This window comes from Mytilus trossulus, chromosome 14, assembly GCF_036588685.1.
Source record: "Mytilus trossulus isolate FHL-02 chromosome 14, PNRI_Mtr1.1.1.hap1, whole genome shotgun sequence".
NCBI classification, from domain to species: domain Eukaryota; kingdom Metazoa; phylum Mollusca; class Bivalvia; order Mytilida; family Mytilidae; genus Mytilus; species Mytilus trossulus.
In genome coordinates, this window is record NC_086386.1 from 77,615,629 (window position 1) to 77,759,807 (window position 144,179).

The 144,179-nt window shown below is 31.5% G+C and overlaps 7 protein-coding genes across 9 annotated transcripts; 3 read left to right on the top strand and 4 right to left on the bottom strand.

Moving 5' to 3' along the window:
* Positions 1 to 4,814: 4,814 nt before the first annotated feature.
* Positions 4,815 to 56,174, bottom strand: LOC134695624 (malate synthase-like). Of its 2 annotated transcripts, none has more exons than XM_063556933.1 (15): positions 56,102 to 56,174; positions 50,126 to 50,272; positions 46,249 to 46,380; positions 43,868 to 44,080; positions 31,017 to 31,107; positions 28,718 to 28,794; positions 25,938 to 26,048; positions 25,624 to 25,683; positions 24,601 to 24,757; positions 21,165 to 21,366; positions 18,347 to 18,425; positions 12,450 to 12,542; positions 6,871 to 6,943; positions 6,153 to 6,220; positions 4,815 to 5,259 (listed from the first exon to the last, which is right to left on the bottom strand). In XM_063556933.1, the coding sequence occupies exons 2-15, from the start codon at positions 50,249 to 50,251 to the stop codon at positions 4,990 to 4,992; spliced, it is 1,752 nt and encodes a 583-aa protein (XP_063413003.1). In that variant the 5' UTR covers positions 50,252 to 50,272; positions 56,102 to 56,174; the 3' UTR covers positions 4,815 to 4,989. The 2 variants fall into 2 exon arrangements, with proteins under 2 accessions (XP_063413003.1, XP_063413002.1); XM_063556932.1 differs by lacking the exon at positions 56,102 to 56,174 and adding an exon at positions 55,926 to 56,055.
* On the top strand, positions 56,139 to 64,652 carry LOC134695625 (NTF2-related export protein 2-like). The gene is made up of 4 exons (XM_063556934.1): positions 56,139 to 56,260; positions 57,982 to 58,068; positions 59,177 to 59,321; positions 64,212 to 64,652. Exons 1-4 carry the CDS (start codon positions 56,237 to 56,239, stop codon positions 64,367 to 64,369), a joined length of 414 nt encoding a protein of 137 aa, XP_063413004.1. The 5' UTR covers positions 56,139 to 56,236; the 3' UTR covers positions 64,370 to 64,652.
* A 4,788-nt stretch (positions 64,653 to 69,440) lies between these two features.
* On the bottom strand, positions 69,441 to 82,484 carry LOC134697316 (ubiquitin-protein ligase E3A-like). Its single transcript, XM_063559511.1, has 11 exons — positions 82,306 to 82,484; positions 79,389 to 79,439; positions 78,478 to 78,824; positions 76,401 to 77,674; positions 75,519 to 75,663; positions 74,805 to 75,010; positions 74,098 to 74,265; positions 73,474 to 73,629; positions 73,023 to 73,096; positions 70,767 to 70,910; positions 69,441 to 70,120 (listed from the first exon to the last, which is right to left on the bottom strand). Exons 1-11 carry the CDS (start codon positions 82,353 to 82,355, stop codon positions 70,000 to 70,002), a joined length of 2,736 nt encoding a protein of 911 aa, XP_063415581.1. The 5' UTR covers positions 82,356 to 82,484; the 3' UTR covers positions 69,441 to 69,999.
* Positions 82,485 to 82,653: 169 nt separating this feature from the next.
* Positions 82,654 to 120,614, top strand: LOC134697359 (NF-X1-type zinc finger protein NFXL1-like). The gene is made up of 19 exons (XM_063559586.1): positions 82,654 to 82,759; positions 91,982 to 92,186; positions 94,119 to 94,289; positions 95,189 to 95,295; positions 95,926 to 96,056; positions 107,839 to 108,017; positions 109,090 to 109,251; positions 110,609 to 110,709; positions 111,114 to 111,228; positions 112,016 to 112,131; positions 112,707 to 112,838; positions 113,390 to 113,480; positions 114,069 to 114,189; positions 114,455 to 114,614; positions 115,437 to 115,550; positions 116,280 to 116,411; positions 117,108 to 117,347; positions 117,932 to 118,123; positions 118,517 to 120,614. Exons 2-19 carry the CDS (start codon positions 92,003 to 92,005, stop codon positions 118,742 to 118,744), a joined length of 2,676 nt encoding a protein of 891 aa, XP_063415656.1. The 5' UTR covers positions 82,654 to 82,759; positions 91,982 to 92,002; the 3' UTR covers positions 118,745 to 120,614.
* Positions 83,009 to 90,316, bottom strand: LOC134697358 (uncharacterized). Of its 2 annotated transcripts, XM_063559585.1 has the most exons (7): positions 90,136 to 90,316; positions 89,074 to 89,189; positions 88,532 to 88,677; positions 87,939 to 88,003; positions 83,770 to 83,838; positions 83,496 to 83,554; positions 83,010 to 83,178 (listed from the first exon to the last, which is right to left on the bottom strand). In XM_063559585.1, exons 1-6 carry the CDS (start codon positions 90,144 to 90,146, stop codon positions 83,530 to 83,532), a joined length of 432 nt encoding a protein of 143 aa, XP_063415655.1. In that variant the 5' UTR covers positions 90,147 to 90,316; the 3' UTR covers positions 83,010 to 83,178; positions 83,496 to 83,529. The 2 variants fall into 2 exon arrangements, with proteins under 2 accessions (XP_063415654.1, XP_063415655.1); XM_063559584.1 differs by lacking the exon at positions 90,136 to 90,316 and having other exon boundaries at positions 83,009 to 83,178; positions 89,074 to 89,669.
* LOC134697357 (uncharacterized) lies at positions 83,915 to 87,807 on the bottom strand. Its single transcript, XM_063559582.1, has one exon. The coding sequence runs from the start codon at positions 87,753 to 87,755 to the stop codon at positions 84,759 to 84,761; it is 2,997 nt and encodes a 998-aa protein (XP_063415652.1). The 5' UTR covers positions 87,756 to 87,807; the 3' UTR covers positions 83,915 to 84,758.
* A 6,432-nt stretch (positions 120,615 to 127,046) lies between the features above and the next one.
* On the top strand, positions 127,047 to 128,282 carry LOC134698094 (transcription intermediary factor 1-beta-like). The gene has a single exon (XM_063560385.1). The coding sequence runs from the start codon at positions 127,047 to 127,049 to the stop codon at positions 128,280 to 128,282; it is 1,236 nt and encodes a 411-aa protein (XP_063416455.1).
* The last annotated feature ends 15,897 nt before the right edge of the window (positions 128,283 to 144,179 follow it).

Consider the following 144,179-nt stretch of genomic DNA (forward strand, 5'->3'; position numbering starts at 1 on the left):
TGAATAATTGCCTGAAAATGCACTAGTATTTTTTTTTTTAATTGTTATGTTTTTGGAAGAGTTTATTTCATACCTAGTAACGATGTCTATGTTGTTGAAGTAATATTTAAGGGTTAAAAAAGTAATTACCTTCTGTAAAATTATGCATGCATCACCATTGCATTGTAAAGTTTCGTAAGGCAAGATTCATCTGGACAATTCAAAACACCATGAAGACCGAGAATCACATTTTCCATAACAATCAGACAGCAAAACAAAAAGAAGATTTTTAACATATCTGCTACTTGCTTGTTAAAGACTTATAGTCCGGTGGCTACATGATAGAATTACTGATTTTGGGGATAACTTAAAGCCAAAGTTTAATGACCAGCACAAAAAAAATCATGTTCTTTTCATTTTAAAAAATGTTTCTTATTAATTTGATAAAATTAATAGATACTCTATGTCAACCATTTTGGATATTACCGGAAGTAAGGGGTTTTAAGACATATGTCTTATACATTGTTTCCATCAGAAGCACCAAAGAAAGATTTCTTCACAATGTAATGATAGTAGCAATACGTTAAAACACATTTCAATTTCCCTCCCTAAAAAATAAGCTTATTTAAGTACAATGTCCGCCATGTTGGATTTTAGCCGGAAGTAGGGTGTCTGAAGACATCTAACCTATTTCATGTATCCAAAAGTTATAAGGCTGATTCAAGTATGAAGTCCGCCTTTTTTTATTTTACCTGAAGAGAGACATTTTTTTTAAATGTCTCCCTATCTGAAATAAAAGAGTAATAGTTGAGGAAGGTATATGCCAAATTTCATGCTTGTAGCAGGATGTGCACAATTTTTCACACAGCCGCCGTACTAGTCAACAATACAACTACAATACTGGTATATCAGTAATGTACCAGTATTTTTTTATTTTTTTTTTTAAAGTGGAAATACTGGTACAAAATTTTTATACCAGTATTGTCACCAGTATTGCGATCACCAACTACAGGACGTATTTCAAAGATGGACCTCAATCCATTTCTTCGATATATCATATCAGGAGTTAAATTTTGAACGCCAGACACATGTTTCTCAAAAGACTCATCAGTGATGCTTGTATCAACAAAATTTAAAAGGCCATTTTCAATTTCATTCGAATTCAGCATTAATGAGGGCAGTGTCTAAAACAAAAATGCTAAAATAAAAATAATCATAACAAAAGTGAATTTTCAGATTTTTCCTCCATTGTATATTCTTATTTATTATGGCATTAATAAAATATTAAACAAAAATGCAAAACAAGTGATAAAATACAGATCTTGAGCTTAGGTCATAAATATGTATGTATATATATATATATATATATCTAATATCTAAAAATAGCTTCAATCAACATTCAATATATCTCAGCAAGGATCACTTTATATATATCAGAACTGCAAGTGCATGCACTAACTTTTTAAAAAAGGTAAACAAGGGACTTCTAAGAACCTGAATCACTCACCTGTCATAAAGATATTTTGTATTTCTGATTACAGTTTCTAGCTATCTAGGTATTGTTTTTAAGGTACTAGGCATAATTAAAAAAAATATCCAAATCATTTTTTTAATTATTATTACTCCTATAAGAAGTCATTTTATATTTTCAGTCTTATGCTTTACTCATGGATCTTCTATTGTCAGGATCATTGATCCCAAGTCTTGTTGGAATTTGTCCAGTGGAATAGGAGAAGGTTTAAGGTTATGGTAAAAAAGTTGAAGACTATGACAGACGCCAAGTGATGGCGAAAGCCCACATGGGGCAAAGGTGGGCATAAAATCTATAAAAACAAATTACCTGACACCAATTAATAGAAACATCCTATGCATTGGTATGTTGAGCTAAATTTCAGTGAAAAAAACAAACTGGCATAAATATGATTATCTAATAATAACAATCAACTATAAAAAATAGTGAGTCTCTAATAACAATAAAGCATGATTGTCTGAAAGCCTCACACATGAAAGCTCTTCACTGTTTAGCTACTGGCCACATATAAAGTTATTCTAAACAAAAGAATCTCATATAAGTGGGACTTACTACTTTGTTGGGAGGGATTGATGGACACAGGGACAGACAATGTGATTAAAATATAGGCTCCACTCCACTCCTAGAGTAGAGTATAATAGATAGATATATATATATTTAATAATAACTGATAAAGCAAAAAAGTAAAAAAAGCTAACAAGGGCTTTAAAAAAAAAACAAAAAAACTTTTCAACAAATTGAATAAAGCAAACAATAGTAGTTTGTTTAAAAAAAATAAGCAAACAATTTATGAAAAATTCAATTACAAAAAAATTCAACTGTATTCTACATCCATGGTGTACTGAACATTTAAACAATTTGTACTACAATATTGAGCAAGAAAAACACATTTCCTATACTCAAAAAAAGTTTTATACAATGTAAGCACAACAAAAAATTAAAATAATCATCAAAATCAAAGTGCCTAACTGGAAGATCTAAGTGCCTAACTGGAAGATCTGAATATAACTTAAGCTGTATAACCTTTCATCAAAAAGTTGCAAACCAGATATCAAACTTTTCAAATAGTTAGATGGATTTCTGATTAATAGAAGGATATAGTACACTTAATTTAGTGATTTCTTGCATAAAAATATTCAATTCATTAGATTATAGAATAGATGAAAATCAAAAACACTATAAATGATAAATCCAGTTAGAACCAGATGCTCCGCAGGGCGTAGCTTTATACGACCGCAGAGGTTGAACCCTGAACGGTTGGGGCAAGTATGGACACAACATTCAAGCTGGATTCAGCTCTAAATTTGGATTGTGATTAAATAGTTGACACAACATAGGTTTCTGACACAGAATGAATGTGTTCTAATGAACTTAAAATTTGTATTTTCTCTTAGAGCAATTCACTATGCTGTTGAATATTAATCCTCTCAAAAAAAATGTTTGAAGAAATTTTCATTTTATTTATGAAATATCATTTCAAATGAGAAAATTGAACCCAATTTTTTTAATCACATCCCCCTTTCCCTTATTCCAAATTAATCTCAATTAAATTTCTAATGGAGTTTGCAACAATAACTACTCATTTAAATACATCATAAAATATTAAGATGTAAAAAAAACTGCTTGTTATCACTGAACGTTAAAGATTATTTTAATTTATCAGTTGGTAGTAAAAAGTGAATATACATTGTATATAACAAAGATTTGAGTTGATTCTGGACAAAGAAAGATAACTCCAATTAAAAACAAATATTGCTATTTCACAATACTGTGCAATTAGATATTTCTTGCCATTGTGCAATACTGTGCAATTGAAAAGACTTGCTATTGCACAATACTTAATATAATATTTTAGATCCTGATTTGGACCAACTTGAAAACTGGGCCCATAATCAAAAATCTAAGTACATGTTTGGATTCAGCATATCAAAGAACCCCAAGATTTCAATTTTTGTTAAAATCAAACTAAGTTTAATTTTGGACCCTTTGGACTTAAATGTAGACCAATTTGAAAAGAGGACCAAAAATGAAGAATCTACATACACAGTTAGATTTGGCATATCAAAGAACCCCATTTATTCAATTTTTAATGAAATCAAACAAAGTTTAATTTTGGACCCTGATTTGGACCAACTTGAAAACTGGGCCAATAATCAAGAATCTAAATACATTTTTAGATTCAGCATATCAAAGAACCCAACTGATTAATTTTTTGTCAAAATCAAACTAAGTTTAATTTTGGACCCTTTGGACCTTAATGTAGACCAATTTGAAAATGGGACCAAAAATTAAGAATCTACATACACAGTTATATTCCGCATATCAAAGAACCCCAATTATTCAATTCTTGATGATATCAAACAAAGTTTAATTTTGGACCCTTTGGGCCCCTTTTTCCTAAACTGTTAAGACCAAAACTCCCAAAATCAATACCAACCTTCCTTTTGTGGTCATAAACCTTGTGTTAAAATTTCATAGATTTCTATTTACTTATACTAAAGTTATGGTGCGAAAACCAAGAAAAATGCTTATTTGGGTCCCTTTTTAGCCCCTTATTCCTAAACTGTTGGGACCTAAACTCCCAAAATCAATACCAACCTTCCTTTTGTGGTCATAAACATTGTGTTTAAATTTCATTGATTTCTATTAACTTAAACTTAAGTTATTGTGCGAAAACCAAGAAAATGCTTATTTGGGCCCTTCTTGGCCCCTAATTCCTAAAATGTTGGGACCAAAACTCCCAAAATCAATACCAACCTTCCTTTTGTGGTCATAAACCTTGTGTTAAAATTTCATAGATTTCTATTCACTTTTACTTAAGTAAGAGTGCGAAAACTAAAAGTATTCGGACGACGACGACGACGACGACGACAACGACGACGCAGACAACGACGCCAACGTGATAGCAATATACGACGAAATTTTTTTCAAAATTTGCGGTCGTATAAAAAAAAGACATGTAACGGAGACAGATCTATAGTTCCTCAGTGGAATTTTACTAATTGATTCTAAGTCAATTACAACCTCTAAGTACTAAGCTGGTGTTTAACCTGCACACCTTGATAAGCCACACAACAAAATGTATTGTACATACACTTGTGCAAAGGGTGTAAATATAGGTTACTTTTCCTCGGGAAACCATTTGTCATGTGACTCTAGAGGTATATGAAATAAGCTTGTATAAAAACATCTAAAAAAAGAATTTCCAATAGAACCCAGTACTTATATGGCACACAAATGAAAAGGCAGAATTGTCCAAATTGTTAACATGTTAACAACTAACGCAGTACAACTGAATTGTTTTAAGTGAAAATTGTGGGGGGGGGATAAATTTGGTAATGTGAACGCCACACACTTACGCTATGTAACAATTTCTAAGCATCTTTTGCTCATATATATCCTGATTATCTATCATAACCCATATCCAGTTTAACAGATTATCAAGCTTAATATTTTAACATTTTCAATATTTTCTATGACTACTTTTTCTGATACTCTAAAAATGTATGGTCCATATTCAAATAAGTGGTTATGAATTCTGGAAAGTTTCGCTTTGTAACAATTTCTTCAAACATTCTAGCTGCAGTTAATAGTCTATCTTTATCCTGATTGGTTGAAAATTGTTCAGAATTCTGTGCTGACCAAAATCTTTCTCCAATCACTTCCTGTACAATGTTGTGTACCATTTCCATGGTTACAACAACACCTGTATCTTCCAATGTGGCCTTGTGTCTTATCCATTGCCAGACCTATAAAAAACACAATTGTATTGGTTTAAGGATGTGCACTACTCTAATTCAATATAAAAAGCTTTTAAAAAGAAGAAAAGTATGGGTTAATGGGCAATTTCTTATAATGGCACTACATAGATATATCCAAAGCATTTGGAACATCTGACAAAAATTCAAAAACTCAGAGGAGTGAACATCCTTACACAAAAAGACAATTTATGCCACTGTTTAACTTGGGGTCCTAATCATATCCTTGTATAAGTCAGGGATATTTTATTGAAAAAGAATTTCAATTGTTGAAAAGCAAAAAATACAGTATGTTTAAGAGTAAATATCAAATTGAATAAAATTACAGTCACTTTTATATTTTCTATACACAATAAACTTTTAAAAAAAACAGTGTATTATTTCCCTCAAATCAACCAATTGTGAGCTAGTTTTCACTTCTATTGGTTGCTCTTACTTGACTAAGAATCAGTACGTCTCACCTAAGAGTAGGTAAGGTATCAAAAAGTAATATACACCAAGGTCAAAAATCAGTAACTTGAAAATTGTATTTTATTATCAATTTGTTTATACTCTGTAGATTAGTTCTCCATTGAATGCTTTGCCGCCTGTCTCATCGACATTTATCTATGGCCATACAACTATTTTGATCAGATAAAATGATAACCTCAATCAACTTGTATGTTACACCCATGAAATTAATTACATTCACACTAATCTCTTAGTAATCATCTTGGAGCTTTTAAAAACCCGTAGCCAAGGGGTTAGGGGGTTTGTAAAACAAATAAGCACTGTAAAAGTCAGTCTTTTGTTTGAATTGTGACTGTTATAGTTTGCGAGTCCAAATACCCCTCCCTTCAAAATTCCTTGCTATTGGCCTGTTTAGAGAAGAGGTTTTATATTACCTGGGATCTTGATATTTCAGCCGTTGCAGAATCTTCTACAGCACCTTTGAGATAATAATGACCTTGACCTGTCCAATATAAAATCATCAAAGTAAAAGTCTGCATACAACAATAAGTTTCTCTAGAACTGTTATAGAGCCACACAATTACAAACAAGGCGTTAGTTGAATATGGATTTAATTAGAATTCAGAAAAATTTATAAGAAATGAAAATGAAAACTAACCCCACTAAATAGGGTAAGCCCTGTATGCATGGCAAAGGTAAATTTTTCTTTCACTAATATTTCAGTATGAACTAATTAGCACCCCTTAAGTTGGGTAAGTTTTCATCATATATTTCTTAACAATTATTCCAGGTTCTTATATTCCCTGTTTTCATTATTACCCTTAAAATTGCATATAGCACAGTATTGTGAAAGAGTTTTGCATTTTATTATTTCAATTTTCAACGTTGGTGAAAAATATAAATTCAAAAGGGTGGTTGAACTTGTACAGTTATCTCCCTTAAATGACCTTATTATCATTCATTTCAATCAAAGTTCTCAAATCTGTGGATTCCTCATCATTGGTGAAATACATTGGTATGACAACCCATTTAAATGTTCAATGAAAGACACATTTTCTTTAGGCTTTTATGTAGATTTGGCCAAAACAACAAAATCAATGTCCCAGCTTCAATATTGAGCAAAATTTTTCAGATTTAAAGATTTACACATACCTCTCAACCAGGCCTCAATGAACAGAATACCAACTGTTATGTTATGCCTTAAACCTTGCTGTGTTACTCCTCCCTGTACAAAAAATAAATATAACTAGCACACTTTAGAATTGTTTTTTACCCTTTATTCTCTTGCAATTATAATAAATTTAATAAAATTGAGAATGGAAATGGGGAAAGTGTCAAAGAGACAACAACCCGACCATATAAAACAACAACAGCAGAAGGTCACCAACAGGTCTTCAATGTAGCGGGAAATTCCCGCACCTGGAGGCATCCTTCAGCTAGCCCCTAAACAAATATATACTAGTCCAGTGATAATGAACGCCATACTAGTTTCCAAATTGTACACAAGAAACTAAAATTTAAAAAATACAAGACTAACAAAGGCCAGAGGCTCCTGACTTGGGACAGGCGCAAAAATGTGGCGGGGTTAAACATGTTTATGAGATCTCAACCCTCCCCCTATACCTCTAGCCAATGTAGAAAAGTAAATGATTAAACATATTTATTTATAGTGGATTGGTAAACAAGTTATTACAACTTATGCTAATCCCTTTCCATTTTGTTGGTGTAATTATAATTGATGGTTGGATTCTCAAAATTACTTTATTAACAGCATTTTGTATTGTTTGTGCTATCTACATTATCTCCCTTTGATGGTAAAACTCATATGATTAGGTGAAAAAGTAAGAACTAGCATACTTAATAATTGTTTCTTACCCTTAAGCATCTTGCAATAATAATAAATTGTAAGATTCTCTCAACTACTTTCACAGCAAAATTTTGTATTATTCATTGTTCTCTTACAACTATCTGCCTTTGATCGCAAGATTCATGATTATGAAACCCGGCATCCTGGCATTATGGCCTAACCTTCTCTTTCCTTCAATAAGGCCATTCTTAATACAATCCTCAAAGCCCCTTTTCAGCGTTAAATTACCAGTTGATTTATGATTTAAATCATAAGGTTTGACTAATCGTTGACCTTTTGTTTTTTTACCAAAAACTCTATTTTCATTAATTTCTTAATAATTTCCAACAAATTTGACAATATAAAAATATTTCCTACAATGCATTGTACATATATCCAATAAACAAATATATGTCATTTTCTTTCTGGCTCTAATGGGTTTGTTTAGCATTTTTACAAACAAGAGTGCACACACTGAAATATCTCACCTTCTTAACTAATCATTGATATTATGTTGATAGTCCTAATAATAAAGCTTTATTACAACTTTCACATAAACTTAACATAACCAAGAAAACTAAACATTGACCTTTGAACCATGAAAATGAGGTCAAGGTCAGATGAACCATGCCAGGTAGGCATGTACAGCTAACAATTCATGCATACAACAAATAAAATTGACTTATTGCTTATAGTTTAAGAAAAATAGAACAAAACACAAAAGCTTAACACTGAGCAATGAACCATAAAAAAGCAGGTCAAAATCAAATAAAACCTGCACGACTGACATGAAGATCATGAAATATTTCTATACACCAAATATAGTTGACCTATTGCATATAGTATTAGAAAAAAAGGTCAAAACTCAAAAACTTAACTTTGACCATTGAACCATGAAAATGAGGTCAAGGTCATATGGCACCTACCAGGTAGACCTGTACACCTTACAACCATTCCATACACAAAATATAAACCAGATGCTCCGCAGGGCGTAGCTTTATACGACCGCAGAGGTTGAACCCTGAACGGTTGGGGCAAGTATGGACACAACATTCAAGCTGGATTCCGCTCTAAATTTGGATTGTGATTAAATAGTTGACACAGCATAGGTTTCTGACACAGAATGAATGTATTCAAATGAACTTAAAATTTTTGTTTTCTCTTAGAGCAATTCACTATGCTGTTGAATATTAATCCTCTCAAAAAAATGTTTGAAGAAATTTTCTTTTTATTTATGAAATTTCAAATGAGAAAAATTGAACCCAATTTTTTAATCACATCCCCCTTTCCCTTATTCCAAAACTAATTTCAATTAAAATATTCTAATGGAGTTTGCAACAATTACTACTCATTTAAATACATCATAAAATATTAAGATGTAAAAAAACTGCTTGTTATCACTGAATGGTAAAGATTATTTAAATTTATCAGTTGGTAGTAAAAAGTGAATATACATTGTATATTGTATATAACAAAGATTTAAGTTGATTCTGGACAAAGAAAGATAACTCCAATTAAAAAAAAATCTTGCAGATATTTCTTGCTTACTATACTGGACAAAGAAAGATAACTCTTAATTAAAAAAAAAATTGCTATTTCACAATATTGTGAAATTAGATATTTCTTGCCATTGCACAATACTGTGCAATTGAAAAGACTTGCTATTGCACAATACTTAATATAATAATTTTAGATCCTGATTTGGACCAACTTGAAAACTGGGCCCATAATCAAAAATCTAAGTACCTGTTTAGATTCAGCATATCAAAGAGGCCCAAGAATTTAATTTTTGTTAAAATCAAACTAAGTTTAATTTTGGACCCTTTGCACTTTAATTTAGACCAATTTTAAAACTGGACCAAAAATTAAGAATCTACATACATAGTTAGATTTGGCATATCAAAGAACCCCAATTTTTCAATTTTTGATGAAATCAAACAATGTTTAATTTTGGACCTCGATTTGGGCCAACTTGAAAACTGGGCCAATAATCAAAAATCTAAGTACATTTTTAGATTCAGCATATCAAAGAACCCAAAGGTTTCAATTTTTGTTAAAATCAAACTAAGTTTAATTTTGGACCCTTTGGACCTTAATGTAGACCAATTTGAAAACGGGACCAAAAATTAAGAATCTACATACACAGTTAGATTCGGCATATTAAAGAACCCCAATTATTCAATTTTGATGAAATCAAACAAAATTTAATTTTGGACCCTTTGGGCCCCTTTTTCCTTAACTGTTGGGACCAAAACTCCCAAAATCAATACCAACCTTCCTTTAATAGTCATAAACCTTGTGTTTAAATTTCATAGATTTCTATTTACTTATACTAACGCTATGGTGCGAAAACCAAGAAAAATGCTTATTTGGGTCCCTTTTTGGCCCCTAATTCCTAAACTGTTGGGACCGAAACGCCCAAAATCAATACCAACCTTCCTTTTGTGGTCATTAACATTGTGTTTAAATTTCATTGATTTCTATTTACTTTAACTAAAGTTATTGTGCGAAAACCAAGAATAATGCTTATTTGGGCCCTTTTTTGGCCCCTAATTCCTAAACTGTTGAAACCAAAACTCCCAAAATCAATCCCAACCTTTCTTTTGTGGTCATAAACCTTGTGTCAAAATTTCATAGATTTCTATTAATTTAAACTAAAGTTATAGTGCGAAAACCAAGAAAATGCTTATTTGGGCCCTGTTTGGCCCCTAATTCCTAAAATGTTGGGACCAAAACTCCCAAAATCAATACCAGCCTTCCTTTTATGGTCATAAACCTTGTGTTAAAATTTCATAGATTTCTATTCACTTTTACTAAAGTTAGAGTGCGAAAACTAAAAGTATTCGGACGACGACGACGACGACGCCAACGTGATAGCAATATACGACGAAAATTTTTTCAAAATTTGCGGTCGTATAAAAACCTATTGCATACAGCATAAGAAAAACAGACCAAAACACAAAAACTTAACTATAACCACTGAACCATGAAAATGAGGTCAAGGTCAGATGACACCTGCCAGTTGGACATATACACCTTACAGTGCTTCAATACACCGAATATACTAGACCTATTGCTTATAGTATCTCAGATATGGACTTGACCACCAAAACTTAACCTTGTTCACTGATCCATGAAATGAGGTCGAGGTCAAGTGAAAACTGTCAGACGGGCAAGAGGACCTTGCAAGCTACGCACATACCAAATATAGTCATCCTATTACTTATAATAAGAGAGAATTTAACATTACAAAAAATCTTAACTTTTTTTCAAGTAGTCACTGAACCATGAAAATGAAGTCAAGGACATTGGACATGTGACTGACAGAAACTTCGTAACATGAGGCATCCATATACAAAGTATGAAACATCCAGGTCTCCCACCTTCTAAAATATAAAGCTTTCAAGAAGTGAGCTATTTTGATTGCTTACAAGTTTAAACATATTTATTTATAGTGGATTGGGAAACAAGTTATTACAACTTATATTTATTTCTTTTCACTTTGCGGGTGCAAGTGCTGCTTTGTAGTGGCTTTGCCTCAAGGCTTCCAAAACGGTCATATATATGCCGGTCATTTGTATAATGTCCGGTAAAAGACCGGCTGGGCAAAACATGAAACGGTCATCTACTTTTTAGTTTCAAAGGCTTTTTCGGTCATTTTAACATATAAATTCACGATCTTTTTGACCCAACATTTTGCCTTTAACAGCCATACATTTCCGGTCATAAAAGTGACATTATGATTAATTACTATCAAAACAACCCCTACTTTAATACTTTCTAATTTTAATCAAGGCTAATTAGTTGTTGGACAGCTGAAAACTACCTGTTCAGGTGACAGGTAAACTATTTTCAGTACCAGACATCGTATAAATTAATCGTCCATTCCCAATTATTTTCGTACATTTCGGCAGCTTGTATCTAATTGATATAAAATATATAATAAATACATTTATAAACATGATTCGATAAATCATTTAAAAAGGTTTTAAATGAAAAATCGTCAGCACTACGTTGTATGAACAAGAACACATGTGCACAGGTGGGAAATTCAATTATGCATCCTACATTTCTTCAAAAATGCTAAAAGTATCATTGATACCTGTATCTAACGTTCATTTCAAGTATTTTGTTGAAGAAATAACGTGGAAAGAGCTTCTTCGCTCAGTAGTTCTATGTTAACGTACACTGATTTTACGTATCCGTTTATGGTCCATGATTTACCATTGTCAAGTCAACATCCGGTTTTGAAAAATGTGACTTTAAAAACGAAAATAAAGTTCTAGACAACTTCATTTTGTACAAATAAAGAGTCTAATGCAGATATGAGCATGCTGATGTGCACACTTTGAATGATGCAATGCCAATTTTAACAGTTTATGTCAGGTCATCAAATTCATATCAAAGTTTAATATTGATTTTAATTTAATATCAACCATTGGGATGGCCATCTGATTACCATAATTGCCTTTTGTGACTTTGTCTTAGGAATTAAAATTCGGATTAGATCTAAAATGTCCGGCTGGCTCAGAATTTTGGAAGCCCTGCTTTGCCTGCTCTTTTATTAAATCAACAAGGGTGTCTTTCATGTGCATGAGATATGGCTCTCTCTTAACATGGGTCTTCCATGTATCGTCCCCTTCAAACGGCCTATCATTGTTTCTCAATACAATACTCTCAAATGGTGTCAAAGGAGAGCCGAAAATTCAGTCCCTGAAATTATCTCCCCAAAATTTCGATCGAACCACAAACCTTTGTGTAAGATGTCCAATGCTCTAACAAATACACCATGACTTGGAAGTAATTTAAACTTAAAAAATTCTTATCAAAAGCACCACTTGATCCCAGGCTAATGGTTTCTAAGAAATGAGTACGACATACTTACTGTAGGCATTTTAAGTAAGTCTTTAGCTGTGAGATTAACATCAGGTCTTTTAATTTGGTGCTGATTTGTTGTTGGCGACATTTTCTTAAACAACTACAAAAAAAAATGTCAAAAATTAAAAATTCGTAAGGGTTAAGTGGAACCCAGTGTCTCGCCTACTTTTGCTGTTAACTTAACCTTGTTCACTGATCCATGAAATGAGGTCGAGGTCAAGTGAAAACTGTCTGACGGGCATGAGGACCTTGCAAGGTACGCACATCCCAAATATAATTATCCTATTACTTATAATAAGAGAGAATTCAACATTACAGAAAATCTGAACTTTTTTTTTAAGTGGTCACTGAACCATGAAAATGAGGTCAAGGACATTCGACATGTGACTGACGGAAATTTCGTAACATGAGGCATCTATATACAAAGTATGAGGCATCCAGGTCTTTCACCTTCTAAAATATAAAGCTTTTAAGAATTTAGCTAACGCAGCCGACGCCGGATCACTATCCCTATGTCCAGCTTTCTGCAACAAAAGTTGAAGGCTCGACAAAAATGGAATTTTATTTTTACAAAATTTAATTCTAGATACTATCTTCTGATCATAAACAAGCTTCTGGCCAAGTTTAGTACAATTCCAGGATAGTTTGAGAAAGTTATTAAACTTTAACCACAGAATGAATGTAATGTTTCCTGGCAGAAAAAAATAAGTCCATTTATAAGTAAAATACAGAAAAATGGAATTTTATTTTTATAAAATTTACTTCTGGAAAGCTTCTGGCCAAGTTTCATACAATTACTGGATAGTTTAAGAAAGTTATTAAAATTTTAAAAACTTTAACCACAGAGTGAATGTAATGGTTCCTGGCAGAAAAACTAAGTCCATTTATAAGTAAAACATGTAAAATATGGAAAAAAAAAGAATTTCATTTTTACAAAATTTACTCATGGATACTATCTTAACTTAAGGTAGCACAATACAAAGATTTTAAAACTCCAAATCCCAAGTTTTAAAATGCTGTAACTTTCTTAATAATGCTTGAAAATTTATAAAAGTGGTAGTTTTGGATAGCTAACAGATAACTCTTTCAAATAAATGCAATGTTAGTATTATGCAACAATTATGTATTAAACAAATGATAATATTAACTGTGGGTTTTTTTCACCAAATTTCCACTTTCAAATGAAATTAGCTTCTGCATAGGTTTCCCGAGAGGGTTGATTTTATTATATGTTGTTCCTATGGCCATTATCTACAAAAGGGTGTCTCAGATTTCAGATAAAATGTATAGAACAAATTTTACACCTAATTAAACATTATCTTCTTTTATGTGGTTAGGATGTTTACACTAATTAGAGATTTATGAAAGAATGGAACACCATAGAGACAATCTGAGACACCCTTTTGAAGCCCATGATGTGTTGATTAAGATTTCGTTAAAATTTTCTGTATAGTTAAAGAGATGATAGAGCTAAATTCATTCGAGTGAACTTACCCAGATTTTGCTGCTAATTACATAATTATTGATTACATAATGATTTCATAATAAAAATATTGTATTCATTTAAAAGAATAATCTTTTATCTATCTATATATACCTCTTTTATTATTTTCTATGCATTCATAAGAAAGTTACAGCATTTCAAAGGTTAGAGATTGGAAGTAAAAAAATCTTTGTATTGTGCTACCTTAAACAAGCTTCTGTGCAAGCCAAATGTGGTAGAAATCCAGGATATTTCAAGAAAGTTATTAAAATTTCAAAAACTTAAACCACAGAGTGATCATGAATATTTGTGGATGCGGCCGACGACAGAAACGGAATGTAGGATATATGTCTCGCTTTTTGGACTAAAGTCGAAGGCTTGACAAAAATATAAAATACAAATAATTACAGGAAAATACATTGTATAACATGGTGTTTCGGTACAAGATTTTACATTTCCTAACCATGCAGAAAAAACCTATTATGAAAAAAAGAGTTTTTCATTGAATCTTAATATTTATTGAAAGATCTTTAATTACGACCTCATTCCTGGCATACACATAAAATTGATTGATATATAATTGCTACAGATGCTAAAATTCTTGACAGCACAAAAACGCTATTATCTATTCCTAAGTTATCATTGCAATCATTGAATCATTGCTTTAAAAGCCACTGAAATTTCAGAAAATGATGAATAAAAAATTGCTAAAGATATTTCATATGTGAATTTTTATTTTTAAGAAACAGAACTTCACAATAATTTCTAAATAGATATCACAAAGACAGCAAAATAATAGGTCATTTTATATAATGTAGCGAGCCTGTTACAAAGCATAATTTGTATTCTTGCTTTCAGACTGGGGATGCTGATATTGTACATTTAAATCACTCCGTCTAGTGGTTTGTAAAATGCCTTACTGTAAATTCAGAAATTAATGCAAGGTTTTTATTATTGCAAAAAATGCGACTGAGTTGTAAACACAATAATTTAAACTCGCATTTTGAAATATTTCAAATGAATTTAACAGGATTTTTCTCAAAATCGTAAAAATTAAAATCGCCTTCAAGTCTAAAATGTCAAAATCATAATAATAAATGCACGCAATAATTTCTGAATTTACAGTATTTCCAACTATGTAGACCAGATGCTCCGCAGGGCGTAGCTTTATACGACCGCAGAGGTTGAACCCTGAACGGTTGGGGCAAGTATGGACACAACATTCAAGCTGGATTCAGCTCTAAATTTGGATTGTGATTTAATAGTTGACACAGCATAGGTTTCTGACACAGAATGAATGTGTTCTAATGAACTTAAAATTTTTGTTTTCTCTTAGAGCAATTCACTATGCTGTTGAATATTAATCCTCTCAAAAAAATGTTTGAAGAAATTTTCTTTTTATTTATGAAATTTCAAATGAGAAAAATTGAACCCAATTTTTTAATCACATCCCCCTTTCCCTTATTCCAAAACTAATCTCAATAAAAATATTCTAATGGAGTTTGCAACAATAACTACTCATTTAAATACATCATAAAATATTAAGATGTAAAAAAACTGCTTGTTATCACTGAATGGTAAAAATTATTTAAATTTATCAGTTGGTAGTAAAAAGTGAATATACATTGTATATTGTATATAACAAAGATTTAAGTTGATTCTGGATAAAGAAAGATAACTCCAATTAAAAAAAAATTCTGTGCAATAAGATATTTCTTGCTTACTATTCTGGACAAAGAAAGATAACTCTAATTAAAAAAAAATAGCTATTTCACAATATTGTGAAATTAGATATTTCTTGCCATTGCACAATACTGTGCAATTGAAAAGACTTGCTATTGCACAATACTTAATATAATAATTTTAGATCCTGATTTGGACCAACTTGAAAACTGGGCCCCTAATCAAAAAACTAAGTACATGTTTAGATTCAGCATATCAAAGAGGCCCAAGAATTAAATTTTTGTTAAAATCAAACTTAGTTTAATTTTGGACCCTTTGGAACTTAATGTAGGCCAATTTGAAAACGGGACCAAAAATGAAGAATCTACATACACAGTTAGATTTGGCATATCAAAGAACCCCATTTATTCAATTTTTGATGAAATCAAATAAAGTTTAATTTTGGACCCAGATTTGGACCAACTTGAAAACTGGGCCAATAATCAAGAATCTAAGTAGATTTTAAGATTCAACATATCAAAGAACCCAACCGATTCATTTTTTGTCAAAATCAAACTAAGTTTAATTTTGGACCCTTTGGACCTTAATGTAGACCAATTTGAAAACATGACCAAAAGTTAAGAATCTACATACACAGTTAGATTCGGCATATCAAAGAACCCCAATTATTCAATTTTGATGAAATCAAACAAAGTTTAATTTTGGACCCTTTGGGCCCCTTTTTCCTAAACTGTTGGGACCAAAACTCCCAAAATCAATACCAACCTTCCTTTTATGGTCATAAACCTTGTGTTTAAATTTCATAGATTTCTATTTACTTATACTAACGTTATGGTGCAAAAACCAAGAAAAATGCTTATTTGGGTCCCTTTTTGGCCCCTAATTCCTAAACTGTTGGGACCTAAACTCCCAAAATCAATACCAATCTTCCTTTTTTGGTCATAAACATTGTGTTTAAATTTCATTGGTTTCTATTTACTTAACCTAAAGTTATTGTGCAAAAACCCAGAATAATGCTTAATTGGGCCCTTTTTTGGCCCCTAATTCCTAAACTGTTGAAACCAAAACTCCCAAAATCAATCCCAACCTTTCTTTTGTGGTCATAAACCTTGTGTCAAAATTTCATAGATTTCTATTAACTTAAACTAAAGTTATAGTGCGAAAACCAAGAAAATGCTTATTTGGGCCCTTTTTGGACCCTAATTCCTAAAATGTTTGGACCAAAACTCCCAAAATCAATACCAACCTTCCTTTTATGATCATAAACCTTGTATTAAAATTTCATAGATTTCTATTCACTTTTACTAAAGTTAGAGTGTGAAAACTAAAAGTATTCGGACGACGACGACGCAGACGACGACGCCAACGTGATAGCAATATACGACGAATTTTTTTTCAAAATTTACATTTGTATAAAAACTAGTGTAGAAAGAGATGGTTGTGTTTTAAGCATACAGTTACAATCAACAATATCTTTTATGGCATATCAACTCATGTTTTTTGTCAAATTTTATAAAAAGAGAATGTAGCCAAAATCAATGCACTTCTATTATCTCCCCTTAAACATGTAAATATGAACTAATAACGTCCTTAACCAATATAAACAGTTAATGCGATATGGTTTGTTTTTTATCCTTTCAACTCCTCAGACTTTTTCTATATTATTACATTACATGATTACAGAGGGGTCTCCTCCAATAGACAAAACAATAGTTACTTAAGGAGGCTCGCCGGTATAAGATTTTTAGAAAAAAAATAAACTTTTCTTTTTCATTACAAATTTTATTAATTACCTTTATTAGTTGTTACTTTATCATATGGTACAAAAATCTTTCCAAAAAAAAAATTTGTGTTGATCCCAGATGTCTTTTAAAATGACGATATCATCAAAAAAGCCCCAAATTATCTCCCTTTGGTGCAAAAATGCCATTTTTTGGCATTAAAATTGAATTATCTTTTTTAAACCATCTGTGACCTATATCTTTTATTGTTGTTTTCCAATAAGCTTTACATAAACTTAATATTTGTAAAATTTAAGCGATTTTGTAATTTAGATCTTTTTTTATTTTGATATTACTGTTATTTCTCCTATTAGATCAACAGAAAAAAAGGACATTAACCAAAATGTATGCTTCTTTTGAAGGCAGATTGTTAGCGTAAATGAACGGTGACCCCATTTTTTTATTTCATTTTTCCATTAAGTATAAGATAAAGTTCATTTAAAGAAAAATATAGCGAAATCCTTTATCAAATAAAAAAAATCATTTAGACCCGCGAGCCCCCTTAATAACAATGTAACAGTACAAGGAAGATCAGCCAGGACTATTCTGCCTTACAGTCATATTTTGTTACTGAAGTAGAAATTAACAATTACTACTTTGATCCCAACACAGGAGAAAAATTTGCGTTCATTTCCAAGATGTCTTGACTACTCATATTCTATCATTAAAAGTTATTATCGCTATTTTGTGCAATTTTCCTTTGATCTTTTTTTGTGATAACTTTTATATCATGCTACTCGCTTGAGATGGAAAATTATCGCTAGAAACTAAGCATGCATGTGGCGTTGCTAATGAAATTGACATGAAATTGACAACTTCGTCATAGGTAAAATAGCGATAAAAAGATTATCATTGTTCATCTCAACTCTATTGCCTTTCTCGTTTTCGCTGTCTGGGCTCAAGCAAGAAAATCAATCTCGTTGAGATGATCACTGATAATCTATAGATATGACAAACCTGTTGCATTGGTTGTAACAACCTCAGATCATAAACCATAAAACCATCTACACCAGCCTGTATCTCTTTCACTTTACCTCTGAAATAAAACTGGAAATGTAATCAGTTATGTTATCTATACAATGTTTTAAGTAATAAATTGCCCATAGTCTTAAAAGGAATGTTTTTTTTGTATACACAAAATGTTAAAACAATACTAGGAATTCATATTTATCAGTTGGCATCATTTTTGTTGATTGAATAACTAGAGGCTCTAAAGAGCCTGTGTCGCTCACCTTGGTCTATGTGCATATTAAACAAAGGACACAAATGGATTCATGACAAAATTGTATTTTGGTGATGGTGATGTGTTTGAAGTTCTTACTTTACTGAACGATTTTGCTTCTTACAATTATATCTATCATGAACTTTGCCCATTAGTAACAGAGAACTATATTTGGTAAAAATTTACATAAATTTACCAAATTAATGAAAATTGTTAAAAATTGACTATAAAGGGCAATAACTCCTTAAGGGGTCAATTGACCATTTAGGTCATGTTGACTTATTTGTAGATCTTACTTTGCTGAACATTATTGCTGTTTACAGTTTATCGCTATCTATTATAGTATTCAAGATAACCAAAAACGGCAAAATTTCTTTAAAAATTACCAATTGGAGGGCAGCAACCCAACAACCAATTGTCCAATTCATCTGAAAAATTCAGGGCAGATAGATATTGACTTGATTAACAATTTAAATTCTTGTCAGATTTGCTCTAGATGCTTTGGTTTCATAGTTATAAGCAAAAAACTGCATTTTACCCCTATGTTCTATTTTTAGCCGTGGCGGCCATCTTGGTTGAATGGCCAGGTCATCGGACACATTTTTCAAACTAGATACCCCAAAGATGATTGTGGCCTAGTAGTTTCAGTGGAGATTTTGTAAAAGATTACTTAGATTTATGAAAAATGGTTAAAGATTGACTATAAAGGGCAATAACTCCTAAAGGGGTCAACTGACCATTTTGGTCATGTTGACTTATTTGTAGATCTTACTTTGCTGAACATTATTGCTGTTTTCAATTTATCTCTATCTATAATAATATTCAAGATAATAACCAAAAACAGCAAAATTTCCTCAAAATTACCAATTCAGGGGCAGCAACCCAACAACCGATTGACCGATTCATCTGAAAATTTCGGGGCAGATAGTTCTTGACCTGATAAACATTTTTATCCATGTCAGATTTCCTCAAAATGCTTTGGTTTTTGAGTTATAAGCCAAAAACTGCATTTTACCCCTATGTTCTATTTTTAGCGGTGGCGGCCATCTTGGTTGGTTGACCAGGTCACGCCACACATTTTTTAAACTAGATACCCCAAAGATGATTGTGGCCAAGTTTGGATTAATTTGGCCAAGTAGTTTCAGAGGAGAAGATTTTTGTAAAAGATAACTTTAATTTACGAAAAATGGTTAAAAATTGACTATAAAGGGCAATAACTCCTAAACGGGTCAACTGATCATTTTGGTCATGTTGACTTATTTGTAGATCTTACTTTGCTGAACATTATTGCTGTTTACAGTTTATCTCTATCTATAATAATATTCAAGATAATAACCAAAAACAGCAAAATTTCCTCAAAATTACCAATTCAGGGGCAGCAACCCAACAACCAATTGACCGATTCATCTGAAAATTTTAGGGCAGATAGATCTTGACCTGATAAACATTTTTATCCCATGTCAGATTTCCTCAAAATGCTTTGGTTTTTGAGTTATAAGCCAAAAACTGCATTTTACCCCTTTGTTCTATTTTTAGCCGTGGCGGCCATCTTGGTTGGTTGACCAGGTCACGCCACACATTTTTTAAACTAGATACCCCAAAGATGATTGTGGCCAAGTTTGGATTAATTTGGCCCAGTAGTTTCAGAGGAGAAGATTTTTGTAAAAGATTACTTTAATTAACGAAAAATGGTTAAAAATTGACTATAAAGGGCAATAACTCCTAAACGGGTCAACTGACCATTTTGGTCATGTTGCTGTTTACAGTTTATCTCTAACTATAATAATATTCAAGATAATAACCATAAACAGCAAAATTTCTTCAAAATTACCAATTCAGGGGCAGCAACCCAACAACCCATTGACCGATTCATCTGAAAATTTCAGGGCAGATAGATCTTGACCTGATAAACATTTTTACCCCATGTCAGATTTGCTCTAAATGCTTTGGTTTTTGAGTTATAAGCCAAAAACTGCATTTTACCCCTATGTTCTATTTTTAGTGATGGCGGCCATCTTGGTTGGTTGACCGGGTCACGCCACACATTTTTTAAACTAGATACCCCAATGATGATTGTGGCCAAGTTTGGTTTGATTTGGCCCAGTAGTTTCAGAGGAGAAGATTTTTGTAAAAGTTAACGACGACGGACGACGACGACGACGGACGACGACGGACGACGGACGCCGGACGCCAAGTGATGAGAAAAGCTCACTTGGCCCTTCGGGCCAGGTGAGCTAAAAAGTGTATTTTTTTTAATACTAGATATGGTCTCATAAATGTCTATATATAGAAAATTAATACTTTGTTGAACTTAGTGGTTTCCACATACTGACAAAATAAAGAAAAGATGGACACCTAATATTAGATGAAAAAGAGGGAGGCCAAAAGAGACCTGGCATTGAATGGTAAACACTGAGATGACAGACCTTGGGAAGACCTGGAGAGATTGAGAAGAAGGCAAAAGGTTGGCAAATGTAATTACAGATGCTAAGTGGATGAGTGAGAGAGAGAGAATAATACTGAATCCTCAATAACCAACACACTGATACATACCCTTTAACCTTATCAACAATTTGTTGAAATACAGTACCACTAGTCGTACCATTAGGTAGAATTGGTGCTGCCATTCCGCCAGTAGCATGAGCACCATGGCTATGGCATATCTTCACAACCAAATCCATGTAACTCTTCAGAAAATGGCGTTCCATAGAAACATATTTATTTCTGTCTGGTAAGACAAATTCTTTTCTGTGACCTTAAATGATAAAACTATATACTATATGAATTCAAATCAAAAAAATTTGTATAGGCTTGAATGCAAACTTTGGCACAATCACAAAGTAATAAAATTGAGAATGGAAATGGGTAATGTGTCACAGAGACAACAACCCGACCATAGAAAAAACAACAGCAGAAGGTCACCAACAGGTCTTCAATGTAGTGAGAAATTCCCGCACCTGGAGGTGTCCTTCAGCTGGCCCCTAAACAAATGTATACTAGTTCAGTGATAAACACGAATCATCTGAATGTGTCCAAATTACAAAGATGCCACACTCACACTATCATTTTCTATGTTCTGAGGACTATGATTTTTTTTTAAATTAGGCATTAATACTAGAAATATCATATTGTAGGGAACATGTGTACTAAGTTTCATGTTCATTGGACTTCAACTTCATCAAAACTACCTTGACCAAAAACATTAACCAAGCATGACATAGGGACAAAACGAACAGACAAACTTTCAAAGGCACAGACCGAAAAAACATCATGTCCCTCAATGAAGCATAAATAAAACCTTTTTTAACACAGTTCAATACAAAAGGAGTGATATTAAAAGAGAGTAAACAGATGCTTTCTCAAACATGGCTACATGTTTTGAGCATCACTGAGGAGTCTTTTGTAGACGAAATGCGCGTCTGGCATAAATAGAAAATTTTAATCCTGGTATCTATGATAAGTTTATTCATTCATTTTCTAATATCTACAGACATTAAATGTCAAATAAGGATGATAAGGGATGGTGAAACTGTGAAACTAATAATGTCAACAAAGAACAGCCTAGATACATCATCATGTATGTCATCATTGCCATGGAAACCAAGGCAAAATACTAACAGTCTATCACCTATCATACAGAATTAGCAATAGTGTAAATAAAATAACTATCCTTTGGTCTGCTGGTCAATATTTTGATCCGTGCAAAAAGTAATCAAATAAAACGGAGAATGTGTGAATAGGACACAGAAATACCCTTGCTTGCATAACATTATTAAGGGACATAACTAGAGAACTGTAAAAATGACACCACCCAAATTCAAACTTGATTTTTGTTTAATGGTAATAATCATTGTGTATAAATTTCATAACATTTGAGGCATTCTTAATTTAGAGAACAAAAACTTTAGGATGTACATACAGGCTGATGAACACACATACAGACAAGGGTAACACTTCTTGCCCCCTTCGTCAAGAAAAGAGAGCATAAAAACAAAAGCAAAGATAGTGACCTTTGATCAAAGAAATTAAGGATTTTTGTAATAATATTTTTGAAATCTATCTTATCCTTGATTAAAATTTAGAGTGTACCAGCTTTCTTCCAAATGTAATCATGTACTATATTCAATAGCATAAAATTGTCTCTAATAATTTCATTAATATTTTAAATTGTCAGCCTGGAAATGGAATTCATTTTTTAAAATCATGTGATGTCTACACAAAGGTTAATCATGCTGCCATCACTCAAGATTTCGTTATTTTTTTTACAGTCAGGCCTCTTTTTATTTATATTTAGAATTCCTCAATATAATAAACAGCTCTGTCATGAGCGCATGATACGCCCGACGTCTTGTGTGGAAGTTTTATGCAATAATCATAAATAGTTTCTGAGAAAGTTTTAAGCAATAACCCTATATTGTTTTTGAGACATGGCGGGACTTGTGAAACCCCCAACCCTGATTTTTTTACAAAAAAATAAATATCACTAAAATGAAATTTTGAATCAAAACCAAAAAGTATACAGATCTTTAGATTTATATAACAAAGAAGTGTGTAAAGTTTTAAGCAATAATCATAAATTGTTTTTGAGATACGGCACAACATGTAAAAAAAAACCATCCCTCTTTTTTACAAAATACTCAATAACTCAAAAATAAAATTTTGAATCATCACCAAAAAGTATACAGATATTAAGATTAATATAACTAAAAAGTGTTTAAAGGTTGAAGCCATAATCAAGAATTGTTTTTGAGATACAGTGCGACATGTGAAAAAAACACATCCCTGTTTAATTACAAAGTGTTTAAAAAGTTTTAATCTTATTTTCACCAAAAAGTATACAGATTATTTGACCATCATAAGAAACAACTTTGTTAAGTTTCATGAAATTTGGATAAATCGTTCTCAAGTTACAGTGCGACATGTTTTCACCGGACAGACAGACGGAAGGACAGACAGATGGATACTGGAAATTTGTATACCATAGTACGTCCCGTCAAAATTTTTGCAAATAGAAAGTTCTGACATCATTCTTCAAATAAATATTTTTTGCAGCTGTTATGTGACACAATGACACAGAAAAACTAATAATGACCATTTCAATAAAATTGAACTCTTGAAATAACTTTTCAATCTTCATAATTAAAATTTAATGAATGACATTTTGATTAAAATAGAATAAAAAAAAATCATATGCGTCATTGCAATTTTTTTATTTATTCATTTCATTATTTTTTATTGTCAAGCAATTTTACATCTATATAAAAATATTATCTTACCATATATATATATATAAAAGCAGAATGTGTCAGAGAACAGGAATGTCCCTGCTCAAGCTTTACAACTTAATGGAACTAAAGGAAAGACAGAATAAAGGAAAGACAAAAGGACAGAAGGATGGATAGAAAGCAAGACAGAAGAACAGACAAAAGGAGAGGACAGATAGAAAGAAAGACAGAAGGACAGAAGGACAGATAGAAAGAAAGACAGAAGGGAAGACAGAAGGAAAGACAAAAGGACAGAAGGAAAGACAAAAGAACAGAAGGACAGTTAGAAAGAAAGACAAAAGGACAGAAGGACGGATAGAATGAAAGACAAAAGGGCAGAAGGACGGATAGAAAGGAAGACAGAAGGAAGACAGAAGGAAAGACAAAAGGACAGAAGGACGGTTAGAAAGAAAGACAAAAGGACAGATAGAAAGAAAGACAGAAGGATGGATAGAAAGAAAGACAAAAGGACAGACAAATGGACAGACAAAAGGACAGAAGGACCGATAGAAAGAAAGACAAAAGGAAAGAAGGACAGATAGAAAGAAGGACAAAAGGACAGATAGAAAGAAAGACAGACGGAAAGACAAAGGACAGAGGGACAGAGTAACAAGTAGTGTCCCATTGACTATGGTGGTGGCATAATTAGTAAAACAAATTAGTCCCATTTCCCACAAAGGGATTAATGAAGCTAAATTGCTTACTTTAAAAAAGTATTTTCTTACCAAATTTATTGATAAATGAAGCAGAATAGTCCCATATACCACAATTCAGTCCTGCTGAATGGTCCTTCAACTCATATAAAATCTCTTCCATTTCAAATGATGCCAGGATATTCTCTATCAATACACAGGCTTTTATACAACCATGTGGCATATCTAACTGAAAATAAAAGGGATGTTGAATGAGATCATAACCCAGCAACACAATAAAACAATAACATTGACAGATTTAATCAAACAGCATGTGAAGTAACATAAATGAGACAGCAACCCAATTACATAATCAATCAAAGACATTTGAATGTTTTAACTTATTAGTGTTTTAAAGCTAGTTTCAGCTAACCTTGATATATTAAGACAGCTAGTTTTTGTTTGAGGACGAAGGCAGATTGCCAAGGGAAAACTGCAACCTTTGGCAAGAAAACTGTCAATTCAAGTGGCAGATCCAGAAATTTTCTTAAGTGGGGACCCAATGACTGCCTAAGAGGGGGCCTGTTCTGGTTATGCTTCAATGATTTTCTATAATCAACCAAATTTTTCCCAGAAAAAGGGGGGAGGCCCCCTGGACCCCCTCTGAATCTGCTCTGAATTCCCCACTTTAAGGTGGTACCTAACACTACAGGGAGATAACTCTGTAAAATCAGCAGAACGTTTTAATGACGTTGTGTTCTTAAGGGAATATTAAGCTTCTCAATGATCAAAATAAGTGTTTGTCAAACTGCTATATAAACAGTGTAATTTTTCTGATAAAACGGTTGGTTCAAATATTTTGATTTTTTTTAAATTTTTGTCAAAGGGTCAAAGTAAATACTTTGTCAAAAATTTAAGAAAATTAAACAGGCCAAACTAATTTTAGTTCAGGTGTTAGGTACCACCTTAAGTACATCATGTACATGTACTGATCATATATCACTTATGATATACCTTTTCAAATATCACTCTGTTGAAGTTCTTGAACCTGACTGAGTATTAAAGGAAAGAACATATTTTTTTTACATTTTGCCTTATATCATATATATAACATACCTTCCTTTCTGTATAATCAAATATCTTGTTCCACAACCTGGCCTCGTTACTTCCTTCAATCTGTAAATATAATAAAGGAACTTTTATTTAAACAAGACTACACATAGTATAAATATACCATCAAAAGTTTCAACTGATAAAAAGATCACTGAGAATATCAATTTTGCATACATGTGCACACAAAATTGGCAAAAGATGTATTTGATCACCTGCATCCATCCTTTAAAATGGATATGTCATTTCTTTCTGAGTTTCAGATTAAAAGTGACTTGAGTTGAATCAATTGTGGCAACTAACTGTCATTTAGTGCTTACCTTGGAGAGATAAAAGAATGGCCCACTTTTGTTATCCAGGAGAATTCTGGCATTGTGGTACATCAATAGTCCAAAATCAAATAATGGACCAGGAACTTCTTTACCATTTACCTGGGAAAATATAAAAAAAAATATTTGAAAATACAGTTTACTGACTTAACTTATTTCCTGTATTTTGTAACAATCATACTCAAAATTTGTATGTCTACAAGGCCGTGCTAAAAAAAGGATAGGAAAGATAAAAAGGAAAAATATTTTATTTCTTTACCATTTTAAATAGATTATTTATATGGAAACAGTCTAGGATTTAATAGTGCTTATTATTATAAAAAATGCCCACAAAATATGTTAAGGTAGGTATGTAAAATCAGGATGATTGTCATGATTGTAGATAATATTTTTGGATCTCCATATTCAGATCTCTAGATTTTAGAGCCACCTTAATTAAGAAATGTGAGTTATTGTTAAAAAACTGAAAATTCTACCACTTTTAAAAGTAAAGTCCCAATTCTCCAAAACGTAAAATCAGATTTTTTCTTATTTCAAAGGGAACTGATGTTAATACACAAATGTATATACACAATTGAATAATGTATTATGAAAATTGCTGAAAGTATTTTTGAGTTATAAGTCAGGAAACTTGAAAATCCAAGCTTTATGTGATTTTATTCTCACATATTGCATGCCCAAATATGGCATGTTGTTATTATTTTTATCTTGATTCACAGTTTACGACCTACTTAATAATTTTGTTAAAATGGCTCTTCTTTTGTATTTTTAAGGTGGAAATAAAAGACTGGTGAGCAAGTGAAAAAATAAATAAGAAAATGTGTTTTTTAGGGAAGGGGGATATTGAAATCAATAAGTTGGCCCCACATTTTTCTTTATCTGTGTGCTTTGTTGTCAATGAAGAGCCCTGATCCTCCTTTAATCTACTTTATAATGAATCATAGCTGCTAAGAAATTTCAATATTGTCCCAATAACTGTAAACTATATAAAGAACAGTCAATATAATTTATTCATCCAAATCACTTAAAGCTTTCTGTTTTACATATACAATTTAATTGGGAGTATTTCAATTATTTAAAAAATCAGCCCAGTTACTCTATATGGAGGGTTCAGATCTCACAAACATGTTTAACCCTGCCGCATTTTTGCGCCTGTCCCAAGTCAGGAGCCTCTGGCCTTCGTTAGTCTTGTATTATTTTAATTTTGGTTTCTTGTGTACAATTTGGAAATTAGTATGGTGTTCATTATCACTGAACTAGTATATATTTGTTTAGGGGCCAGCTGAAGGACGCCTCCGGGTTCGGGAATTTCTTGCTACATTGACGACCTGTTGGTGACCTTCTGCTGTTGTTTTTTTCTTTGGTCGGGTTGTTGACTCTTTGACACATTCCCCTTTTCCATTTTCATTTTTAATATAAAACAAGAGGCTGTCACAACAACAGCAAACCGGATTTATTAACATTTGTTTGTGTCCTGCCAAGATCACAAGAACCATAACTGATGAACGGTGAAAGTGAAAATTGTCAATATCAAATTTGACCTCTATTTTGTCATCAGTATCAACATATTAAAATTTGAAATGCTTAGGTTGAATGGTTCATGAGTAAATGCAACAACATGAATGGAAACGCCATTTTTCAATCTTCAAAGAACCATAACTCCTGAAAGGTAAAAGTCAAAATTGTCATTATTAAACTTGACCTTCATTTTGTTGTCAGTAACAACATATTAAAATTTTAAAAGCTTTGGTTGAACGGTTCATGAGAAAATGCACGGACACAACATTTTTTAAACTTTCATGAACCGTAACTCCTAAACAGTAAAAGTCAAAATCGTCATTATTGAACTTGACCTTCATTTTGTTGTCAGTAACAACATATTAAAATTTTAAAAGGTTTGGTTGAACGGTTCATGAGTAAATGCACGGACAAGGGCCACGGCTGCCCGACCACCTTACATCCCCAAATCAATAACCGACATTTTTGTCACAAAAATCGGTTAACAAACTACAAATGAGCAAATGATAGGGCAATCATGAAGCCTAAGGTTTACAATCCTACTTATATTAACACCTTGTTATATATAAAAACAATTTTCATTAGTACTTTCTTATATCAGCTTCCCAAACGTGAGAGTTGATGATGACGTTCAAAGAAAGGGCAGATGTTTTATATAATGTAAAGACTTTTATTAACATTTTGTCTGGTTATTGTCTTATAGCTGTAAATCCATTTTAACAAGTGGATGAAGAGGCAGATGTGTTCAGAAATTTAAATGCCATGATTTTTTTTAAATTGGATGAAACCAAACAGGTTTGCCAACACTGGAAATTTCTCGCCTTTTTTAATAAACCGTTTTATTGAAAACATGATTACAATTCTAAATGCCAAACACGTGTTTGTTTACAAAAGATTAAGTAGTGACTCTTAAAAATTTTAAAAGTCCAAATAAACTGATTCAATATATGTCAAAAGTCTTCATTTGCGACTTTTGCGAGAAGGAAAATGATGCGAATATAAATCCTCACAAAAATTTAAAACTTGGATCTCCCCTTGTCAATTACATCTAATAAATTTTCTAGCAAATTGGGCTAGAAAGGGCTAAACACAAAATAAAGTATCTGCCAAAATAAGTTTGTTAATACCGTATTGCTTAAATTGTTTTTTTGAAATATTTAACAAAAAATTCCCTAAATACTGCTTATCTTTCATAATATAATCCAAATAATGTTCAGGTTTTGCAGTTACATATTTTACCATGTTATACCCACCAGTAGATTATGCTCTATCATGTTCCACGCTCTGGGCCTCAACATTAAGACAGGTGCCTGGTCCACAGGTGGTACACCTGAAAACCAAAATCAAGTAGTGTTCAAATTGTGAGTGAGAAAGACCTATAAATATAATTGAGACAGGGAATGGGGAATGTGTCGAAGAGACAACAATCTGACCAGAGCAGAAAACACATGAAAGGCCACTAATGGGTCTTCAACACAGCAAGAAAATCCTGTGATCCTGAGGCCAACTTCAGCTGGACAAAAAACAAAAATGTGTACTAGTTCAGTAACTAGAGGCTCTAAAGAGCCTGTGTCGCTCACCTTGGTATATGTGAATTAAACAAAGGAAGCAGACAGTTCATGACAAAATTGTGTTTATGTGATGTGTTTGTACATCTTACTTTACTGAAAATTCTTGCTGCTTACAATTATCTCTATCTATTATGAACTTGTCCGTGTAGTTTCAGTGGAAAATGTTAGTAAAAATTTACAAATTTTATGAAAATTGTTAAAAATTGATTATAAAAGACAATAACTTCTTAGGGGGTCAATTGAACATTTTGGTAATTTTGACTTATTTTTGAGTCTTAAATTACTGTATATTATTGCTGTTTACAGTTTATCTCTATCTATAATAATATTCAAGATAATAACCCAAAACAGCAAAATTTCCTTAAAATTACCAATTTAGGGGCAGCACTCTAACAACGAGTTGGCCCATTCATCTTAAAATTTCAGGGCAGATAGATCTTGACCAGATAAACAATTTCACCCCATGTCAGATTTGCTCTAAATGCTTTGGTTTATGAGTTATAAGCCAAAAACTGCATTTTACCTCTATGTTCTATTTTTAGCCATGGTGGCCATCTTGGATGGTTGGCAAGGTTAAAAAACACAAACTTTAAACTAGATACATCAATGATGATTGTGGCCAAGTTTGGATTAATTTGGCCCAGTAGTTTCAGAGGAGAAGATTTTTGTAAAAGATCATGGATATTTACGAAAAATGGTTAAAAATTGACTATAAAAGGCAATAACTCCTAAAGGGGTCAACTGACCATTTTGGTCATGCTGACTTATTTGCAAATCTTACTTTGCTGAACATTATTGCTTTTACAATTTATCTCCATCTATAATAATAATCAAGATAATAACCAAAAACAGTAAAATTTCCTTAAAATTACCAATTTAGAGGCAGCAACCCACCAATGGGTTGTCTGATTCATCTGAAAATTTCAGGGCAGATAGATCTTGACCTGATAAACAATATTACCCTGTGTAAGATTTGCTCTTAATACTTTGGTTTTTGAGTTATAAGCCAAAAACTGCATTTTACCCCTATGTTCTATTTTTAGCCATGGCGGCCATCTTGGATGGTTGGCCGGGTTAAAAAAAACCACAAACTTTAAACTAGATACATCAATGATGATTGTGGCCAAGTTTGGTTTAATTTGGCCTAGTAGTTTCAGAGGAGAAGATTTTTGTAAAAGTTAACGCCGGACGACGGACGACAGACGACGGGTGACAGATTACGGACGCAAAGTGATGAGAAAAGCTCACTTGGCCCTTCGGGCCTGGTGAGCTAAAAATGGAACAGTCCAAAACATACAGATGAACTTAAATTTAAAAAAACATAAGAAACTAACAAATGCCAGAGGCTCCTCACTAGGCATTCAAGGGACAGGCACGAAAATGTGGTGTGGTAAAATGTTTGTCTAACTCTTGTACATAAATCAGGTGATAAGTTGATTGGAAGCTTATTTCGCACCCTAATTTTAAGGTGATATGAATATGAGCTATGTTTTCATTACGCTTTATAGCTAGATCATAAAGTTGATTTTGATCATAAAACTGGAAACAAGCCTCCACATTAGGGAAAATTGTTTTGATTCAAACCTTCTAGTCGTTGGGCATATACTTTACTAATAAATATATATCATAAGATTTTGGTTTTAAATAAAAATACTGGTCAAGCTAAATATAGATCTTGTCATTTGATCATTTTTGCGGCAAAATGTCTTTTCAAGAAATTAGATAAAGTCAAAATAATTTCCTATGATTGCTCCTAATGTCTTCAATCTGAAATTCCAAACCTGCATGTATAATACTTGGGTTTGCCAAAGTTTGCATTCAAGCCTTTCAAATATACTTAGTTGAACATTTAAATTAAAATGTTTACATTTAACCAATGAAACCCATGAAATTTGGTATCTAAAAAATAATTACGAATCCTACCAGTAAGTAAGAAGTTTAATGCTTGAATTCAGCTGACAATTTACTCATTCTAAATTACCTGCAATGTTTCCATGAACAAACTGGTATATGTTATACAATCCTAGCAGCTGGTTCTTCCATGTAGGACAATGTCCATCGTCAAAATCTGTCTGAAATATAATAATGATAATAATGATAATAATGATAATAATGATGTCACAGTTACATTTGAAATCTGTCTGAAATGTAATAATGATAATAATGATGTTACAGTTACATTTGAAAAACTTTTGTTAGTTTTTAAATGTTTCAAATAAGTTCAAAATTACCAAAGCTAGACTTAGAAGACACCAACTTTTTAGGGTAATAAAATCTAATTATTTTCAAAAGTTCACATTTAAAGAAGAAGAGAAAAATACTATATTTCTATTTTCCAAAGTGTTTTCATACTTTTAATGCCGTTTTTAAACATAAGAAGGTGTGGTATGATGCCATTGAGACAACTCTTCACCAGAAACCAAATGGCTTAGAATCAAACAATAGTTCACAATAAGGCTGTAGACACTTGTCTGATGGGTTGAACATGGAAAAATTAACAAATTACAAGGACAAATAGAGATAAAGTTCACTGTCTACTTTTCCATTACTCTTGTTTTTCATTTGGTATGTAAACAATCAGCTGTTTTTCAAAGTCTTTAGTAAACAATTCTCCATCCATGACAGTTTGACATAAACAAGGCTACAAATCCTTGAAGTATTTACCTTCAGGTATAAAGTCATATTTTCTCAAAAGTTTTTTTACTGAAATGAGGGGACTGATTGGGAGGGGGAGGGGGGTCTCATCAGGATTCATGAGCTGATTTTTTTTGTCAATTCACAGAAAATAAATTTCAGATTACAGATCACGAAAATGTAAATAAAAAATAAATCTGTAGAAAAATGGATCATGATAGCAAAACTGCGCCGATCACAAAGAACAACAAGAATGTGTACACGGATGCCCCACTGGCACTATCATTGTCCATGTTCCATGGACCGTGAAATTGGGTCAAAAGTCTAATTTGGCTTTTAAATTAGAAAGATCATATCATAAGCAACAAGTGTACTAAGTTTTTAGTTGATTGGACTTCAGCTTCATCAAAAACTACCTTGATCAAAAATTTAACCTGCGAACGATCGAACGGACAGACGGACAAACAAACGGAGCCACAGACCAGAAAACATAATGCCCCTCTACTATCTTAGGTGGGGCATAAAAATAACCCATCAGGCCCCTCTGAAATGTCTTGTCTAGATGTAAATGAGTATTACTAAAATTTCTACATGGTTAACTCAAATACCACAAATCAGCCCAATATCAGAAAGAATTTAGAAGACAAGTCTGTATAACTGTGAGTTTCAACAGTTTATATTAACATGACTAAAGTTCATAGCCTGTAATTTTGGCAAAAATTAGCAGAGCAGAACAAAATTTAAACTGTATCTCATTATGGTTAACTCACATGCCAAAAATCATCCCAATATCTGAAATAGTTCAGAAAAAAAGTCTGTATAACTGTGATTTTCAACAATTTATCAAAGTCCATAGCCCGTAATTTCGGCAAAAACTAGCGGAGCGGAACACAACTTAAACTTAATCTGTTACTGACATTATGGTTAACTCATACACCAAAAATCAGTCCAATATCTGAAGGCGTTTAGAAAAAAAGTCTGTATAATGGTTTGTTGCAGAATGACAGAATGACGGATTAAAAGACAAGGGTAAAACTATATTGCACCGACAACTTCGTTGCAGGGCCATAAAATCAGCCCAATATCTGTAAGTGTTCAGAAAAAAACTCTGTATAATGGTTTGTTGCAGAATCAAGGAATGACGGAATGACGGACAAGGGTAAAACTATATGGTACCGACAAGTTTGTTGCGGGGCCATAATAAAAATTGTTATATTAACCTTATTCATTGTTATGCCCAATGGAAATAAGCTATTCAGAATATAACCTGATAAAAAGTCTTCAATCTAAGAAAAAATTAATCCACTTCATTGATAAAATCTTAAAATATTTCGGATTTTCTAACATAAGTATTTCACCTTAGATGCATATGAAACGATCTTTAGGATATTTTGTCCCTCAATGCTAATCAACTTAATATTTTATTTTTATTTTTTATTTGAGCATTAATGATGCGACTTTTGGGGCGAAATGTTCCTTTGTTATAACAACTTTAATGTTGGTATCTATGATGAATAATTAATTTTAAAAGTTGTAAAACAATATTGAAATTATTTTTCTTCTTCTATAGTGTTTTTTTTTTTATAATTTTTTTTATTTTCAATATCTAATCAAAATAAAAATGGAAAAATAAAAATAACATAGACACAATTAGACGTTAGAAAATATTAATTTATAAATCTGTTTGCATTTCTCAATTCCTAAAATATTTTGTTTCGTTGAAAAGATTTTTTGAATTTTCAATTTACTCATAATTTGAGAAATTGCAAGATAACAAAATTTTAGTTTGAACATTTAAATAATCATTTTAAAGACAGTGATTAACAACTATAAAAGGTGTAACAAATTTAAGTAAATGTTTGCAAAGTCATCAAAAAGCTGACAATTTTTTTTAAACTGCAAATTTTTGACAGGCTTGATAAAAAAGAGAACAAAGAAAAATGACAACCTTCTAATTGCAATTTTCCATATCTACTTTACACCTCTTTTCACCTGCTTTAACGTAGACAGAAAACAAAGTCACACCTGTAATTAGCACCTGAAACAGTCCATCGCTGGTCATAAGTATAAATACAGAGCAGACATAGTCATCTTTACCAAATCACAGTCTCCACTGAATCATGTAAGTACTTAGTTAAATAATATTTATTTTTTGTTTTAAATTTGAAAATATTTATTTTATTTTTTTGATATTCTTTTTTAGTTTAATTTTTATAAAACTGTCAATTTATTTTTTGGGGAATCCCAGTCTCTACTGAATTATGCAAGTACTAAATACTCACGAGTTAAACTTAAGAGCAGTTATTTCTTATTTAAATTAAAATTTAAAAAAAAATTCAGTTAAATTTTTTGACAAACATCTTTTAACCACCAAATTTGAAGACATACATATTTTATTGAAATTTGAAAATATTTATTTAAAAATATCCAAATATCTTTCTTATGTTATAATCAAATATTTATTAATGCTGATTACTGAATTTTCAATTCACAAAATTATTTTGGAAATAAAATTGCTGCATAATGAAAGCTTTTTCCTCAGTTTTTTAATCTAAATTTGATACATTGAAAAATTTCTGCAATTTTTTATAACAGAAATATACATATGTAAAAAAAAAACAAGTGTTTTCATATGAAAATAATATATTGAAGTTATAAATTTTTGTTCTTTAAAGATTTTTTTTTAAGGAATATCACATTTTAAGATATAGGATTTTCTCCCTTGTTTAACAAATTTTTGTTTTTCCACTGACAGTGTTTTGTTTTTTTAACAAGATCCCAAATGCCCTGATAAAAAAGTATCAATGTTCTTATCAAATAAAAGTATTGACTTATAGTTACAGAATTTTTTTCTTTAAAGTGGTACCTAACACTACAGGGAGATAACTCTGTAAAATCAGCTAAACGTTTCAATTACGTTGTGTTGTTAAGGGAATTTTAAGCTTCTCAATAATCAAAATAAGTGATTGTCAAACTGCTTTATAACCAGTGTAATTTTTCTGATAAAACGTTTGGTTCAAATTTTTAAAAGTTTTTATATTTTTGTCAAAGGGTCAAAGTAGATACTTAGTCAAAATTTCTAATAAATTAAACAAGCCAAATTAATTTTAGATAAAGTGTTGGGTACCTGACCTTAATACTATTTTAAACAAGGAATTATTTGAATCTGGAATAATTTTGAATTCTGGAAAATTGATTAGAAATGAATGGTGAAAACTAACCCAACTAAATAGGGTTAGCCATGCGCGCATGGCTAAGGTTAATTTTACCTTCACTATCATTTCAGTATGAACTTACTTACCCCCTTAGCCATGCACACATGGCTAACCCTATCTAGTTGGGTTAGTTTTCATCATAAATTTCTCATCTATTTTCCAGAATTCAAAATCATTCCAAATTCAAATAATTTCTTGTTTTTAGCTGAATGAATTATCTCCCCTGTTAAACCAATGGGAGATTATTTCCCCTGTTTAACCATTTTTGTCTTTTTTTACTTACAGATATTGCCTACCTCGTCGATTCAATCTACATGATGCTGAGGTTTTGTAAGATGGTCATTGTTGTAAGAATTTCAATGACCATCTAACAGTACCCACTATCATGCTTTTAAGTCATCAGTGACCAGTGTCCTGTCTACAAGTCTCAGTGACCGATGTCCAGAACTGTGAAATGGACTGAAAGAAATAGTGAATACCAACAACTGTCTCTTCTGTCTTTCACTCTAATTAAAAATAATTTTTAGCATTTAATTATGCATTTTTTTTTCTTTGACTGGTGTCTTTTCAATTTACTTTGGGATTTATTTGGTTATGTTAAAAAATTACTTTTCCACTTTTAAGGGAATATAGGTCAAATCAGTAGCTGTTGTAGTTTTGGCATTATTTTTTTAGTTAAAAGTACTTTTAAATATTATATTTCTTTTATTATAATGTACTGATATTTTTTTATAAAATAAAAACAAATTAATTCAATTGATATTTAACTTTTGTTTACAGTATTTGGTTACACAACCTAATAATATTATTAACATTTTCCAAATATTTATTGGTTTCTACTATTTGTGTTATTCAGATGAACCACAAATATACCACTCTTAGCTCTAACTCAAGGTAAGTGACAACATAATATAAGCCTCAGTCAAAAGTTTATCTAATACTGGTCGTGCACTCTATTTCTAAACAAGATATGGTATATTTGTACTTCTTTTAAGGATTGCTTGAAACAAAAAATTTCAGAATAAGGGATAGCTTAAATTTCATCTGGGAATCATAGGAAAGCTTAAATTATCCATAATAGGAGAAATCTAACAGGATTAGAAAACGAGAAAATAAAATCTAGAAAAAAAATATATATTTGATAAAAAATTTATCTGATTTTTTTTTAAGATAAAATAGGATAAGTTAAAAAAGACTTAATTTGTCAAAAGTAGTTTAATTTAAATTTAATATCAACACAAATTAAGTGGTGCATGTGCAATGATTGGTTCTTTAAAGATTTTTCTATCTTTGGTGTGTTTTTAATGTTTGTTGTTTCAACCTACGCCTTAAAGAATTGTTTGGTTGAGGTATAAAAGTGATGCAAGTTTTCACAATTCATTTAATACATTTTTTTATTTTCATTTCTTAATGTTTTTATGCTCAACATATCTTATAATTTAGGATTTGCAAACTATTGATCTTGTGTGTTCTTGTGAAGATATTTCGAAAACTTGTGCACAAAAATTTGTTAGAAAACTTTTTGAAAAGATCGTAAAATTGTATCTGTTCCGATGCATATGTTCAATTTCAAAATTTTATCAATTAGTTCTAAAACAATCATAGTGGGCAGTTCTCCTTTAAAAAGAAAGCATCAGAGCTTTTAATATGGAGTCAATCAAAAATTTAGACAATAAAAAAATTCTAAATTTTTGGCGAGAAAAACTGCTCAATAAACCAAAAGATTGCATTTTTGTCTAACAACTAATACCTCAACCAAACAGTTACACATAAGTCTTAGATATAAGAAGATGTGGTATGAGTGCCACTGTGAGAGTTATGCATAAGCCTTGTACGTGTTATTCAACTACAATTTTTATACGACAGATCTTCATTAATAATCTGCAATGTGGAAGTGTTTGGTGTAATAATGATTTGGTGGGGCAAATGATTACCAAACTTAAATTACACCAAGCAATTTGCAGTCTATGTCATCAGAAATTAGTAATGTACCCAACCAGATCTCTGAAGCCAGATACAAAGAAAACATTTGAGGGACACATGTAACACAAATATATAGATATTTCAGTAAGTAGTTTGTAGCACATATTCCAAAAACACTGTGTAGAACACCACATGCAGGTTGTCAGCTATGTTTAAAAAGAGAGGCAGTTTTGAAGTGGAGAAATAGTATATTTTTTTTTTTAATTAAAAGATTTGCATATAATTTCTGCCTGTATCTGTTAATTTGTAATTCAAATACACTCACTATGTCATGATGACAAATTGCAACCTTAAGTTATTTCATTTGGCACATATTTTAGTCTTGTAAGAGTGTTTATTTTTATGTTAGAAATAAAGAAGCAACAAAGTAGTCAAATGAAGATTGGTAATATGTTATTCGTTTTTATTTTATACGTTTAAAGCACAAACATTTGAGTAACAAAGTTATGAATGCAAAATGGTGTAACACAGTATCAGATTAATTTATAAAGAGAAATGGACATTTCAGGCCAAATACATAAATTTTGTTTATGATGTTACATGACATCACATGTCATAAGTGAACTTCAGTGTGAACTAAGGATCTGTGTTGAAGACTGTACTTTGACCTATAATGGTTTACTTCTATAAATTGTGACTTGGATGAGAGAGCTGTCTCAATGGCTCTTATACCATATCTTCCTATATCTATTAATGCACTAAAATGCATGTATCATATAATTCTGTTCATTTACTAATAAAGCAATTTAATTTTGAAAGACACATTTTTTTTTAATTTGATGGCAGGGCCTTTCATAGCTTGCTATGTTGTGTGTGTTTTGCTCATTTTTGAGGGTCTCAGGGTGCCCCATTTATTTGTTTATTTCTAAGTCATTTTGGTATATGGTGGAGAGTTGTAATCATCTTGTTTTTATATTGGATAAATTTACTAATAACTTATAACTAACATGACTAACATGTTATCTGTTTTGTTTTAAAATTAACTACAAAATAATAAAGTTGAAAAGGAGTACTATAGGCAGGTGCAAATATCAAAATCTACCTGAACAGAGGGGTAATTGATTTAATGATTTAGTGAATGTGACATTAAGATTTTACAGGTAAATTGCAATTAAAACAGTCATTTATCTTAACTACAATACAGCAGGCAAGGAAATATGGACCATAATTTGCTATTGGGCTCGATTCCTATAACCATAGAAAAGTGATAAAATTGTGAATTACTGTAAGAAAAGTTGTAACTAAACATTGTTTTTGTTTCCAACGGGATGTTAGCAAACATAATCTGTAGACTTGTTTCGACTTGTTTAAAAAAAGAAAATACAATTTTCAAAGAGATTGCGCCGGGGGTCTATTATTTTTCCTATGTGCATAATGTTACATACGATCTTGGTTGAAAATAAATGCCCAATGACTTGACCAAATCGATTTCAGATTTGACCGACGTTTAAACACACTACGTTTCCCAATAACGATGTAAAGGGTCCTTGGAAAATTTAATCGAAATTACGTCTCTTATCATGGTGCCGATGTTCGTTGGATTGATTTTGCTTCAGCAGTAAATATTACTGGATATTTTAGGTGAATAAAGATAATTAAATGAAAAATTTGTAAGGGTTCCTTGGAACCCAGTGTCTCGCCTACTTTTGCTGTAAATCACAGGCTCAACAAAAGTGAGGAAAAAAATCAATAAAAATATTCCTCTTGATACTATCTTATGATTGTATGAAGTTTCTGTCCAAGTTTGGTAAAAATCTAGGATAGTTAATGAATCTAATAAATGTTTTGAAAACTTTAACTGCAAGACTGTATGTAATGTTAACTGGAAGAAAATCTAAGTCCATTTAAAAGTAAAATACAGAAAAATGGAGTTATCTTTTTACAAAATTTACTTCTGGATCTTACTATCTTATGATCATAACTAAGCTTCTGTCCAAATTTGGTACAAACCCAGGATAGTTTAAGAAAGTCATTAAAATTCTAAAAACTTTAACCACAGAGTGAATGTAATGTTCCCCGCAGAAAAACTAAGTCCATTTAAAAGTAAAACACGGAAAAAATGGATTTATTTTTTTACAAAATTTACTTCTGGATACTATCTTATGATCATAAATAAGCTTCTGTCCAAGTTTGGTACAAACCCAGGATAGTTTAAGAAAGTCATTAAAATTCTAAAAACTTTAACCACAGAGTGAATGTAATGTTTCCCCGCAGAAAAAACTAAGTCCATATTTAAAAGTAAAATACGGAAAAAATGGAATTTCAATTTTACAAAATTTACTTTTGGATACTATCTAATGATCATAAACAAGCTTCTGTCCAAGTTTGGTACAGACCCAGGATAGTTTAAGAAAGTTATTAAAATTCTAAAAACTTTAACCACAGAGTGAATGTTATGTTTCCCCGCAGAAAAAACTAAGTCCATTTATAAGTAAAATACAGAAAAAATGGAATTTTATTTTTACAAAATTTACTTCTGGATACTATCTAATGATCATAAACAAGCTTCTGTCCAAGTTTGGTAGAAATCCAGTATAGTTTAAGAAAGTTATTAAAATTTCAAAAACTTTAACCACAGAGTGAATATTTGTGGACGCCGCTGACGACGACGCCGGAATGTAGGATCGCTTAGTCTCGCTTTTTCGACTAAAGTCGAAGGCTCGACAAAAATGCATGTTAACATACCGTTATACTTGGAATGTACAAAGTTGGTAACTTTGTCACAGTTTTTAATAATTTTTTTTATTCATGTTCTGCAAACACTTTTCAGAAACGCAATAAACATGTCAAAGGAAAAGTAAACTTTTACCAGGCATGACTTGAAAGGAAGTACTTTATTGATTTTAGCCCACTAAAGTAGGTTAAAATGTGGAAACCATGTAGATGGTGTACAGGTCACAAATATCACATGGTGCCTATTTTAAAGATTTTAATTCCAAGTTAAAAGTTTTTTTCTTTACTGGATTTAAAGAATTTTACATTGCCAATGATTTGGAATAAATTGTATATAACTGGAATTTCAAAACCAAATATAAATATATTTTTTTGGCCAAAACATCAAGATACAACGATTATGGTATCCTGTATCAATGAAGAAAATATGGAAAATTCTGAATAAATTGTACTAATTGTTTTCAAAACAAGCACATATTTAGGAGTTTTATAATACTGTTACATTTAAGATGGATATTAAGAAAAAGTATACTGTTCAGATTATTTTAAGCAGATTTTGCAATAAAATAAAACTAAAAAAATGCTTTCGGTTTCTTATGGTTTCCTGTCACGTTTAAAAAAAACCTTTAATATAACATTGAAAATAGATTTTAAATATTAACATGAAGCAAGTAACACTAGTAATGGTGTTTATTTATGCCTTTTGAATTATATTGTGCAAAATAAAGAAAATAAAGATTGGTTTCTTGTTTGGTTTCCTGTCACGTAAACGGTGAATCAAAATGTATTAAATTTTTCTCGAAAAACTCAATTGTTCCATTCATACTTTTCTAACACCAACACAACCCACAAAATAAAAGTTAAAATTTTAGAACTTATAAAAAAGGATACAAAAAGAAACCAAAGGCTGAATACCAAATTATGGTCCATATACTGCTACAATTGGTATGGATAGTTGTCTGAGGACATCAGCTTTTAATATCATATCTCCTTATTTCATACTAACTAGTTAAATTAAGCTTTCCTCAAGACATTGTTTGATACCAGTTTTCATTGATTTCGTGGGTACAGTTGATAACAAAAAAATTTCAACAAATTACAATTTTTTTAATGGAATGGTTGCAAACTTCGCTAACACAGGAAATTAAATATCCACAAAAAGGCAAGTTTTCTTCAATCCAAGAAAATTAGTACCCAGGAAAATAAAAAAAATTCACAGTAGTAAAAAATTATTAAACGTCTTCTCAGTAGCTGAAATGACAATAGAACACTACTTATGCAGTTCCTGACTTCACATAGGCATTTCAACATGCATACCTGTTAAGTTTTCAAAATGCCCATGGGGGTTTTGATTGCAAGATGGCTGTCATACAGTACAGTTCAAGAGTACCAACTCTCCCACACCCTACACCGAGGAAAATGTCGGAGCCACTCCGACAAACTCCGATATTCCTCCCAAAATGTTGGGAGGAATTTGGGAGTAATCTCTCCCAAAATCAGGTAAATGTTTATTGTGATAACGAGCTCACTCTCTACACCGAGGAATTAATTGCCCTTATCCTACTTTCATCTATACCGGCACAAGACTGAATGGGTAATTGGATTACCTGACAGGTAAAGGTTGAAGTAATAAAGAGTTATATTTCCGGTCTACTGTACCAGTTTAAGTGTCAAACAGGTGTATAATTTTAAATGTCTTTTATACTAATTAAATTTCATTTGTGGTAATAAAAAGTAAAGTCAAAATATTTTCGTATTTTTTGTTAGCCCATCTAAAAATATCTTAACCTTAATGTACTTGCTTTAAAAAAAAAAAAACGATTATAAAATATAGCGGAATATGTGAAAAACAAAATATTCTACTTCAAAGTTAAAGTCTTTATTTAAAAATTATAAGTCTAAAAGTTTTATATATGCAAGTAAAAAGGAAAATTTATTCACCATTCATTAGACAAAATGATTGCCCCGTATTAATTGTGTAAATCTACGGCATTTTCTTTTTACCATTATCTAATTGCTGGAATGAATAAAAGATTTAAAAGCAAAATGTTGTTGTTAATTCTTTCAATTGTATTTAAGTTTTATAAAAAAATAAAACTACTTAATTTTGACCTCGATGTCTTCACCAGTAAATTAATATTTTATTTACGAAATGAGCATACTTGTGTAAAAATAACCGGAAACTTTCGCTAAATTAATATGAGCAGTTAAATAAAATTACGTGTTTGAAAGTTTTGTATATTCAAGTAAAAAGGAAAATATTATTCACCATTCGTTATGCTTAACAATTACGGCATTTTTGTTTTACGATTTGTTGGCAGTACAGCAGAATAATAATACATTTCCGTTACAACAGGAATACTTCCAGCTGCATTAATTCGTCTTTGTTTAATATTAACTTTCGCACAATGAATGTAAATTTGTGTATTTTCAACAAAAGATTTTAAAAACAATTATTTGCCGTGCGAAGACAATTCCACGATACACATCTCAGTTATCAACAGTTTGGGTTGAACTTGAACTTGACTTACTTAACAATGTTAAATGCTAAAAATAGTTAACATCAATGTTCTCCACAGCACGAGTTTTTTAAAGGGCGGGAAAAAATATCGCGTACTAGTAAACTCAGGTGACCTTTCTGGCCGACCGTGGGAAAGTCCATTCAAGGTTTCTAAAGTTGCAGAACGATATTTTTGTGCAATCGTATTGAGGCTCCAGAAGGTCCTTTTACAATTGATTTATCGGGAAAATATAATTCTTATCCGAATAAACGTGAACACATTTTTAACTATTTGAATTTTAATGTTTTATCTTTCAAAAAAGAAAGTACATTAGTTATATGTCCATGGTCAATAATATAGATTTACAGTTGGTGATGTATTAATTGAAATTATGATGGAAATTGTCCGGGGTGACTGATTGTATTCAAATGACAATAATCATGATAATACGATAAAGAAATGCCAATTATAGGCGGTTGGGAAATTTTGAAAATAAAACGATGACTGATTTAACTGGAATAGAATATTATGATGGGCAATTATGAGGTTTGATAAATTTTATTAATAATTAAAGGATTAGTGACCTATCGGATAGCGATAAGCGGATTACTTATCATCACAACTTTTAACATCTTTTGTAAACGTAAAATGATTGAGCGTCATAAACTTGTCAAACACCGGTAGAATTATAGTACATTTATTATATAATTAATGTGAAAATATTTTTCACTTTCCAAATTCAAATGACGAAATTGATATAAATACTTTCGTCAATTTGAAAACCGTTCCGTAAAATGCGAAAATGACGAGCACTTTCAATATCACTTGAAATTATTTCCTTTGTCAACAGAGTTGTCATTTAACAGTTTCTGTTCGTTATTTGAATTATTCAAGTCTGTATAAATGTACCGAGGTGGTGAAACATCATATTTTACATTGCTCAATAAATTAAGTTTACTTGATGATCCGATGAATCGGGTTACCGAAAAAAAACCATGATTTTATTAGCCAGTTGATTTTTTAATAATGAACAATTAATGCGCTGATATTGCTTATTGAATAAGTTATAAAAGAAACTAATTGTGGCAAAATTGTCCTTGCTGAAAGAACACAATGTATGACCTGACCGGACTGTAATAGAAACACAAAATAACAATTTTCTTCATACTTTTTCGTATGTACGTTCTATTTTAAAGATAACGGCATAAGACACAAATATAAAAGATAATAATTATCTTATTCTAAATGATATTGTCACATCTTTATCTGTCAAAGAAAGGAAAACATTTGTTCAATTTATAATACCGTGATTTTAAAGCACACCTGTGCAACCAAGATCGATTAAATGTTCAAAGGTAAATTATCTGGGTAATCCAATTATGTTGTCACGCGTCGTTAATTTGAAGTACATCCGATGGGCAATAAACCAATTAACAGCCACGCGGTGTTGGGAGAGAATCTTTGGAGGATTTTAGGAGTGAAATCCGCGGTACTCGGTGTGATTCCAAGAAACACGGAAATCGGAGAAAAAAGTTATCGAATCGATATTTTTGAAGACTACTGTACTCCTAAAAAAAACCTTCAAGGGGGCCTTCAAATACAGTGTAATGTTGTTTTTTGGCTTCTTCATACTTTTATAAGCCACAATTCATTGTAAAATTAATTGTTTTGTTAAAATTGTGGACATAATTGCTCTTTAAAAAATTCAATTTGAAAGCCTCGATGGGGGAAATCCCCTGCAAAAAGTGACAGTTGGCAGGTATGAACATGTGGTAGTGTTAGACCTCCCCCTTCACCAGAATCTTTTAGTGTACTAGAAAACAAACCTGAATCCCTTGAGCTGTTGTTTTCAAACTTGCTACGAAATGACTTGTGTTGCTAGGAGACACATCACCAAGGTCAACATGTCTACATTGTAACCTTTGTGGAACAGGTCTGACTTTCCAGTTTCCATGAAGACTTGCAGATTTTTTGCTGAAATCTGGCAGACCACCAGTGGAGTCTAATAATAACTTTCTTCTTTGCCTCTCTTGGAAAATCTAAGAATATTAAGCAGCTTGCTGTATAAAATCAAAATAACATGATGCATGATCAATGCTCATAAATTCACACATATACAGAACTTAGAGGAAAATCAATTCGGAAAGTCCATAATGACATGGCAAAATCAAATAACAAAACACATCAAAAATGAATGGATAAGAACTGTCATATTCCTGAATTAGTACAGGCATTTTCAAATGTAGAAAATGATGGATTAAACCTGGTTTAATATATTGTTAATTTGTTACCCTTCTGGCCATACCTTTGACAACTTGTTTTACTCAACCACCTCTGTATATTCAATAGTTAACCAAATAGCTTTTGAGCACTGATGGGTAAAGATTGCTTTCCATATGCAATGTAAAATACATTTATTTATAAGACAAGTCATATATGTAACTAGTAGAAGAATTCAAATAGAGAAAAATATTCAACCAGTGAGTTGAAGTGACCAAACAACACATTGATTCACAAATGCGCATGAGATATCAATCAGTGTTGTTCGGTCACCAGTTGAGTATTTTTTGATATATTTGAGTTCTTTGATTAGTTATTCTTTTTATTACATTGGCAAATCGCTTTTTTTATGAAAGTAAAGTAGAAAATGTAAGGAACTATATCTTTTTCTACGCATTCACAATTTGTTTTGATCCGACATTATCAACGTCTTGACAAGGCCTATTGTTGTATGACGTCAGAGGAGTGTAATAACCATGTTTATTGCACATATGAAATTATCAGTTTTTATTTCACTGGGAAATCAATGTAATTCATTGCAACCAATGTAATATCATATATGGCTTTTTCAATATCGCATCCGTATCAACCCGAGACACCAAGTTGGTTGTGTGATATTCAAAAAGCCATATCATATACACTTTATTATATACACATACCCCAAGTAGATGTTTTTTATGAAACATGACGTCATAAAGATAAGGAGGTTTAAAATGACATCATTCAGATTAGGGATTTGATAAAGCCTTTGCAACAGTGACTGCAATTGATGAAGTGACGTCATACAGAATAAAGATGTGATAAAGCTTTTGCAACCGTGCTGATATCGATATCATCACAGGTGGCTGATACAGCAAGCTTGCCAATGACTGTATTACACATACCATTTATCTGTTTTTACTACTAATTATCGCTATTATCTGTATTTTTCCTTTGATGTTTTTTTGTGATAATTTTCATATCACTCGTGTAGAGTGAGAATGAAAATTATCGCTAGTTTCTAAGGTCCTTAGCAACAGCGTATTAATGTAATTCATGTGCTAGAGTGTTGGCCAATCAGAAAAGATTAACCGGAACTATACAAAAAAATGTAATCTGATGACGCGCGCTGAAATGTCAACAACATGACAAGATGATTTCCCTTTTAAATATTTTACCGTGAATTTCGCCGTTAAATAATTTATTGGAAGTTAATAAAAGTAATCAAATCATGTTTTTAACAAATAAAAAATGTCCTTTTTTACATATGTCTACTTCAATTAGACAAATCATCGTAGGTCTGTCTGCATGTACATTTCTTCATGCATGTATATTTCTTCGTCTGCTTTGAAAATACATTATATATTCAACCGTTCGCTTCAATTTGATACGTAGAAACACCAAATTACAGCTTATCAACAGTGAAAATGGTCTTTGCCATATTTGAACACGCCGGATGGTCAGATGAGATATCTTTTTTCAAATGAATGACCTACTTGAGCGACTACATATTTATATCAATTAAGCCTCCGCCAAAAATATAGTACCACAAAAGAAAATGCATTATCATCGTATACGATACTTTTTTTTACTGAAATTTAAATTAAGTGACATTCTAAAATACAAATAATAGCGATAAATAGATTATTTATGGTTTTTTTAAACTCGATGCATTTTCTCATTCTAATCTCATCTCAGGGCTCCGCCCTACGATGAGATGAGAATGAGAAAATGCATCTCTTTTAAAAAAACATAAATAATCTATAAGTATATAATAATTACTTTTATCATGAACCATACCATATTTTCACCAGATAAAACAAGTTTTAAAATGATTACTAAAACTAAAAGTAGATCAGTCCATTTTACTTGGTAATGTTTCTAGCTCTATGTTTTTTTCCTTTCTGTTGGGTTTTTTTTCTTTTTTTTAAATTTTGCTAGTATTTACCCCTTCAACATCATTGTCGAATGTATTCACTAGGTCTGCTACAAACTTTACAGCCTCTGGTGTCAGCAGTGTTCTGTAATAGTGCTCATAGTTCACAGGGGGACTACTCACTTCTATATTGGTTAGACCTAGCTACAATTTAAATACAAATAGTCGGGTTACATCAAACTTATTGACAAGGTCTGCTAAACTTAACAGCCTCTGATGTGAGTAGTGATCTGTAATAGTGCTCATAGTTCACAGGGGGACTACTCACTTCTATATTGGTTAGACCTAGCTACAATTTAAATACAAATAGTCAGGTTACATCAAACTTATTGACAAGGTCTGCTACAAATTTAACAGCCTCTGATGTGAGTAGTGATCTGTAATAGTGTTCATAGTTCACAGGGGGACTACTCACTTCTATATTGGTTAGACCTAGCTACAATTTAAATACAAATAGTCAGGTTACATCAAACTTATTGACAAGGTCTGCTACAAATTTAACAGCCTCTGATGTGAGTAGTGATCTGTAATAGTGCTCATAGTTCACAGGGGGACTACTCACTTCTATATTGGTTAGACCTAGCTACAATTTAAATACAAATAGTCAGGTTACATCAAACTTATTGACAAGGTCTGCTACAAATTTAACAGCCTCTGATGTGAGTAGTGATCTGTAATAGTGCTCATAGTTCACAGGGGGACTACTCACTTCTATATTGGTTAGACCTAGCTACAATTTAAATACAAATAGTCAGGTTACATCAAACTTATTGACAAGGTCTGCTACAAATTTAACAGCCTCTGATGTGAGTAGTGATCTGTAATAGTGCTCATAGTTCACAGGGGGACTACTCACTTCTATATTGGTTAGACCTAGCTACAATTTAAATACAAATAGTCAGGTTACATCAAACTTATTGACAAGGTCTGCTACAAATTTAACAGCCTCTGATGTGAGTAGTGATCTGTAATAGTGCTCATAGTTCACAGGGGGACTACTCACTTCTATATTGGTTAGACCTAGCTACAATTTAAATACAAATAGTCAGGTTACATCAAACTTATTGACGAGGTCTGCTACAAATTTTACAGCCTCTGATATGAGTAGTGATCTGTAATAGTGCTTGTAGTTTACAGGGGGACAACTCACTTCTATATTGGTTAGACCTAACTACAATTTAAATACAAATATTGTAAGGTTACATCAATACTATATCATCACTTAAAATACTGTAAATTCCGAAATTATTGCGAGGTTTTTATTATTGCGAATAATGCGACTGAGTTGTAAAGGCAATAATTAAAACTCGCATTTTGTAATATTTAAACTGAATTAAGCATGACTTTTCTCAAAATCGTAAAAATTAAAATCGCATTCAAGTGTAAAATGACAAAATCGCAATAATAAATGCACGCAATAATTTCTGAATTTACAGTAACTACTACTGTAAATTCAGAAACTATTGTGACCTTTTTATTATTGCGAAAAGTGCCACACGTTTAAAATTGCAATCAATTAAATTTGCATTTTGAAAATTTTTAGATGAATAGAACAGGATATTTCTCAATATTGCAAAAAATAAAATTGCATTTCAGTCTAAAGTGACAAAATTGAAATAATAAATGCACACAATAATTTCTGAATGTACAGTATGTTACCTTTTACGTACCAAAGAACTTGATTACAATTAATTTGGCTTGTTTAATTTTCATAAAGTTTAGACAAATTATTTATGTTGGCCCTTTAACAATAATATAAAAGTTTCAAAAACTTCCATTGGATATATATAGCAGTTTAACAAACATTGATTTTGATCATTGAGAAACTTAATAATTCCTAAACAATAAGAACATGATTAAAACATTCAACTAAATTTACAGAGTTATCTCCATGTTTTGTTTTGTACCACATTAACAAATTTAGAACATCAATAATGTTTTTCACTTCTATAAGGCTCTTAAATATCTTAGTTGAATACCAAATAGTTATCAATCATGTCAAACATAATATTATCAAAACTAGAATGTGTCCATAGTACACTGATGCCCCACTCGCACTATCATTTTCTATGTTTAGTGGACCGTGAAATTAGGGTCAAAACTATAATTTGGCATTAAATTTAGAAAGGTCATATCACAGGGAACATGTGTACTAAGTTTCAAGTTGATTGGACTTCAACTTCATCAAAGACTACCTTGCCCAAAAACTTTAACCTGAAGCAGGACAGACAGACGAACAAACCAACGGACAGACAGACAGACGGACGCCAGAAGAACAGACGCACAGACCAGAAAACATAATGCCCCTCTACTATCGTAGGTGGGGCATACAATTTTTTTTTAATATGATCATACTAATGCTTTGTGAATTTTTTCAGTGCAGAATTGTAAGATGATCTCATGTTTCCTCGTCAGCCATTGTGATGTCTTTTGTAAATTGTATTGTTGGTTTGCTATCCAATTGCTGTATACATAAATATAGCCTATTTACAAATGATTTATTGAAGTATCAATTGAGAGTCATTTCTGAGTAAGTCAGTCAGGGGTACTACTTGTGCAAGTATTTTTTATTTACTTGACATGCTTGAAGAAGTAAAAAAATATATACACATATAAGTTAATTATAATGTTTGAATCATCTCCCCTTAATTTTTCTCCAAAATTCACTTGTATTTAGTATAAATTTTTCTTACAATCCCAAAATATTTCTCAAGTTAAAATCATGCCTGTAATTGTCCATGAGATTACACTTAAGTTATTAGAACTTAAAGACATCTAAAAAGGGCAAGAAATCCTAAGAAGGTAGGATGACTTTTTTACTAAATACATGTAAACAAATCTGAATGTCTAAGGGAAATAACTCAGCCAATTATTTTGTTACCTATACAAGTAAATAAAATTCACAAGTGTCCAACATATAAATATATTTGTATATTTATTTTTACTTCCTCAAGTAAATAAAAATTACGCGAATAAGTAGTACCCCTGACTGTAAGTAAACCTAAGTAATGAGTGTCTCATTCCTTTCAGAAAATAGAGAATTCATTTTTACTAATTTTTCACAGCTAATTTCATAAAGCTTGTAGAGTAGAACTTTGGTTGGCTTGCCTGCTTTGTTTGTATTAAACCTTTCCCAAAGCTTTGTACATGTACTTAAAATTGACATCTTCAAATAATAAATATAGGCAAACTTTTACCTGTAAATATTTCAGTTAAATTAGATTGGATGTTATCAAAATTACTATTGTACAATAAACAAACAAAGCAAGCTAACCAAAGTCTTGCTCTACACATATCAGTAAATCAGCTGTAGAGAAGACCACATTTCTCTGTTATGCTGATCAGCTTTCACATATCAAAAGATTTTTTAGTGTTTAAAAAACAACACTTTCAGCTTTACCATGGAATTGAAACCACCTGCCAAATACAGGGTTCAAACTCACAGCCTTAGTGTTCACAGGCTACTGATAGAGACGATGAACTATCTATTTTTTTACCTAAATAAGGCCGTTAGTTTTCTCGTTTGAATTGTTTTACATTGTCTTATCAGGGCCTTTTATAGCTGACTATGCGGTATGGGCTTTGCTCATTGTTGTGGCCGTACAGTGACCTATAGCTGTTAATGTTTGTGTCATTTTGGTCTTTTGTGGAAATTTGTCTCATTGGCAATCATACAATATCTTCTTTTTTATATATTAAGATCACTTGGCCAACAAAGTTTCTGTTGTAAGATGATAAGTGGGACATGTTCTATGGAAAAACATTACTAAAATTTAAAGGATTTCTACAAGTCATAAAATTCAAAAACTGTCTAACATCATTAATATCAGACAAATGACCGAATGGCAATTTTCTAAAATCTGTCTAATAAGAAGTATGAATATTTTACCTTCTGAAGACCACTCTTCAAATGCAAGCAATCCTGAGATGAATCAAAACTACAAAGATTTGTAGTAATACAGGGTTCTCTCCCTTTCACCAATAAATGATTCTTTATGATTTTTAGTCTGTCCATTTCTGATTTTTAAACCATGTTCTAATGAAGATACAATAAAAACAAATAATTTTTATATAACAAGAGTGCACACGCTGAAATGTCTCACCTTCTTTACTAATCATTGATATTATGTTGGTAGTCCTAAATATAAAGCTTTATTAGTTTAAAAATATTTGTTTATAGTGGATTGGGAAACAAGTTTTGCAACTTATATTAAAAATTTTCCTTTCCACTTTGCAGGTGCAAGTGCTGCCTTGTAGCGGCATTAGCCTACTCTTTTTTGAAATCTACAAGGGTGTCTTTAATGTGCAAGAGATATGGCTCTCTATTAACACGGTCAGCCATTATTGTCCTCTTCTGACGGACTATCATCGTTTCCTCAAGACAATACTCGCAAATGGTGTCAAGGGAGAGATGAAAATTGAAATCGGCTCTCTCTTGACACTATTTGTGAGTATGGTCTTGAGGAAACGATGAAAGTCCGTCGGAAGGGGACGATAAATGGTTGACCTGTGTTAATAAAGCTTTATTACAACTGTCACAGTAACTTGACATTAACCAAGAAAACTAAACATTGACCAATGAACCAGGAAAATGAGGTTGAGGTCAGATGAATCATGCCAGGCAGGCATGTACAGCTAACAAATCTTCCAGACAACAAATATAGTTGACCATTGCTTATAGTTTAAGAAAAACAGACCAAAACACAAAAAATTAACACTGTGCAATGAACCATAAAAATAAGGTCAAGCTCAAATAAACATGCAAGACTGACCATGCCAACATATAGATCATAAAATATTTCCATACACCAAATATAGTTGACCTATTACATATATAGTATAAGAAAAAAAGACCAAAACTCAACAACTTAACTTTGACCACTGAACCATGAAAATGAGGTCAAGGTCAGATGACATCTGCCAGCTAGACATGAAAACCTTAATACAATCATTCCATACACCAAACATAGAAGACCTATTGCATACAGTATAAGAAAAACAGACCAAAAGACAAAAACTTAACTATAACCACTGAACATGCTAAACCCTGAAAATGAGGTCAAGGTAAGATGACACCTGCCTGTTGGACATGTACACCTTACAGTCCTTCCATACACCAAATTTACTAGACCTATTGCTTATAGTATCTGAGATATGGACTTGACCACCAAAACTTAACCTTGTTCACCATGAGGACCTTGCAAGGTACGCACATACCAAATATAATTATCCTATTACTTATAACATGTATAATAAGAAAGAATTTAACATTAATACAAAAAAAATAAAAAAATCCAAGTAGTCACTGAACCAAGAAAATGAGGTCAAGGACATTAGACAAGTGACTGATGGAAACTTCGTAATATGAGGCATCGATATAAAAAGTATGAAGCCTCCAGGACTTACACCTTCTAAAATATAAAGCTTTTCAGAAGTTAGCTAACACCGGCGCCGGATCACTATCCCTATGTCGAGCTTTCTGCAACTAAAGACTCAGGCTCAACAAAAAGAAGTAGATGTAGTATGATTGCCAATAGGATAACAATCATGACTATCAGAGTATCCACAAGAGTTTAAATGAAGATGGCTGAAAGCAATTATAGGCCACTGTACGTACATGCTTCATGCAGCCTTCAACAATGAAAAAAATCCCATACTGTATAGTGGACTATAAAAGGCCCTGATATGAAATATTGAAAACAATACAAACAAGAATAATAGTGTCCCTTGAGCCCTTGTGGCATTAACTATCTTTTTTTTTGTTAAAAAAACCACCTTTTGTATAGTAGATACAGGTTTTTAGGGATCAAATGTTGGAAAAAAATAACTACGGGCAAGTGGGTCTTAATCATGTTAATACAAATGACTTAAAACCTTCAATGCATTACAAATATACAGCAAGTCCTCAAGAAGATATATTTTTCATTTTTTTCAGGAAAATTTACGGACCATAAATAGTCAACAAAGCAGCCTCCAGAAAGAGTAAAAAATCAGTACATTAGGGCCGACATCAAAAGTTCAAAAAAGGATAAAAAACTTAATTCACATATTTTTTTCACTGACTCCCCCCCCCCCCCCCCACCCTTTTAACTTAATTTGGGAAAAATTGATTGACCCATATAGATATATGTAAAAATCAATGTCAGACAACCAAATCTTGCAGCAGTTCAACCCCCACCCCCAAACTATTTGAATTAAAATTTTTGTCTTACATTGATCTTTTGATGTCGTCCCCTAGAGTTAACATTGGTTTTGCAGCTATAAACTTATTTACTGTGTGGCACTTGAGAATTGTAAAAAAAAATTAAAAAAATAAAAATTATAAAAAATATCCTGTAAGATTTTCAGTACATAATAAATTATGCTATTAGATACAATAATATTTTATGTTAGTTTTGACAATAAATATAGATTTTAAAAACAAATGACAAATTGAATTATAAAAATAATACTTTAAATGCATTCCACATGGTATCAAAGTGTTTTTGTCTCTTATTTTTGACTGCCATTATTTTTTCTAAATTGTACATATATTTTAACTTTTCTTTAATGGCACTGACTGAAAGATCTTTTGAAAAACATCTACTGTTGTATATATATTGTTTCATATATAGAAAAATCAAATTATATGGGTCACCTTTTCTAACTTTTGTTACATCTCCAAAAATAAAATTCAACTTATTCAATGGCAGGCTTACCCCACCAGATAAGAACCAATAATATACATTATGTAAAAATTTTTGGATAATCTCACAATTCCACAGAATATGTTCAATGGTTTCATCTTCTAATTTACAAAAAGTACATAGAGGGTTATCGATATGTTGATTTTACATAAAAATTTATTTGTGGCAAGAATTCTATGGTTGATTCTGTACTGAAGCCACTGCAGTTTAGTATTGACAGTGACTGTAAAAGGTAGTTTGAATATATATATGTTTCCAAATGAGATCTTCACCTAATATTTCACTCCACTTCAGTTGTCCTGTAGGAGTCACCTTATAACTTATGAGTATTTTGTACATATCTTTAGTACCTTTTCTACTTTTAAAAAAAACTTGTAAGGAAGCTGGAATAAATGGACAACATAACTTATATGAACCTTTTTTGTAATTATTTGCAGCTTTTTTAATAGCAGAAATAACACTTATGTAATTCAAAAAAATTACATTGACATCATAACATTGCTGTAACAATTCTAATGAAATAAAACATCCATTTTCATCTATTACATCATTAACATATATTGTAAACCATGATTAAACCAATGTTGATAAAAAACAGGCTTATTACCAATTCTGATCCCACATGTCCTATTGTTAAACCAAATAGGACTTGATAAAAAATATTCATAGTCCATATTTCTTTCTTTATCAGTAATCATTTCCCATGCTCTGAACACATCTTTCCAAAAACTGTTTTTGATATATAAACTTTCTTGTTTGATATACTGAACACCACAATTAAAAAGTTTATTTTTATCAATATCTGACATCAAAATACTTTGCCACTTATTATCTCTCTGAAAAATCCTTCTTATCCATGATGATTTTAGTGCCATGGTAAAACTATAAAGATCTATCATTTTCAATCCTCCCTCCAAATATTCTTTAATCAATACGTCCTTCTTCACTCTATGAATAGGAGAATTCCATACAAACGAATAAAAAATGTCATTAATTTTTTGGAATACACTGTTTGAAGGATTAGGCAAAGAAATAATAAGGTGGTTTAAAATAGGTAAAACAAGAGTTTTTATCACAGTTATTCTACCTATTACTATTTACTCATTTTGGTATTTGGCTGTATTTTGCCTCCGAATGACCTTATATAACTTCCAAATAACCTTTTGATGTCAAGCAACAATTACTTTTTAGTTGTGACGTCATATGTTTTGAATTATGAAGTCAAAGTTTACCGGAACCTGTGTGATGTTATGTAATGGCGGACAAATTTGCATACATGTGTAAATGAGGGTAGTAAAGGGTTATTTTCGTGCAACTTGATCGCCATTTTTTATTTCACGTTCAACATGTTTTTACTTTTTTATTTGACGTTCAGTCGTTCAATGTGTTCTGCTTATTTAATTTTACGTGCATTGTGATTATCAAAGTCTAATTTTGCGTGCTCGGTATTTTTCAAATAAAATTAAAACACTTGGCTGGGATTGTCAAGAAATATTTTTTTGAAAGCTGTAAACCAATTTTATCATAAATGTGTATACTAAATTGGGAATATCAAGTTAATATACAAATCAGTGTTCCAGCTAGGTCGTTTTCAGAGGGCGCGGCGCCCGCCTTTTCCCGAGTGGCGCCCTGTGCCCTTTTTATAGTTTCCAGGGCGCCCTGCCTTTTTTGAAGATCGATTGCATATTAATTTGTTTGTATTGATATGATATGCTAATTACTAAATTTGACCTGGGGGAAAGTGTATGACTTAGTTTACGACCCCAAGCTAATCAACGGTTACAACTGGTGTCATAATCTGTTGTTATAGGTAATCCGTTTATCGGATGGGTCATTAATGATCTTCAACATTAATTCATTGAAATGCAATCGGTCAGTCGGCAATTATCTTTGAAGAAATGTGCATACAACAACTTGGGCACAATTTGCGATGTCTACCGTAGTTTCAAGGAGGAAACGTAATGACAGAAAGTTGAAAACCATAATAAACTCTTTGAAAACATTGTTTCACTTGTTTTCTGTGAAATAAACAGAAAATTCAGAAGTATTTGTCATTAACTGCCTTCATTTTTGATACGAAAATAACAAAATCGGCCGCCATATTGTGATCATATTTACGTACTGTTTATAATCCTCAAAAGAAGGAGCACACCAGAATAAAGAAAGATAACTCAATCTGGTTTTTTTCCTAGCATAGAGTAACCCATTTAAATATTCTAAAATATGTCTACATACTTCTGGCTTAAGAATATATATGTTTAGGTATTTATTTTGAGTTATGGGAAAAGTTAAAGAGGGTCTTAGTAGCAGTGTTGGTAGGGTGCCTTGGTCATCTTTTTCTGTATTCTTTATTTTTGATAGAATTTAAGCACAGCAGGGGTAGAAAGGTGAAACTGGTAAAATGTTTATGAAACAGGTCATCTTTAAAAACATACTGCATATAAAGTTCAACTGTGCCAAGCAATGATCAAAAAACTTGTGTGACAAGCTGCTTGACAAGTTTTTCAGCCTTAAAAGTAGAAAGATAGAATTCTATATGGGCTAATGATGTTGTTCTTGTATACCCTGTGATTGAAAGAATAAACACAATGTTTGATTACATCTTTTATTAAAATATGCCCTTTTCATATTATCATATCACGCGTTAAATGCCCTTTTTCAGGATTTGCACCCTGCCCTTTTGAAATCCTATAGCTGGAACACTGCAAATGATATATATACAAGAAAACAGTGACTCAGTCACAAAAGGTTCACATGAAAGTACTCATTTTTCGTGCAACTCCCATTTCAGAAATTATTTCAAGTTCAACGTGAAATTATGTCTTATTTCACGTTTTTTTCATGCAAGCACCCCCCTTTACCACCCTTGTAAATACGTCTATTATACAGTAACCAATTCATTGTAAGAGATTTGCAAAGTGTCAAAACTGAAAATCATTTCATTTGAATTAATTAATGGAAAATAACTGAATTTGCATGTTAAGCTTGATCAGTGACACTGACAGTTCGGCAATGACCCCCGTGTCATATTTTTGTCTTTGGGACAACGAAAAGAAATGCTCTGAGTGAATGACTGAATGACAGTGTAATGCATGCTGTCAGAACAAGTCAATAAATCGCCAGGATGCAGTTTGTATTGTAATTTCGAAGAGCATGGGATTTAAAATACACAAATTTACCCAGAAAAGTGTCAAGGCCCTGTGAAAAAAAATCTCATCAGTTCTCAACTGGTACCCAGCAGCTACGCAACTGGTACACAAAAGACAAAATATTAATTTTAGAGTCAATCCCGGAAATTTCACAACAGAGTAGGCATGACATCTTCACTGTCTAATACTGTAATATTTATTCCTATAGCATGTTATACACCGTAGCTTTTATATTAATTTGAATTTATCTAAAGGTTTTTAGCTTATAAATTTTCAGTTTCAATATCTCTCAAACATGAAATAGATCATTTTTTGTCTTCTGACAACATATAACAATTATAACTTGTAACATTTGCCTGATAATAAAGGCTTATTTGGAAATTGTGTGCTGAAAAATTAATACCATGATCAAAATGATATTGATAATCAACATGATCTGAGACTACTATAGTTTTATAGTAGACTGACTCTTAAACATAATCATACTATGTAGATTACTGTAAATTCAGAAATTTATTAAAGTCTTATTAAGGGGGTTCTGATTCCCGATCCTGCTTTAACTGTTTTGTCCGATTCCCGTATCCCGCTTACACTATGTATGTGAGCAATTCTCATTTTTTTGTTGGTTCCTGTGTCCCACTAGACTTCATTTCCCGTTTTCAAGGTACAAACAAATTTACTTTCACAGGTCACGCTAACAAAAAAATCGGCAATCCTGCTATTAAGTTAGCTGTTCAGAATAATGTGAATAATGCATCTACTTTATGAGGGTAGTAATGCCCTTGAATGTCAAACAGTCATTCAGCTACTGTTAGCGTTAAGTTTGTTAAAATTTTACGATGATTCATAAATATATCCTTATTGTGATTCATCAGACGTCTGTCATTTTTTGAAAAAAAATAACTTGATATACAAAATCAGTTGAAGTTTTATTGTCTAAAAGAAAGTGTGCATTTGATTGTCATACACCAAAAATTACCATTTACGTCTTTTGGCAAGAATTTTTACTGTTATTCATCATGAAGGTACCCCCATTACCACCCTCACTTTAGTACCATAATAATAAGAACTTGCATTCTGTTGTAAAATAGAGAATAATACATGGCAAAATCCGTATCATATGTCGTATCATCCCGAGACATCAATATCAGCCCGAGGGCCTTTACCTCGGGCTGATATTGATGTCTCGGGATGATACGACATATGATACGGATTTTGCCATGTATTATTCTCTATATATTGACTAAATCATGCTGTCCTCTCAATAATTATAATGGGTTTAAACTAGGCTATAATAAATAATAGGTTTGTTTGCCCAAACGCTACCTACCCAGAAAAAAGCTGCCTACTCAAATTCTTTTATTGACCTGATTTAAAGAAGTTTTTTTTAATCAAATAGGCATGAAGACTAATAAACATCTGATACTTCAATTTATTTTTTTGAAAAAAAAAAGAAAATGCCTACCTACCTACCCACTGTCTCAACCATTGGGTAGGGTTTGGGCAAACCAAAATATTTTTAAGTGTGGCCCTAGAGACACATATATCCACATATATTTATATCTGGTTTAAACACAGGCGTTTGAAATCCTAGCATTAACAGTGTATAAATATATATATATGTCAAACTCAACTATCGATCACAGTAGAGCTTCTCTCCAAGAGCAATGGCGGTTACCTTCTCATAAAGGGGGTGAGGGCAGCTCCATTCAAGCTTCAATGATTTCCTATTTAATCAAACAAATTTGCCCCACAAAAAGGGCCACACTTTACCAGACCTAATCATTGTTTTTGCATTGTCAGAGATTTTGCCATCATGATAAAATACCTTGTGAAGTGAATTGTTCTTTTTAGATTACAGTCAACAGTAATTGTAATAATTTACATAATGTATTGTTGTATTTATTTAGGAGCTCAGCACCAAAGTAGATCAAGCAGCAGAAGCAGGGGAGCAGTTCTCCAAACTGTATTATGAAACCACAGACAAGAAAAGACATGTATGTACCATGTTGTGTACTGGTACCCTAATATGTATATGAGGGAGATGTGGTATGAGTGCCAATGTAAAAAATCTCCATCCAAGTCACATTTTGTTAAATTAAACCATTATAAACAACATTCCAATAAAAATTTATTATCTGTGTTTAAGAAGTGTGTCACTTTACAGGAGTCGAATTTAAGTTTTTTTGTGTACTGGCCAGCCGGACAAATGGACAAAAATAAATCCCCTAGTCCCGCTCCAACTCTACTGATCCTGCAAAAATTACTTTCATTTGAGAAACACAAATATAAAATGATTTGATTTGAATTTCAATGATTTTACCCTGCCTTTGGTTTCTTGGGTTCTTTCCTCTCCTTTATTCCTGTAGATTCTTTGTGCTGTTCTGATTGATCATGACCATTTACATGGATTAAACTTAAAATTTGAAGATCCCGTTGCAAAAATACATTTCTTAATTAAGTCTGTCACAGCAAGTTTGTCACATGTAATACAATTTATTACATTGCAAGCGACTATATAATTTAATCATTTGTGATCTTTTTCCCAGGATTTTTTATATTATTTGTTTCCTCTTTGTCAATTTCATAAAAAAAAATCCAATCTTCCCTTTGAATGTCACTTATTTTTATTTTTTGATTTTGCTGGTAAATGTTTTTGTAAACAGAACGAGATTATAATGCAATCAATGATGTTATCGACAAATTTCTACTGGCCCCCTGGACTACCAGCTGATAAAATCTACTGGTCTCCGAAATTTAATTATAATAACTTACTACATGTACTAAAGATGCTAAATGTCCTAATTTCTAAATACATATCATATTCATTGATATTTTATAAATGTGATATATATGTTTTAGTACATTAAAAAAATCACAAATTTGGCTTCAGTGTTCAGTGTTCCTCTGTAAATGTATGATAGACTTAATTAAAGATAACATTAAACAATACATGTTTAAAGAATTTCACACAGCATTTGTACATTATGTTGAATAAGCTTACAATTAACATTCTAATAATCACTAACGATTAGATTTTTTAATTATGATCATACATGTTGATGCTCTTTATTCATGTTGTACAAACATGTATTTTATTTACAGTTATTACAGAAATTATATCTAGACTCAGCTACTGTTGTATGGAACGGCAATGCTGTAAAGGGTTTAGAAGAGATCATTAAATTCTATGATACAATACCTACGTCAGAACATAATCTTGATTCTCTTGATTGTCAGCCTTTAACAGGTTTGTTTTGATGCATTAAATTCTATGATACAATACCTACCTCAGAACATAATCTTGATTCTCTCGATTGCCAGCCTTTAACAGGTTTGTTTTGATGCATTAAATTCTATGATACAATACCTACCTCAGAACATAATCTTGATTCTCTCGATTGCCAGCCTTTAACAGGTTTGTTTTGATGCATTAAATTCTATGATACAATACCCACGTCAGAACATAATCTTGATTCTCTTGATTGTCAGCCTTTAACAGGTTTGTTTTGATGCATTAAATTCTATGATACAATACCTACCTCAGAACATAATCTTGATTCTCTCGATTGCCAGCCTTTTTAACAGGTTAGTTTTGATGCATTAAATTCTATGATACAATACCTACCTCAGAACATAATCTTGATTCTCTCGATTGCCAGCCTTTAACAGGTTTGTTTTGATGCATTAAATTCTATGATACAATACCTACCTCAGAACATAATCTTGATTCTCTCGATTGCCAGCCTTTAACAGGTTTGTTTTGATGCATTAAATTCTATGATACAATACCTACCTCAGAACATAATCTTGATTCTCTCGATTGCCAGCCTTTAACAGGTTTGTTTTGATGCATTAAATTCTATGATACAATACCTACCTCAGAACATAATCTTGATTCTCTTGATTGTCAGCCTTTAACAGGTTTGTTTTGATGCATTAAATTCTATGATACAATACCTACCTCAGAACATAATCTTGATTCACTTGATTGTCAGCCATTAACAGGTTAGTTTTGATGCATTAAATTCTATGATACAATACCTTCCTCAGAACATAATCTTGATTCACTCGATTGTCAGCCATTAACAGGTTAGTTTTGATGCATTAAATTCTATGATACAATACCTACCTCAGAACATAATCTTGATTCACTCGATTGTCAGTCTTTAACAGGTTTGTTTTGATGCATTAAATAAGCTGTGTTAGATATTATCCTTATGCAAATAATTTTCAATACACCTATTAACTTTTTTCGGGTTGAAAAAATCCCTATGAAAAGTCTGTTACTGTTTGAAAACTGAGTTGTCATAAGAACCTGAAAACACAGAACAAAATTCATCTTTAATTTTGTATTTGAATGTTCCAAAAGCAACCAAAGTGATGTTCATGTATACATGGATTTGCATATAGGTCGATTTCTATCCAACACAGCCCAAATCACATGATTGCACATAATTGGAGGAAAAATTATTTATTTTTTCGTTAATACTGATTGTGCAAAAATAGGATTATATTTTATCCTTTTTTTGTGATTCCACAAATTTGTGCTTTTAAGGAATTCTGTATACAAACAGGACAAACGTTAAAAAAAAACCCACATTTTTCGAAAGTGAAAATTTGAATTTTCCTGTACACCAGAAACAATTTTTGTGGATTTATCATGGAGGAAAAATTGTATTTTTTGTGGATACTTGACCTTTTTGTATGACCGCAAAATTGAAATTTTTTTTGTCCTGTATTGGTATGATGTTGGCGTCGTGGTTGCCGTCGTTGTCGTCCGAAGACATTTGGTTTTCGCACTATAACTTTAGTATAAGTAAAACAAATCTATGAAATCTAAACACAAGGTTTATAACCATGAAAGGAAGGTTGGGATTGATTTTGGGAGTTTTGGTCCCAACAGTTTAGGAATTAGGGGCCAATAAGGGCCCAAATAAGCATTTTTCCTGGTTTTCACACAAAAACTTTAGTGTTAGTAAACAGAAATCTATGAAATGTTAACATAAGGTTTATGACCACAAAAGAAAGGTTGGGATTGATTTTGGGAGTTTTGGTCCTAACAGTTTAGGAATTAGGGGCCAAAAAAAGGTCCCAAATAAGCATTTTTCCTGGTTATTGCACAATAACTTTAGTATAACTACGGTAATAAGAAATCTATGAAATTTTAACACAAGGTTTATGACCACAAAAGAAAGGTTGGGATTGATTTTGGGAGTTTTGGTCCAAACAGTTTAGAAATTAGGGGCCAAAAGGGTAAAAAATTAAACTTTGTTTGATTTCATCCAAAAATGAATTATTGGGTTTTTTTTGGCATATGCCAAATCTAACCGTGTATTTAGATTCTGAATTTTTGGTCCTGTTTTCAAATTGGTCTACATAAGGTCCAAAGGATCCAAAATTAAACTTAGTTTGATTTTAACAAAAATTGAATTCTTGAGGTTCTTTGATATATGCTGAATCTAAACATGTACTTAGATTTTTATACGACCGCAAATTTTGAAAAAAATTTCGTCGTATATTGCTATCACGTTGGCGTCGTCGTCGTCGTCTTCGTCGTCCGAATACTTTTAGTTTTCGCACTCTAACTTTAGTAAAAGTGAATAGAAATCTATGAAATTTTAACACAAGGTTTATGACCATAAAAGGAAGGCTGGTATTGATTTTGGGAGTTTCGGTCCCAACATTTTAGGAATTAGGGGCCAAAAAGGGCCCAAATAAGCATTTTCTTGGTTTTCGCACTATAACTTTAGTTTAAGTTAATAGAAATCTATGAAATTTTGACACAAGGTTTATGACCACAAAAGAAAGGTTGGGATTGATTTTGGGAGTTTTGGTTTCAACAGTTTAGGAATTAGGGGCCAAAAAAGGGCCCAAATAAGCATTATTCTTGGTTTTCGCACAATAACTTTAGTTAAAATAAATAGAAATCAATGAAATTTAAACATAATGTTTATGACCACAAAAGGAAGGTTGGTATTGATTTTGGGAGTTTTGGTCCCAACAGTTTAGGAATTAGGGGCCAAAAAGGGACCCAAATAAGCATTTTTCTTGGTTTTCGCACCATAGCATTAGTATAAGTAAAAAGAAATCTATGAAATTTAAACACAAGGTTTATGACTATAAAAGGAAGGTTGGTATTGATTTTGGGAGTTTTGGTCCCAACAGTTAAGGAAAAAGGGGCCCAAAGGGTCCAAAATTAAACTTTGTTTGATTTCATCAAAATTGAATAATTAGGGTTCTTTAATATGCCGAAGCTAACTGTGTATGTAGATTCTTAATTTTTGGTCCCGTTTTCAAATTGGTCTACATTAAGGTCCAAAGGGTACAAAATTAAACTTAGTTTGATTTTAACAAAAAATGAAACCTTGGGGTTATTTGATATGCTGAATCTAAAAATGTACTTAGATTTTTGATTATTGGCCCAGTTTTCAAGTTGGCCCAAATTGAGGTCCAAAATTAAACATTGTTTGATTTCATCAAAAATTGAATAATTGGGGTTCTTTGATATGCCAAATCTAACTGTGTATGTAGATTCTTAATTTTTGGTCCAGTTTTAAAATTGGTCTAAATTAAAGTGCAAAGGGTCCAAAATTAAACTAAGTTTGATTTTAACAAAAATTAAATTCTTGGGCCTCTTTGATATGCTGAATCTAAACATGTACTTAGATTTTTGATTATGGGCCCAGTTTTTAAGTTGGTCCAAATCAGGATCTAAAATTTTTATATTAAGTATTGTGCAATAGCAAGTCTTTTCAATTGCACAGTATTGTGCAATGGCAAGAAATATCTAATTTCACAATATTGTGAAATAGCAATTTTTTTTTTAAATAAGAGTTATCTTTCTTTGTCCAGTATAGTAAGCAAGAAATATCTGCATGATTTTTTTTTAATTGGAGTTGTCTTTCTTTGTCCAGAATCAACTTAAATCTTTGTTATATACAATATACAATGTATATTCACTTTTTACTACCAACTGATAAATTTAAATAATCTTTACCATTCAGTGATAACAAGCAGTTTTTTTACATCTTAATATTTTATGATGTATTTAAATGAGTAGTAATTGTTGCAAACTCCATTAGAATATTTTAATTGAAATTAGTTTTGGAATAAGGGAAAGGGGGATGAGAATAAAAAATTGGGTTCAATTTTCCCCATTTGAAATTTCATAAATAAAAAGAAAATTTCTTCAAACATTTTTTTGAGAGGATTAATATTCAACAGCATAGTGAATTGCTCTAAGAGAAAACAAAAATTTTAAGTTCATTTGAATACATTCATTCTGTGTCAGAAACCTATGCTGTGTCAACTATTTAATCACAATCCAAATTTAGAGCAGAATCCAGCTTGAATGTTGTGTCCATACTTGCCCCAACCGTTCAGGGTTCAACCTCTGCGGTCGTATAAAGCTACGCCCTGTGGAGCATCTGGTTTATTATGGGCCCAGTTATCAAGTTGGTCCAAATTTGGGTCCAAAATTAAACTTTGTTTGATTTCAACAAAAATTGTATATATTGGGTTCTTCGCTGAATCTAACCATTCAATTAGATTTTTGATATTTGGGCCTGGTTATCAAATTGGTCCACATTGAGGTCTAAAGGGTAAAAAATTAAACATTATTTGATTTCATCAAAATTTGAATTCATGGGGTTCTATGATATGCTGAATCTAACCATCTATTTAGATTTTGGATATTGGACCATAAAAGGTAAATGTCCAATATTTTTTTTAAAAATTTTTATGTTCAAGTTCTTAGACCACATTCATTCTGTGTCAGAAACCAATGTTGTGTCAACTATTTAATCACAATCCAAATTCAGAGCTGTATCAAGCTTAAATGTTGTGTCCATACTTTTGTCGTATAAAGCATCTGGTTTATGTCTATAGAAGATATTTAGTCAAATACTTATGCTCATTATTCAGCTTAATTTATTCAGTGTCAGTCCTATAGATGCCAAATTTTGGTGGTAAAATCCTGAGGACCACCACTTTTCGGGAACTCTGCAATACTATGAAAGCTCAAAACTTGTCTACATACAAATTGGAAAAAAATAATTAAAACACATACTTTTAAGATTGTCTTTAATGTTCTAGTGAAAATATTAATGCCACCATTTTTTATTGATATATATTTTAGATCAAATATCAGGAGGACAGATGACTATTTGTGTTAAAACCTTAGGCACAGTGAAATATGACAAGGCAAAACCTAAAATCTTCCATCAAAACTTTATCTTGACTTCAGTAAATAATGTATGGAAGATTGTCAGTGACAGCTTTAGATTTCAGGAATGAAAATTATAGTTAATAATTATGGAAGCTCATCAGTGACAACTAACATTTCTGGAAGATTATGACAATTTGAAATTTCAAGAGACTGATAATTGCAGCTGACATTATGAGAAGATTAATGAATATTGGTTGCTAATGCTTGTATGTCTAAAACAGGGTCAGCATTCAATGAGTTTATATATGAATGCTTCTAGGGACCAAAAATATGAAGCCTTTAAAAGGTCGTTGGTGAAAGTAATTTGACAGATAGTGAAGACTAAACAATGAATATTCTTATCTGTTACATGAATATTGTTTTTATAAAGATAATGAAAAAAAATACTGTTTTATTTTACTTATTTAACATTTGCAGTAAAAGGCATATCCACAGTGACCACCAATATAATTTAAAGTTCATAATACATAAATGACAAGGAGGTCTCTTCCTATATAACTCTATTTCCATCCCTGCCACTGATACAGGTAACTTTGTAAATGCCCGTGCATACTTTCCCAAAATATGGACCGACAGACAAACAGTATACCATAATATTATGGTATACTGTTTGTCTGTCGGTCCATATTTTGGGAAAGTATGCACTCCAATCCTTATAAAATTCAGGGATCCACACTTGAATTCTTTCAAACGACAATGGTAAATTACAAGTTATGAAAATAAGAAGATGTGGTCCTGCCAATGAGATCAATTCTCCACCTGAGACTAAATGATTTAGAAGTAAACAATTATAGGTCACCATATGGCCTTCAAAAATTAACGAAACCCAAGTCTCATAGTCAGCACAGGCCCTAAATGAGTTCTCTTTAATATGTTCATAAACATTGAAAAAAATCATCTTCTCATCTGACAATTCATGCAATATGCAAAGAAATAAACCTGAAAGTTGTTGAGTCATACCTGACAAGTTGCACTTCTGATAATTCTGTCGCCAATAAACTAGTGGTGACACCACCTTTTAGGTCTTTTGTCCACTCTGAGGTCAAGAATCATGCATTTAAGTATTCTTCAGACATTCAAATTCAGATCTTATTCTTTCATTTTACCCAGCATGCAGTGTTTAGTGTGGTCTGTTTGGAATGTTTGTCTGAAATGTTATCTTGTAAAATGTGACCCAGCATGTCAGACAAGTACAAAACATGGTGTTCTGATGTTAATCACTCCTCCTTTTTGTTGCTGTCTCAAAGTATTGTACATATATATTTAGGACGCCTTCTGGTGCGGAAATTTCTTGCTACATTGAAGACCTGTTGGTGACCTTCTGCTATTGTCGGCTCTATGGTCTGGTTGTTGTCTCTTTGACACATTCCCCATTTCCAATCTCAATTTTATTAGATGTATTTGATATCAGGATTTGCTATTAAATCTTTTACAACATCTCTTGTTATGAGACACATTATTTTCCTGTGGACCAAAATATGATATCTCATCAGAAGACCTCTTGTATAAATTTGAACCTAAATGTGTCTCAGTAAAACTCAGACTCTGACTTCTCTTGAACTGAATTTTAATGTGCGTATTGTTATGCTTTTACTTTTCTACACTGGTTAGAGGTATAGGGGGAGGGTTGAGATCTCACAAACATGTTTAACCCCGCCGCATTTTTGCGCCTGTCCCAAGTCAGGAGCCTCTGGCCTTTGTTAGTCTTGTATTATTTAAATTTTAGTTTCTTGTGTACAATTTGGAAATTAGTATGGCATTCATTATCACTGAACTAGTATATATTTGTTTAGGGGCCAGCTGAAGGACGCCTCCAGGTGCGGGAATTTCTCGCTACATTGAAGACCTGTTGGTGACCTTCTGCTGTTGTGTTATTTTTATTTTGGTCGGGTTGTTGTCTCTTTGACACATTCCCCATTTCCATTCTCAATTTTATTCAATTTTTGTCATGAGCAAGCTCCACAGGTGCTACTTGTGGAGTAGAATTTGTTACCCCTTCCTGACCACTCAATTATGGTGAGGTTTGTGATGTTCAGTCTTCAGTTTTCTTTGTTGTGATTTGTGTTTTGTGTCTTTTCATTGTTTTCAATTTTTGTCAGTATGTTTCTTCTACAGTTAAGATTCCTTTGGTTTCTTTCATCTCTCTTTTATGGTAACAGTTGAGTTATCTCCTAATGTAATAATTTATCGGTACTTCGAATATTTGTCTTTGATCTTACTGCCAAATATTTTCCGAGTAACAACATACTGGCGGTATCACTGAAAATATTAGGCAATACATTGTGTGACGTCATAATTAACAGAATAATAGGTAGTTGAGTTTTTGATACTGACTATATCATGAGGATATCTATAGTCGCCATCAGCTGAAATTCGTAGCAGTTATCGGTTGAAATAATCTAAACTATCAATCGCGTTCACTCGAGATATAGTTTTTCTCATTCCATTCATAATTCGCGAAAAGAAAAACCACTATTGTCAGGATTGTCACAGTGCAATCACTTAAAAGGTAGGTCAGTAGTGGTTTTTCTTTTCGCGATTTCTGAATGGAATGTGAAAAACTATATCTCGAATGAACGTGGTTGATAGTTTATATTATTTTACGCAACGAATTTCAGCTGACGGCGACTATAGACAAGATCGTTAAGATAGACAAACGGTCTAATCATAACATAAGACAAATTATATATATTCCATGTTTTTAATAACAAATTGTCATTTGTATCATACATAAAGACAAATACAAAACAAATATCACTTGTAGCACTTCTTATTAACTATCACATCTAAAGCTGACATTATATTGTTTCTTCATATTATTCTTATTAATGATCAGAACCATTGAAAAACCTATTTGTAACATCAACATCAGTGATAGTTAAATATCATAATATTTCGCAGGTCAATAGTTAGGATTATTTTGGAAACTATTAATAGAGATGCACCTTTTTTTTTATTTTCATGAATCCAAATCAATATAATGATAAGATGTGGTATGATTGCTATGCATCAGAGACCAAAGGACATAAATGAAAATAAATCTTAATATCCAAGATCCTAGAATCTAAAATCACTTTCCTTTATCTGTCAAAAATATTAATGCAGTAATTGAATTCAAATTTACTAAATTCAACTGTTAAACATCTAGGATTACCTCCCCTTCTGTCAAAGTAATCATTGTTTGTTTAACTGGTCTTCTTGCCATTGCCTATGCTTGAAAGGGACCCAGTCACTGGTGTTGATGTTACAGCATTGTTTTTTTTATATTTTAAATGTTTTAAGCAGCTTCTACTGTGGATTCAATAATATTCAAGCGACATCAATTTACAATTTTCATGTATTTCAAGTGTATGGGGTCAAAATGAATTTAATATGTAATCAAAATTACTTGAATGACAGCAAATAATGAAACCATGAATATCCCCTAGTATAAGCATTTTCCAACCATAAAATTAATACTGTCAACAATTATTGAATCCATAGTATTTTCTTAGTATAAAGTATTAATCTATTATACATAAAATCACATTTAATAGTCTTTTCTTTGAAATTAGCTACAGTTGTATTAGAAGAACCTGTTATCAAAGCTACATGTTTTATAATAAGCAAGGAAATATTGGTAATTGAAATGCAATACAAGAATCAGTGACCCTATTAACAAAAAGTCTGATGAGAAAAACTGTAAATCATATGCAACCCAACAAACACTTTTAGTTAATAGCTGTATTTTAAGCTGCATATTTTAAAACAATTCTTATGATGATAATTAATACTTAGTTATACTAAAATGTTCATATGACTATTATTGTTTTACAAATATTTGAGAAAATAGTCAGATTTTTTAAGAGAAAGGGTTATTAAACATCAGGTATTTTTAATTTTACTGAATTATGACTAATTATATACTAAAATGATCTTCAGGTTATTAAAATTAATCACTTTTTCAAAATCAACATTGATGCAATTTTTTACACAATTTGACTTAAACATTTAAAATCATCATTTAAAAAAAATGTTACATGCCCTTTGTCTAAATGTTTGTGCTTTTGGGGTTTACTTTTTAAAATTTGGTTTAAGGTGGTACCTAACACTACAGGGAGATAACTCTGTAATATCAGCTAAACGTTTTAATTACGTTGCATTGTTAAGGGGATACAAAGCTTCTCAATGATCAAAATTAGTGTTTGTCAAACTGCTATGTAACCAGTGTAATTTTTCTGACAAATTGGTAGGTTCAAATTTTTTGAAATTTTTATATTTTTGTTAAAGGGTCAAAGTAAATACTTTGTCAAAATTTTATGAAAATTAAACGAGCCAAATTAATTTGAGTTAAGGTGTTGGGTACCACCTTAAACAATAAAAAAAAAACACTTTAATACCGTATAGCGGGTTATTTTCGCGGGTGTAAAATTTCGCGATTTTCATTGAACAAGGTATACGAAATATTTTGGCGGTTATTATTTTCGCGGATTAAAAACTTTTATTAATACCTTTGTATGTACACCTTTAATTTGGCGGAATTTATTTTGGCGATTTAGTTCTGCCCGCGAAAATAAGCGAAAATTTGCACCCGGCGAAAATAACCCGCTATACGGTATATTAGCCCCCATACTTTCATGTCTTGGAAAATATCAATTAAAGTGTTACTAGATTTCTGGTAGACTTATTATTCAGAATATATAAGAATTTTACCACATGACATTAAGCTAGGAATAGTAATTATACTTGAAACATCTTCACAAATTTGTTAAATCATAATAAGTTTAAGTAAAAAAAAACATTTATTAGTTCAAAAAAATATTTTTGCATATGTGTATTAGTTGCAGATTTAGAATTTTGAAAAGGGGATGGGACATACCAAGGCAATGTTAGGCATGGGACTTGTAAAAAGTCTAAGAAACAACCATATATATAGCTACATAAGCTAGACACTGTTGCCCTTAATCTGTAACCACTTATATATAAAGGTCTGTAAAGTTTAATTCTAAGGTTGAATTTTTATTCTAAGGCCTTGAAATAATTTTAAATTTTCTTGTGTGATTACAGGGTAAATCAGATTGGTCAAACTATGCCTTGATTTATATGATACACTTAAAAAAAATATCAATGTGCACTTAATTAAAAACAAGGTAAAAAGTGCTTCTATTCTGTGCAATGCAGTGCCTCTGGTTATGAAATTATGATTTAATATGCAACAATTGTTTCACTAATTTTAATTTCCCAATTTATAATTTGTATAAATAACAATTCAAATATGAAATCTGCAAATGTGGAAATTTTTAAAAACACTAATCTTAATGATTTTATGCCAATTTTGACTTAAATAGATATAAAAAATTTCCACATTCACAAATTTCAATGAAAATCATGGCTTTCATGGAAGATAATTTCATACTCTTTAAGGGAGTACCGAACACTTTGACTAAAATAGATTTGGCTTGTTTAATTTTCATAAAATTTTGACAAAATACAAACTTTGACCTGTTAAAAAAAAATTAAAAAAAATAAGAAATTCAAAACACACATATTTACTAGAATAGTTTCATTGGATATATAGCAGTTAGACACACTAAAATTTTAATATTTAAAAGCTTGATTTATCTTTACTTATAGTATATGATTAAAACTGCAGAGTTTAACATTATTATCTCCCTTAGGTGTTCTGTACCCCCTTAATTTTGCATCACAATATAGTTTTTTACAACATTCCAAATCCTTTCGAGTAACTTATAGCTTTGATTAAACGTTCTTGTAATTTCTCCTTTGTTGTATAGTCTGGTAATAACAGTACATTGAAGCAAGTATGTGCAGTCGGTAACCTGAAATGAAAAATTAAAAAAAAAGTTCAGTTATAATCTAGTAAATTTCCTTCTCAAAGATGACTAAGAATATGTTTCATTTGATATAAGAAATAGTTACAGGGAAACAAAAATTCAGCAATGTTTTCATTTGTAAAGGGACATAACACTAGAACAGTAAAAATGACGCCACCAAATTTCAACTTGGATCTCTTTTTTGTGGTTATTATCATTGCGTATAAGTGCAAAATGAACCAATTTCGGGACATAGGAAATGTGAAGGGGTAAGTCTAAATGCCCACTTCACCATAGTTGGGGCTTAAATTTTTTTTGCAACTTTAGAAGCTGGAACTAACTACCCTTTGAGTCCACCTCCAGTTTGTTATGTTAATGTTTTGTTTTCTATGTAGGGTTTAATGAAATAATTCTGTTTCTTTTCCTTTTTTCTATTGGCTGTTTTGTTTGTTCTTTTTATTTTCGTAGGCATTTTTATATACATAAAAGTCTTGGGCAACAGTACTAATATAAGATGTTAATATACGATCCTATTGACAAATATTTTAGTTGTCAATTGTCCTTATCAAACAAATTACAATAATAATATTTTTTTGCTGGAGGATTTTTGTTAAAGATTTCTATTATATTCATTGATATATATCAATTGTACCTTTCAGAATCAGGTCCATTCCTTGCTATAATAAGTTTGAGTTTTGACAGTCCACCAACTGGTACCTTATCTGTTCCTGTAGTAAACTGTAACAGTTTACGTTTTTGTTCTTCTGAAAACTCGTGAACAACCTCCCAAAAATGTCTGAAACAATAAACTTTCTGTTACTGGTATATATTTCACTTCATAAATATAGCAATCTCACATTGATGTGAACTCTGAATTTGTGAATCCAATTTAATTTACAACAAAGTTTACAAAAGTTTACAATGAATCCCATTTTATCATTTAATAGTTTTCATACAAAAAATAGGAAGTTAGTTTTCTCGATTGAATTGTATCATATTTATCATGTCAGGGGCCTTCTATAGCTGACAATACAGTTATGTTTTTTCTCATTGATGAAGGCAGTTCAGTAACATTTAATTGCTTAAATCCATTTCATTTGAACTTTAGTGGAGATTTGTCTTATTAGCAATCATACCACATCTCTTTATTTTTACATCACTTAAACGAACAACAGGGAAAAACAGTTTAATGTCTTTTAAATGTGTTTAAAATAGTGTGTTTGATGAAAATTAAGTAAAACTGACGATATAAAAAAGAAGATGTGGTATGATTGCCAATGAGACAACTATTTTCCATATTTTGTTGTTGCATTGTCAATTTGTCCATGATTGTATAATATAATTTTGGATATCCATTTCTATCTTCCACCACTTTTCTATACATATAAAACATTACATGGATTTCTGAGAAATAAACCAGAACACTAAAACTGCCTGTCATCCAAGCATGAAATCTAAGTAAAGTTGAAATGAATAAATTGATCTATGTGTTACAATAAAACAATAATCAAGATTGATTGGGGTTTAACACCACTTTTAGCACAGTACAGTAGACTCCGGCCAATCGGATACCCAAAATGTCAACTAAAAATATCCGATTGTCCGATATATTCAATTAGCCGATGAACGTATATTCCTCCAAGTTTTTTTTTCAAAATTGACAGATACAACCCTAAGATACCAATAGCTATCATAGCTGCTTTATTAATGGAAATTTCTAACTTATCTCGATGTTTTTTCAGGTACAAGTTCGGTTAATTCAATTGATTGAGTAATAGATCAATCAGCTGATTATAATGTATTTTGATTATCTGTCAGTCTATTATTGATTTTTTAATTATGTGTTGATTATCTGAATAAAATATGTACCCCTTAAATAATGAGACTTGTTGTTTTTGCGTGATTTGTTTCATGTGTGTGTTAAAACAGGTAAAAGCTAAAAATAACTATGAATTCTTGGAAGTAGGCCACAGGTATATCTATTAATAGCTACTTCTAACTATAATCGAACTCGGATCTAATTTTCTACAGTTTTTCATTTATGAAACACATTTCAAATTCAAGTACATGTAATATAACTACTTTTATGATTATAAAATTGGAAATCAAGATGAGTAAAATTAATTTGTTTTTCTGTCGTGGTTTAAAATAAAAGGCTGAATATTATGTAAATTAGGAAAATGGCGTCCGTGTGTACAAGTTACATAAACTTTCTATTTCACCTGGGATATGCTATTGACACACGATTTCTTATTTTTACACGGGACTTCTATATATATTTTAATAAATTGTTGAGAAGAGCTCGAGGTACATTTCAGTCATATTTAATAAACATTGATGAACATCACGCTCAGTTTATCATTTCTGTCGTGTCTTGTTTGTGAAGTAAATGATAACGATCACATTTGGATAAACACATAACAAACACATCTTAGGCAAAATATAACACCAGATTCATAAAATAAACAAGACAACAAGAAAAATATGTTTTATTTCACTATATAAGATCGTTTTTATTAATAAAAATGAAACATTTCTGTACTGAAGTTTTTCTTAAACTTCGTAATGGCGCAAATTCCGGCTTCATTTCCTGTCGAGAAAAATATGAAATTATTTCAAAATATTCGATTGTACATGGTTTTCACACATTTTTCATGAATATTCTTATCCAATTAGCCGATATATTCTAATAACCGATATTCGATTAACCGATGTATTTTGACTGAAATGTATAGGGAATGGTTCGGTGTTTTGAAATAATATTACAATAGCCAATATATTCGTTTAACCGATATCCGATTAGGTGGAGTCTACTGTACCACTATTGTGCTATTTCTAGGTTGTTAGTCTTTTATTGATGGAGGAAGCCAGAGTGTAAAGTCCAATCCAGTTATGACTACAAACTTACTTTATTGTCCTATGATCTGCTGTGAATCCTGCATCATATTCTGTTGCCTGTTCTAGTGCGCTGAAATCAAATTCCTGAAACAGAAGACATTTTAATTATAGAATTTTATTTACTACTTTTACTGGATTGATTTATAATGTTTTGTTGCCTTTATAGTTAGAAGATCCATACATTTTTCTAAAATATACATGTTGCTCTAAAACATGTAAAAGTGAAAGTCTTTTTTTTATGTTCATGAATTTCACTGATCACAAAAATACAGCTTTAATGAGTTTTCTATATTTTCATTTTGTGCTTAGCTTATGACGTCCAAGACACTGTCAAGATGAAAGACAGCACTTCAGCTTGTAGCATTGCTAAGAAATTCAAGTATTTCAAAGCCTTTCTTTGAAGCAAAATATTTGATAAATTTCATAAATACTGTTTTTATTGTGAGATTGCTTCTACTTACCTTACTACCACACACTAACAGCTCAATCTCTTCTGGTTTGAACAGTGTTTTCAGTGGACTCTCGTTGACTACCATCTGAAAGCCTCTTTTAAATGCTCTAAACTGTTTCTGTATAGATTTGTTGAGAATGAAATCAGCATACAAAGTTGTAAACTCCTGCAAGGAAATAAAACTTAAAATATCAGTAAACATACAGAGTGATGAACTGTTTAATTGTACTTTAAAGTGAAAACTGTTCTCATGATGTTTGTTCTCTTTAATTTTTGAATTCTAGCTATTAAAATCTTGAACATAACCCTGTTGATTGATTGTTTGTTGGTGATGGCAGAGAAACACACCTCAGTGTTATCAGGCCAGTGATACAGTAGATGAAATACAATTGGCACGGAAAGTACTAGAATCAGAAATAAGAAAAACATTTTTTTGGCGCATGATTGTCTTCAACTCCCTTTATAACTTATGACCCTTCTGTTGTGTATCATAATATTTCAATTTATTAAGGAGGAAGGGGTGACTTTAGATTGGATCAGTCCCATGATTTCCAAATTCTTATTTCTATTTGAAATATGTATCAGTTAGACTTTTAGCAGCGAAATGTGACTATCAAATAAATTTATAACATACCTTCTTATTTTGTTGAGTAACATTTATTTGGTTTCCATTCTCCTTGAGATCTTGAGTCAGAGAGCTTCCAAAGACATCTTTATAACCTATCTGGAATGTCTGCATGAAAACTTCATCAATATCATCTTCTGTGTAGTCCATTAATTCCTGCAAACTCTTCGCTAAGGTCTAAAAGGAAAATATATATTCACTTTCAGTTTCTTTTAAAATTTAATACAAAATGTTAACTTTAGTTATTTCAAGTATTAGAATATGGATTACCTTTCACTGATTGTAAAAATAACATATTCATTAGTAATTTTTTTTATGAAAAATAACTTACTTCCAAAAAAATTGATAAATATGTGATTTTTATTGAAATAAGGGAGATAATTCGCAATTTTTTCTTGTAGAAACTTATTTCTTGGAGAATGTCAATATTTTGATTAAGAAATTTTAATAAATCAGGAGACAACATTGAGGTATTCAGTTAAAAATCAAGAAGTATACAAGCTTCTTTTAGCTGATTCTTTGGAGCAAAATCTGAAAGCTACCATTTCCCTGGTGCAAAGAGCCCTGGAAACTTCAGAGTGAATTGTCAACTATTATCAGCATTTACTCCAAATAATAACCTAAAAGAGTAATTTTCAACTAAAGCACCTTCTCAACATGTTTACAAATTAAAAAGTTTAATAAACAGTTATTGATTTTCATTTATATAGACTTACAGTATCAACTTCTTTTAAATCTTCAAATGTTCCTTTCTTTCCCATTAATTTACGGTAGACAACCGCTGGGAAATGTACATCTACTATCGTACTGTTGTATATTGCTAATCCTAACATGATGCCAATTAATGTGAACTGTCCATCATTCTCAAAAGAGGTGGGGTTAAACCAGAACACATTCTGATCTTCATTGTATACAAACATACCTGAAATTAAATATAACATCATATGATAAACAAAATTGTATAATAAACAGCAATAATTACTTTTTTTTTATTTACATTTATATATATTTTTATCACCTGTAAAAAAGAAACTCTTGAAAAGGGGTTAAAACAATAAAACTCACATATTACGAAAAATAAACAAAAAATCATAGTTAAAATACTGAAATTCATTCTTTATATACTGTGTGTGTGCATTGATATTGTGATTGTTGATCAATGTATATAAATAATGATGACACATACACATGTATAAACGTGATAAATAATGCCATAATTTTTTTTTTATAAAATTGTATTCTTCATTTTTGCAATTCTTACAGTCGTAACAGTTGTAATCATGGAAATTTTGCCATTATATGAACATCATAATATTTATGACGATCAGCTTACAGTATCACTATAATCATCATGTTTCTAGTCTACACATTAAAACAAAAAATAATTACTTCCTGAATTTAACCTAATTTAACAAATTCTAAAACATTACCAAAGTCAATGTTGAAAATCTCTTCTATCACCAACTGGAAGAATTCTTTTGACACGCCACCTTCATCGAGCCCCTGCTCACCATCAAATTCTATAAATAGCTGTTTCTTCAGATCCTGAGGATTGTCCATTGCGGTCATTTCTAACTATAAAATGTACAAATAAAATATACACACAATATTATCATCATATAGTATTTATTTAATCATATTGATTGAGAATGTCATGTACGTAGTAGTTGTTGCTTTCTAAATGTCAAGGAGTAAATATTTCATGCACATTAACGCAATATTTTATTTAATTTAAGATATATCATAGTCTGTAATTTTCATGTTTTAGTAACCACAAATGACTATAAGCTACCTTTCTCATTTTAGGTTACCTTATACACTTTTACATCTATAAAGAAAGCCTTGCTCTACATGCTCTATATTCATGTATGTTATTCTTAATTTGTTTTTTGGGGTTTTTGACTTTTGATTGCAAGAATAACTGAACAATTGTTTGGTCATTTCGCAAAAGAAGCATTTAACCTAATTATAAACTAAATAGCAGATGACCCTTTTCCTGGATTTAAGCTTTATTTATTAATCACTTTAATCACATTCCTTAGTACATTGTAGTACAATGTGGTATAAAAATATTTCAGGTTTTTTTCTTGAATTTTGTGTATTTTATTACCATGATTACATGGCATTGAATGTGTCTACTTTTGATTTGATGTTTGTATTATCATGACTTCAATACTTTTATTTTTCTTCGTTTTATTAATATTATTGTATTTTATAGGATTTTTTTTTTATCGTAGACGATATCAATTTACAAAACTAACAAATCCAAACCAGAACAAACATTTCTGTTGCAGCATGTATTATTTACTTACAGCAACTAAGGCATCATCTATCAAATGATCTCTTCTGACCTGCAGACGCAGGTAAGGAATGGGAGGTAACCCATGAACAATTGTCTGTAAAATTGAACTCCTCCTTTCATTAAACATCCGCACTCTATTGTCAAAATACATGAGTGTAAATTTTGATGCCGTCGTTAAAATATAACTATGATTCATGAAAGATATTTTAGAATCATCTGTATCGTCTTTGTATTTGTAGTCTGTTTCTACGTCTAAATACTCATTCAGAAGTTCATTGATAAATTCATCGTATGGAACAAGAGGTTTACGACAATCAATGGAATAAGCATTTAGCTGCTGAGCATAGGGGTCTTCCTTCTGGTGACGAAGTTCCTTAGGTTCTGAATGACCGACTGCTCCTTGAAGTTGTAGCATATCTTGCAAATTTTCGTCATCATCGTTTATTGCTTTTTCTTCAGCAATCGTTTTCTCCGAGTCTCTTTCTCCACCGAATATACTAGCATAGTAGAGAATTTTCATCACTCTAGTAGCACTAGCAATGTCAGCATCATCGTTTATGTGATAGCCTCTTCCCCATCTTCCTTCGTTGTTGACAATCCTAACTGTAATCAACTGATGAAGAGATTGTACTCTCTCCCTTACCCAATCTGCCCCAAATTTGGCCCAAACTTTTGCTAACTTACATTGCCCACTTAGTGGTAGTTTACATAGTGCCTTACAAAAATCTGGGAAAGCCCTTTCTATAAATTCTGGACTTGAAAGACATGGTAGTTCCATTACTATAACAAAAACATTTAATAATTGCGGATTCTGCTTCAAGATCAGCGGGTTGAATTTTAAATCTATATGTACACCTTTGGCTAAATAAGTCAATGCATTAGTAAGAGCTGGTATAAATGGCAAGTCGGGAATCTTCATCAGCGCATCAAAAGCCCTCCTCACTGAAGCGATATCTACAGACACATCATCTTCTGATAAATTCAATTGTTCTATCGCTGTTTGATTATTTTTATGCTTGGACTGAATATCAATGAAATCTTCCTTTTCATCCACATCTTTGTCTTCATCAAATTTCTTAGTATTAGTGTCTTTTGAATGTTTTGTTTGACCTGAACCTTCTGGTTGCATTAAGAAACTTATTGATAATGATTCAGGATTATTGAATGTGGCTCCAATCAGACGTATGAATTTTGACCATGACTTACTCCCTTCACATTCATCAACCAGTTCTTTAATTTTTTCTTCTGTTAAATACTGTACACTTGCCATGCTTGCACTTTTCTCTGAAATACATTTATAAAATTTCAACATCTATTACACACTCAAAAATCTCTAGTTTCATCAATTTCAATGAGAGAACAACCTTTATTTTTCAAATTTTCAAGATGTTATGTTTAGAACATTATTTAAAGTATATATTTATTACATTTATCGCTATTTTGTGCATTTCTCCTTTGATCTTTTTTTGTGATAATTTTCATATCATGCTTCTCGCTTGAGATGGAAAAATTATCGCTTGAAACTAAGGAGGCCACGTGGCGTTGCTAACGAAATTGACATGAAATTGACAACGTCGTTATAGGTAAAATAGCGATAAACAGATTATCATTGGTCATCTCAACTTGATTGCTTTTCTCACTTTCGCTGTTCCAGCTCAAGCGAGAAAATCAATCTCGTTGAGACATGCATGACATGTGAGAAGATCAACGATAATCTATAAGTATTTCACTATTTTTATGTAGTTTTATCTTTGCAAATACATTGTATCTCATGATAATTATTAAATTGAATAACAATTAGATTCATCTTTAATAGTGTAAGGAAAATTAGAATCACGGTCATTGCTAAAAACTAAGAAGTTATGCAGTTGTATATATCATGTATATATACATCATTATTTTAACATTGTTAAAGATCAAACTTATTCATTTGTTTTTATTAAAAATTCTGTGTGATGCCCTTTTTCCTGTTCTTCTTTGTTTGGTTTCGTAAAGTATCAACATCAACAATGGCTTAAAGCAATCACAAAAACATGCAACAAAAACATCCTTTTTCCATTAAAACTTCATGTATCTGCAGTAAATACCTGATAGGGAAGAACTTGATGAACTTGGCTTCATAAATGACACAACAGGCTTCACCGGAGTAGTACATGCTGACGTTGATGGTTCACAGGGTGAGGTTCCCTGTGAACTTGAACTAGCCTGTGCTGGTTTGGCTGCTCGTGCAACCTTGCTTGGCTGCACTTCACATAAGTCTGCTTTAATTCTGAACAGTTCTACGGCTTTTAATGCAAGTGTATTGCGTTCCTGATCTCTGAGGATAAATGTTGGGCTTGATGCGCAGTGTGCATTTTCACAATTTTCTCTGCCACACCCATCTGTTAACTGATAGTAAAACTTCTCAATCTGTTCCTTTGCAGCAGCTCGCTTCCTATTTAAAATAAATAAAATGCTCAAATGCTTTTAAAAAATAATTTATTTATCTTTTATTGTATTCTGTCATGTCTGTACCATAAATCTGGTTATAATTAATTGGTGACAGATAAACACATGTGTCCAATACATGCAATATATATATCTCAAATATTGACTTACTTTAAAAGGCTTTGTCAGTACTGTGGCTAAATGGTTCTAAGATCATCTATTGAATCCCTAGCATGTCAACAATAACATGTATAAGGGTTGTGAGTTCAAAACTACCATGGGCCAGGTGCATTCTAATTACACAAGTCAAATTTTGTACATTTTTTTTTATTTTATCTTTTTAGTGCTTCTTTTTTTTTATTTTATCTTTTTAGTGCTTCTTTATTATGACTATCACATATTTTTTTGGATTGATATCATTGGTTGAACAGGATTTTCAATAATCACATGAAATAAATGCACCCAATTAACATGTTAAATTTTCAATTTACAGTAATAACACATGTTACCATGGTTACCAGGTACATGTACATGTTTAACAATAATTTAAACACAAACATAATAAACTTACATTCCGTCCCCAGTTTGTGGTCTTGACTCTGACAAAGAAGCTGGGACAATACTGAAAATTTAAATATAAAATTATTCATCATGTTCACAGTGCCTGAAATGAGGGCCAGCCAAAGGCTGGCCCGAAAATTTTTTTTTGGGCAAGTAAAATTTCAGGATTACTGGCCCAAATGATATAGTGCCAGCCCAAATATTTTTGACAAATTTTATAGTAAAAACCAAAGAAAAAACACAAAGAAGTACTTTTTTGGTGCTTCGTGTAAATCTGTACACTAAGTACAGGTCATTGACTCAGCAGATACCTGCAGCCAAGGTCTGCATGTCTTCCAAGGGCAAAACTCTTGAAAATGTCTTTTTCCTCTATTTTGTTCATACATGTATCTTTCAATAAAAATGCAAAGAAATTGTAAGACTACTTACCTCTGATCAGGAAAAGAAGCCTTAGAAAATTCATTTTTTTTATATATATAATTAACTTAATTATACAAGTCTATAAGAATAACCAAGTAGTTCTGAAAGATGAGCTATATGACATATAGTATTCATGTTATTGAAAGTTACCTTACTTAAAATCATTCAAATTGTTACAAAAAAGTATTAAGAAGTGCACACCAAAGTGCTCCTTAGTAGGGAGTTTTATAAATACAACAGGTGATACAACAGATTACCATATTATATTGATGCAACAATACATTGCATATGTTAAAGAAGGTATAAGCAGTTATTTTTTTCTCCATTATGGTTAAAAAAATAAAAGCATTTGATAAGTGCTCCTATGTAAGGAGGATTATTAATACAAGAAATAAAACAGGAAGTGGTGTAATCTTGTTATGATCAAATTCAAATTTCTTTGGTTCTTCTTTAAATTCCATACTCATGGTTATAAAACAAAACGTTTAACTTGTTTACTAATTAAGTCAAACTATGTATGCCTTTTAAATTGTTTAAAATTTAATTTTAATATATTTTTTGTTTATTTTTATTTGAATTTGCTATGATACGTAAACACATGCATTATCTTTTGAAAAGTAAGAGGGGGCCATTATTTTGCCATGGACGGCAGAAAGGCGGGGGTTAATGCACCAAGGGCAGGCAGGGGTTAATGCACCAAGGGCAGGCGGGATCACTGGCTTCTACTATTCTCCTCCACTTCTTTTCAAAAACGACCAGCAGATTTTCAACTCGGTCATATTTATTTTAGTTGTGCCGTATTACGACCTCGGCTATATTTTCTAACTTCGTTATCATTGGTCGAGTATATTCACTTTGACCAATCAGTACGTCCGTTACAAATACGTTTCGGTAAAGTTTTAGACAACTCGACCTTGAACAACACGGACCAGATTATAGGACGATAACTAGCCAAGTAATCATAATTTACGAGTTTCCGATGGGCTGAGTTGTCACAAATGTCTAGTTAATCAAGAGTTGTCTTCCATTGTTTTTTTACGGGAGAGCAGCTCAGGAAAACCTTCAATTCTTTACATGATTAAAGTTTAATGATTTTTGTTTTTTTAAATTACGATAATTTGAATTTTAGAGGAAGTGTAGGGCAGTCGCCCAGACGTTTTATTTTGGGCCAGTAATTACTTGTCTTTTGAGAACTTCTGATCGCCCTGACATAAAAGTGGTCGCCTGAGGCGAGTGGGCGACCGTCCATTTCAGGCACTGGTTCATGATGTTTATGTTTATATAACATTTTCTAAATGACAAAATCATATTATGTATATCTGATCAACTTTGTGAATAAAATTTGTCATGACTGAAAAACATTTCAAAAGATTTTCTTTTAAATCTACAATTTGAGCATGTTGAGCACCCAACACTTCCCTTAGTCATCTATAATTGGTTAAGCTTGTCGATTTAAAAACTGATTTGAAACACATGCCCTGGTTGTGACAGTGTGATTTACTAAAACTCCATTTAACATAGAACACCAATGGTGGTTAGCAAGACTTCCAAAAATATGTGAGCAAGCCAGACATATTTTTTTGATTCTGATATTATTTGGCAGATTTTACAATAAGAAGGAAGTATTGTTTTATTGAATCCATCAAAAAAAGAAACTGTGAAACAGACTGTGTAATGAAGTAATGCATTATGTTATTGGAGTAGTCTAATAAAATATAGGAACTCAAGGAAAACAATACCAATATTTCATTTTTACTAATTGTTTGTCATCGATGTGAATTAACGTTACCTGTATTGCGTTACTTTGTTTACATTGAACATGACATCATTACTTACAAAATGACTTAGATAGTCAGAAGTAAAATCCCTAACAACAGAACCAAAATTGGAAACGTTACAGTATTCCGTTTCTTTTTTTAAGAAATTTAAGTTTAAAACAAAATAATTCATACAGACTTCGTCCCCATTCACAGGTAATGCTAGCTGCGGTATCGTAGCTCTTTAGGTCCTTTTGTTATTTTTTGACTATTTGCGGACCATCTATCGTCCGCAAATAGTAAAAAAATAACAAAAGGACCTAAAGAGCTACAATACCGCAGCTAAGGTAATGCCTGCCTCATATTATAAAAGTGCAACTTGTTTACATGGCCTCAGTGGTACATGACTGAAACCACCAACACCCTCAGCTATTTTAATGACATGTGTGACAACTTTCAAGTAAATTTTGTATCTTAATTCTTTCAACATGACAACAGGTTCAAATGTGAAATTTTGCATGACAAAAAAATAAGTTTACTTGGTGTTGTTTGTTTTTGTGTTTGGATTCATTGTCAAATATGTCAACCACTCATTCCATGTTATTTCAAATTTTGAGGAACGTATGTATGTATTTATTAGTAAAACAAATGGCGTATTGCGTAGTCAGGATTTCCTTCACTTTCGGTTTGATTTTCTGGTTGTCAACCTGGTCTGTCAAATTTTGACAGATTGGAGCTTCAAAGACCAACCTTGCGGCTTTTGTTCCGCTCTGATCTTCGGTTTTCTCGTTATTACTCATACGAATTTTTAATCTCCCCTTCTTATTTCGTCCATTCAGTCACCCAATAAGGAATAAATGTGTTTTGAGAGGTCAAATATTTTTTTCAATTTCTAGAATTCGCCATTTTTGTTATCTCGTTGAAGCGAGATTAATAATTTATTGCGAATGAATAATCATAATAATTTTCGAAATTATACTTAAATATATTTTTAGAGAGTTATGTATGATAAATTACATTTTTCTAGTTTTATATTACATTAATGTTTAAATTATGATGGACAGGTTCCCTGTTTCAACAAATATAAATTCGGAACCACTGACCACGACCGGCTTGACTTTAAAATTATACAACTTCATGCCCACGAAGACGAAAGTCTGTCAAATTTTAATGAATTATATATGTATATTAACCATATGTCAGAGTAAGTGACAATGCAAACAGTGCAAAATATTCAATTCAAACCCAGTGTTATAGAATTACTCATTTATAACTTATAAAAACCTGCTGTAGACACAATTCGCGAAACTTCATTTATTCTGCCACTCACTAGCAACAACCACTTATTTTTCAAATAATAAAATTCAGGTGAATGACACACTTAATCCGACAGAGTTTGGTATATGAAACACAACACACTTTGATTTTTTCAATTATCTTGAAAAATGGCAAAATGGCAGGCATTTGAAATATCGTAAAACATTGGTTGAATGTCAATTTTATTCAAAATCTCATAAATAGCGGTTCCTCTCTTGTATTTAAGTTCTAGTAGCACAAGTTGGCAATCTAACTCATTCACATCATCTGTCAGTAGATCAAGTCTGCATTGGTACACTTTATTACCTAAAATATAAACAGATATTCATATATTTTGAAAATGTAATAAAATTATCAAAGGGAAATAATCCATACCGTTAAAAAACAAGAGGCTCAGTGTAGTTTCTAAAGAGAATCAAATTCAAGCTGTAAAAAATCTAAAGAATAAAGTAAAAGAGTACAACCTTAAATTAATGAAAAGCAAAGTGGAGATTAAATCCATAGATTTTAACAATTCCAAAGCAAACAAGTTATTTTGAGTAAAAATGACCCCCCCCCCTTTTTTTCAAGATTTTTTTTTTAAATGCAAAAACCACCTGATTAAATTTAGATGCTTTAGTTACCTTTTTTCATGCAATTGGTATTCAGTAACTTCTTTCAGCAGAATATATCAACATTCACCCTGAAAAAAAAAATATCAATCATTAACAAATATGCAAATAAAAGGGGGGATAATCAATTTGTTGTGGTTTTTAATTTCTCTTTTGATACATCAAGGTTTAAGAAACAACTACATTCATTTGTATATTATGACCATTAATTGTTCATATTTTCAGAAAACAACAGAATCACAATAAAATGTCCTTTCTTAATGATATGATGAGTAATCATACTTACTTTAGGTCAGTTATAAAGCAAAAGGTACCCTGCCAACTCCTACTTCCACTCTGTCTTTTAGCTACATATCTTAAAATACAATATAATCACTATTAAAGTTTCAGAATGCATAATTTTATAGAAAATTAAATGAAAAACTAGCCTCAATAATATTAAATTGTCTAGATTTGCATCATCATCATATAACTACCAGCACAAATTATTGTACATAATACAAATTTTAACTAAAATAATTTACCAATATATAAAATAAATAGAAATTGACCTTTAAAATTTATCTAGAAAATTGCTTACAAATCTTTCATTCTACTAAAAATGTTATGGCAACTAAGTCTTCTTGTTTTATATTGTACATGAAATAAATGACTTGGCAAAATATTGTTGACAAACTTGAGTTAAACTGACTTGCTCAATATCAATTCCAGTATTAACATAACAACTAAGGTGGTATCTTACAACAAAGAAACATACTCTCTCTAATGGTTTGTGTGCATATTTAATTAAAAAAAAAAAAGTACTATTAATATATGCAATGCAACACCTAATAAAAAATATGAGTTTTCACCAGAGATATATATTTTTTGTAAGTGTAAGGTACCACCTTATCAGAATAAATTGTAATTTCAACAAACAAATTTAGAGATCTTCACAGACAGATAACTATTATGAATCCATTCACTATTTTCGAAAGTTTGAGTACCTCATTTTTACAAGAGTTGTCTTTTATAAATTATTTCTAACCTGTGGTGATCTCTTAATAAAAAGTGCTATTCTGGGAAAATTGTCATTTTAAAAATAATTTACATTAAAATTTAGGCTAGCATATATGCTTCTGTGGTACAAGCCACATCTGATAAGGCCAAATGTTTTGACAATATATTTCTAAAATAGCACTAAAAATGAGGCCTAGGCTATTTTATTTTTTTACCTAGAAAATCAAATAGTTTGTGCCTAATGCAGTGTGAAATAAAAACAGAACATGTGTACTTTCAATTGAACTGAAAAGTAACAACTGTAACAGCATGCGCTGTATACCATCGGACAACTATCTCAATATTTCCATCAGCATAGTCCTCTTGTAGTTGATACACATAGACTGCTGGGTCACCATCATACGTGACATTGTACCATTTTCCAAAACCAGGTACCACAGAAATAACGTTACCAATAAATGTTCCTTCTGCAAATTTGTGCCTTATTGTTTTTCCGACAAGAAGTGAAACTTGCGAGGAACTAGTACTTTCAACTGTTGCAACTGACTTTGACTCATCAACAAGTTTGCAAAGTTGTTCTGTTAATTCAGGTATTGTTTTTTGTATTTTCTTACTTGAAAATAAAAAATAGGATTTGTCAGATTTTTGAAGCAACACATTTTTCCTAAAATTAAGCTGTGATTTTAGTGCTTTCTTCTTTTCAGCATTACTGGGTATTTCCTCAAGTTTTAATTTAATATCTTCCCTACTCTGCCATAGCCCAAAAAAGAGTATATCATTGGTGAAAGTTTCCTTCTTCTTTAGAACACGTTTCTTTTTTTCAGAGATTTCCTTTTCCTTAAGTTTTAATGTCGCCAATCTTTTTTCTTCAATTGTCTTTAATCTCTCTTTGAACTTAAGACGTATGTTTTTACCTTCCTTTCTACTATCATTTATTAGCTGAATCCTCATAACATCATCTAGACTTTGAAGCCATTCATCCGTCTTGTTATGTGAATAAAGTAAATAAGCTTCATTACATAAAAGAGAAGCATTCGGCCTGTACCTCAACAAAAAGTCCAACTGACCAAAAAAAAATTCAGGTAATTTATTGTGTTTTAAAACACTTTTACTTTCTGCAGATATATCTGTTGGCTTTGAGAAATATTTTCCACCTGGTAAATGATCTGCTGCTTGTCTGTCCAGTAGATTTAACATGCATGAGAACAACGCCTGTAGTACCTGTATTGTCATAACATCTGTTTCATCTGGTTTAAAAAGTTCTGCCATTACAATGTCATTTTCAATTTTACAGCTTTCTTCTGGAAATGGGACATGTTTACCAGTTACAACCTCTGAACAATCGTCCTTTGCTTCTGCTAAAAATGAACGCAATCCTGTCAATGTATCATTTATGTCCAAAATATGGGTTTTGCATTCAATATTTCGCCATAAAGGGCCCGTTATAATCTTGGAAATTATTCCCAAAGCGCGACTACCAGCAACAAGGAGTGGATTACAAATGTCTTGATAAACTGAACTAAGGAGTCTATTTGTACATCCTTGAAAAGAATGAAGGAAGTGTTTAATATTTTCCCTGTGAAAGTAAGTGACATGTCCAAGTAAAAAGAACACATTAAATCTGTTATGTGTGAAGCGAATAAATTTGACATGATCTTCTTTTTTCATTAGTAAATATGTATTAAACTGTTTATACACACCATTTTTTTCATCAACACCTCTACTGAACGACTTCGCTGAAGTTCGAAGAAGTCGAATTGTACCACTTTCAGTAACACTTTCAATTTCACTTTCATCATCAGTTTGGATAGGATGATCTTTTAAATATAATGATTCAAATTTTTTAAGACCCTCTCCACAAACGGTTGCAAAATTTACTAAAAGATGCAAAGAGCAAAAGAAATTATTCATTCGAGACGACGCAGCCCTTTCTTCTTCTGTTAACATTGGCCAACCATCAATAATTGTTGTCAATATGGTTGTTCGATAATTCTCAAGTAAATTTTGAAACTTTTTTTCAGTGCTAGCCCGGTCTGACATGGTATTTTTAATACCAGTAAGAACCTTAAAACCAACATCGTTTCCGTCACATAATTCATTGAAATCCTGTAATATATCTTTGAAAGTTTCCAATACAGTTTCAGAGCTTTTACAACTCATTTCACGTAAACCTAACAAATAACTGTGCTTGTCCTCATCTGTTACAGCAAACACTTCAAATGATTTTCCGAACTTTGATGTTTCATCAGAATAAAGTGTTAAATTACTTTTCTTTGACAGGTCTTCTACCTGCTTTGTAGCTATAGATAGTTTCATATCACTGATTCTGTTCACAGTGGTGGCTGAGGGTACCCTATTCGGTTGTCTTTTACATAAAGAACACACTGTTCTTATGACTTCCCCTATTTTTGATGCAGAAATGTTATTATTTTGAAGGTTCATCACACACTCTATAGTGTCGGCAGTAAACTGATTTGATGTTTCGTCATATAGTTCTAGCAAGTTATTGTCCTGTATCAAATTTCTTACATAATCATTCTCCTCCTCTAGATCTTTGTTTTTTGCTTTTAATGTGTTAACTGATTGTTCTAATTGTTCTAACTTTTCTTTTGCAGCATGCATTGACTTTGGAAAATCTGTGTCCTTTATTTTCTGTTCATTATTCATAAATTGAATCACATTTTCTTTCTCTTTAAGTTCCCTTTCCATTCTTTCAATTTGACGTTTCATATCAAAATTCCGGATACTAAGCTGTCTTTTTATTTGAAAAAGATTTGATGCTTGATTATTTTGACTCTTATCTTTTGTTTTTTTTGTCTTTATCTTTTCAGATCTAACCTTTCTCTGTAACGCCTTTTTTTCCTTCCTTAATTTATCAATATTAAAGTTTTTTTTTACCCTGTCATCATTAGCTTCGTTTAGTTGAAAAGACAAATCACGGATTAAGTTTTTTTCTACTTTTGTTTTTATATGATCTGCAAAATCAGATGTTGTCTTTACTACATGTAAAGGTATAACAAAGGGTTTTTGTAAAAGCACCTTCCTCCCCTTTCCTCCTTTACGTTTCACATCCGTTATTAGACGGTATAATTTGGTTTTTAATGCTGTTAAAGCTACATTTTCATACAGTGTTTCTAATGATCTGCTCAAATAATTACTTAGTTTATCAATTGGAGAACTATTTTTCTTTTTCAAAATGTTAAAAACCTCGTAAACATATTCATTTGTAAATTCTGATGGAACGGGCGGCAATTCTTCGGTAATGTCATCCATGGTTAAAATTATTGATGAAAATGATGAAATTGTTGATGAAAATGATGAAATAATTGCTGAAAATGATGAAATTATTGATGATAATGATGAAGATCCTCTTCAAATTTGTCCATTTTTTTTTTCAGTTCACACACTTTTTCACCTATTTTAAATTTAAGTTTATTATTACGAATTGTAAGGTACCTATTTTTTATCTTTAATGTCTGGATCTGTTGGTTTTGTCTTCTCAGATGTTGGAGTGTGGAAATCTGAAATGAATATATCTGGAGATAAACATATTACACTTAAAAAAATTTAATTGAACTTGACCTTCACTTAATATGCATGGTGAAATTGACATGGTTGATTTTGTTACACATGTACACATTCAAGTTTTAAAATTGTAAGTTCGAATAAGGTCGAACAATACGTCATTCGGATGCGACTGATGTTGCGCATATTCAACACTTGTAAACAGCAAAACACAAACATAGTCCAACAGTGGGCCGAGCTTTTAAGGGATATCTTAAGGGCTGTTTCTGTATGGTAGGACACCCAATTGCAGGACAAATAAATATATAGAGCTCCACATGTTGAAAATTGGTCATAAGAACTTGGGGTTGAAGTCATAAAACTTTGCTCAGTTCTTGGAGAACAAAAATCATGCTCGAAACATGAAATCCAACATTTTTATTGGTTGATTTGAGTATGAGTACAAAATACTGACTCAAAAGTTTATGACTTCAAGGCCAGGTGATTTATTTATTTGATCAAGAGAACATCAGATTAAAATATACCTTAGTTTGCGTTCCTTGTTGAACATGCGTACTTTTATATTCACTTGATTTACGCTTCCTGCTGGGAGGGCCTTTAAAGTCGTCTTCCTCCCCAAAGTTCAGAGAAATGTCACTAGAGTCACTTTCTGCCGCCTTTAAACGGTCAACTGAAATATATAAACTATTTTAAATAATGAGACACTACTACTTATTGATCTTTTTTTTTGCCCCTTTGACCCCTTATTACTCAGAAACTTCAAAAAATTGTAATGAAAAATGTATAGGAGAAATCTCATTGAAAAACACAGGCAAGGCTTTCATGAGGAACATAATGAAAAAATATTTAATTTCAAAGTCATATCAGATCATGTGAAATCAAAAGGACTTGTACGGTCTCAATGCTTGATTATTCCAAACCAAATGATCAAAATAATATAACTTCAAGCCTTGATTCATGTTACCCTACCTAGTCTACCCTACCCTATTTTTTTTCTGCCTACCCTTGTCCACTGCAATTAGTTATATAACATGTATTCCTCTATTTCAGTTTATGCATTTTGTACCTTCATCTTTCAGCTTCTTCAGTTTGTTTATTACAACTGGGTCAACTGTTGAGGCTGTTGAGGCTGATGAAGTAGATGTGTCACTATCACTATCACTCAATACAATCGGATCTTCACTGGAAAACATTTTTACATAGTCACTAATAATGTACATTTTATATGTTGATTGAACAGTTCAACAGATAAATACTGAAATTTGTAGATAGCAAAACGTTCCACAGTTCAAAAGATCTTGGCCTGAATAAAACAATATTTCCCTTTATACTGATAATGACACAAACCCATTGAACACAAAAATCTGAACATGAAATCACCAAAATCACAATGCACACGACAAAGCTATTGCATGTCTGAACATAAATAATGATAAAAAAAATAGCTAAATGATCATGAAGGGGAAAAAAACGTCAAATGTGTACATGCATTCAGCAATTTTTGTGTTGATTTTCAGTACAACCGATATAATATTAACTGTACCCCGCCCCTTTTGAAATATTTCTGCATTCCCTTTTAAGCCTCAGGAAAATTAAGTAGTTATGGCTTATCATGACATTACTTTTAAGGAAAGACAGATATGAATAATCTAAGATATTTTTTTTTTTTCAAGTCAAGATTGTAATTTTAAGTGAAACTATTATTTACATAAAATAAAATCAGTCAAGATATCTTGTGGATAGGTTAATTATTTATAAATAATTTTATTCTCATGTAAAAATTTAACACAGTGATCAATAATTTGGAAAAAAGGCATAGTAAATCGTTTTTGGAATGTAAATATTATTAAAAAATACATGGGCCCTTTCTTCTAAATGAATCCATAAATCCAGAGAAGTTCCGAATGCGAGATAAACAGGAAGTTACCACATTTCTTGAAACCCCTGCCCAAGATTGACATTTTAAATGTAAATTACACCTTGAGAACGGGAACAAAAGAATAAAAGAGTATACTCATCACTTAGAGCTTTTTAAAGACCATTAAAATACATCGGTTGTTAGTGTGTAATCGTGTAATGCAGTGAACACATCAATATTCCCCCCTTCAATGTTCAGCACAACTCTTACCTTAAACTCATGGCGACGAAATGAGGGGTTTACAGCTTCCCTTTCAAAGGTTCCACATGGTCAGGTCATCAAAACGTTTGATATGTGGCCGATTGAGGTAACAAAAAGCCGTTCTTTCAAGCGCCTATTTCGGGACTCGTTAGGAATATGGTAAATTGGGTTATTTCCCTTACACCGGTTGTTGCTACACTCACTGACTGAGTGCCAGACAGTGTCAGTGTGTGGCAGACACAGTCAGAGCACAGATAAAACATAGCCAAATAATGATAACGTCTCAGAAGGCTATTAAATATGTGTTTCTTTGAGACCTTTCTGTGGCGTAGGCATCAAAGCAAAATAAAATGAAATAACTTTTCATAAGAAAGGCTAAAGATACCAGAGAGACGTTCAAACTCATCTATATATAGATAAAAAAATACCCTGAGAACACCATGGCTAAAAAATTACAAGACAAATAAGAGCATACCAAACACAACATAGAAAACTCAATATTGAACATCACAAACCCTACCAAAAACTGGGGGTGATCTCAGGTGCTGTGGTCAGTGGAACTGGAAGGGTAAGAAGATCCTACTCCACAGTTGTTCATGTTATTAGAAATCCGTCTAAATCGGTAGGTCAAATTTGTGGAAAGGGAACAGGAGGAACATATCCGACATTTTTTCCGATATCATCCCATATGGCCATAATGGTCATGATGGTGAACCAACTTGTGATGGCACCAGTAAAATTTACTTCACCATTTGGAACTCTTGGTTAAAGATGTCATAATCATTTGGACTAAGGAATGAAACTGTCATGACAGAAAGCAAATTAATGCATATAATTATTTATTGGTATTGCTGTGCTTTATTTCTTTTTATTGGGAGATATGGTTTAACAGCTAGCTCTAGCCCAAATAAAAATGACGTCTTGAAAAGGTATTATTTTTTTGCTTTGACATCTAGGTCAAACACAATTTTTGAGAGAATTTTGCTGTCAACTTTGAGACCCAATATTGCAACAAAATATTTACTAGCGTGACAGGACTAGAGTCATTTATGTATACCATGTTTACAATCTAAGTACATTTTTCAAATAAAATTATGTCATTCACTAAACATGTTAAACCATATAAATATTACACTACATGTACACCTTTTCTTTTAAAAAACATGTTTATATTTAAAATATGGGGAATCTGTCAAAGAATCAACAACCCGACCATAGAACAGACAACAGCAGAAGATCACCAACACTTTTTCAATGCACCCGAAGGCTCCCTTCTAACAACCCCTGCAGGGTTGTTACAATTAAAACAATAAATGTAGAAGGTCCTATAATAAGACAACTTTTTTTTATTGGGAAAGACTATAATCGCAATGATTGAAACTTGAATTTTGCAATTTTTTAAATGAATTAAACAGGATTTTTCTCAATATTGCAAAGATAAATATAGCATTTAAATCTTAACATGCTTAAATGACAAGATTGCAATAATAAGTGGACCCAATAATTTCTGTTTGTTGTTATTTGATTTTATGTGTTAACCAAATTGCATGCAAACCTAGTTTGGTAAAACTGGGACATATTGTCTTTACACTTTTCATGCTGTTCAAAAGTTTAGGTACTGAACGTGTCATGCTAATAGCCTTTTGCAGTAAATATAAATCCTAAAACTTACAAATTTAGACCTCTATGAGTCAAAAGCAGATTCAGACTTATTTATGTCTTGAGCTCTGACTGTTGTGTGTGAAATCTACTCACACTGTATCTATTGTTCCTTTATTATTTCATTTGATATTGAGTTTAATGGCTTTATATGTAAAAATAAATCTACGTTTCACTTACATTGACTTTATTTCAGTGTTACTAAAGTAAAATAAAAATGTCTGGAGTTCCTGTTTATCTGAAAGGACGTGGAAGGGGAAGAGGTCGTGGAAATGCTGAACAAAACAAAGCTAAATGGACAAATGGCGGTAGCTCTGAAAACAATGTCAAGGACAATGGATGGAAAAATGGTGTTTCCAGTAAACAACCAAAAAAAGAAATATCACAGACCAGTATCAATAGTATGTTCCCTTAAGCAATGTTTTGGATAAACCTAAAAATAAGAAAAAGTGATATAAGTGCCAATGAGACAACTTTCTATCTTAAGTCACAATGTATAAAAAGTTAGCAATTGTCTTTAGGAGAAAGTAAGGCCTTCAACCATTTGTCAACATGGAGCCTTTAACTCATTCTGAACAGCAAGTTATAAATAAGATAAAGAGCCCCAAAGTTACTTAAACTGTGTAAAATAATCCAAACAGGAAAGCAATGGTCTGTTTAAATAAAAAAAACGAGAAACACTCATTTATGAATCACATTAACAAATGACAACTACTGAACATCAGTTTCTGACTTAGGACAGGCATATCTACACATGTATAGGCCAACATAATCTAACTATAGAATTTCAAAATATGAGCTCTGGGTCAGTAATTAAGGCTGTTCTACCATTCATATTAGTCAAAAACACAGACTGTGAAGCCATCTTGCAAAGTGGTACACCAGGATGACTTGTAAGCCTGTGCATTTATTTAGATTTTAGATTTTTATGTATCTCACAAAATTTGCCATTCTTTAATTATTAGGTATTCAACTAACATCATGAACATAAGATAAGCAAAATTTAATATGTGTGATTATATTTTATACTTTAATGCCATAAAATATTTATAATAAAATTACTTAATTTTAAACATTTTTAATTTTTTTTTGAGATAGACATGTAAAAACAATTAGGGTGCTATAAACAGTTTCGTATAAAAAACAAGGGGTAATTCTCTGACTAAAAATAGACTTGGAGGGAAGTCACTTTTTATCAACATAATTGGTAAAAAAGTATCATGTTTTTTTATATTTGATTGTAAAAATAAGTTAAATAGCTTCAATTAAAACAGGTTGAATAATTAAAATAATTTTTAAAAATTAGATTAAATACACATGTTTTAAGGGGAGACAAACTGTAAACATCCTGTTTTTTTGCAAACACTTATTTGCACCCACTGTAGCTCTTTTCGGAGCAGGCGAACGTAGCCTGAAGCATGACTGCTAATCTGCTGTTGGTTTTAACGTGTAGAAATTTTACTCAGAAATATGATATTGGCAGTTCCAATTTGTGTATATGGAACAGTGATGCCTTTATATAACTGATATGTAAACCAGACAGAAACTTAACAACACAAATATGATTTTGTAATTGTAAGAAACTTTTTCAAATCAATTATTGTTGAGCAATTGCTATGTACTTGTGTCACAGAAAGCTCGACTTAGGGATAGTGATCCAGCGTCAGTGGCTGAGGCCTTAACTTACTTAAGCTTGATGTTTCAATCAGTAGAAGACCTGGATCCTTCATACTTTTTTTATAGATGCCTTAATTTATGAAGTTTTCGTCTGTCATAAGACCATTGTCCTTGACCTCATTTTCATGGTTGAGTGACTACTGGGAAAAAAGATAAGAATTTTAGTAATCTTGATATGTCATTGTATGTCATGTATGTGGGTATCTTGAACATGTTGAAAAGTTCTAATACCTGTCAGATAGTTTTCACTTGACCTCATTGAACACAGTTCTTTATGTGATAGTTGTAATACAGCTTTATATTAACTATCAACGAAATGGTTAGTAAAGAACTGAAAAACTACAATAGAAGAGGGGCATTATGTTTTCTAGTCTGTTGGTCCGATTGGTTGTTTGTCCCTCTGTTCTTTCGTCTGTTCGTTTGTCCTGCTTCAGGTTAAAGTTTTTGGTCAAGGTAGTTTTCAATGAAATTGAAGTCCAATCAACTTGAAACTTAGTACACATGTTACCTATGATATGATCCATCTAACTTTAATGCCAAATTAGAGTTTTTATCCCTATTTCACGGTCCACTGAACATAGAAAATGATAGTGCAAGTGGGGAATCTGTGTATTTGGGACTCATTCTTGTTTTTAAAAATGGTATTATTTTTTTAGATAAACTCAGTGTAGATGAAGCTCAGAAGAAATTTGAAGCTGTTAGCAGCAAGCATCAGCAGGCTATACAAAATGTTTTGGAAGAATCTCAGTTCTCTGACGACGAAGAAGAAGGAGATATTGGGGATAATGTATTATCAACTGTCTTCAAGTCATATTCAGATACTATAGGCAAGTATTGGCAGATCCTTCTCCCCTTTTTTTTTAATTATGTAATTGTTTCATGGAACCCACTTTCCAAAATGGTTGGATCTGCGTTTGTTGTAAGGGAAAGACTTGATCATCTATCATATCAGTTTATGAACTAATGAAATAAATATAACAAACTGAGGATTTGGATACGTCTAATTGTTGTGGACTTGGTGAACACAGGTAAATCAGGAATTGAAATGTTTAACAACATAATTTTCTTTAGACTTGAATCCATGCAGATGTTGGTAAACACATGAAATTAAGTACATTGTATCAACAAATACATGATTTTTCCTCCATCCATGAAAATTAATTCCTACTATATGGACAAATCCTCAGTCATGACAGTAGGAAGCAATACAAATTTCTGCTTAAATCCCTTCAAAGCCACTACAAAAACCAGAACAAGGAGAAAAGTCATGCTCATTCCATCAGGTTGTAGATTAACCACCATCAGAATTATATAACCATTAAAGTATAATACAGACAGGTTAACAAAAACACCGCTTTCTGATCCCAATTTGAACAAGATATATTTTTTATTTAATATTAATACATTCATGACATTAATAATTATTTATTAGATACATAAAAAATTTAGTAAAAGTACTTTGAACTTTTGCATAGAAATGAGCTTTCTTTTTTCATGTTTTTATAGTATATTCATGATAGTTGTATTCTCGACTTCTAATTATGAGTAGAAGTCGATACATACGGTAATTTCTCACTACATTGAAGACCTGTTGGTGACCTTCTACTGTTGTTTTTTTCTTTGGTCGGGTTGTTGTCTCTTTGACACATTCCCCATTTCCATTCTCAATTTTATTGAAATTTAAAAGTAGATTATAATCATGATGATAAATTACTTAATTTATCAGACCATGGTGAGGATGAAGAGAAGGCCAGAGGAGATATGATGTACTCGTTTAGATCAGGGACATCTGCTTGTCTTGTGTGTATAGAAAATATCAAGAGAGAAGAAGCAGTAAGTTCAGTGATGCATGAACAGTCTATTAATAAATTGTCAGGTTTCTATATTTATTTAAAATATAGAAATGGTTTTCCCGTTTAAAGTGACATTTTGAATTCTGTAGACAGTTAAATTTATAACAACAGAAAGTTCTTTAGTAGTTAATATATATTTTAAATTTCTTTTAAATTAAGACAAACTTCTGTATATAAGCAAGGGAACAATTCTTATAAAGTTATTAATTCTAAAATGATAGTCAGTAATAGGAAAATGATATAAAAAAATGATAACATGAATAAAGAATATGGGGTATCCATCTAGAGCAAAAAATCAGAAAAACACAGAAAAAACTCAAAGAAACAGCTCTGTAATTGCAGAGTCACAGTGCAGCCTTCAATAAGGAGAAAAAACTCACTTCACTGGTCTATTTATATCTTGCATTTTCCATGTTAAAGACACTTTGTTTTTGTTCATTATAAATAAGCTCATCATAGATACCCAGGACTAAATTTTGTATATACGCCAGAAGCGTGTTTTGTCTTCAAAAGACTCATCAGTGATGCTCCAATCCCAAAAAGTTAAAAAGGTCAAATAAAGTATGAAGTATAATTATTTCATCATAATCTCTCTGTTTTTTAACTATAGATATGGAGTTGTAAAGTGTGCTATGCCATGTTTCATATACCCTGTATACAGAAATGGGTCAAAGAAGGAGTTTATCAGCAAGTGTACAAATCCGATGAGAATATTGATGCCAAATCTGTACCGTGGCACTGGTAATTAATTTTATTTAGAATCCACCACAGTACACACCCTTAAGAAAATTAACAAACTTACATTACATGTTTACCATTGAGTTACTGATTATAGGTTTTTGGACTATTCCATAAAAATGTATTTGGGGATAGGAAGGGAAGTTTAATTATTGAATGTGAGTCCTGGGTCCTTTCTCAGTATGAAACTTTCACCATTATGCAAAATTATCTAGAAAATGATTCTTGGTTGTTACTTGTAGGGATATTGAGGTAATTTAAAAAGTGTGCTGGTATGATACTGACTACTTACTAGCATAATTATCATTACTATAGAGTGTGGTGCTCATTTTCGCCAGGGACACAATTTCGCCATTTTAGGATTTTGAGGTGTAAAAACTTCAAAGGATGGCTGAAATGGAAGAAATGTACTGGTAATTTATATTTTTAAAACAAATATGATATTTTTTTATACGGAGACGAAATTACGGCTCCTACCGAAAAATGACCGAAAAACGGACAAAAATTTCGGACAATTTCCTGAATAAAAAACACGATTTCAAAGAAGTATTTCTAAGTAAATATTTGACTAAATGCCCTAATTTTGAATTCTTTACACCTTTGAAATGTCTGCTATTCATCTTTAATGCAATTGCTTTGATAAAAATTGTTAATAGCTGCGGTTATTTGGTTTTAAATAAATGTGTAAAAACGGCGAATATGTGTCCCCCATTGACAAAACATCAGAAATTTTCAAACACCCTTTAATCTAACTTTTCAGATGATTTTTTTCAAACAAACCCGTTTTCAAGCCTTAGAATATTTTGCATTTGAAGTTATCTTCATATAGAAATATCAGTATACTTCAAAAACATTTAGACCTGACCATAAACTGTAGAAAAACATGGAAAGATGTGGCGAAAATGAGCACCCCACTCTAGATGGAATGAAAAGGAAATCACAAAACTGCATCATTTTCTATGCAGTATAAAAAGACCACAATTAGTAGAAATAATCCTTTTGCAGAATACTGTGCATTCATTTATTTTTCATGCATACCAGTTTTGTGGATCAAGAAAAACTTGTGTATTCATGGATATTTCAGTTAGCTAAAATCTGCATAAAATTGAAAATTCCAATAGACATGATCTAGATGAACTCTTTTGAAACAACATGTTCAGGCCCAGTTCATTCACACCATCATGGCCGTTACCTGCTATGTCCCTTGTTACTGATAATAGTTTTCTAATATTTTGAATTAAATAAACAACTTTTTATTATTTGAGCCATAATTCTAAAGTTGATTGTCAGAGTTTGTACACTTTAACAGTATATAGACAAAAATAAATTTAAATTTGGATGCATTATTATTACTATTGCCTTTACTTCTGTAAAAGTATATGTGATATATATACTGCTAAAATAATGAGGTCCAATTTGTTAGCCTGCATTACGTAAAAGAATCTAACTTTATATATAACTTAGTATAGCCTTTATATAGTACAATGGTGTTGATTATTAATTGGACCATTTCAGGCCCCTTTGTTTTCCACATAATCAATATTGTCAATAATTAACAAGTTTCCATATCGATACCAAAAGTATCAATTTCATATGATTGTATTTTCTGTTTACTCCTATACAATACAAGTACTTAAAAATTTAGGCTTAAAATAAAAGGTAGAAACTTTAATGAGGTCAGGAAATTGATAAGTAAAATGTGGAACAGTCAATTTCAAGACCTTTTACTTTATACTTGCATCCAAATTTAAAGTAAGGAATTATTTGAATCTGGAATAATTCTGAATTGTGGGAAATTGAATAGAAATGTATGATGAAAACTAACACAACTAAATAGGGTTAATTTCACTTTCACTGATATTTCAGTATGAACTGACCTGCTGAGCCTGATCTTTCAAAATTGTTTCATAAACAAATCATTTATTTAGAAGTGTTTAATTGTTATTTTTATGGGGGAAAAGTGATTCATGCCAGGAAGAATAAAAAAAAGTTATGAAACCCTGAGGTCAAAACTATATTATTCTACTTTTTTTTGCTGTTTTTACTAGTCTGTACCACTTCGAATATTTAAAACATGATAACCTAAGTCCTAAGTTCCACTTTCCTGATTTGATTTTTTATTATCTAAAAAAAATGCAACATGTTTTTAAACCGCACTAAATGATTAAGCATAAACTATTAATCAAACAGAAAAAAATAAGTCCAGAAAAAATTTCAGAAAAAAATTCAATCTATGTTTTGACTTAAACATTGTCATATATATGCAGAGTTATTTCCCCTTATAATTTTGCCAATTTTTTTTTATTTTTCTTATAAATATCTCTATATCAAATGATTAATGGAAGTATACATTGAAATTAATTATGTTTTTAAAAGACATGGGAAAAAATTAATATAGAAGTTATCAATTTTCATGAAATTTTGCTATATTTATATCTTTTAAGGACCTATATTTCTTGAACGACAATTTTAAGTAATATTTATATAAGACTTAAAATTATACATTGTTGCAGACTCATTAGCCGTAGTGTTAGCAGGTTCCTAGTCCTGAGTTAATCAACAAATGAAGAAAACGAGAAAATGCCTCTTCTCATGTATGAATGTTCACCCATCCTTGTGTGATCAAGTTTATGACTCTATCATCAAAAATGCACTATGGTTTAATTTGTCTGTGTTTTGCAATTTTATAATGTGATTAAATATATATATATATCATGTATATAGACACTATATATATAACAGTTAATTTTTTTTCATTCAATTTCCTCAACCAAGCATACAATACTTAATTCTAAAAAAACTAAAACACTGAGGCCTAAGTACATAAAAGGAAGACACCATGTTATTATGAGATCAGCTACTGGTTGTACCTGTAGCTTAATTGATTAAATTTATAAAACAAAAAAGTATAAACAAAAAGTCTGCCAAATATGACATCTGCACTGGCTGCTGCCATTGAAATAGAAAAACAAATCGTATGCATGTATGTACATGTGGATAAGGTAATATAGGCACATGTATTAGATGGTTCCAGACCACAATCAATTTGTAGTGCATTTCTTTTAGAACATAAATGAAAATTAAAGAAATCCCATCTGCGCTTTCTCAATGAAATCTTTACAGTGTGTTGTACATTTTACTTCTTTTGGGACAAATTATATCAAAATTATAGAAAACTTCAATGGCTCTAACTCAAAATATGGACAATTTTATGTTTGGGGCGTCTTGAAATCTTGACAGCTTCCCAAGTGCTTATTTTTAACCTTTTTCAGCTGGACCAAATCACTACTTTCCTTTAAAATTCTGAACCCAACCTTTTACAGTATAATTTCACCCCTTACTTACAATTTGAGGCATAAAACATGGAGAAATAAATTTGGAAGGGGTATAAAAAATATTGACAAGTAACCCACTGTCAACACTAGGGACTAATTATTTGTGGACAACGAAAATCAAGGGACGACAATTGTGGTCTCGGACCTAATAGGATAGAAAAAGTTGACCAATCTTAATAAAACTTGGTATGACTAAAGCTTAATAAATTATAACACTGCTTTAAAAGTTTCATAACAATAAGACATATATTATAGACAGTATGTTAAATTCTATACTAAACTTTCCGTGTTAAATTTTGACGTTAAAATTTAAAAATTTCAACTATCAATATTTGGGGCTTTAAAAATTTAAATATTGCCTGAAAATATCTTTTAATTGCCTTAATATTTCAATTATCATGTACTGAATGCAATAGAGTACTCATTTGATTTGTCAGACTTAGCATAATTATTCAAATGTCAAATGTATATGAGTCTGCACCTAAAAATTTTCAATGAAGGGAGACCTTTCATGAAGATGTAATATTTTCCAGCAATTTTAAATTTGTGAAGGTTTTTGGTTATAAATAATCCTTACAAATGTATTGAATGTACTTTAAATAGAAAGAAAAGTTACAAATAACATATCATACTAGTTTAAAAGGGTCTTACTCTAATGCCAAGTAAGACTGGAAATAATTTAGGGTCAATTTAGGCCGTGCCACATATTTACATAAAAAAATGCATATTGAGGCTATAAGAAATAAAACATTGTTTCTTTTTTATCATTTCTATTCTCATGTGACATGATACAACAAATCTGAGCACAAAAAGACTCTTGCATTTAACTTTTCTTGCAGACAGTATGGTCTGATACAAAGATTTTTGCCTTTTAAGTGAAAAACTTGCATGCAATTTTAGTCTCAACAGGCCTATTTTGAAGCACTTGCTATCCTACAGAAGGAAAGAAAGATATTATGTAGAATGAAACAGGTACAAAAGACATTGTAAAGTGCTTTTTATACAAATTTAGTCAGGTCTATATAATGGACTTCAACTTTTATGTACCAAGCTCCCTACTTTTGACTTCATCCAAACAGGGCGTTAGCCATTAGAGTCATTTATACAACACATTTTGCACATATGGACCACAATTTGGTATTCAGCCTTTGGTTTCTTTTTGTATCCTTTTTTATAAGTTCTAAAATTTTAACTTTTATTTTGTGGGTTGTGTTGGTGTTAGAATAGTATGAATGGAACAATTGAGTTTTTCGAGAAAAAATTAATACATTTTGATTCACCGTTTACGTGACATGAAACCAAACAGGAAACCAATCTTTATTTTCTTTATTTTGCACAATATAATTCAAAAGGCATAAATAAACACCATTACTAGTGTTACTTGCTTCATGTTAATATTTAAAATCTATTTTCAATGTTATATTAAAGTTTTTTTTAAACCTGACAGGAAACCATAAGAAACCGAAAGCATTTTTTTAGTTTTATTTTATTGCAAAATCTGCTTAAAATAATCTGAACAGTATACTTTTTCTTAAAATCCATCTTAAATGTAACAGTATTATAAAACTCCTAAATATGTGCTTGTTTTGAAAACAATTAGTACAATTTATTCAGAATTTTCCATATTTTTTCCATTGATACAGGATACCATAATCCTTGTATCTTGATGTTTAAGCAAAAAAAATGTATTTATATTTGGTTTTGATATTCCAGTTATATACAATTTATTCCAAATCATTGGCAATGTAACATTCTTTAAATCCAGTAAGGAAAAAAACTTTCAACTTGGAATTAAAATCTTTAAAATAGGCACAATGTGATACTTGTGACCTGTACACCATCTACATGGTTTCCACATTTTAACCTACTTTAGTGGGCTAGAATCAATAAAGTACTTCCTTTCAAAGTCATGCATGGTAAAAGTTTACTTCTCCTTTGACAAGTTTATTGCATTTCTGATAAGTGTTTGCAGAACATGAATAAAAAATATTAATTAAAAACTGTGACAGGATTCCAACTTTGTACATTCTAAGTGTAACGGTATATTAACATGTATTTGTTATTAAATTATATTTATTCACCTAAAATATCCAGTAATATTTACTGCTGAAGTTAAATCAATCCAACGAGCATTGGTACAATGATAAGAGACGTAATTTCGATTGATTTTTCCAAGGACTCTTTACGTCATTATCGGGAAACGAAGTGTGTTCTTACATCTGTCAAATATGAAATCGATTTTGTCAAGTCATTGGGCATTTATTTTCACACAGGATCGTATGTAACATTATGCACATAGGAAAAATAACAGACCACCGGCGCAATCTCTTTGACAATTGTATTTTCCTCTTTTAAACAAGACGAAACAAGTCTACAGATTATGTTTGATAACATCCCGTTTGAAACAAAAACAATGTTTAGACCTAGTATTTCGTACATCCGGCCGTAATGGCGTTATCACATGTTAGTCACATGTTTCACGTATGACCGGAAAAGGTTAGAACTTAAGGACAAAAACAATTTTAATAAATAACTGGACTTCTGTTTCATGTGAAATGTAACGCATAACGACAACGTAATTTTCTTACTTAATTATTACGAAGATCAAAACAAGAATGTAAATCATCTCGGATTTACCTGTTTGAACATCTCGCGAGAGTTCATATTTGCATATTGTTTTTAAGAATTCTATTACAACAAAGCAGATTACATCATCTAAAAATTGCGTTACGAAATCGGACACAAAAATCACGCCACTGTTCTTACATCTGCTACATAAATACTTATAGTTCTTGGCATTTTCTTCTCACTATTCTTATTGGTCGATGTTCTTTGTTATTTGAAAGCAAAAGTTACGAATTTGCCGGTGACGATTATCTATAAATCAGTCAGCGTTATGCTCTTCGGAAGCAATAAGTAACGCGAGAAAGGACACAAAAATACGGTTGTAGAATCTTTGAAATTCATATATTTTAATTTTTTGTCTAGGGAAGAGTAGCATACACTTGTATGTTGATAAAAATAATGGCATCTTTAGATGTAGTTGCAACTTTTCTTACAGTAATTCACATTTTATCACTTTTCTATAGTTATAGGAAACGGAGCCCAATAGCAAATTATGGTCCATATTGTCTGAGATAACCTTCTTTTCTGTAGTTTCAGAGTTCATAAATAAGTAATAGAACTGGATAACGGCATAGAATCACAAATGTTGACGCATGAAAACCTGTCAGATAGAAAGTCAGAATGCCATTTATGCATCAACATTATAAAACCTATAAATTGCCTATTTTGACCATAAAATACAAAAATTTGTCATTTTTGCAGAAATTCTATAAAATGAAAGTTTAAATCCTTTAGTATCATGCTATTTGACAAATTGACACCATCAAATCATGTAGGGAAGTTGCCAAAGTACAGATTCTATATAGATTTTACAGATGTCACCTCTTAGGTCCGAGACCACAATTAATTTGTAGTGCATTTCTTTTAGAACATAAATGAAATTAAAAAAAATCCCATCAGTACAAAATTTTTACAGTGTGTTGTACTACTTTTGGGACAGTGTAATTTCACCCCCCCCCCCCCCCCCCCCCACCCTAACTTACAATTTTAGGCATAAAACATGGAGAAATAAATTTGGAAGGGGTATACAAAATATTGGCAAGTAACACGCTGTCAACACTAGGATCTATATTTGTGGACAACAAAAATCAAGGGACGACAATTGTGGTCGCGGACCAGATGACAGGTTTTGTTTTATTGTCCGTTAGAGCTGTATAAATCTTTCAAAGGTGAATTCTCAATGCAACATCATCCTCCAGCTTATTTCCTATTGAACATCCTAACATTACATGCATTACTACCATATACTAATTTATTGATGACAGGAAAGTGAACAGTATTTGTCTGCGATGAACTTTATGCCCCCAAAAATTGGCAAGACAGATTTCACATGCTTAAATACAACATGATCCTTTTTCTTACTACAAAAATGTAAATTGTAATATCTTTTAAATTCAAATACATTGTAATCCATTTAATGATGTTTTTCATTTTTGTCGAGCCTTCGACTTAAGTCAAAAAAGCGAGACTAAGCGATCCTACATTCCGTTGGCGTCGGCGGCGTCAACAAATATTCACTCTGTGGTTAAAGTTTTTGAAATTTTAATAACTTTCTTAAACTATACTGGATTTCTACCAAACTTGGACAGAAGCTTGTTTATGGTCATAAGATATTATCCAGAAGTAAATTTTGTAAAAATAAAATTCCATTTTTTCCGTATTTTACTATAAATGGACTTAGTTTTTTTTGCGGGGAAACAAAACAATCACTCTGTGGTTAAAGTTTTTAAAATTTTAATAACTTTCTCCAACTATCCTGGGTTTGTACCAAACTTAGACAGAAGCTTGTTTATGATCATAAGATAGTATCCAGAAGTAAATTTTGTAAAAATAAAATTCCATTTTTCCGTATTATACTATAAATGGACTTAGTTTTTTCTGCGGGGAAACAAAACATTCACTCTGTGGTTAAAGTTTTTAGAACTTTCTTAAACTATCCTGGGTTTGTACCAAAGTTGGACAGAAGCTTGTTTATGATCATAAGATAGTATCCAGAAGTAAATTTTGTAAATAAATAAATCCATTTTTTCTATATTTTACTTTTAAATGGACTTAGTTTTTCTGCGGAGAACCATTACATTCAATCTGTGGTTAAAGTTTTTAAAATTTTAATAACTTTCTTAAACTATCCTGGGTTTGTACCAAACATGGACAGAAGCTAATTTATGATCATTAGATTGTATCCAGAAGTAAAGTTTGTAAAAAAATTACTCAGTTTTTTCTGTAATTTACTTTTAAATGGACTTAGATTTTCTTACAATCATAAAATAGTAACAAGAGGAATATTTTTATTGATTTTTTTCCTCATTGTTGTTGAGCCTGCGATTTACAGCAAAAATAGGCGAGACACTGGGTTCCGCGGAACCCTTACAATTTTTTTTCACATATTTTGGATGCTTCATTAGGGACGACATCAAAAGATCAATTAAGGATAAAAAACATAATTCAAATAGTTTGGGGGTGGGGGTTGAATTGCTGCAAGATTTGGTTTTCTGACATTGATTTTTTTACATGTATCCATATGGGTCAATAAATTTTTCCCAAATTAAGTTAAGAGTGGGGTAGGGGGGTCAGTGAAAAAACTATGTGAATTAAGTTTTTTATCCTTCATTGAACTTTTGATGTTGTCCCTTAGTAAAGTTGTGAAAGCCAAGTGTTTAATTTGGATGCATTATTATCTGCTCTTGCTACTCTATAAGTATGGATTACAAATAGACTTATAATAATAAAATAATAAAAATAAAAAAAGAATACTACGTAATGGTTTAAAAATTATAAGGGTTAGTAGTTAAATTATTATTGATATTTGCTATATGCATGATATGTATGTCAGTTGAGGACCTCGATATCTTGTAGGCAATTTTAACTAACATTATATAAGACTTCTTATATGAGAATGGTGCAGACTCACTAGCCATAGTGTTACATATTAATTGAGATATTACAAAATGTTTAATTTGTTTATATAGATGTAAATTTTGTATATATCTTAACCCATCTGTCTGAGTGCTCATTAATAAGAAGAAAAGAATTGTGTTCACAATATGTCATCTACCTCAACAAATGCACTATGGTTTAAATTGTCTGTGTTTTGCAATTTTAAAATGGGATGGAATCAACACTATGATAAAAGTTTCTATCTTAGTTGTCCATTACAGCTATAGATATGAATTTTAAATAAAGTTAATTAATTAAAATTTAAGCAAGCATTTTGTTTTTTATTTCTTTTAGATTTATATGAACTATACATTACAGTTCTGGCTGATTTTTTTTCTCTCAATCAATACATTAGTTGCCAATTAAGTCTCTATACTAGATATTAATTTACAAATCATATTAAATCAATAAAGTGGATTGATTGATTGATTAGTGGTGTTTTAAAGCCACTTTTAAGCTCCACTTTTGGGCTAATTTAATGTAGTCATTTTTTATCAGTAGAGGAAGCATGTTTGACTAGAGAAAACCACTGACCTTAATACAGTGGAGAACTATTGAACATCTTTTAACTATCAAAGCAGCAATGGGTTATTCCATATAAATTTCTAAATGGGGAGGATAGTTACCTTATCAAAAACCTCCTTGAGAAAATTTTCAGGCAAATTTCAATCCCTCAGATGCTTACCTGTAGCTAAAAAAAAACTTAGATGACAAATTGTGTCATCAACCCCTGATATTTACATATTTGAACAAAAAAATAACCCACAGAAACCAAAAAATTGGTACCTCTATGATATAGGAAGAGGCAATCCATTCCAACTAACTAGAAAACATGTCTTTTGGTACCCATCAGACAAAAACATCCCCACCTTTTTTCAGATATATAATGGAATGATCAAATTAAGTCATGGTCACTAACAGTGACAATTTCTTTCAAATACAATAATAAACACCTAATTTAGATGAAAAAAAACATGAGACAATCTTGCAGAATTGTGAATAACACTTAATACACCCCATTACATGTTATATGTTTTGTTTGCAGTAGTACATTTTAAATATTCATGATATTTGATGAGATGGACAACCTTAAAAATATTGAATTTTTGGATAAAGAATTATAAGTGATTGTGGGAGCTTTTGTATATACTATATATCACAAAAAAACTTCTGTTAACTATGTAGATAAACTTGTATGTATTGCTCTGAAATTATCAAACTGAATTTGATCATTTATGTTGCATTTTACCAGAACAGACTATGATATGCACCTCCCCCTCCAAAACTCTTACTTATTTCTGTATAAATTATACATTATGGTTTTTTAGGTGATTTTTTTTATGCCCCACCTACGACATTATGTTTTCTGGTCTGTGGCTCTGTTCGTCCGTCCATTCAACTGTGTGTCCGTTCAGGTCAAAGTTTGTGGTCAAGGTAGTTTTTGATGAAGCTGAAGTCCAATCAATTTGAAACTTAGTACACTTGTTGCTTATGATATGATCCATCTAATTTTAAAGCCAAATGAGAAGTTTGACCCAAATTTCACGGTCTACTGAATATAGAAAATGAAAGTGGGAGTTTCAGGTTAAAGTTTTTTGTCAAGGTAGTTTTTGATGAAGCTGATGTCCAATCAACTTAAAACTTAGTCCACTTGTTGCTTATGATATGATCTTTTTAATTTAAAAGCTAAATTAGACTTTTGACCCCAATTTCATGGTCCGCTAAACATAGAAAATGAAAGTGGGAGTTTCAGGTTAAAGATTTTGGTCAGGGTAGTTTTTGATGAAATTGGCCCTTCCCTAGATTTTCCATAAAAACATGATGGAATTTTGTGATGGAACAAATACCATCAAATTCCATCATGTTGATGGAGTATTGGAACAGCTTTCCATCAACTTTCCATCAAGTACCATCAAATTTCCATCAAGTACCATCAAATTTCCATCAATTGTCCATCAAGTGTTGATGGAAAATGAATAAATTGATGGAAGATCTAGGGAAGGGGAAGTCCAATCAACTTGAAACTTAGTACATTTGTTCCCTATTGTATAATCTTTCAAATTTTAATGCCAAATTAGATTATTACCCAATTTCACGGTCCATGGAACATGGAAAAGGATAGTGCAAGTGGGGCATCTGTGAACTTTGGACACATTCTTGTTTCTTAAAACATTGGTTGCCAAATCAGTGTCTACGTACACTGTTGAGAACTATTGAACAACTATCTAACAATCAAAGTAACAATTTACTGGTCTGATTGACTGACAGTGACAATTTCTTTGAAAAACAAATTCAATGATAAACACCTTATTCAAATGAAAAAATATTTAAAATATCTTGCAAAGAATTATGAACAACAGTATCAATGTATTCACACCATTACCTCTTATATGTTGTGTTTATTAAATATCTGGGGCATTAATATGGAGTTGGTGGTCAGAGCTTTTGTATACTATATTAATATAACCAAAAACACTTTTGTAAACTATGTCGAAAACCTTGCATATATTGCTCCAAAATTATCAACTTCATTTTTGTTGTATATGCACCTCCTCCTTCCTAACTCCTACTTTAGAAACTACCATATGGTGGCTTATTTTTGCAGATTTAAAATTTCGCGATAAGCCTTGAATAAGGAATATGAAATATATTAGCGGTTATTATTTTCGGTGGTTTCAAAATTTTCATCAATACTTTCATTGACCTTTGCATGTATACTTTTAAATTGGTGGACATTTATAATTATGTTCTCATCCCAAATATGCATTTAATTTGTCATTGCTTGGAACTCATTGTGTTAGCGGGAATTGTTCTTTCAATGATAAAGAGAGCATTTAATTAAAAAACAAAATTACCATAAATTTTAATTTATATTGTTTTATTTTCAGTCCAAAGTGCAGGACAGAGTTCTCACAGATCGAGTGCCCAACCAGATACACATGTTTCTGTGAGAAGGTTATAGAACCAAAGTTTGACCCATGGTTAGTTCCACATTCTTGTGGCCAGACTTGTGGCAAAAAGTTAAAACCAGAGTGTGGACACACATGCTTACTCCTTTGCCATCCAGGTAAAGATTTTTTTTCAAAGATGATAAAAGTATTTAGAGATTAATAAAAGATTTATAGATTATGAACATATGCTCTACTTGTCTCTCCTTCGCTTATATCACTACTTTGCTCATCTCTAAATAAAATACCACATCTTTGTGATATCAAAAATATGTAAGCTAATAAGGCACAATATTTTTAACCAAGTCTCATGTTCTTTTTTATAATGTTTTCGCAAATGTTACTGATATTTAATTTTTTTTGTTTGTTAAATAAAGGGAAGAAGATACAAAATGGACAACAAAAAACCACATGTCAATGAAAAAAAAATAGCACCATAACCAAAACAAACAATTCAATAATAAAAAATACCATAATTAAAAATAAAAAAAAAGGAAAAATGAACAGAAAAAAGTATCAGAAAACTAAATTTTGTGAATGAAATTAATAAAAGTTATTTTCATTTTGTGAGCAACATGAATCAAACTGAAAAATCAAGGATGAACTCATGAGCTCTGGAATGGTTAGCATTTTCTGCTTCTTCTTATACACGCCAAGTTCATGAAGTTACTTACTTTTAAAAATGTTGATATGTCAATAATATCCATTTGTAAACTTGATTAAGCATCACATCGGGGGATAATGTCTCTGGTATAACCAAAAGAGATCACTGTTGATAAACCATGTGTGCAAGAGATTCTCTTATCCTAGAAATTGACCAAATCTGAAAGTTTGAAAGGAAAGAAGTTTTTGAGGCTTGACAAGACTGTTTCTTATACATGTTATAGAGAAAACAAAACAACAAAATATAAAAAAAATGTTCTAAATACTACATGTTGATAGGCAAGATTGTGACTTTTAAGTCTCTTTTTTGCAATACCTCATTTATGTCCTTCTACCTTATAAAACAAACAAAAACACTTGTCTACCTTGGTATCTGTTCCATTTAATAATAAAATGCAGTTCAGCACTTGGCTATAAAAATATTTTTCACCTAACAAATGAATGCTACTTGATTATAATATTAAAAAAAAAAACTTGCTGTTGGAAAAAAAGGTGAAAATGAAAACAATTTTATCATTTGTTTAATAGGTCCTTGTCCACCCTGTCCAAAAACAGTTTGTGTCACATGTTATTGTAAGAAACAGTCCCCTCAGATCAAACGATGTAGTGCCAGGACTTGGTCATGTGGTCAGCCATGTGGTCATCAGCTTACCTGTGGTCAACATAGATGTCAGGACACTTGTCATTCAGGTAAGAGTAATAGCAGAGAAGTTTTTGTATGGTCAGACTAGGTCACTTACTTAGGCCAAATAAAAATATATGTGTGGTTCCAGTAACTCGACCGACCCTAGTTAAAATCCCCGGACCCTGGAACTTTTTTTTTCAGTTCTGAAAAATAAATTTTCAAATGATCAAATTTGAGGATTGTGTATTAAAATAATTAAATTCATAGATTTCTGTCATCTGAATTTCCATCACAAGTATCGGTTATGGCTAAAATGCAACAATTCATAACAGAATGCAACAAAATTATCTAAAAACGTATCATGACTGTTTATTTTACAACCAAACACATGTAAAAATAATGGTTATCCGTTTTTTCCGGATTTTGACATTCAAAAATAAAAATTTAGAATTTAATTTTTTTTAAATTGCAGACCTACCGACCCTATTTTTAAAAAGGATGTAACTGGAACCACACATATATTTTTATTTGGCATTATCTTGTAGGGCCTTAACAGCCAGTCAAATCGTTAAATACACTGCATAATCACTATTTGTCTGCTGTTACTTGACATCACAAAGGTTCCTGTAAAATTTTTACGTCATTAATACAAAATATCGGACGCCACAATAAAAAAGTAGATTGTTGTTTGACATCAATAGTTCAAGCGGAGCAGATTTCTACAAAGCAATAAGGTAAATCCCCAATAGTAGTAGGTCACCTACAGTATTTTAAGAATAAAGATCATGTGAATTTTGGAACCTCCTCTTACAGGCATTAGCTGTCTTAATGTTTGTTTGCAATTGAATTTTGTATTTTGCATGCTAATACATTAACACAGAAATTACACTACAGTAGGATACTGTGGTTTCATTGTGGGAGTTTAAGTTAATACTGTGGATTCATTTGTTTTCATTTGTACCAATTTTCCTGGATTGAGGAAAAATTGCATTTTTTATGGATATTTTATTTGGTGGTTTAAGCAATATCTGCATATCGCATAGAAAAATTGTAATTCGTTGAACATTTAAATTTGTGATTCTCCAGTATCCATGAAATCCTCAGAAATTGGTATTCAACTTAATAGACTTAAATTCATCAGTTATTGCTGCGTTCTCTTTCACAGAGGGTTTCATGTGTTAGCTTTATCCAACATAAGTGACGTCATATTCTTAGACGTAATTTAGTCTTTTGCAGAACTTCAAGTCAAGCAAGCTGTTCAAACTAAGCTAACAGTAGAATTGAAAATATGATGTTGGATATTGATTATTGTGGATTTTGTGGGTTTAAATTTAATGAGCTACAAATTTAAATGTTCAGTACAGGCTTTTACGCAGACTTTGACAAAACCATAACAATTACATATTTGTATTATTTTTCCAGGGGACTGTCGGCCCTGTACAAAGACAAGTAAACAGAAATGTATGTGTTCAAAGTCAGTGGCAGTGAGAGAATGTGCCACTCCCAAGTGGCAATGTGATGAGGTAATAATAATATATTTCTTATTTTTATCGGCACAAGGCAATGAGATTTATATGGCAATTTCATTGATTAGCATACTAAAGCTAGATTCAGAGAGCTGATCAGTATGATATTGATCCATTGAATTAACATGTATGAATTATGAAATTCATTTTATTTTTATATAACGACATCTACCACAAGCAATGAAGCTTATTCTTATAATATGATACCAACAGGTCAATATTTTTTTTAATTTAGATTTCTTTTTAAAACTTGTAATAAAAGGTTTAGGTTTCACAAAAATATTTTGTCAATTGTTTTATGACCAAAATTCAGAAAATTGTTTATACATTTAGGGAACATTATTTTCATTCTATAAGTTACTTTTATATATTTGTGCAAACAAAAACTTAATATTTTGCAGCCCTGTGGAAAGAGACTTGCATGTGGTAACCATGTTTGTGAAAAAGTTTGTCATGGTGGAAATTGTGGACCTTGTCCAAGATCTGGACTCAGAAAATGTCCTTGTGGGAAAACAGGTAAGTCTAAACCTTCAAAGGTGTGCTGTAAAATATGGACCTTGTCTTGTATTTACATGAGCCAATGCTGACCTTGACCTTGCATATTGGGGCTCACTTAATTCCAATGTTGAAAACCTTGACAATTCCTTAACAGTGAGAAATCTATTGCTTATTATCTGAAGCATAATAGATTCTATAAATATATACAAAAAGTGAATTATGAAAGTATAATAATTAGCTGTTCAGCAAACATTTTTCATTTGAGTTGGAACATAGCACTACAGGGAGATATTTCTGTAAAAATCAGCTGAACATTTTTATCATAATTTATTGTTTAGGAAATATAAGGTTTCTCAATGATCAAAATTAGTGTTTTTCAAACTGTTATATATCAAATGAGATATTTCTCCTAGTGTGTGGTTGATTTTTTTTTAAAGTCAAAGTAAATATGTTGTCAAAATTTTATGAAAAATAACTAACTGAATTGATTTTAGTCAAGGTGTTTGGTATTACCTTTAATCCACAAAATGGGAAAAAATTGGAATGGGTTGTAAATAGGGACGAAACAAGGATAACATTTTGTATTAAAAGATTATCAGAAGAAACTATTATTTTTAATCAAATTTTCTTATTTGAGATTACTTTTTGTCTAATTTAAGAATGTTTTTTTTCTCAATTTTATTACTCTTTTTGTTTGAGTCTTGAATTGTTGTAAAATATCTACCCTGTAGATGAATCTTAACAATCCTATTTCTAATCCTATTTCTTTGACAGTATTTTAGTTTCCGCATAACTATATTTGCAGAGGATTCACTGCCATGTACTGTGGACATTCCAACATGTGGTGATACCTGTGGTAAAATGTTGGATTGTGGGATACATACCTGTCCAGAGAGATGTCATACAGGATCTTGTGGCAAGGTAAGACATGATGTTCAGATTTTAAATCATCATTGTTGCCTTATCTTTAAACACTCAAACTGACATTAGTTTATTTACATATAATTTATACAGAAAATATCTGGCAAAATGAAGTTGTGAATGTGTCAAAGAGACAACAACCCAAACAAAGTGCAGTATACAAAGGGATGGGGGTGTTTGTCCATAAGGCAGTAGATTAAGAAACAAACAAAAAACCTACATGTAGGAATATTTGATTAAACAGTCTTTTATAATCTATTACCAAGTTTCCATACCCATTTTATATTATAACAGAGTTCAAAAATGGTTTTGGGTTCACTCTTGTCGTTCATTAGTAATGCCCCTTTGTAACTCTTTCATTTTTTGTTCTCTAACTTTAATTTACCTCGGTAAAATGTTATGAAACTTATACACAATCATTATTATCACAAAATGGTCTATACTACAGTAACACTGCATATTTATTTATTGACAAGCAGTGGCATCTGCAGCGCCATATAACATTATTGATTTATTTGTCATTGTCTTTTAGTAAGCAGGTTATAAATTTTCCGACATCTTTTCTTTTTTCCTAGTGCTTAAATGTTGCAACAAAGACCTGTTTATGTGGACAACGAAAGAAAGAACTACCATGTTATAAAGATTATCATTGTGACACAAGATGTACCAGAATGAGGGATTGTGGGAAGCATCAGTGTCGGAGAAAGGTAAACTTACAGGTTTAAATAAACTTTTACGAACTGCCAGACAAAAAATCTAATATACGTAGGATGATACTGCAAAGCATTTTGAGTTCTCGAGAGGAGGAGCTTTTCTCAATTATTTAGTCATATAGAAATTGGCAGAAAGGAGAAGGTTCTGGAAGGGTCAAAATTAATTCAATGGCATTCAAAAAGAGTTATTAAAGTAAACATCCTACAGCAAAATGTTAAAAGATTTCTGACAAATACAAAATCAACAAGTTCTGACGCTTAATACACTTGTCATGTAGTATTATGTCATAATTGTGCATTCCCATGAAGCAAATAATAACTTTTGACTCATTTTTGGCTAAATTTTAACAAATCTTCAAACAAAATTTGCCCCATCGAAGGGTTGCCATGAGTATGAGTAAGAATGTCTATCTGATACATAAACAGTAAAACTTGCCTTCTTACTTATCATTTTCATTATGATTTTCGTGTTTTGATAGATTAGTGCAAAAGATGATGTTTTTGATTTTTTATCCGTCAATATAAATTTCATTATATATTTTCAGTGTTGTGATGGGAATTGTTCTCCTTGCGAACAGACTTGTAACAAACCACTTGGATGTAAAACTCATAAATGTGCTAGTCGTTGTCATCCTGGTAAGTTGTGAAACAATTCTCTGGTTCTCTATCATAAAAGTGTACTCAGTACTCAAAATCACCAAGCACTACAAGATGCACCACATTTGCAAATTGTGATTCTTGAAATGATCCATATTCCTTAAGACAAGAATGATATAGAGATCATAAAAAAAACTAGACATTACAACAAGCCCCATTAAACACTTAACTCAGAGAAACAAAGGTACAAACAAAACATATTGACCATTTAAGTAAAGGTTTAGAATGTGATTACTTTTAGCTTGAACCAGTCTTACATCTTTAAAAGTTTCACAAAGACCATACATTGGGTATAGGCTTGTATGTAGTCTTTATCAAAACCACAAAGTTAATGATTCACAACATGCTAAGTTTTCCTTAATCCACGAAAATAAACAAATCAAAATAAATCCACAGTAAATGGTGTAGCACATATTCTTGATGCACATCTACTGTTATTCTGTATGACCATCACACACTTATATTAGTCACTGTCATTTATTTGAACTTATTTATCGTGGAAAAATAACTAACATTACTTATATTTCCTAATAGAGTTATATATACATATCATTTTTCCATTTTAAGGTCGTTGCTACCCATGTTCCAATACAGTAGAGTTAACCTGCAATTGTAAAATGGCAAGGATAACAGTTCCGTGTGGAAGAGAAAAGATCACCAAACCTCCAAGATGTCACCAAAAGTGTAGGTCAGTAGTCACTGTTTTTTAGTCAGTACTGTAACTCTAAAAAAAACTCTTCCTTAAAAGTATTATTATGTATTGATGACTCTATTTTGTGTGCTTTTTCCCTGATTCAAAAATAAATTACATTTTGATGGACTGCTGTGAATACATTTAGAAAGGGCTAATTGGAAGAAATGGTATCTCTAAAAATTAGTAGATCAAATACACCAAAACTCTTCGTAGGTTATATAATATATGTACGTTGTTATTTTGTCTTTTCTCATTTTAGGAGACCACCATTATGCCACCATCCTGCCACAATACCACATGCTTGCCACTTTGGGGAATGTCCACCTTGCAGACTTCAATGTTTAAAGAAGTTGTCTCCATGTTCTCACCCTTGTCCTATGATGTGCCACTCAGCAGTCAAGGTCAAGATTAAAGAAAATGTAAGTCTGAGATTTGAAAAAACACAAAAAGCAAAAAAAGCCAAGGTCAGAGACATTGAAAAAGGTTATCACTAAAAAATTTCAAGGTCAAAATGGTTTAAAATATCAAGATGATGTTTCGTTTATTTTAAATTTGTATTTTAAAGAAATTTGATTTTGACAATTTGTGGATGCCTGTTTTCACAAGGTTACTGGTGAGTTGCATTTTATTGATTGTGATAAAAACATTTAGTATGCCCTCTCTATGATGGCTGAGCGATCATATTAGTTCATTTACTGGAATGTCAACTCTGAAGTTGTGAGTTTGTAGATATAGGAAGATGTGGTGTGAGTGCCAATGAGACAACTATCCATCCAAATAACAATTTAAAAAGTAAACCATTATAGGTTAAAGTACGGCCTTCAACACGGAGCCTTGGCTCACACCGAACAACAAGCTATAAAGGGCACCAAAATTACTAGTGTAAAACTATTCAAAGGGGAACACCAACGGTCTAATCTATATAAAAAAAACGAGATACGCAAATGACCTGCAAATAAGCAGCAATACACCCAATAGTGCAGAGAGGCCGTGAAAGACTAACAATCAATCAATCAATAGTTCGATATTAGACTATGATTTCAAATTTGTCAGGAAAATATGCAGATGAAATTTTTTACAAATTTAGTTATTTGCTCATATTTGAATGAATTCTTTTGTCAGAAACATTTTACATGCACTTTTAGAATATTTTTTAGTGTATTTCATGATGCTTAATAATCATTATATCATTTTTATTGATGAATATGCATATCATCCTATTTATGATCATATTATTACAGTTAAATGTTGCTGGACCTTGGGAAGGAAGACCAACAATCAGAGAGGAAATTCAAGACAAACCTTGTCCACCCTGTAAAGTACCTATAGCTATACAATGTTTGGGATTACATGAGGTATGTATTTCTGACTGATTTCTTTTGTGACATATAGGAATAAGGAGATGTGATATGATTGCCTATATATGAAAACTGTCCATCAAAGTTTAAATGAAATGGATGTCTGCAATTAAAGGCAACCATATGGCCTTCAACAGTAATAGCCATACCGTATGGCAGAATGCAGAGTATCACATTGACTGGAATAGGGGAATCTGTTTTTTGTAATGAACCACTATATTTTCAAGCAACAGAGCATACAAAAAAAATATAATAAAGTTTATAAATGAATTTGGCTATCAATTTTAAGTATTTTTGCAATATAGCTCTTCAACTGTTTCGGTACTTATACATCCTCTGACTTCAAATGTTTAGCTTTGAGCGTTCCTGATGAAGGTAAATAAAAAAAAAGCCCTTCCTACGCATTTTCAATTTATTAACAATACTTATATATATTTTAGTCAAGCAATTAAGGCTGTTCCATAAAAACACAAATGGACACGGAAAGAAACTTTAAAAATTCCATCTATAGTTGGCTGTTTTTGAACAGTGAAAGTGTAAAGAAATTAAAAAATATCTTACTGGGAACAATGTTTTTATGTGCAATAGTCCTTTTAAAAAGGTTTCTGAATTGTAACTGGAACTTCAAGCATAAATGTTGAAAATACATTCAATTTAAATCAAGAAATTCAAACTAATCATTTGCATGTTAATGTTTCAGAATTTTGCATTTGATTGTTTTTTCAGACTGGTACCTTTGCATGTTCCGAGGTTAGACCCTACAGTTGTGGTAGGCCATGTGACCGTCTGCTGGCCTGTGCTAATCATACATGTCAATTACCCTGTCACCAAGTTACTGGAGCAAAGGAGAATGGAAAGGTTAGTTTAATGTTTGAATTACTTAACCTTCAAAACCGTTTTTTGTGGTTTTTAAATGATAAAAAAAATCTGTGTACTTGTGTAACATAGTACACAACATAGTACACAATTCTTGTTATAAAATCTTTAAACTTTTATTACATATTACACAATTCTTGATTAAAAATCTGTGAACTTTTGTTACATAGTACACAATTCTTGATATAAAATCTGTTAACTTTTGTTACATAGTATACAATTCTTGATATAAAATCTGTTAACTTTTGTTACATAGTACACAATTCTTGATATAAAATCTTTGAACTTTTGTTTAATAGTACACAATTCTTGAAATAAAATTTGTGTAATTTTGTTTTACTCATTTCTTTCTTATCTTTATTTTGAGAGTTTGTCAAATTCATTTTAATATATTTTTATAAAATTGCCCTCCTTTAACAAAAGCACTCAGTCTGATAACAGACAGATTAGATGCTGCTAAAGTTCATGTAATTTTATGCAGGCTTTTTACCCCAAAACATCTGCATAAGTACTCTTCAACAATTCTTCTATTCTTTTAGTTATTTATTTTCTATAAAAAAAATGTTTTAGAAATAAGTTCTACCCCTCAACTAGAAAAAAAGTAAAAAGAATACAAATAGTTTTTATAAATGCAGTTCTAGTTTGATAATTCAAGTGTTTTTTTATCTTTGATAAAAGGCTGGTGACAATTGCAGTCCGTGTGAAGAGGGATGTGACAAGCCCCGCCCAGATGGGTGTACCCACAAGTGTCCACTACTCAAGTGTCATCCCGGTGATTGTCCCCCTTGTACACAGATGATCCGCATGAGGTGTCATTGTCAGATAATGGTTCAACACTTAGATTGCAATAAATTGACTAACTCTGACAAGAATACTAAAAATACCCTGAGGTCATGTGGAGGACAGTGTCCGAAAAAGGTAAGGAATTGATAGCCAATTTTTCAGACTTTTCTCATGTAATTTAAAAAAAAGATTCCATCAGGGAAAACATAGTCTTTGTTGTTCTGTGCTACAATGTGAATTAAAGAATGTTTAGATATCAATGTCACAACAAAAAAAGAAATCCATTTGTTTGCATACCATCTTCACTAGAATAATAATGTTAAACATGTTAATTGATGGGAAAATAAAGAATTTTTTTCCCTAAAAAAATATATTGCATGATTTCGGCCTTCAGACAGAGATTGACAAAAAAAAACCAAAGAGATTCATCTGTATTTGCAAATACTGTGAATTTATTATTATTGGTTGGATACTTATTTGTCATGAGCAGAGGTGAACCTGAAATCAAATGTTCAATGATATTTCTATAGGCTATGTATGTAGGGATATACAAAACCAAAAATCAGACATCCTTAAAATGCAAGTGTTCCTAAATCCACGAAATTGACACCAACTAAAAAAAAAAAAAATCCACAGTAATTAAGTTGAAATTTATTTAAAAAAAGAATGGCCATACTCTAGACAACTGTGTAAAATTTATACATAATATATATTTTCAGCTATCATGTGGACATGTTTGTAGTTCTAATTGTCATGCTGGTCCTTGTCCTATGGAGAAGAAATGTACCAAAAAGACCACACGGAAATGTGCATGTAAACGTATTAAAAAGGAAGTAGTTTGTAAAGACGTGACAAGCAAAGTGCTAGATTGTGATGAGAAATGCAAAGAAGAACAGGAGAAAAAGAAAGAGGTGAGGTCAACAAAAGTTTGGAAAATGTAAAACAATTAATGAACTCCAATAAAAATTCAAAACAGAAAGTCCCTTGTCATATATGTCCAAAAAAAAGTGCAAGCTCATCAAAACAATGAAAAACAACTAATAATATTCCTTAACTTATTTTTGAAATTTGGATATAAGTGATTACCCCTAACTTAACTGTCATGTCATGATGATGCCATGATTAAAAAAATAATTTTCTTTTGTTTCCATTTACAACTTCAAAATTGTTTTATTAGATATAATGATATTGTTGAAAGTTAGCTTACTTTTGAGGATCTGACCATTGTAAAAATTATTCATCTGTCAACATGGATAAATAATGAAGTTTCAAATGATGTAAAGTTATTTTCTTTTCTTTTACAGGAAGAAGAAGTAAAGAAGAAATTACTCAACGAAGAAGAAATTAAACAGCAACAAGCCAAAGTGGAAGAATTTGAGAAGAAGATGGGGAAAGGGAGAAAAAGAAGAAAGAAGATCGACGAAGAGGAGGAAGAGAAAATAAGTTTTATACAGCAACACAAAAAACTTATAATAATGTCACTTACTGTGGCTGTTTTAGCAATATTTGCTTATAGTTTATTGTTACAGTGATTTTTGTTATTTGTTATGGGAACTTCAAAGCTATTAAAATTTGGTAAGGTTTTTACAGTCTATGGTTTATTAAGTTTTGAATATTAATTTGTCTTATTTGTTGTCTCATTGGGTTGCTTTCTGATCAATTTACTGTGGATTCACTAGAAAAATTCAAATGTTCATTGATTATTTTTGAGTATGTGAAACACAAACTCAAATATTAATCAAACATGTCAAACTACAAATTATCTATACCAGTAAGCTTTTATGAGGGTGGTGGTGGGGGTTTACAGAATAGAGAGTAATGGGCAAAAAATATAAATGATAGAGAATAATGAGGTGTTGAAATATAAAGAAGAGACAAAAATGCCCTAGCAAATTCAAGAAAACAGAAATGGTGGACCCTCCATACAGATTTTTGCAAAACCATGGAATCAATTATCTACAGATTTTCCTGATTCCCAGGCCCGTAGCCAGGATTTTCCAAAGGGGGGTTTGTTGGACTCACAAACTCGACTTTAACAGTCGCAATTCGAACAGAACGTTGACTTTAACAGTGCTTATTTGTTTTCAAGGGGGGTTTCGTCCGAACCCCCCCTGGCTAAGGGTATGATTCCATGTAAACTTGTATCCCAAAAACATAAGGAATTCACATTCAACCCCTCATCTCCTTTATTCCTAGTGATAGTAGAAACAATCAAAGGTTAACGAATTCCCATCTTATTTAACTGAATATTTATCCAGAACAATAGAATTGTAGATGAAGGGCGTTGTCAGTTTATTTTCTTATCTATGAGCTTGACTCTCCCTCTGGTATCTTACGTCCCTCTTTTGCAAGGGAGATGGGGGAATCAGTATAACCATTGTTTACTGTCTCTTGAAAGCATAGCAATTGTTACCATTCGTCTTTCAAATGATGGAATAAATATTGAAAGGATGACTGATAAACCTGATTGATCAAATATCTGTCCATACAGCTAATGTAAATCTCTAAAACCAGCAGACGTCAATTTTGTAAACAAATATTAATAAAAACTAAATAAATTAGGAAACTCTTATTATAAAGTTACTATAAACTTGTCAGACATTTTGCAATGTTTTTTGTTAGTGGAACAATTTAAGGTAATAGTACTTGAAAAATATTACCTCACATTTTCAAAATAATTATTCTTGCAATTATGTCCATTGCATTTCAATCTAAATAATGAATATTTGTAATAATTTTTTTAATGAATGAAAAGAAATTGTCAGTATATATATCTACACAAGATTGAGATTTTCCGGTGCTTTTGTTTGATGTCTTTCAATATTCAATGTATGTCTATTTATTAATAATTTTAATATTACCTCAAACAAAATGATGATGTTATTTGTAATGATGTATAACTTACCTTAACATTGATGTAATATAGTTTGTACCAATAGATTACGTATCATGCCTTAGTGTATCATGTGTCACAGACTTCAGTCTATGTCTTAATGATATTTAATTTACTCTGTTAAGTGATATGTTTTTTTCAGTTGATTTTTTTTTTTCAAGGGTTCAACATATTTTTTCCACACACAAAATTGATCTTTTTAAGGAAAATCAGTATTTAGAACCAAAAAAACACAAGACAAAATAAAACCTAATGAACATCACAAGTTTATTGTGTAAACTTTGTGCATGCAAAATCCCTCTAGTAATATTCTCTCTTCTCATCTAGAAAAACCAAAGAATATTAAAAAAAAATCAGCTTGCCTTGACAATAGCATTAACCCAAGCTCTTTTTAATTATGGAAATATATTTTGTGATATTTTATTAAAGTTTGTAAATTATGATTTGGTTAATTATTTATTATGTAGAACATATTTTTGACAGAATAAATAAAGGTTTATGTTTATGTGTATTGGAATATTTCTTGTTATTATACTTCACCCCCACCCTCCCCCATATTTTGGCACTCATTCTTTATATTAATCAAGGATTGTTTCTGTATCTATATCATTTAGTATTCAGTCATCAACATGTTTTATTCCTCATGAATCAGGAAATTATTTGCAGTGAATCAAACCTTCATTGAAGTTTACAAATCTTGGGACAGAAGTTTTGTATCATCAATTATAAAGAAAAAAGTAAAATCACAAAAATAATGAACTCTGGGGAAATTCAGGACGGAATGTCCCTAATCAAATGGAAAAATCAAAAGCTCAAACACATCAAATACATGGATAACAACTGTCATATTCCAGTCTTATGTAGAAAATGATGGATTAAACCTGGTTTTATAGCTAGCTAAACTTCTTGCTTGCATGACCTAAATTCACGAATTTATCATTTTTCTGTATTATATTGATATATAGATCCGAGTACCCTGCATTAGTTCAGGCAAATGGGTAATAAAGTAACTTCTGATGTGCTGATCAAATAGGTAATATGGCATCTGTTCTATTTTTAGAATTAATGTCTCTTCTGTGATGAATGTTTGAGGAACAAAACAATGGAGAGTCCTAAAGTCTAAAGAAAAATGCAAATGTTGAAGTGCTGATCAAGTAAAAGTAATTGCTACTTGGTTTGGTAATACCCTCTTGGATAAGCGTCCATCAGGAGAGGTATCTATCTAGTAGTAAAAAATCATATTAACAATACATGCACCTACTTTTTCTGCTCCAGATGTAAATCTCAAGAATAAATGTCTTCATTTAAGTATCGCAGCAATAACAATTGAAAGTATAAAACCCAATACAAATATGTTCACAATGTGATGAAAAAATTACAGGCCTACTATATATTTTACATAAACTTGTGTAATCAAAAATTCATGCATGTGTCTTTTTTGGTATAATTTTTTATATGTGACCAAAATATTCAAAACTGTAAATTCAGAAATTACTGTGAGGTTTTTATTTTTGCAAAAAATGTGACAGAGTTGTAAACGCAATAATTTAAACTCGCATTTTGAAATATTTCATATGAATTAAACAGGATTTTTCTAAAAATCGTAATAATTAAGATCTTTAAGTGTAAAATGACAAAATAGCAATAATTTCTGAATTTACAATAATCAAGATAGACTGCAACTTTGACAGTTTAAGTAAATAATGTAAATACTAATAATCATGATAATAGTAAAAACAATTTATGAAAATAACATTCTCAACCAAAGCCAGATTTGATTGGAGGTCTTTATTGTGTCTTTAAGATATACCTGTTGGTTGTTCATCATTTTCATCAAAATTTTCCACAAGAGGTAAAGTATGCAGCATTAATCAACACTATGCATTTTAAACATTTAAGAACTAATGACAGTTAAACAGTTCCTACTTCATGTAAACTTGAGGAATTAATTGTAATGGAAGATTTTTCATTTTTCACAGTATGACACACGATTATAAGTAATTGATTATTGTTTGCCATGTCATTTTAAAATTTTGTATAAAATTTAATAAATCTGATATAATTTGCCTGTCAAAGAAGTAATTGCAATAATGTCTCTTACATAAACTAGTTTGGAGAGATAAACTGCAATAACCTCATACTAGTACTTTATTTTGTCTTTTATCAATTAATTTTTTTTAATTGAGATAGATTTTACCGTTGTATGTCTGATTTAGAACATTTAAGTATTGATATTTATCAACATCAGGGTAGCAGATGTCATCACATTGATTTGTGAAGTAATGGATACAACATACACGCAGTGAAATAGTAAGCTTTGACGAATTTATTTCAAAATTTTTCAATATTTTCCTTTTATGTAAATTTTTATTGAAGGAATTATGCTTACTACTATCTACTATAAACTGAGGTCTGGATTTAGTTAATTTTTTTAAATTTTTATAAATTCCATTTATGCGGAGGCAAAGTTTTAAACTTTCATTTTCTGTCTGAATAGTTTCGAAATTTGTTAATTGATTGGTGTTTAATGCCACTTACGGCAATACAGTGCTATTTAGTGGTGGTCAGTTTTTAACCGGATTTTTGTGACAAAAATGTCGGTTATTAAATTGGGGATGCTCGGCGGGCGGGCGGCAGGGCGGGCGGGCGGCAATCAAATGTTGTCCGTGCATTAACTCAAGAACCGTTCAACCAAAGCTTTTAAAATTTTAATATGTTGTTACTGACAACTAAATGAAGGTCAAGTTCAATAATGGCCATTTTGACTTCTACCGTTCAGGAGTTATGGTTCTTGAAAGAATGAAAAATGGCGTTTCCAGTCGTGTCCGTGCATTTACGCATGAACAATTCTACCAAAGCTTCCCAAATTTTAATATGTTGTTACTGGTGACAAAATGGAGGTCAAGTTCAATAATGACGATTTTGACTTTTACCGTTCAGGAGTTCTGGTTCTTGAAAGATTGAAAAATGGCGTTTCCAGTCGTGTCCGTGCATTTACGCATGAACAGTTCTACCAAAGCTTCCCAAATTATAATATGTTGTAACTGGTGAAAAATGGAGGTCAAGTTCAATAATGACGATTTTGACTTTTACCGTTCAGGAGTCATGGTTCTTGAAAGATTGAAAAAATGGTGTTTCCAGTCATGTCCGTGCATTTTCTCATGAACCATTCAACCAAAGCTTTTCAAATTTTAATATGTTGTTACTGATGACAAAATAGAGGTCAAATTTGATATTGACAATTTTCACTTTCACCAATCATCAGTAATGGTTCTTGTGATATTGCCAGGACACAAATAAATGCTAATGAATCCGGTTTGCTGTCGTTGTGACAGCCTCTTGTTAATTCATGAAAGAAGACGTAGAACCACGACCTGCGGCAGGAAAACTGAACATCCTTGTGAAATAAGATAAGGCTAGTGATGCAATAGTTTGACGACTTCGACCACTAAGGCCCATCATAAACTCTACAAATCTGTCCCTTAATCACATTTCTTCGCAATCTGTGAGCATATGCATCAAAACTTCTTTCATACAAGTTGGCATAAAACTAAAACATCGTACTTGGGGTTTTTTTGGTTTTTTTTGTGATTTTTGTCATTAGTCCACCCTTTTCATCAATTTCTTTCAGATAGAATTTTATCCTTTTCGAGTGCAATAGGATAGAGGTGTTCAATATAATTCGCCATAATTTGAATTATTTATTGAACTAAAATCATTTTTATAGCGGTACATGAGCCCCCAGTTAAACATGGTAAAGAACACTTAGAATAATGCTAGATTATATCATTCTTCCCGAGAAGAATATATGAAGTCTGTCTCATATAAAATCTATTCCTCAAGTTTTGTTTTCATTTTCTAATACAGATTTTTTACAGAAACTCGACACTTTGTACTGTGTTCTTAACCACTGTAGTTGACAACTTTGTAAAGGAATAGGTTATGTTACATTTGTCCTTTTAGATTGAATTTGTTGAAAATAAATTATTAGAATTTTAACATAGAACCAGGGACGTATATAAGTCCTTGATAGAACCCAATTTTTATATCATCATATTAACTTTTTCAACCAGAACTTGACAAAAACATTTTTAAATATACAGTTTACCACATATAAAAAATAACTATGCAGTTCAACTTAACTAGTTTGACATATCTTATTCTTGCAGTATATAAATTTTTGTATATAAATAATTGTTTTTATGCTATAAACTTCTTTCTGAAATATAGATATGATCAAATCAAAATAATTTCCTTGATCTATCATAAATTAATATCCAGTTCTTCATGCAATGTATACTATGGATTTTCTCAGGTCATTAGTATTGACATATACAACAACGGAGTAACAGATGTATCCACATTGATTGTTGTAGCAATGTATGTCCTAGCTCAAAAATGGTAAGCCTTTCCTAATTTAATTTAATTAAGTTGTGTTAGTGAAGATTGCTGGTCACAAGGTTTAAAACTTATACCATGTATTAACTATTAGTATAATAATAAATAAGAATATGGGGTACGATTACCAATGAAACAAATATTTACAAGAGATCAAATGACGTGAATGTGAGCAAACTTTAGCAATCGACCTTCAACTAGGAGCAAACCATATTCCGTGAGGAAAGCTTTAAAGGTACTTTCATGGCAAAATGAGAAAAACAACGGTTTATGTATAATAAACAAATATGTCAAGCAATGAAGATGGGGATAGAAGGGGTCCTGATCCCGAAATCCCGGGTCTAAAAATACGAAATCCCGAGGTCCCCAATTTATATAAAGTAAATAAATCCGAAAAAAAGAATTCCCGGATCCCGGAAATCCCGAGTTTAAAAACACCCGATCCCGGAGTCCTGATAAAAGTCAAACCCCCCTTCATTAAACAACGTGAAGATGAACACTGAATACCAGTCTTCTTACTCTGTACAGACAAATTGAGAATTTTGCAGGGTTAAACATGTTGGTTATCAATTTCACATTACCTGGAAATGAGGTTATACATTCCAACAGAATATCAAACTGTAAAAGTCGGTTTGCTAGGTTTTGACACGAATCACTAATAGCAACCGAAAGAAAGATAAAACAAAGTATCTATCTGGAAGTCTAAGACAGGGATTTACAGAGAGTTATTTTCAAGCAAAAAATAATTAAATCATGTTTTCAAAGACTGAACAATACACCAGTACAACTTAACCAATTGATTTAGTATAAAGACCTCAGTATGAGAAAAGCTAGCTTAATTTAGTCGGGAATGAAAATTCATAATTTCAAAGTTTGAAACATCATCGGTACATTTTAAACCGAGTGAAGTATTAGATATAAAAAAAGAAGATGTGGTATGATTGCCAATGAGACAACTTTCCGTAAGAGACCAGAATGACACAAACGTTAAACAACTAAAGGTCACCGTACGGCCTTCAACAATGAGCAAAGGCCATACCGCATGGTCAAAGACCCCGATAAGACAATGAATAGAATGGTTCCTATATATATATGATGCATAACCAAAAGAGAAAGCCTTTGCTCGAATCAGTTACGGTAGTTGACGAATTTTATAGGTTCAAACAAGAATTAGTGATAAGCGCCTATTGTAGAACTATCAAAATAGTTTAATTTCAACATGATATATTTTTGAACGCTTAAGGTGATATTGGTGTCTTCCTCCATCTTAGATTGTAAAAAACAGAGAACCAAAGGTCCTGATTTTCTATCAAGTCAGCAAAATTTGATGGAGGAATGCAGATATTTAATGTGAATTTTCATTTTAAAAAAACAATTTATAAGACTATAACTTATAAATATTAATATTTTTGCAATTGTTGATTATTTTTTGTTGTTTTTATTTTTTTTTTTAATTGCCATTTTAAGAGAAAGTAACTCTAAAACTGCATTTTCTGAAGGAATCTACATGGAATTTTCCTATTTTGTATTTTAGTCGGGGAAAACGTACGGTGACCCTATCTTTTCTTTTGATATTCTGAAAGCTATCTTTTCCTTAAGTATTTAACAATTCAATCATTTTGTTTAGTTTGTAATCCCAAAATGGTGTTTTTTCCCTGTACATAATCCATACAAAATGTGTCATTTTGTCACGTCCTGTAGCTTGAGAAAATGCGCGGTGACCTATCATTTAATCATATTTTTCAACATATATCAATAGATAATACGTTTTGGCAAAGTATTAACAAATTCTATCATGTTTATTTTAGACTCCCATACCACCTTAACTGGTATAATCACTCATTTCTGACATGAGTTAAGATATTTTTCCAGTTGAAGTTACTGCTTAAAAATACTTTTCATTGCAATGAATAAAAAAAGAGGCGAAAGAAACCAAAGACACATTAAACTCATAAGTAAAAAAAAACTAACAACGCCATGGCAAACAAAGAAAGGGACCAAGCGACAAACAATTGTATACAACATATAGAATAGAAAACCAAAGACCGAGTAACACGACCATACTTTTAATTATATTCTTACTAGCTTAAAAAAAGAAAAAGATCATTTAAAATGTTATTTGACTGAAAGGATTAAGCAGATCTATACGGTAAAATGAATGTTTTGTGTTAAGATTTAAGCAATTGTTAATTAGTTTTTGTACTTATTATAGGGGATAAGGTTATCCTGAATTTTACAGTATCTTTCTATGTGCCCAATTAGAGTCGGTGAAGGGTCTCAACACACAAAACTATACAGATTGATTTCAGGGATTTGTAATAATACTAGACGTTCAAGTTACTTTTGAAACTAATAAATGCATGCAATATTGTAGGTATCCTTGGGTTTTTATGGAATAAACAGACTTCCAGTAAGTGTTTTTGGAATCTGTAAATATTCCAAGTATACAATAGGCACTTCAATTTCCATATACATTGGTCAGTGTATATATTGCACAGAAGAATTTGTATGTACATCTCATTGTATAAACAGACAAAAACAAAATGACTTCTAAAAAAACGGTCAATTTGATTTCTGAATTGGAAAGCCGATATTTAGAGTGTAATATATGCAGAGAATTGTTTGATGAAGAAGAACGTATACCTAGGCTGCTTCCGTGTCATCATCCATTTTGTTCGGAATGCCTTAATAAACTCGGCCGCCGAAAAGATATAATTAAATGTCCTACTTGTAATGCTGTACATAAGATGCAGAAAAACGACCCTTCAGATTTTCCAAAGGATAATACAAGACGGGATTTGACGACTTTTTTGCATGCTCACTCAGATTTAATTACTTTGAGAACATGTAATCATTGTGGAAATACTGTGAATGTTACACATAAATGTCAACAATGTAATATACCTCTTTGTGAAATTTGTCAACGAAATCATAAAACAGAAAATTTAACGCATAGTATAATTCTTTCAAAATCAGAGACATTTCCAGACGATGATGACAATCTTGATATTTGTCTAAATCCACGCCATGAGAGAGCAAAACTGAAATATTTCTGCAATTCATCAAATTGTCAAAGTTCTGTTTGTCCTTCCTGTGTAATAGATGAGCATAGAGACAGCAGTAAGCATGAACTTGAAAACATTGAAAAAGCTTTTAAAAAGAGAAAAAAAGAATTAGGTAATGGCGTAAAATCTCTCCGAAGGAGAATATCATATGTAGAATCGACATTTCAAAAAGTGTCTAATACTTTACAAGATGAAAGGGATGAATTCAACAGAGAATTGAACGCAATTTATAAAAGAGGGATAGGAGTTTTAGAAGACAGAAAACAAAAAGTTCTTGATGTATTTAACATTGCTCTCCAAAAGAAAGAATCAAGAGCAGTCACAAGTAAAGATAATTTAGACAGTTATCTTAAAAATGCTACTGAGTGTTGCAACCTCTCCGAGCAACTGATTAATCGCAACAATATGAGCTCTTTCTTGAATGTTCACCAAACAATAGATGTTCATCTGAAACAATACTTAAATACCACATTTGAAAATTCAACTGACGATGAAAACCATTTCGCAAAAACAATAAACTTTGATGATATTCTTCGATTATTCAAGAATAACATTGAAAATCTAGAAAAATCGAATGAAGATGCAGATATCGAACCATCAATTGAACTGGCCAAAGGTAGTTTACTTTTATTATTACAAAATTGCTTTGCCATCATTGTTAAGATGACGTGCTCATTAAATCACATATATCTTATCTGTGTATCGGATACATAAGAAGATGTGGTATGGGTGCCAATGGGACAACTCTCCTGAGTCCATCCAAGTCATAATGTATAAAAAAAAAGTTAACAATTATAGGTCAAAGTACAGCCTTCAAGGCGGAGCTCACACCGAAAGGCCCCCAAAAAACATTTCAAATAGGAAAACCAACGGTCTATATTAAGTATAGGAGAAACGAATAACGAGATACATCTAATAACCACACTAACAAATGACAACCACTGAACAATGTTAACAAGCTCCTGACTTAGGACAGGTGCATAAAAGCATACATATTTTGAAAAATAAATATCATGTATACGAAATATTTCTTGCGACAATGCACTCTTTATGCCTCGCATTTGGAATGTTAAACACTTTATGGTAACAGTTATAGGTCAAAGTACGACTTTCAGCATGAAGCCTTGGCTCACACCGAACAGCATGCTATAAAGGGCCTCAATACGACTATAGTGCCTAACAAGATTTTGTGAGGTAGACGAAATTGACTTTAAAACGATCGTATTGACTTTTGATGTCCAGATATAGGCAGATCGGATATATTTTGCATTTATTTACTTACTTCTTAAGTTCGGGATTAATTGTAATTAACATATTCCAATGAGACTGAAAAATGTTTTTTTTTGTTATGATAAATAATAATTTTACCTGCCGTAGTCGTAATATATTTCGGCATTTCTCTTTTAAGAAAATGACTTGTTTAATGGAACACAACGTCTTATTTGTAAACTTTCTCTTTTGTCTCCACAATAGGCTTTTAAAAAATAACCTTTCAACTGTTTATTCCGAACAATTTGTGAAAATAGAAGTAGTGGCAATTCTTACCTTTCATACCTTAACTTTCATTGATAAAACATAATATTGATTCGTCCAGTGTCCAGTTTGTCAGATATTTTATGTTCATTTTTTTGCAGTAACGAATATAAATTTGTTGACCAATAGATTTGCTATAATTTCATAAACATGCCGTTATATATTGGTATAGTTTTTGAATCTTTTATTTGCGCATTTAAGGCTGTAGAAAGTTTGGCCTTCAAAAGTCAACATAATCATTGACTTTATACAGAAAATTTGCCCTTTTAAAACATTGAATGTTTCACAAATAATACGCGACAACAAAGTAGAATCATTTCTTAAAACACTGCAAAAAAAATGTTCTGATTGGTGCAGTAGTATTGTCATAAATTGCGCTGGAGTGAACAGTGATACAGCAAACGTCGAATTCCCTCACACAATTTTGTCACACACTATAGTGTAAAACACTTCAAACAGAAAAAAACAACTTGAACGGTTTGATCTTAAACAAAACGAGAACCACTTATGAACCCCATCAACAAACGACAACCACTGAACAACAGGTTCCGGACATAGAATAAATGCAGCGGGTCTAAAGGTTTTAACAGGCGACAACCTTCATCTAAACCTGAAAAGTAGTGTATCATTACAACATAGAAAGACACACTATAAAACATATCTCAATTGGAATGGCTTGAATCAATCAAAAGGACATATTATTACAACAACAGTACTCTAAACGAATAAATTTGATATATGACACAATAAAGTACAATATCAAATAAAAAAAGGGGGAGATGTATATAAAGCAATGTAAAAAAGACAATTATCCTTTGACAAAATGGCATTACATAAAATAACGTACACAGATAAATTTGAATATGATAATATTGTGTTAGTACGGAAATATTGTTTACAAAATAAATAACATTGTTGTTCATAGTACGAAAACAGAAGTGAAAATTCATCGTCATACTAATAAAAGATAGTAGTGAGAGTACTACTCCCAAACTGCTTCTTCAGGTCTCCCCGCCACATATATGTACTGTTTTGCTGCTAACGTAGTGTTTCTACGTTGGAGTTTGCTAGTGATATCCAATACATTTGTGGTCAATACATTGTACTATAGTAGAAATTTACGGCGATTCTCGAATTATCAATGTTAAACGATTCATAGTACTTCGCTGAACCATCTTGGCGACATTTGTTGAGGACCATTAATAAATTAATAACAAATTGAGTAATTCAATTCGCACAACTATCCTGAAATACACAATATTATGTAATTTACAAAAGGTGTCCTTAACCCATGTAAAATAGAGATAGAATAACAAATACAAACATTCCACTGTAGGAAACTTCACATTGAAAACGGTGTCCTCTATTAAGGTAGATTGTTGGTATACCGCCATCTTGGATTGTACAATCACAGTTCACAATCGGTCTAATTATTTGCCCAAATCAGCAAATTTGGAAACAGATTTGCAATTTTATGGTTAGACTGTTTATTTATATAAAGAAAACTTGTTAATTTATTGTATTATCCAAAATATTTTAACAAATATCAACCTTTTTGGTTTTAAAAAACAATTTTTTTGCAAATGAGCCATTTAAGGGGAGATAACTCTTTTAGTACAAAATTTATACTATGCTAATAGGGAATTTTTTTATTTTTACTTGTGGCAAGAAAACAAGTTCGGTGACACCATGTTTTTTTTTTATTTTCTTAAAGCGTTTTACGAAACCTATCTTCTCACAGTTTATTTCAAAATTCTATCTCATAGAACTTTTTTTTATGCACTCTTATGTGTTTTTCCATGAACAAACTAACCAAATTTAGGCAATTTTCAACGACTCATAGCTTGAAAAAAAAGCACGGTGACCCATACTTTTTATTATATTTAAAAAAAAACATAGTAAAATCTTCATTTTGGCAAATTATAAGAAAATTCTGTCTCAAAAAGCATTTACTTATGATCTACCTTAAATATGCATTAGTGTTGTCGCTGTACCGTGACTTCCTGTTTTGTAACACCAAATAAAATTATTTCATATCGGTTGAGAAAAAGATTCTTTTATTTGATAAAAAGAGGTCACATGACATTCATTAATCTTCAGTAATAAATTCCATCGATCATTAACAGAACAAAACGGACCAGAAAACCGGTCGTTAATGAACTTTTACATGATATGGACCGGTGGGGCGTGGATTACGTCTGATAATGACCGTTGGGCGTGGTTTTCGTTTGACAATGACTGTTGGGGCGTGGTTTCTCTGTAAATGAGCGGTGGGGCATGGTTTCTCTGTTTAGAAAGATGTACTTTTTATAAAACATGTTCCTGTTTTTAATATTACATTTTAGTTGTTGAATTGTTTATTATATTTTTTCGTTAATTGTAAAATTAAAGAGAACTTAATTAAGAATTTATATACTGAAAATGAATGGCAGTATTACTACGAATGGTCTTCACTCTTTGCTATAGAAATCGTACAACTACTCGAGTTCTCTTTAGGCGTTTTGAATTTTTGAGAATTTTCCAAAACAGGGCCCATTAAAACGTTTAATCCCGCTGCAAATGTTTGCACCTGTCCTAAGTCAGGAATCTGATGTACAGTAGTTGTCGTTTGTTTATGTAATATATACGTGTTTCTCGTTTCTCGTTTTGTTTATATAGATTAGACCGTTGGTTTTCCCGTTTGAATGGTTTTACACTAGTAATTTTGGGGCCCTTTATAGCTTGTTGTTCGGTGTGAGCCAAGGCTCCGTGTTGAAGGCCGTACTTTAACCTATAATGGTTTAATTTTTAAATTGTTATTTGGATGGAGAGTTGTCTCATTGGCACTCACACCACATCTTCCTATATCTATTTCTCAGTGAAATAAACATAACAGTTCTTGAAAAAAAAATGGTCATTATCGTGATACATCGACTGCCCGTAGGACTGCGACAGCGATAATGACCTCGACTTCGGCTCAGTCATTATCACTATCTTAGTCAATACCACTGTCTTGTGGGCAGTCCATATATCACGATAATGACCAGTTTTTAAAGAACTATTATATAAGTTGTACATTCAATTTGGTATCTTTATTTTATTTTGATTCTTGGCTAATTTAATAACATGATGTATAATAACAGAATGAGTCTTCCGTGAGTTCCGTACATTAATTGCATAATAACTTTTATTAAACCTTTACTTTCTCTTATGCTTTTATTCATATATACGTTTTTTGAGACGTTTACAGAAGACAGACTTCTAAATGGGATATTTTCAATTTCCTTGAAAAAAATATTCTTCATTGTTTGCATTGTATTCGTTTAGTATAACAAATATTTAAAATTTTGGCATAAAAGCATCAAAATAAAATATATAATTTTATGTCGTTAGTGTTATCTTGATGTAATGTTTATACTCAGATGTAAATTTAGAGACTTCCTTGAAAACTATGCCATTTTTTTTTAAATCCTTGCAGGAAAAAAAATATCTAAACAATTTCAATAAACACAGTTTGTAAATGTATCTGCAAAAAAAAAGAATGGTGTAAGTTTTATTTATGTAACAAATGCAACGGACTGTCTAACAGAATTATGATTTTAAAACATTCCATCAGTGACATAACAAATATCAAATATTTTTCCAGCGAGCCCACACGCTAAACAGTCTGATCTAAAGGTGCTCGAGTTTATACCAAATATACCGGCATGTAATTTGACAATCTCAGTATGGGAACCTACTACCGATCGACACCTTGAATTGGAAATTAAAAAATTGGTACAAACCAAGAAATACGTGGCTGGATTTAGAGATATATTAGGGTGCATCATATTGATTCTTCTTATGCTCCTAGTTACGCATGATATATCAGTGCTTCCACCGGCTATAAGAGGACACGGAAACCGTAAGTTTTCAGAAACATACAATAATAAACAAAAACAGAAATGCAGATTTATTAGCATATAGGATTTTCTAGCTTGAAAAGTATATCATTTATAAGTCAAATAGCACTTGAATAAAGCTATATGTTTTTAATAAATGATATGAACAACAGTAAACAATTGCAAGTACATCAGCTCAAGGTGTAAATCTCTTAGAGTTTAGACAATTGTAATCAAATATATCCGGGAGTATCCGATAAACATTTCCATCTTCACCAAATTACCAAATTTATAAAACTAACGGCACACATTACCGATTTGGTACAGGCATATACATATATGGCGGGATTTAATAAAGATTCTACTGAGATCTTTCCCTATCATACTAAAAAATGCTGGTAGCCTCAGATTTAATAAATAAACAAGGTTGGTAGAGTGAACTTTTCTTTAACACACTAAAAATATTTAAATTGGACTTGAGCAAATTATCAAGTGACTTCGCAGAAATGTTTTCTTGTCTTATATATTAAGTTTAAAGTAAATGGACGTAGATTATCCATGTATATCGATCTCTTAAATTGTCAAATGAAATACTGTTTAGAAGAAATGAAAAAAAGGGAAGACAGAAACAAATTATGATGCCTGTGAGGACCTTTTTTTAATTCACCAAATTAAATGTCTCTATTGACAAAATATTTCAATATCTCTCGAATATATTTCACTAAGGGGTTCAAAAAACAATATTAACAAAATAAATGGAGTCTACCTTATGTATTTTGAAGATTTTTAACGATTTCAAATAAATCAATATATTCAAGATATTATTCAGCGCTTTATTTTGCTGTTGATGACATTGCAATTTTGACATGTTTTGGAAAATGTGTGCGTCGAAAGACAACCATAATCGAAATGAACAAATTCAAGGAGGGGAATCTGTAACAGTAAATTTGGTCCGGTAGGAAAATTTGTCCGCCGGACATTTTTCCATAGGTAATCAAGTCCATGGCCATAATTTTACTAGGAAAATAAGTCCTAGGACAAATTCTCCTAGGAAAATAAGTCCTAGGACAAATTCTCCTAGGAAAATAAGTCCATAGCTAGTAAAATAAGTCTGGCATTTATTTTCCTAGGAAAATTTGTCCTAATACATGTTTTTCTAGTAAAATTATGATCATGGACTTGTTTACCTAGAAAAAATGTCTGTTAGCAAATTATATTCTGGAAGCAAAAGAAAATGAACACTTTTTACCGGATAAATGGATAAATACAATGCAATAGATTAACATAAACAGTAAATCATGACTGGTGATTTAAACATTAGTTATCTTAAAAACAAAAATCTCTACTAGAAACAATTTGATGATGAAAACTATTGAATAAACAACCCCATCTTAGTTAAGAATTGAAAGTTTTGATAATAATTTCCAATTAACACAAAGAAAGTGGACCAAACCTAGGAAAATTAGTCTTAGGAATTATTTTATTTTAAATCTAAATACATAACTCTTTAACAATATCAAAACAACACTTAAAAATAACAAACATGTACGTTTCTACCTAGGAATAATAAGAACATGGACATGATTTCCTAGAAATATTAGTCTGAGGATTTTTTTTCTTCTTCATAATATCAATACACAATTCTAAAACAATATTAAAACAACACAAGCCATGTTAATTAACCTTTAAACATAATTGATATGGGTGTCTTTAATTTTATTGAGGAATAATAATGACATTAACATGATTTCCTAGGAAAATTAGTCTGGGGACATAAATTTAAAAAATATTAATACATAACTCTAAAACTATATTAAAACCATTTATGTAAATAAACCTTTGAAATTAAATGATATGGATGTTTTTATCTAGGAATGATTATAACATGGACATGATTTCCTAGGAAAATTTGTCTGGGCACATATTTTTTTTTCATATATATTATTACATAACTCTTTAACAAAATCAAACATGAAAGGTACTGCAAAAAGTTAGTTTGGTTAAAAATAAGTTTTAACCTTTAATTTAAATTATAAAAATCATGGACGTTTTGCCCTATTAATATTAATACCACAGACATGATTTCCTAGGAAAGAAATTAGTTAGTCTGATTACTTACATTTTATCAAAAATAATAACTCTTAAAAAAATGTTCAATTATGTAAATGAATTATATGTTTCAGATTTAAAAAAAAAAAGGGCATGGACATTTTTACCTAGGATTATTAATGACATGGACTTAAATTCCTAGGAAAATTAGTCTGGGGACAAAATATACTAACATCAGACTATATTTACTAGTAAAATTTGTAACCATGGACATTTTATACTAGGAATTTGGGTCCGCCCAGACATATTTTACAAGGACAAATTTATCGCTTACAAATCTACGTCATCACGCAGGGTGTCGGCGATATTCGCTGTGTTGCCGACATCCTTTTTCCATTTAAAAAAAAATAAGACGTTTTTCGGCCATAATGACGGATATTTGTGAGTAACAAGGATATTCCCGAGTACAATAAAGAATTCGGACACGTTCATTTGTTGATAAAGTAGACGGTTCTTTATAATCAAGATGTTGTTATGAAAATTTTTGTCGATATCCTGCATATTTGACATAATTCCTAAAACTGGTATCGAAGTGTTTAATTTACAAAATTAAAATAACCAATAATATTGAGCGATGGCTCATTTATTTTCCTACTTTATATTGTCTTTTTGTGTCGGAATGTAAAAGTACCCGGCCACGTCCACTTTTATTTTTTGTCTATCTGATGGGTTAAGCCTTTTTCAACTGATTTTTATAATTCGTTTCTTATGTTGTACTGTTATACCACTGTCCCAGGTAAGGGAGAGGGTTGGGGTGACCGTCCCGCTAACATGTTTAACCCCGCCACATTATTGATGTATGTGCCTGTCCCAAGTCAGGGGCCTGTAATTCAGTGGTTGTCGTTTGTTTATGTGTTACATATTTGTTTTTCGTTCATATTTTTACATAAACAAGGCCGCTAGTTTTCACGTTGGAATTGTTTTACATTGTCTTTTCGGGGACTTTTATAACGGACTATGCGGTTTGGGCTTTGCTCATTGTTGAAGGCCGTACGGTGCCTATAGTTGTAAATGTTTGTGTCATTTTGGTCTTTTGTAGATAGTTGTCTAATTGGCAATCATACCACGTCTTCTTTTTTTATATTTGGTGGACTATTTTGTATAATCATAACCCTCATATAACTGGCAAAATAAGTAAAGATCTTACCTTGGAGCGACAAGATGGTGGTCCAATTTCAATTGCCGACACCCTGCGTGATGACGTAGATTCCCCCTTTGAAATTTGCATAGGAAAGACTATACATCAACTGATTTTGAAAATAATTTAGGTCATATCCAAAAACGTCATTTTTTCTATTTTTTGCATAAAGCCCAAAAATTCGCCAAAATATTCCAAACTATATTTTTTTACTATGTTTAAGATTTCGTAATGCGTTAAAAATCCACAATACGTAATTTTTTTAAAAGTTGTTACGGCCTCAAAAAGCACACCGGAATCTGTGATATATTGAACTTGTCTGAATTGCAAATAAATTAGTGAAAAGTTAGCCCACCTCATAAACTTTATTGATTATTCAATTATATATAACATGAATGCCTCTTTTTTTGCAGTTATTGGATTCAGATTTAAATCTCAATTGGCGAGTCAGTTTGATTGCATATCAGCTGATAATCAAACTGCAGCTACACTACCTATGGCAAATGTGTTGTGTAAATCGAAAGGAAGACATTATAAATATAAAGGTGTTTTCGGAAACACATCTTTTCATCCTGAAATCGAGAGTTCCATAGAATTTTCTATAAGATTTCAAGACATGTTTTTGCAACCACGACTAAATTATAAAGCGTTATTCTCATTTGATAAACCAGTTTTTGAATTTGGATTTACAAATGAAAGCATTAACACACAATTTTTGTTTCCATCATTTTTGTCTGTCAGTGCTTTTCCTTGCCTAAATCAGTTTGGTATTTATCTTTCAACTGGGAATGGAGTTTTAATTAAAAGTAAGAACATATTCAAAAGAGAAACTAATTCACATTTTAATGAAGGACGATTTATACTTAAATATCGGCCCTCTGATCTTACATTTTTCCTTCTAGCTAACTCACATAAAAGTAACACAACGACAGAGTTGTATCGAGTTCAGAACGTGCAATTCAGAAGCCCATTTTGGCCGGTTTTTGCTGCATATGATTTTTATCAAACCCCCGTTTTAATAAATATTGAAACAATTGATGTTGGATTTGATCGGTATACATTGCACTCCAATTTGTTTATTTCTGACGACAACAAAACAGTGAGTAATGACAAGTTAGGTGGAAAATTGTCAAGCAACAGTTTTGAATCTCCTGTAATTTATACACTTCCAAAAGAAATTGAAAACACAAATGTTATTCAAACAATGATTAACATCGATTTCGACGATTCAAATGGTGGAAAGACACTTTTTAAGATCGGTTTTAGAGAGAGAACAAATGGAATTTTCAACACAACTTCACTCTTAACTCTTACCAAGTGTGCAGTGAAAAATGTTTTCGGCTTGATGGGCATACCTAATTATTGTCTGTCTTTGACTACTGATACGAATCAGATTATTGTAGGAAACCACATGAGCCTATTTTTACACTACCACAGAAATGGTATTATTGAACTGTACTTATTTGATACTATTTTCAGATATAGCTATTTCTTGTTTCAATTCTCGCCGTTTATCAAACAGACTCCCGAATTTTATATTGAAAAGGTTGATGCCAAGGATATAGTCATATCTTTTAGAAAAAATACAAACATACTTAATTTGGAAAGAATGTTGTTGAGTCTATTCTTATGCATAGTCTTACTTATAGAGAGAGTACAGTTTCACAGACAATGGGTGCAATCATTGTACGACATTGCGTGGTAAATTTCAAAGTCATAACATTTATAAAAAATACCATGATGAAAACATGTATATATGCTTTACATTCCCCAATTTATTCTTAGAAACAAGTACCTCATGTCTTTCTGCGGTATATAAAGAAGACATCTAGTAAATACTATTCTAGATTTCAGTATATAGCTTTATATTTATACCAAGTCCTGGTCCATGGTATGGAAAATATTAGCCTATTGGGCAGTAAGTTCCAGGGTAAAATGTACAAATTGACGATAAAAATATATTTACATATATTATGTATGAGCTTATTGTTTATGCTGAGTTATGAATATGTCATATTCATGATATATGTATTTTTGGAAGTATCCAGGACGTTCAAACAAAAGCATTATCCTTCAGTCTCAATGACATAATGACACATATCTAGATAGCAATATCATTTCATTCCCTTTCCATACGTCTTATACCTCGCACTTAACAATTATTTGACTTTTTTATATTCAACGCTTAAAATGTGCCATATTTTATATGATATCAAATATGTAAAAAATGTAATTTGTGAAAATGAAAAATTGGCTAGTTTCAAGATGGTTTAAAAATTTCAACACATCAGATTTTTACTAATTTGTTGTACTCAGAACTATCACTAATCTGAATTTATAATTTGAACAAACCGATAATATTATGGCATCCACTATATAAGTTGATGGTTTAACAACTTTTTGGCTACTTCAATTAAAAAGTATTATAAATCTACCAAATGCTATCCTCCCGATTTAGTAAGACAGTAGTCTATCAGATATCCATATTTGCTTTTTAGTTTGTCTTATATGTATAGGCACTAAGGCTTACCATCAGGTACTAAACAGTCAAAACTGCCTTAATAGCTTCATTTTGAGATCCTACTTATATTTAAGACGACAAGATTTATCCAATAAAGATGTTTTGCTTCAAGATGACGTCTGCATGGGTATTTTCAAATATGTGTTATTTATATTTTTGTGTAGGGTCTGTTACATATCTATTTTAACGAAAAGTATTTTTAAAGTGGTAATTTAATGTCGAATATGTCGATTTGTAAATTTATGTCATTGTGACATTGCAAGTAACTTTTATTACTATTTTGTCAAATTATATCAGCCTGTTTATTTATCAACAAAATAAAGTAATAGTTTATTTAAAGTTTTGAACTATTTTTGCAATTTTAGGGGCCATTCATTTTTTACCGATTAAATAAAACGGCTAATTCATTAATATGATTAAGAGGTTAAACTATTATATTTTTGTTTACACAACTACTTCTTGCAAAGTCCAGCCTTTTTTTGAATATTGATATATTGATCATCTATCACTTATGCACCTGAGATCACCCCTAGTTTTTTGTGGGGTTCGTGTTGTTTATTCTTTAGTTTTCTATGTTGTGTCATACATACTATTGTTTGTCTGTTTGTGTTTTTCATTTGTCGCCATGCCGTTGTAAGTTTATTTTAGATTTATGAATTTGACTGTCCTTTTAGTATCTTTTGTCCCTCTTTTATGTTTTTGTATGCTGTTTTGGGGCAACAAACATTATATAAATAACACATAGCTGAGAGGGTGACAGCCAAAGTTGACCATGTTTTTTCCGAGGGGGGCCAATCTGCTCTATCACCCTCTCAGCTATGTGTTATCTAATTTATTATACTGAACGTCCTATCATTATTGTCTTTTACGAATTAGTTTTATTTTACAAGTAATTTTTTTATGACGTCACGTATATAAAAACATTACCGGTGTTAGAAAAGACAACAAATGTTAAACAAGATGTTTTGGTTTTTGTCGAGGCTTCGACTTTAGTCGAAAAAGCGAGACTAAGCGATCCTACATTCCGTCGTCGTCGTCGGTGTCGTCGGCGGCGTCCACAAATATTCACTCTGTGGTTAAAGTTTTTGAAATTTTCTTAACTTTCTTAAACTATACTGGATTTCTACCAAACTTGGACAGAAGCTTGTTTATGATCATAAGATAGTATCCAGAAGTAAATTTATTAAAAATAAAATTCCATTTTTTCCGTATTTTACTTATAAATGGACTTAGTTTTTTTCTGCGGGGAAACATTACATTCACTCTGTGGTTAAAGTTTTTAGAATTTTAATAACTTTCTTAAACTATCCTGGGTTTGTACCAAACTTGGACAGAAGCTTGTTTATGATCATAAGATAGTATCCAGAAGTAAATTTTGTAAAAAAAAATATCCATTTTTTCCGTATTTTACTTTTAAATGGACTTAGTTTTTCTGCGGGGAAACATTACATTCACTATGTGGTTAAAGTTTTAAAAAATTTAATAACTTTCTTAAACTATCCTGGGTTTGTACCAAACTTGGACAGAAGCTTATTTATGATCGTAAGATAGTATCCAGAAGTAAATTTTGTAAAAAGATAACTGCAATTTTTTCTGTATTTTACTTTTAATTGGACTTAGATTTTTTTCTAGTTAACATTACATAAAGTCTGCAGTTAAAGTTTTCAAAACATTTATTAGATTCATTAACTATCCTAGATTTTTACCAAACTTGGACAGAAGCTTCTTGCAATTATAAGATAGTATCAAGAGGAATATTTTTATTATTTTATTTCCTCATTTTTGTTGAGCCTGCCATTTACAGCAAAAGTAGGCGAGACACTGGGTTCCGTGGAACCCTTACAAATTTTTTTATTTTGACAGTCAAATAATAAAATCTGAGCTAAAACGTAGAACTTAAGCATTTAATTTAATTACTTGATGTAAATTCAAATCATAGTCCTCTATGATTTTTTATTTGTCTGGGCGAGAGGATAACATTTTAAAAATGTTACCCACTTAGCTCTGTGATAGTGTAAATTGACACCCACGTACTGGCAATCAAAATATGACATTTTAAGTTGAAGTATAATAAACTGTAAATGTTTAATGATTATGAAATTGATAATTATGATATTAAAAGACCGACATCCGAACAAAAAAAAGACGTTGAGATCCCAAGCCTAAAGTGCGAGTGGATTTGAACATCCCATTTTTGAAGAGGTCTTATAATGTCAATATCAACTATTAAATGTACTTTGTAAAATAAAATATTCATTTTCATCGTGTCTTGAAAATATTATTTTGCACAGTTAGTGCCATCCAGTCTAGAACATTCGTTTCGTAAACGATCCCAAAGGGTGACTGGGGAATAAAATAAAGATCACTATGGATTCCTCTGAACAACGTTGTAAAACCCTATCCAAAAGAGGGGCCTCCATTTGGCTATGCGGGATGTAAAAGTACGCATCAACTTTCGGTCAGAATAAGGACGTCAAATCCGACGCCTTGTGTAGAGAGATTGACGCGCTCTGCATTTTATAAACCCTTGTAACAACTCTTGACGGGGTTTGTATGTGGTCTGTTGTCCGGAAAAAGTGTTGTCCATATCCAATAAACTATAATGTTTCGATGGCTCTCCACCTTTATTACAGAACTTATCTATTGCATTTATTATAAATTTGTTCTCGTCTTGAACTTGTATGACATATTTGCAACTGGACGTTTAACAACCATTAATCAAGCGATCAATCAATCATTCATTACCATAATCCTTGTTTCGCTTTTTTTATGCTGCTTTAGCCTGCGTGAGCGTGTCATCTTTGGAACTCTCAAAGTTCTCGAAATCAAAAGATTTTCTTAAGGTAGTGACCAATAATCTTCGTGGAACAAAACATTATTTATGATTAAAGTATCCTTTTTTTGTTTAATACATGCAGGAACATTTTAAAAATTCAATGTTTAATCCGAAGCCCTTTAGATTTCAATGGAATAAACGGTTTCTGTCACTCTACTCCTGAAAAAAATATTATTTTTCTTTAAAAAATGGAATTAGAACAATTTATCTACACCTATCCCCTCAACAAAAAAAGGAAGTATTTGTTTTTAAATTATAATTTGTTTTGCACCTGACAAAAGTAATAAGTACAAAGAAATTTTAAGTATTGTAGGGACCTCCTATATGTAATGTACATATTACTTACATGTATATGTAGTTTTCTGGTGCTGCAATTCTAGTGTATAGGTAAAAAAAAATATATAGATGAGAACAAATGTGATGTAAAACCAAGATTCATTACATGAAAATAGACAAATTGTAAATAGGTTTTCAGTAGTACACGACGTTTGGTGTATAACGGCCCATTGGTATGTTGGGTTTTTTGTTTTTTTTTTCATTTGTATGTTTGGTGTGTCGTTCATTTCGCTGAGCTAGTATATACATTATTGTTTATAAGCAAAATGACGACCGCACCTATTTGGGCCTTTTTAGGTTTTTTCCTCATTGGTCGTGATTATCAAATTAAATCATTATCTATTGGATTTAAAACAAAACGTTCCATCGCGTTTAAAACGATCAGTTAATTAAAAAAAAATGAAAGGTCCAGCAGCAGGGTGCTATGCGATATTTAAAACCGAACCATTTTTTTTAAAAATCTATTCAGATTTTTTACCATATGATATGTACATCCTATAGCTGTTAAGTTTAATGTCAATCTTATAATTTACATGTAGATTTGAACAACTAATGTTCTCTTTTCTTTTAACAACATAATTGTATTAGAGAAGAAATAGTAAATTTATCCGGATGTTATAAAACTATATAAACACTGCATTTTTGTATATATATTGTTCATATGTAATATTTCTTTGTTTATGAGAATAAAGTATTCATTCATATGCATTGACATTAAAATTCATGTATATCTAACAGTAGATGATATGGATAAAAGGAATGTACTATATGTTAATTTTACATAATATTGAGGTGCATAAAAGCACCAGATACCAAAATAATGGTTCTTTGCTGCTCTATGCCAACATTCAGACGTAACCCTCACACACACATGTTTCACCCCTACACATTCTGTATAATTATGCCTGTCCCAGTCAGTAGCCAGTATTTCAGTGGTTGTTCTTGCTTCATGTTTGTCAACTTTGTTTTTCTTAAACTGTATTGTTCATAAAGCCCAATATCGTCTTTCTGGAATAATCTTAATCGGCTTTCCCTTAAATCTACATGCAGCGGCAAACAACCATAACTTAAAACATCTAATTGCATTGCAACCAAACAACACCAGCAGGTTTATTAAGTGAATACCTACTAAAGTAAATTGCAACCTTAATTTTTGTCTGTTAATTATCTTGATTTACATTCATCAGGAACGCTCTAAGCCGAACATTTGAAATCCGACGGATGTATGTATGTTTCGGAGCTATACTATCAACAGTATTGCCAAACATGTTTCTGTATGATATTTTCTTGTGTAGTGATGAGTTATTATTTTAATGGAATAGACTATACTAAAAAATATATACTGCACATAGGAGTCGATATAAAACACTATTAATCCAGCTCTAAAAAACTACAAACTAGAGAGCGAGTGACATGGATATGTCATTTCTTTGAAAGAACAGTTTTGACAGAAAACGAGGCAACATTGTTTTCTTTCTTTCATTAATCTATTATCAAGCTTATCTACTAGTACTTATGTTTATTGTTTATGCTAAGTTGTGTTGCGGGGAGAGGAAGAAGGATGAAGGTGTTTAGAGTTGTTAATTATGCTGACTAGTATTTTTTGTGATTTTCTTAATGTAAAGTCATTACGCTGCTAACTGAAAGAAAATGAATATTTTCCAATATGATGCCTCTTGTAAATTATGAATAATATATTTCCTAAAATCCTGAATCATTGATATGAAATTCAAGCATACGTTCGTTTAAATGTAAGTACTAAACAGGTTTGTTTCCCAATGGATTAGGAAGTTCTGGTGAAGGCAAATTTAAAACGGCAAATATGGTTAAGACGTCGGTATCTAGACAATTTCAATGTATTATGATTGAGTGAGGCATTGCCCCCTTTCCCTTTCAAGGCTTACCTCGTAGATACACAGAAAGTCTATGCCATGAAAAGACAAGAAAATGCATAATTTTCAAGTAGACGTTCATTTGACCTTGGGTAAGAAATGTAGATGGCGCATTACATCATGTACTAAGTATCATCACCATATGGGAAAGTATAAAAAGTTGCAGTAGAACGACAACAAGAAGTTTACTATTCCAACACCACAATTTTCCCTTCGTTCAAATGAAAACGGAACTACAGGCATCTAGAAACCTCTATCTATCAATATATGCTAAATTGGTAATTATTCTTAACTTTTTAGAGTTCAAAAAAACTATTTACTTGCTCAGATCATACAAGAAGGGCGAAAGATACCAGAGAGACAGTCAAACTCATAAATAGAAAATA

What these genes read in the sequence shown, in the direction of transcription:
- LOC134697357 (XM_063559582.1), bottom strand. Translation starts at nt 87,755, where the DNA reads ATGGATGACATTACCGAAGAATTGCCGCCCGTTCCATCAGAATTTACA.
- LOC134697358 (XM_063559584.1), bottom strand. Translation starts at nt 89,227, where the DNA reads ATGTACATTATTAGTGACTATGTAAAAATGTTTTCCAGTGAAGATCCG. An exon ending in GAAGAAGCTGAAAGATGAAG is followed by an intron (nt 88,678 to 89,073) that starts GTACAAAATGCA and finishes TATATATTTCAG; the next exon opens with TTGACCGTTTAAAGGCGGCA. An exon ending in AACAAGGAACGCAAACTAAG is followed by an intron (nt 88,004 to 88,531) that starts GTATATTTTAAT and finishes TATTCATTTCAG; the next exon opens with ATTTCCACACTCCAACATCT.
- LOC134695625 (XM_063556934.1), top strand. Translation starts at nt 56,237, where the DNA reads ATGACATCTTCACTGTCTAATACT. An exon ending in CATCTTCACTGTCTAATACT is followed by an intron (nt 56,261 to 57,981) that starts GTAATATTTATT and finishes GTATTTATTTAG; the next exon opens with GAGCTCAGCACCAAAGTAGA. An exon ending in TGATTGTCAGCCTTTAACAG is followed by an intron (nt 59,322 to 64,211) that starts GTTTGTTTTGAT and finishes TATATATTTTAG; the next exon opens with ATCAAATATCAGGAGGACAG.
- LOC134697316 (XM_063559511.1), bottom strand. Translation starts at nt 82,355, where the DNA reads ATGAGTAATAACGAGAAAACCGAAGATCAGAGCGGAACAAAAGCCGCA. An exon ending in GATTTTCAACATTGACTTTG is followed by an intron (nt 75,011 to 75,518) that starts GTAATGTTTTAG and finishes ATTTAATTTCAG; the next exon opens with GTATGTTTGTATACAATGAA. An exon ending in AATGGACCTGATTCTGAAAG is followed by an intron (nt 70,121 to 70,766) that starts GTACAATTGATA and finishes TTTTCATTTCAG; the next exon opens with GTTACCGACTGCACATACTT.
- LOC134697359 (XM_063559586.1), top strand. Translation starts at nt 92,003, where the DNA reads ATGTCTGGAGTTCCTGTTTATCTGAAAGGACGTGGAAGGGGAAGAGGT. An exon ending in CTTACTCCTTTGCCATCCAG is followed by an intron (nt 108,018 to 109,089) that starts GTAAAGATTTTT and finishes TTTGTTTAATAG; the next exon opens with GTCCTTGTCCACCCTGTCCA. An exon ending in AACAGGAGAAAAAGAAAGAG is followed by an intron (nt 118,124 to 118,516) that starts GTGAGGTCAACA and finishes TTTCTTTTACAG; the next exon opens with GAAGAAGAAGTAAAGAAGAA.
- LOC134695624 (XM_063556933.1), bottom strand. Translation starts at nt 50,251, where the DNA reads ATGGACAGACTAAAAATCATAAAGAATCATTTATTGGTGAAAGGGAGA. An exon ending in TGTTACAACCAATGCAACAG is followed by an intron (nt 12,543 to 18,346) that starts GTTTGTCATATC and finishes TTTTTTTTGTAG; the next exon opens with TTGTTTAAGAAAATGTCGCC. An exon ending in CTGAAATATCAAGATCCCAG is followed by an intron (nt 5,260 to 6,152) that starts GTAATATAAAAC and finishes TGTTTTTTATAG; the next exon opens with GTCTGGCAATGGATAAGACA.
- LOC134698094 (XM_063560385.1), top strand. Translation starts at nt 127,047, where the DNA reads ATGACTTCTAAAAAAACGGTCAATTTGATTTCTGAATTGGAAAGCCGA.